General features: G+C 46.5%; 3 protein-coding genes across 4 annotated transcripts; all 3 read right to left on the reverse strand.

Moving 5' to 3' along the window:
• Positions 1–6,482: 6,482 nt before the first annotated feature.
• Positions 6,483–58,693, reverse strand: BTBD9 (BTB domain containing 9). Its single transcript, XM_075267326.1, has 11 exons — positions 58,593–58,693; positions 57,885–58,089; positions 57,173–57,536; positions 55,743–56,007; positions 54,685–54,904; positions 54,345–54,464; positions 28,112–28,221; positions 26,033–26,222; positions 15,872–15,979; positions 11,045–11,123; positions 6,483–8,329 (listed from the first exon to the last, which is right to left on the reverse strand). Exons 2-11 carry the CDS (start codon positions 58,067–58,069, stop codon positions 8,180–8,182), a joined length of 1,791 nt encoding a protein of 596 aa, XP_075123427.1. The 5' UTR covers positions 58,070–58,089; positions 58,593–58,693; the 3' UTR covers positions 6,483–8,179.
• Positions 58,694–60,614: 1,921 nt separating this feature from the next.
• On the reverse strand, positions 60,615–67,892 carry LOC142197214 (lactoylglutathione lyase-like). 2 transcript variants are annotated; one of them, XM_075267358.1, is made up of 7 exons: positions 67,760–67,892; positions 64,292–64,374; positions 63,401–63,541; positions 62,188–62,250; positions 61,966–62,030; positions 61,734–61,823; positions 60,615–61,032 (listed from the first exon to the last, which is right to left on the reverse strand). In XM_075267358.1, exons 1-7 carry the CDS (start codon positions 67,838–67,840, stop codon positions 60,944–60,946), a joined length of 612 nt encoding a protein of 203 aa, XP_075123459.1. In that variant the 5' UTR covers positions 67,841–67,892; the 3' UTR covers positions 60,615–60,943. The 2 variants fall into 2 exon arrangements, with proteins under 2 accessions (XP_075123459.1, XP_075123460.1); XM_075267359.1 differs by lacking the exon at positions 62,188–62,250 and having other exon boundaries at positions 67,760–67,891.
• A 6,295-nt stretch (positions 67,893–74,187) lies between these two features.
• On the reverse strand, positions 74,188–82,580 carry LOC142196565 (lactoylglutathione lyase-like). Its single transcript, XM_075266535.1, has 6 exons — positions 82,519–82,580; positions 79,428–79,510; positions 78,282–78,422; positions 76,009–76,070; positions 75,322–75,411; positions 74,188–74,338 (listed from the first exon to the last, which is right to left on the reverse strand). Exons 1-6 carry the CDS (start codon positions 82,561–82,563, stop codon positions 74,247–74,249), a joined length of 513 nt encoding a protein of 170 aa, XP_075122636.1. The 5' UTR covers positions 82,564–82,580; the 3' UTR covers positions 74,188–74,246.
• Between the last annotated feature and the right edge of the window lie 61,599 nt (positions 82,581–144,179).

The raw sequence follows: 144,179 nt of genomic DNA on the forward strand, positions 1-144,179 counted from the left end.
CCTTTATGTATCATTTCTGAGAGGTTGTCACAGCCCCGCCCAGTAAATCCGGCTGACAACTTCTGATATGTGTTGCTCTACCTGTGTTGATTCTCTGTAATATCTTTGTGTATAATCTTTTCTGACACTTGACCCTCCTCCGTATTCGCCGCGGTTTTTCGCTCCCTCCTCCTGTTTCTCGTATCCCGGAGGCGTTTGAGTTCTGGAATGTAAATGAGGTTTGGAGAAAGTTCATGTTTTGTTATTTTACTTCCAGAAGTTCCTTTGTGCGTTGTCTGTGATGAGAGATTTCTCTTTTGTTTTTCCTCTTATTTGCGGCGATGGCACTGACCTTCATATCCGTAGCCTGTGACACTTTCCACTCATTGGCTGCACTGCTCGCTGTCGCCCCCCGGCTGTCGCTGGCCTCGTCCTGTAATTGCTTTCCATACGGTATTAATTTCTCAGCGTGGCTCACAGGTGCATTATAAAGTGGCCGCCATTACGCAGCGCGGCGCTTTATTCCATCAACAAGGCTTACTAGATTATAGCAGAGAGTAAAAAAGAAAACCTATCTGATCCCGGGAATGCTGGGTGATACATAATATGATCTTCTACTACAGCTCACACAGATCCTAGCATTAAGGAGCCTACATGACAACTTGCATGTTACATGTATATCTGTCTCAAGGAAAGCTGGATGGCAATCTGCAGTTTTCATGCACATCGGTTTTGGGGAAAGCTGGGTGATCACAGGTATATCTTTCTCAAGCCTATGAGAGCTTCAATAGCTGCCATATTGGTTGTCACCCAGCTTTCCTAGATCTTCCGCCTTTTCCCAGCGGCAGGACAGGAGTAGGAGCTGCGCTGTTGCCTTGGATTTCTGGAGCAGTATATATCAGTCTGACTACACGCACCATTGTCAGCCATATTAGCTCTCATGTAGTAATTTCTTCTCCATCTAAGAAATATCCTCCCTGGCTCCTTCTACTCTCTGATGCTTGTCAGACATATTGTGAGGTAGGAAGTAGCTAATGTCCCTCCTTCCTATAGAGATCACGTCACTGCCAAGCCCTGAGAAACTTATATTTCTCATAGAGATCACTATACAACCTAGCCCTGAGCTGTAGGTGACAGGTAGCGGTTTTATTGTAGCTAGAATGTAACTAATGTTTCCTGCCCATAGAGATCACTATACAGCCTGGCCCTGAGCTTTAGATGACAGGAAGCAGTTTTATTGTAGTTAGAATGTAACTAACATCTCCTCCCGCCCATAGAGATCACTATACAGCCTGGCCCTGAGCTGTAGGTGACAGGTAGCGGTTTTATTATAGTTAGAATGTAACTAACATCTCCTCCCGCCCATAGAGATCACTATACAGCCTGGCCCTGAGCTGTAGGTGACAGGTAGCGGTTTTATTGTAGTTAGAATGTAACTAACATCTCCTCCCGCCCATAGAGATCACTATACAGCCTGGCCCTGAGCTGTAGGTGACAGATAGCGGTTTTATTGTAGCTAGAATGTAACTAACATCTCCTCCCGCCCATAGAGATCACTATACAGCCTGGCCCTGAGCTGTAGGTGACAGGTAGCGGTTTTATTGTAGCTAGAATGTAACTAACATCTCCTCCCGCCCATAGAGATCACTATACAGCCTGGCCCTGAGCTGTAGGTGACAGGTAGCGGTTTTATTGTAGCTAGAATGTAACTAACATCTCCTCCCGCCCATAGAGATCACTATACAGCCTGGCCCTAAGCTGTAGGTGACAGGTAGCGGTTTTATTATAGTTAGAATGTAACTAACATCTCCTCCCGCCCATAGAGATCACTATACAGCCTGGCCCTGAGCTGTAGGTGACAGGTAGCGGTTTTATTGTAGCTAGAATGTATCTAACATCTCCTCCCGCCCATAGAGATCACTATACAGCCTGGCCCTGAGCTGTAGGTGACAGGTAGCGGTTTTATTGTAGCTAGAATGTATCTAACATCTCCTCCCGCCCATAGAGATCACTATACAGCCTGGCCCTGAGCTGTAGGTGACAGGTAGCGGTTTTCCCTTCCCGCCCTCTCTGCCACTTGTCTCCTATACATGTGATGTCTCCCCGGCCTCAGATACAACATAACGAATCGTCCTTCACACAGACATAAATTTACATAATTAATCAGCTGCGAGCAGTGAGAATAAAATCACTGCACCCTGCAGAGCACCACAGCAGAAGGGCACACTGCAGCCCACTAACACAGCTTTCCTAGACTCCTGAATGGCAAGCCACTAGAAAGACTCCTCATTATATCTAGACTGATGTACAGTCTAGGAAAGTTGGGTGAGGACACTTGTCCGGGCATATCGACAAAATGGAGGAGACAAAACCTATCCATATGATAAGTAAAAACTCCACTAGAGGTCAGTGCGGAGCAGAGCGACATCCGCAGGCGATCCTTGGTAATTACACATGAAATCTGCAACACACACTGGCTTCATCTATGAATGTAATGGCGGTGGTCTCCACGCAGGCAGGCGCCATCATAGTGCTCAGACTGTGGGAGACTTGAAGAGTTATCAGCACCTCAGGGGTGGAGCTACGAGAGGATCATAGAAAGTTATTATGAGGGGCGCTGTTTCTACTTAGGAAGGCACTAAGAGGACAGCCATGTTATGTGGGGAGGCACTGAGGGGGAGTCACCATTATAGTGAGGGGGCAGAAAGTGGGCAGCCATGTTATGTGGGAGGTACTAATGGCGGAGACTAAGAGCATAGCTATATTATATGGAAGACACTGAGGAGTCATTACTATGGGGGAGGGGGGCAGCCATGTTATTGATGAGGAGTTATTGCTATAGCGAGGGGGCACCGAGAGGGCAGCCATGTTACTGGAGAAGCACTGAGGGGTCCTCCCTATAGTCAGGGGGCAATAAGATGGCAGCCATGTTATGTGGAAGGTACTGTGGGGTCATTAGGGAGCACTAAGAGGGCATCCATGTTACGTGGGAGGTACTGAGTGGTCATTGCTATAGTGAGGGGGCATTAAGAGGGCAGCCATGTTATGTGGGAGGCACTGCGGGGTCATTACTATAGTGAGGGGGCATTAAGAGGGCAGTGATGTTATGTGGGAGGCACTGCAGGGTCATTACTATAGTGAGGGGGCACTAAGAGGGCAGCCATGTTATGTGGGAGGCACTGTGGGGTCATTACTATAGCGAGGGGGCAGTAAGAGGGCATCCATGTTATGTGGGAGGCACTACGAGGTCATTACTATAGCGAGGGGGCACTAAGAGGGCAGCCATGTTATGTGGGAGGCACTGTGGGGTCATTACTATAGTGAGGGGGCATTAAGAGGGCAGCCATGTTATGTGAGAGGCACTACGGGGTCATTACTATAGCGAGGGGGCACTAAGAGGGCAGCCATGTTATGTGGGAGGCACTAGGGGGTCATTACTATAGTGAGCGGGCATTAAGAGGGCAGCCATGTTATGTGAGAGGCACTACGGGGTCATTACTATAGCGAGGGGGCACTAAGAGGGCAGCCATGTTATGTGGGAGGCACTGTGGGGTCATTACTATAGTGAGGGGGCATTAAGAGGGCAGCCATGTTATGTGGGAGGCACTACGGGGTCATTACTATAGCGAGGAGGCACTAAGAGGGCAGCCACGTTATGTGGGAGGCACTAGGTGGTCATTACTATAGTGAGCGGGCATTAAGAGGGCAGCCATGTTATGTGAGAGGCACTACGGGGTCATTACTATAGCGAGGGGGCACTAAGAGGGCAGTCATGTTATGTGGGAGGCACTAGGGGGTCATTACTATAGTGAGCGGGCATTAAGAGGGCAGCCATGTTATGTGGGAGGCACTGTGGGGTCATTACTATAGCGAGGGGGCAGTAAGAGGGCAGCCATGTTATTGGAGAGGCACTGAAGGTTCATTACAATGGCGAGGAGTTACTTAGAGGGCAGCCATGTTTTTGGGCAGGCACTGAGGGGTCATTACTATAGTCAGGGGGCACTAAGAAGGCAGCCGTTTTAATTGGGGAGGCACTGAGGGGTCGTCGCTATAGTGCGGGGGTACTATTATACTATCTTTACTATTTAGCGGCATTTCTTACCATTCATTACAGCCTTGTTCCTCATCGTAGTCTTGGAAAGTTGGTTGTCACCCAGCTTTCCCAGAATCAGACAGAATTTTGCATGTGACTCTTTTTCAGCTGTCATTTTGTGTTTTTTTTCCTTCACAAGATGTCTCCGCACACTCAATTATTTGTAATTTTCCGCGTCACAGTCACGCGATCACTTCTACACTTAACGCGACATTTGAAGTTTCCACCTTTTCAGTTTCTCAATTTGGATTAAAGAGTCTTTGATGTGCGAAGCGTCGGCTGCTTGTAAGAAGTAGTCAGGAAGTAGTCAGACATCAGCCGGATTATAAAGCGTGATGGCCTGGTGTTATAATTTATAGCACTGACACACTGTGCCAAAATACTACTGACAACCGGCTGTATATATCAAGTCTGAGAGGTTGTCACAGCCCCGCCCCCTGTGACTGACATCACTGATATAATGACATGTGATCAGACATGAGATCCGCCCCCGTATACTACAGTACAGCTATTCATCTATTACGACTGACAACCGGCTGTATATATCATGTCTGAGAGGTTGTCACCATTATATTACACACCAGTGGTTACATATAATAATACTATAATATATAATGGGGCCGCAGCTACATTGTATGGTTTAGTGACAATTATCGTGTTTGCGGCGTTCATCTCGTACTCGCCGTTTCCTCCGCACCAGTAGATTTCTGTGATAAGTGAGAAATCTGAGAATGTGGAAATGACATTTAGTTTGTGAATAGATATTTATCGCAGCGCCATTATATTCCATTATGCAGATAGCAGATATGTCAGAGCGTCAAGTGGGAGGGGGAGCCGAGACAATACAGACCGAGAAGACACAAAGAATACAGACCTGTGACCGCGGCTACACCGGTATACAATATACATAGAGATGATGTATGATACAGGTCACATACAGTGCTGGCTATTAGAAGACATGGGACAGTGTATGATAATGTATACATGTTATTACACATAGGATGATGTATGACCATGTATAAATCACATTACACAACCTATAGTGCCTATAAGATGACATTTGCTCCTTATACATTGTCATACATCATAAGATATGACACATATAACGCTTATTAGATACTGCATAATGGCTATTAGTAGACATGAGATGATGTATCCAGGGCCATATCTGCCATGAGGCCATATGGGCCATTGCGGAGGGGCCGATGTGGGACATTTTATTGTGCAGAGGAGCTACTATGGGACATTATACCGTGCAGAGGGGCCACTATGGGACATTATACCGTGCAGAGGGGCCACTATGGGACATTATACTGTGCGGAGGGGCCACTATGGGACATTATACCATGCAGAGGGGCCACTATGGGACATTATACTGTGCGGAGGGGGCCGATGTGGGACATTTTATTGTGCAGAGGAGCTACTATGGGACATTATACCGTGCGGAGGGGCCACTAAGGGACATTATACCGTGCAGAGGGGCCACTATGGGACATTATACTGTGCGGAGGGGCCACTGTGGGACATTATACTGTGCGGAGGAGCTACTATTGGACATTATACCGTGCGGAGGGGCCACTATGGGACATTATACCGTGCAGAGGGGCCACTATGGGACATTATACTGTGTGGAGGGGCCACTATGGGACATTATACCGTGCGGAGGGGCCACTAAGGGACATTATACTGTGCGGAGGGGCCACTATGGGACATTATACCGTGCAGAGGGGCCACTATGGGACATTATACTGTGCGGAGGAGCTACTAAGGGACATTATACTGTGCGGAGGGGCCACTGTGGGACATTATACTGTGCGGAGGAGCTACTATGGGACATTATACCGTGCGGAGGGGCCACTAAGGGACATTATACTGTGCGGAGGGGCCACTATGGGACATTATACCGTGCAGAGGGGCCACTATGGGACATTATACTGTGTGGAGGGGCCACTATGGGACATTATACCGTGCGGAGGGGCCAAGGGACATTATACTGTGCGGAGGGGCCACTATGGGACATTATACTGTGTGGAGGGGCTGCAAGGTTTTTCCAAGAATGGTGTAATCTCTGAGGGGTCTGGGGCAGGAGCGATATATAATCCCACCACCCACCTGATGCCAGCCTATTGGGTTGTGCACCTTGAACCCCTGCACCTCAGTCCGCAGCCTCTGCATTGCTAGACAGGGACCAGTGCTGTCACCCAGATAAGTCATGGCTCCCTCTCCAGTGCCCACACGAGGACAGGACAGTATGTTTGTTTTTCATCTGCCAACCTGTCATCCTGAGCTACCTGGTTCATGAGAAGGCACACAGAGGGAGGGAAGGATAACCAGCCCCAGGGCACAGAGATGACCGCACTGACCCCTGACTTTAGGGGGTGTACAAGGATCAGCACCAGGAGTCGTCAGGTATAAAGTTATCTTTATAATGTAACACAAGATACACAATATAACTTACATCATATACACCCCAGAGGTAACACAAAGAGCCCAACCCGAGCCCCTAGAAGACACATTCCCCAGATGCAGCATGGTCACTGAGGATTATCCCTTTACATTCACTGGCTTCTGGGTCTTCCCACAATCCCTTGCTCCTGAGCACTATGCTCATCCTGAGCTCCCTGGTTCTTCTATAGTACAGACCAGGCCAGTTCTTCTTCCTTCTCCTACATGTACCGGGCACTGCAGCGCTCCACCTGATGGGAGGGACTGGTAGCTATGCTCATCCAGAGCCCCCTGTTTCATCTCTACTTCATGTCAGGCCCGTCCTTTCCCTCCCGCAATCTGATGCTCTGCAGCAGGGGGAAGGGCCATTCATGCTCATCCTGGGCTTCCTGATTCCTGAACAGATTACTCATCCGGTTATGGCAGCAACTGCTGAGTGTCAAGGGAAGTTGTCAGGATATTTACGCTCATGTACTGCCCCTTTCGAACCAATAGATGGCCTTACTGCTTACAATGGGCTTAGATTTAGGGGGAGGGCCTTGGGTGAGGCCCCGCCTTCTCTATTCACTAGACACATCCTAAAAACCAGAAGGGATTGTCAACAAAAACCCAAAAATAGAACATTAACCCTTAAAGTAAAAAAAATTCCCTCTAATTATTGGGTTTTGACCCCTCCTGTACAGCCAGGGGTCACCAAGATGGCCGCCGTGACCGCTCCTAAATGAATGGTCACCTAGACAAGGATTGTGCCGCTCAGGTGTCTGGGAAAGCTGGAGGACAAGCTTTGTGGGAACTTTCAGAGCAGCTATAGTAGTCATCCAACTTTACCAGATACAGATATGCGCAAATGAAGAGGATTTATTAACCATTTAGGTGACAGCAACTTCTAATTAGTGGGAATTTTTTGTTCATTGAATTATTTGCGTCCAATAAGAGGATGAGATTGATAACTCCGCCCCTTCTCCTCCCCCAAACCCGCCACCGATTCCCTCAGCTATGCAGCAATATAAGGTTTAGTGCAAATACAGTCCTGGGTCTTCCATAGACCGCTACCGGATCAGCCCCCCCAAGATGGCGGCAGGAGGAGTCTACTGGGCCTGGACTTCTGATTCCCCCTGTCCATAAATACATATTTATACGTGTTTATCAGTTGTCAGGCCGCCGCTGCTCGATACCGGCTCGTGCTCCAGCGAGTCAGGCGCTATTTTTATCTGGAGTCGTCTCCGTGGGTGGTTTGTGTTCTGAGGCTTCAGTACACGGCGGTGGCGGCGACGACTGACAGGCTGGTAAAACAATCTGTACGATAACAGGCGAGGGGGCGCGAAGGAAACCGTAAGCGAGAGCCGGATTGTGCGGCTTCAGGAAAAACAATCAATAAGGATCCGTACGGAGGAGGAAACTAATACATCTCTCAATTAGCGGCGGGCGGCGGCGGCAGTGCCCCAATCTCCACTGCAATCTGCTCAATTAGCGGCTGACGTTCCTATGGACACGATCGGACGGGGGGGCTGGGCGCGAATTCCAGTCCTGATGAAGATTGAACAGCAATTTTCTCTCCCAGGAGCCGCGCGGATCCATCGCAGGACAGCGGTGTCCTTGGGAACACAAAGTCAGGGTTACAACAAGATTACAAAAGTGACTCCGCAAGATGTCCGGCCGCCCTCAGTGCGCCTGGCTGCGTCCGCTCTGCTCAGTCCCCGATGGCCGCAGCGTTAACGATACCGTCTGCTCGCTCGATGAGCCCTCCTCGCCGCTCTCCTCCTTGTGGCTGATGGTCTGAGCCGGACACTCAAAGTGAACGCAGTGGAAAACCTGGAAAGAGAAGAAGGGGTTAAACCAAAAGCATGTAATCTGTTCCAAAGAAAGCTGAGTGACAACCAATATGGCCACCATGTCACATATCGTAGGGATCAGCATAACAGGAGTGAGGAAGAGGAAGATCCGGACATTTACAGAACCCCCCAACTTTCTCAAACTCCTGGATGAACCAGGACAAGTGTGATCTTTAGGATGCACACCGCTGTCGGCCATATTAGGTCTTACAGGGCTGTGTATAGGTCGGACAAATGCTCCTATCTGGTAGTCGTAGTCAGATAACTGTTCTACCCCTCGTCACTTCTGATTATACAACATGGCCAACAATTGGATCCCGTCACATGTGAACTGAGAATAAGAGAACGGACAGCGCGGGGGAGGTGATAGAACAGAAGGCGGAACGTGAGAGCCAGGAAAGTTTCGCACTAGCCGGAGTCAGGCACCTTGGAGACTTTTACGTAAGAAGTCAGAAAACTCTGTGTCTCCAGGTCCATAAAACACAGAAAAAAGCAGAATAATTCTGTAAATAATGAGTGTCGCTGTCCCTTTAAGAGCGACGGCGCTGTAACGCGCTCACATCTGGATATTATCATACAGATTGGAGTCATTATGGCGGCCGGTATCCCGACCGTTTAGAGAATAATAAAGTGGCGCTTCGTGTAAATGAATCAATAGTAGTGGAGTCAGGCGGCGGTGCAGTGGCGGTGCGGTGTTATTATCGGACTGAAACATCACAGGAAACTGATCAAACTATAATCAATGGTGACAGTGGCCGAGCCGTCCGTACAGCGCCACACCCCGCACTAGCCACGGCCGCCATGATACAGGCACTCAGCGCCGCTCACCCATCATTTACCCCTTTACTATCATGTCTTATACTCTAGTCACACCAAGAGCTGCAAAATAACTACTAATTTCTTTATTCTCTGTCCTCTGCTGAGACTTGTAGTGCTGACTGTTACAGTCCTATGAAAAAGTTTGGGCACCCCTATTAATCTTAATCATTTTTAGTTCTAAATATTTTGGTGTTTATAACAGCCATTTCAGTTTGATATATCTAATAACTGATGGACACAGTAATATTTCAGGATTGAAATGAGGTTTATTGTACTAACAGAAAATGTGCAATATGCATTAAACCAAAATTTGACCGGTGCAAAAGTATGGGCACCTCAACAGAAAAGTGACATTAATATTTAGTACATCCTCCTTTTGCAAAGATAACAGCCTCTAGTCGCTTCCTGTAGCTTTTAATCAGTTCCTGGATCCTGGATAAAGGTATTTTGGACAAACAATTCAAGTTCAGTTAAGTTAGATGGTCGCCGAGCATGGACAGCCCGCTTCAAATCATCCCACAGATGTTCAATGATATTCAGGTCTGGGGACTGGGATGGCCATTCCAGAACATTGTAATTGTTCCTCTGCATGAATGCCTGAGGATTTGGAGCGGTGTTTTGGATCATTGTCTTGCTGAAATATCCATCCCCGGCGTAACTTCAACTTCGTCACTGATTCTTGAACATTATTCTCAAGAATCTGCTGATACTGAGTGGAATCCATGCGACCCTCAACTTTAACAAGATTCCCAGTGCTGGCATTGGCCACACAGCCCCAAAGCATGATGGAACCTCCACCAAATTTTACAGTGGGTAGCATGTGTTTTTCTTGGAATGCTGTTTTTTTTTTTACGCCATGCATAACGCCTTTTTGTATGACCAAACAAATCAATCTTTATTTCATCAGTCCACAGGACCTTCTTCCAAAATGAAGCTAGCTTGTCCAAATGTGCTTTTGCATACCTCAGGCGACTCTATTTGTGGCGTACGTGCAGAAACGGCTTCTTTCTCATCACTCTCCCATACAGCTTCTATTTGTGCAAAGTGCGCTGTATAGTTGACCGATGCACAGTGACACCATCTGCAGCAAGATGATGCTGCAGCTCTTTGGAGGTGGTCTGTGAATTGTCCTTGACTGTTCTCACCATTCTTCTTCTCTGCCTTTCTGATATTTTTCTTGGCCTGCCACTTCTGGGCTTAACAAGAACTGTCCCTGTGGTCTTCCATTTCCTTACTATGTTCCTCACAATGGAAACTGACAGGTTAAATCTCTGAGACAACGTTTTGTATCCTTCCCCTGAACAACTATGTTGAACAATCTTTGTTTTCAGATCATTTGAGAGCGGGCTGTCCATGCTCGGCGACCATCAAACTTAACTGAACTTGAATTGTTTTGTAAAGAAGAATGGTCCAAAATCCCTTCATCCAGGATCCAGGAACCGATTAAAAGCTACAGGAAGCGACTAGAGGCTGTTATCTTTGTAAAAGGAGGATCTACTAAATATTAATGTCACTTTTCTGTTGAGGTGCCCATACTTTTGCACTGGTCAAATTTTGGTTTAATGCATATTGCGCATTTTCTGTTTGTACAATAAACCTCATTTCAATCCAGAAATATTACTGTGTCCATCAGTTATTAGATATATCAGACTGAAATGGCTGCTGCAAACACCAAAATATTTAGAACTAAAAATGATTAAGATTAATAGGGGTGCCCAAACTTTTTCATAGGACTGTATATACAATACAGCAGCATGTGCGGATATACAGCACAGAGTACAAAGCACCACATGTGCAGCTCAGGATGTGACTGGAGTACTGACACAAACAACTCTGTGACTATACACACTGAATATGAAGGGGTCGGGGGTCTCACCTCATTCGCTGTGTTGTGGGTCCCTACGATCCTGATGAAACACGTTGGCTGTCGGTCAAACGTTATTGTCTGCCATGACCTGAAAGACAAAGAGGCAGGCAAAGGGTTAATGTCAGTGTCTGTGCAGTGTACGGAGCAGCGACATCCGAGGGGTAACCCCGCAGCGTCACCCCTAAACGATACCAAACAAGGCTTATACTCCAGTCACAGCCAGAGCTGCATTCACAAGCTGTCTCTCATGACAAGGCTATTACACCCCAAGTATCAGCCTGTCATTATCCTGTACCCCGAGTATCAGCCTGTCATTATCCTGTACCCCGAGTATCAGCCTGTCATTATCCTGTACCCCAAGTGTCAGCCTGTCATTATCCTGTACCCCAAGTGTCAGCCTGTCATTATCCTGTACCCCAAGTGTCAGCCTGTCATTATCCTGTACCCCAAGTGTCAGCCTGTCATTATCCTGTACCCCAAGTGTCAGCCTGTCATTATCCTGTACCCCAAGTGTCAGCCAGTTATTATCCTGTACCCCAAGTATCAGCCTGTCATTATCCTGTACCCCAAGTATCAGCCTGTCATTATCCTGTACCCCGAGTGTCAGCCTGTCATTATCCTGTACCCCGAGTGTCAGCCTGTCATTATCCTGTACCCCAAGTGTCAGCCTGTCATTATCCTGTACCCCAAGTGTCAGCCTGTCATTATCCTGTACCCCAAGTATCAGCCTGTCATTATCCTGTACCCCAAGTATCAGCCTGTCATTATCCTGTACCCCAAGTGTCAGCCTGTCATTATCCTGTACCCCGAGTGTCAGCCTGTCATTATCCTGTACCCCAAGTGTCTGCCTGTCATTATCCTGTAACCCGAGTGTCAGCCTGTCATTATCCTGTACCCCAAGTATCAGCCTGTCATTATCCTGTACCCCAAGTATCAGCCTGTCATTATCCTGTACCCCGAGTGTCAGCCTGTCATTATCCTGTACCCCGAGTGTAATCCTGTCAATCATAGCAGAACCATGGCTGGAGCTCTGTATGTGACTGGAGTATATGCAAAAGTCTAAAGGAAAAATATTCCCCTTAAATGCACTAAATCTACAGCGCGACAACAAAGACCGACCGCCAAGTGCCGACTGTGTAACCGAGACCATAGAAAGTGCGTCCTCATTACCGCATAATACCGGAGAGCGGAGGAGATTTTCAGCCTCTCAGAAGATTCAGCAGCACTTGAGGATGTTTGTGATGGGGAGAGAACAATAGTAATGTAGATAGAGTACGAGAAGCCGGAGGTGCGGGGGGGCTAGAGAGGACGCTGCTCTTCTATCCCAAACTGAAAAGAGATCCAGAGACAAAGAGCTGCGGAGACACCAGAGCGCAGAACAGCTCATATCCATATACAGGCCAGAACACAAGCTCAATATCCGCCGCGCCATTGTACTGACACCCATGACACATCCACCGCTCGTACCTGACACTCACAAAGACGAGAGCACACAAAGCACTGTCAGCACGGAGAACAGGCGCACAATGGGCCCCGCTCCCCGACAAAGGAGGGACACAAAGACTATAACCACTGCATTATACAACTGACTAATAGAGGAAGCGGGCGCCAGAGCATGCGGAAAAATTACCAACTATACAGAGGGGAGGAAAATAAACCAAACACCTCAGTAATATAGAACTCTCCAGAGCGGGGCTGTACTATAGTAGTTATATTCTTGTACATAGGAGCAGTATTATAGTAGTTATATTCTTGTACATAGGAGTAGTATTATAGTAGGTAGTTATATTCTTGTACATAGGAGCAGTATTATAGTAGTTATATTCTTGTACATAGGAGTAGTATTATAGTAGTTATATTCTTGTGCATAGGAGCAGTATTATAGTAGGTAGTTATATTCTTGTACATAGGAGCAGTATTATAGTAGTTATATTCTTGTACATAGGAGTAGTATTATAGTAGTTATATTCTTGTGCATAGGAGCAGTATTATAATAGTTATATTCTTGTGCATAGGAGCAGTATTATAGTAGTTATATTCTTGTACATAGGAGTAGTATTATAGTAGTTATATTCTTGTACATAGGAGGTAGTATTATAGTAGTTATATTCTTGTACATAGGAGGTAGTATTATAGTAGTTATATTCTTGTACATAGGAGGTAGTATTATAGTAGTTATATTCTTGTACATAGGAGCAGTATTGTAGTAGTTTTATTCTTGTACATAGGAGGTAGTATTATAGTAGTTATATTCTTGTACATAGGAGGTAGTATTATAGTAGTTATATTCTTGTACATAGGGGGCAGTATTATAGTAGTTATATTCTTGTACATAGGAGCAGTATTGTAGTAGTTTTATTCTTGTACAGAGGAGCAGTATTGTATATGGCAGGTAGTCTCCTTTAAATGTGTTCTCAGTAGCTCTGGATGAGGTGTTGCGGTTTTATTGTACAGTGAGAGGTAATTGTGAATTCATTTAATCTTCAGCAGATAATAATGAACTTAATTAAACTTTATAATTAGAACATCTTTATATAGCTGCAGGATTCAGGCGTCGTCTCTAGCTCAGTATCTGGTTTTATCGCTATATCTGGTGATTGGACGTGCAGAGAACGAGTATGGGAGCAATTCCCTTCATGTCCGTAACCTCATCCAAGTAGAAGCAGTGATGATTAATGATGTAATTCGACCGACAATTAACTATATCTGTATCGCGATATAACTCGTGGAGTTGGTGGGTTTGGTGGAATAATGGTGCAATATGTCCACTAATATGGCGCATGTTCTGAATGCTCGCTCTCACGCCATTATCACCTGTGGTGGTAGAGCTGCGTACCTCGGGCACTCGTCCTGCAGACAGATATTTATTCCTCGCCTTCTCCAGAATGATGCTCTACAATGGCCGTTATTTGCTACACAGGAAAGGTTAGTTGGCGGAGTGCTCGGGTGTAATTATCGCCGCCTCTCACTATTTACAGCTCAGACAGTTCGGTTTTATAACAGACATTAGTGCGATACAGAAGACGATGGCGGCAAGAAAAAAAAAATCATCAGCAGCATTTGCCCTTTAAGAAGAAGAAAAGGAAAAGACGTTTCCTTTATTGTCATTGTAGGTGAAGACGAGAAATAAATCTCCACTCGGCATTTAAAGGGATGACAATGACATTGGCGCGGGCCGCTAATTGGCTTCTATTAAGGAGGTAGAGAGAGCCCGTAATAAGCTGCGTGACGGCTTCTATGGATGGCGAGCAGTGCCGGACAGGACGGGCTGTCCGGGAGTGAATCATCCACTGGTTACAAGGAGCAGAATAACAAGACTCGGCCTCATCCTGCGGCTTGACAGGCGGCTCTGTCCTGTCATGGCGGTATCAGCCGGAGCCCATCACATCTGCTGTAACCTTTATCAGCCGGGCTGGAATTATTCGCCATCTAATAAGGGCTAAATACTGTCTGGGTGAGAGTACTAAGAGTTGTCAGAGGTACATGACACATGTGACACCCGCAGGAGGCGAAAAGGCCGACCCTGTCACCTGACAATGGCGGAAAAAAGGTTTTATTATTTTAAATATCTTGCCCTGCCGCAGATCTAGGGGCGAAAATCATCTACTTGTAAGGAGGAGAAACTGTGAAGCCGCCACCTTGTTACTGCGCTATTATAATAATGAGCCTGAAGGCGGCTAGAAACCCAGGCACAGGATCATATAGCACTGGTGTAATATAAATCATGACGTAATATTACAGCCATGTATTATACACCACAGTCTGATATTATAGCCATGTATTATACACCAAGGTCTGATATTATATCCATGTATTATACACCGCAGTCTGATAACAGCAATAATCATCATAATAATAATCCTACTAATATTACAATGTGAAAGTTTGTGTGTTTGTTACTTGATCACACAAAAACAGATGAATGGATTTGGATGAAATTTGGCACATAGATAATTTGTCACCTTGATCAGGCTCGCACAGGCTCCTTTTTATCCCAGTAAATGACATGGTTTCACAACTGTTATGAATTTATGTTCACATACTACATTACACTGCTGTTGGCAGCAGCAGTATCATAGCTAATTGCACTTTGCTGATAAAGCCAGATCTGTTATCTCTCTATGTAAACACACAGATAACACTGATTCCATTGTGTACAAGTATTTGCATATCATCTGATCTGCTCCAGTGCTGAAACACTGACATGGGAAAACCCCTTTAATCCAAATTGGCATTTTGCCAATTTTAAACATGCCGAGGGAAAGAGAAAATCTAATTTGTCGCAAAATTTTAAACAACCACCACTATGAAGGTAACCAGAAGTTACAGAGTTCTTCTCAAGTGGAGCTCAGGAGGATTGAGAGCAGCCGAAACGCTCTTAGAGCAGCAGGAACACCGGAGCAGGCGGATCATCATTGCCAACACCACACATTATATGGTATCCCAGCAAGCTCTGAGATGCCAGAACAATCACAGGCACAGTGGGTGGAACAAGTTCAGCAGCAGGACAGCTTGAGAGCTGCCAAAACGCCAGAGTAGGTGGATCATCGACGCCAACAACACGCTCATTATATGGTATCCCAGTGAGCTGCTGAGATGCCAGAACAATCACAGGCACAGTGCGAGGAACAAGTTCAACAGCAGGACAGCTTGAGAACTGCCGAAACTGGCGAACCATCGACGGCAGCAATTTGCTGAATATAGGCGGATCATCGATGCCAACAACACGCAGATGAAGTCGCGGGCAGAGGCTAGTAATAATAAATAATAATAATAATAATAATAATAATAATAATAATAATAATCTACATGATATATAATGAACTTCACATTCACCTGCAGGGAACCTTTGTGCGATCGGCCACCATCGTCCACTGCTGCTGGTTTGTAGACACCTCAATGTAGTAGCTGTAACTTCGGTCGTCACAATCCCACAGCAATAACCTAGTACAAAAAGAGAGATGCTGATTAGTCAGCGACCACTAGTGACAGAGGGTGTCTATTATATCATATGACATACTATACCCTAATATTATGTTACATGATATATTATATCACCACATACTATCCATATGTCAAATTACATATGATATGACATCACTATATTACATTATAATATCCCATTTTATCACATTGCATATTATATCACAACATACTATATCACATGACCTATTATATCACATCACATTTATAGCGCCACTATATCCCACATCACTTTAGATGATATAATATGACGTCACATATTGTATGATCACATTACTCCTGCCCATTGTCCGGTATCCTGCGCACTCCACTCGTTCTTGGCCGTCTGTATTTATATCACTTTCCCCACAGACCTAATTGACAGATTTCCCTGACGTATCTGCAGTGGACGCTCTTTATTCCAGCCGCGCTCGATATCACATCTGACTCTGCAGGGGGTTATTGAAAACTGATAGATCTGTGATTTTGTTTACAGATCTCAAAGGTAACCCGAGGGCTTCTGTGCGCGCCATCGATTATGTGGGGGGCGGGGAGGAGGGATGGGGCGCCCTTCTTCTCAGTGATTCACTTATTGAGAGTTGCCTCTAATTTTCCAGCAAATCTTTCTTCTTCTAGTGAAGTCTATGATGTCAGAGGGCGAGCTCGGGGAATGGACGTGTAACCCTTCCTGTGCCTCATCCCCACTAGAGGGGCTTCTATGAACACGTGTCACTGCCCAAATATTTCTGGAGCTCATTCTACATCCCGATACATAAGTCTTTTACCAAATCCTATTCCATGATGATGGGACGGAAGACAGAAGCGGCTGGATGACTCTTGAAGTCTACAGAGACTTTCTGCTCAGAGTCAACCAAATACAGCAAGTCCACAGGACAGACGGACAATGACCCAAACATACTGCGAAAATAACCCAGGAGATAAGGCCAAGACGTGGAATATTCCGGCCGAGACATCACCAGATCTCCTCCGATCCAGGATGCCTCTCACTGCTGAAGACAAAAGGTAGGGCAGAAAGAGCCACAAGTGAAGACACTGCTGTAAAGAGCTGGCCCAGCCTCACACAGGAGGACTCTCAGCGCTGGGGATGTCCATGGTGCAGACTTCAATATCTATAAAGGATTCGCTACAAGGTATCACAAGTGGACAATTTAATTCATGGGAATGTTGATTTGAGCCCCTGAAATGAGGAGGATTTTTAGGTTGTAATTCCTAAACCTAGCACAGGATATTCTACAATTGTATCCCAGTTGTGTCACATCCAATGTGGCGGCTGCAGAGCTGAAATCATGAAGGTTGTTACTGGACAAATGGACCTAAATGTATAATAAGGCCCAGGCTGTAGCTCCTGTAGATCCTGTTATAAGAGATGACTAGAACCCTGCCAGGACCTTCCTCTTCACAGTGTTATAGGAGGTGACTGCCCCTACATGAGACACCCTGTATTACACTGCCCCCTCCAGGCAGGGCACAGCTTCTCATGACACCAAATGTAACTATCCAGTAAGTAAAAGATACACAGGGGGTCAGGGGTTACAGGACCCGGGACTGATCCCTTACATGACACAGACACCTTGTATAGCACCGGCACTGTCTGTAACACTTTCTTTCACAATCATACTCTTGCAGTAGAGGGCAGTGCACTGGTTCAATGCACACATACTGGACCCTGGGAACTAAAGTGAGAACAGCCATGGAACACCGCTGTATGGGGGTAGCAGAGGTCTAGTGGGGACCTCCCCCAGGACAGCACCTCCTATAACACCGCCATCTACTACAGCACCACTACCTCCTGTAACACCGCCATCTACTATAGCGCTACCACCTCCTGTAACACCGCCATCTACTATAGCGCTACCACCTCCTGTAACACCGCCATCTACTATAGCGCTACCACCTCCTGTAACACCGCCATCTACTACAGCACCACTACCTCCTGTAACACCACCATCTACTATAGCGCTACCACCTCCTGTAACACCGCCATCTACTATAGCGCTACCACCTCCTGTAACACCGCCATCTACTATAGCGCTACCACCTCCTGTAACACCGCCATCTACTATAGCGCTACCACCTCCTGTAACACCACCATCTACTACAGCACCACTACCTCCTGTAACACCACCATCTACTATAGCGCTACCACCTCCTGTAACACCGCCATCTACTATAGCGCTACCACATCCTATAACACCACCATCTACTATAGCGCTACCACGTCCTATAACACTGCCATCTACTATAGCGCTACCACATCCTATAACACCGCCATCTACTACAGCACCACTACCTCCTATAACACCGCCATCTACTATAGCGCTACCACCTCCTGTAACACCGCCATCTACTATAGCGCTACCACCTCCTATAACACCACCATCTTACTACAGCACCGTCACCTCCTATAACGCCGCCACCTTCTATGACACAGTCATTCCCCATAACATTGCTGGCACCCCTCCTCCACCACTACATATATGCAGGCACTCAGGCCCCATCTATGTATATAAAAGTATTAACCCAGTGATATCGCTGCTGCCCCTTTCCCATATTAGTTCCATCTGCTCTTATCACGTCTACAACCATCAGATGTTTACTGACGTCTTCCAAACTTTGTGGCGGTAAAAAGCGTGAAGACGAGGACGGGATAATATGCAAATGACTTTGCGGCTAATTACTCCTGTCGATGAGATCCCTTTGATCATCGGATCCACCCCGTGCGGCTTCAGACTCAGGTCTTCAAAGCAGAGATGGGGGGGGGGGGGAGGGGACGCCGAGTCCAACAGATGCACAATGCGGCGCTCAGGCTTCAGAAGTGGCGAGGACGCAGCTTCACGTCGTATGATTAGAAGGAAGCCGCTCGTGTGACCGCGCCGGCGAGATCGCTGCCAAGTAGCATTAAAGCCGCTTTGTAAAACCTTCCATCCGCGCTCTGATCACACATTAAAGGCAACAGCTTGTCACAGCGACGTGGGGCCCCCAAAACAATGGCGGCTCAAGAGCCGACCGGGGATCTCCGAAAACACTGGCGAGAAACCAGGAGATTCCTTAGCTGACTTCTGTAAGACATTGTTCACACCTGAGGAAACGAGCACGGAAATGGTGCAAAGGCAAAAACCAATAAACAGGGTGGATGCGACAAACAGTGTCAGAAAGGGCATCAAAGGGGCACAAGACACTTCACGGTCACTAGAAAACGGCGCTCGCCGGTATTAAATAGGACGCATTTTAGGACTCCTCTTAGCCACGCCCATTTTTAAAACTTTCTAGGCAGATCTAAAAGGTATCCCTATAACACAATGTCGCACCCTATAGAGTCCAAAATAATACAAGAAGTTTACTAAGTGCACACACTGCCCCAAAGTGAGTCTGTGGGGGGGGGGGACAGAGTAGCCACAGTGCCCCCTAGAACTGGGAGGAGGGAGGCAACTACAGATTATTAGGGCCAATAGAGGTTATCCCAGCCCTGTCCACGTTGCTATAGACAATAGTGAGACTTTGTCACAGCCCCACCCATGTTACTAGGATCAATAGTCAGAGGTTGTCTCAGCCCCGCCCTCGTTATTAGGGTCACTAGTGAGTGGTTGTCACAGCTCCGCCCCCATATGACTAGGGGTCAATAAGACATTTTGCCTGGTGATACGGTCATAAGTGCACCATATGAATCTACATACTGCTCCAATGTGTGCTGATACTACAGTCTATACAACCAATGTAAGCGATATAATTTAATACCGTAGGTTCACCGCCAGACACGTGGCGTCTTCATAAAGCATTCTGCAAATGTAGAGACATTTTTTCACGGCTACGGAGCGCGGCGGCGGTGCTGGCTTTTGTCTACTGCGCGATGTTGTCCTGTCAATAAACTTCAATGTTTAAGTTTGTGTTTTTGTTGTTTTTGTCTGTACGCGGCGAGATGTGAGGTCTGCGGGGAGCGGCGCGATTAAGCGCTGAGCGCTGTGAATTTATTCTGCGGCCCCGGCCAAGATTCTGCCAGTTACATCCATGAATATTCAGGATCTCACATTAGACAGAAGGGCCAATTGCTGCGGCGCGATCTCTAATCCTTCACAATCTATGCAGAACAAGCGCAGGTCAGCGGGGAATCACGAGCGGGCGTAACGTCACTCACATTCACGAAAAACTGCAAAAAAAAATCAAAAGAGCGAGAGGACGAGCCCAGGAGCAGGGAGAGGAGGCGCAGTCTGCTGCCATGTTATACTGTAGAGAGTAGTCACTGCCCCGCCCATAAGAGAATCAATAAGTAGCGATATAAGAAGTTGTCACAGCACCGCCCTCATGTTATTAGGGCCAATAACTAGTGTTATGAGAGGATGAGAGGTTGTCCCAGCTCCACCCATGATGAGAGAGTCAATAAATATTTACATATCCCCCCCCCCCATGCTATTAAGGAACAATATAAAAGGTTTGCAAAGCCCCGCCCAATACAAGGCCTCGACGTCCTAACCTCTTACATCACACTTCCCCTCTACGTCCTACCCTCTTACATCACACCTCCCCTCTACATCCTACCCTCTTACATCGCACCTCCCCTCTACGTCCTACCCTTACATCACACCTCCCCTCTTACATCGCACCTCCCCTCTACGTCCTACCCTCTTACATCACACCTCCCCTCTTACATCGCACCTCCCCTCTACGTCCTACCCTCTTACATCACACCTCCCCTCTACTTCCTACCCTCTTACATCACACCTCTCCTCTACGTCCTACCCTTACATCACACCTCCCCTCTACTTCCTACCCTCTTACATCACACCTCTCCTCTACGTCCTACCCTTACATCACACCTCCCCTCTACGTCCTACCCTTACATCACACCTCCCCTCTTACATCACACCTCCCCTCTACGTCCTACCCTTACATCACACCTCCCCTCTTACATCACACCTCCCCTCTACGTCCTACCCTTACATCACACCTCCCCTCTACGTCCTACCCTTACATCACACCTCCCCTCTACGTCCTACCTTCTTACATCACACCTCCCCTCTACGTCCTACCCTTACATCACACCTCCCCTCTACGTCCTACCCTCTTACATCACACCTCCCCTCTACGTCCTACCCTCTTACATCACACCTCCCCTCTACGTCCTACCCTCTTACATCACACCTCGCCCTCTACGTCCTACCCTTTTACATCACACCTCCCCTCTACGTCCTACTCTCTTACATCACACCTCCCCTCTACGTCCTACCTTCTTACATCACACCTCCCCTCTACGTCCTACCTTCTTACATCGCACCTCCCCTCTACGTCCTACCCTCTTACATCGCACCTCCCCTCTACATCCTACCCTCTTACATCACACCTCCCCTCTACGTCCTACCTTCTTACATCACACCTCCCCTCTATGTCCTACCCTCTTACATCACACCTCCCCCTCTACGTCCTACCTTCTTACATCGCACCTCCCCTCTACGTCCTACCTTCTTACATCGCACCTCCCCTCTACGTCCTACCTTCTTACATCACACCTCCCCTCTACGTCCTACCTTCTTACATCGCACCTCCCCTCTACGTCCTACCCTCTTACATCACACCTCCCCTCTACGTCCTACCTTCTTACATCACACCTCCCCTCTATGTCCTACCCTCTTACATCACACCTCCCCCTCTACGTCCTACCTTCTTACATCGCACCTCCCCTCTTACATCACACCTCCCCCTCTACGTCCTACCTTCTTACATCGCACCTCCCCTCTTACATCACACCTCCCCTCTACGTCCTGCCCTCTTACATCACACCTCCCCTCTACGCCCTCCTCTCTTACATCACACCTCCCCTCTACTTCCTACCCTCTTACATCACACCTCTCCTCTACGTCCTACGTCCTTACATCACACCTCCCCTCTACGTCCTACCCTCTTACATCACACCTCTCCTCTACGTCCTATGTTCTTACATCACACCTCCCCTCTACGTCCTATCCTCTTACATCACACCTCCCCTCTACGTCCTACCCTCTTACATCACACCTCCCCTCTACGTCCTACCCTCTTACATCACACCTCCCCTCTACGTCCTACCCTTTTACATCACACCTCCCCTCTATGTCCTACCCTCTTACATCACACCTCCCCTCTACGTCCTACCCTCTTACATCACACCTCCCCTCTACGTCCTACCTTCTTACATCACACCTCCCCTCTACGTCCTACCCTCTTACATCACACCTCCCCTCTACGTCCTACCCTTACATCACACCTCCCCTCTACGTCCTACCCTCTTACATCACACCTCCCCTCTACGTCCTACCCTTACATCACACCTCCCCTCTTACATCACACCTCCCCTCTACGTCCTACGTTCTTACATCACACCTCCCCTCTACGTCCTACGTTCTTACATCACACCTCCCCTCTACGTCCTACCCTTACATCACACCTCCCCTCTACGCCCTCCTCTCTTACATAACTCCTCCCCTCTACGCCCTACCCTCTTACATCACACCTCCCTTCTACGTCCTACCCTCTTACATCACACCTCCCTTCTACGTCCTACCTTCTTACATCACACCTCCCCTCTACGTCCTACCTTCTTACATCGCACCTCCCCTCTACGTCCTACCTTCTTACATCGCACCTCCCCTCTACGTCCTACCTTCTTACATCGCACCTCCCCTCTACGTCCTACCCTCTTACATCGCACCTCCCCTCTATGTCCTACCCTCTTACATCACACCTCCCCTCTACGTCCTACCCTCTTACGTCACACCTCCCCTCTACGTCCTACCCTCTTACATCGCACCTCCCCTCTACGTCCTACCCTCTTACATCGCACCTCCCCTCTACGTCCTACCCTCTTACATCACACCTCCCCTCTACGTCCTACCCTCTTACATCACACCTCCCCTCTACTTCCTACCCTCTTACATCACACCTCCCCTCTACTTCCTACCCTCTTACATCACACCTCCCTTCTACATCCTACCTTCATACATAACTCCTCCCCTCTACGCCCTACCCTCTTACATCACACCTCCCCTCTACGTCCTAACTTCTTACATCACACCTCCCCTCTACGTCCTATCCTCTTACATCACACCTCCCCTCTACGTCCTACCCTCTTACATCACACCTCCCTTCTACATCCTACCTTCATACATAACTCCTCCCCTCTACGCCCTACCCTCTTACATCACACCTCCCCTCTACGTCCTATCCTCTTACATCACACCTCCCTTCTACATCCTACCTTCATACATAACTCCTCCCCTCTACGCCCTACCCTCTTACATCACACCTCCCTTCTACGTCCTATCCTCTTACATCACACCTCCCCTCTACGTCCTACCCTCTTACATCACACCTCCCCTCTACGTCCTATCCTCTTACATCACACCTCCCTTCTACATCCTACCTTCTTACATAACTCCTCCCCTCTACGCCCTACCCTCTTACATCACACCTCCCCTCTACGCCCTATCTTTTTTACATCACACCTCCCCTCTATGTCCTACCCTCTTACATCACACCTCCCCTGTATGTACTACCCTCTTACATCACACCTCCCTTCTACGTCCTACCCTCTTACATCACACCTCCCCTCTACGCCCTATCTTTTTTACATCACACCTCCCCTCTATGTCCTACCCTCTTACATCACACCTCCCCTCTATGTCCTACCCTCTTACATCACACCTTCCCTCTACGTCCTACCCTCTTACATCACACCTTCCCTCTACGTCCTACCCTCTTACATCACACCCAGTCTCTACCAGAAGGGGGCGGAGTCTCTGGCGGATTCAAAGATTTACTTTTATTTTTTTAAACTTAGATTGTCAGCCCCACACAGAGCTCACAATGTACATTTTTCCCTATCAGTATGTCTATGGAATATGGGATGGAAATCCATGCAAACACGTGGAGAACATACAAACTCCTTGCAAATGTTTTTTTGCCCTTGGCGGGATTTGAACACCAGGACTCCAGCGCTGCAAGGCTGCAGTGCTAATCACTGATCCACCGTGTGGGTGACTACACCATCCTTACAGAGATCACATCAATCTGACAACCAATCATCCAGAAGATCTGACAACCCCAGTGCAGACCAATGGGGGATAGAAAAATAAAACAAAAATGAAAAGTTTCATAAAAACAAAATATTAGCTAAATTTTTTTGCAATTCGTCAGCCGCAGCCTCCAGAGACTTCGTTCTATGGATCCTTCACTTACACATCTACCAGGGGAGGCGTCCATACAGTTATATAACAAGCCAGGGCGTAGTCATGCAGAACACTTCCATATGCATCAGGATGAAGCAGAACTGAGCGCCACCGCACCGCCATGTTTATACCGCAGCACCGGTCCGGCTAATGAGACCGACAATTACTGTCAGATACAGCGAGAGAAGCAGCGCCTATAGAGAGACGTAAGGCAGAGGAGCGCACTATAACCCCCGCCATGACAACTACAACAACCAGGAGAACCAGATGGGGAAGAAATAATACTGATCCTGAGTGACAGAATTACTTATTCTCCAGTCACATCCAGAGCTGCAATCACAATTATATACAATTATAACCCTAAACCAACAGCCTTGGTAAGACACTGAGGACTTCTGTATAATAAAGATAAGAGGAGACCTTAGTTGCAGTCCTATGTAACAGATAACACAATGATACCTCTCTGAGTACAGGTAATGTAGTAGATGTCACCGGCAGTCCTATGTAACACCACAGATAACACAGTGATTACTCTCTGAGTACAGGTAATGTAGTAGATGTCACCGGCAGTCCTATGTAACACCACAGATAACACAGTGATAACTCTCTGAGTACAGGTAATGTAATAGATGTCACCGGCAGTCCTATGTAACACCACAGATAACACAGTGATACCTCTCTGAGTACAGGTAATGTAGTAGATGTCACCTGCAGTCCTATGTAACACCACAGATAACACAGTGATAACTCTGAGTACAGGTAATGTAGTAGATGTCACCTGCAGTCCTATGTAACACCACAGATAACACAGTGATAACTCTGAGTACAGGTAATGTAGTAGATGTCACCGGCAGTCCTATGTAACACTACAGATAACACAGATGTCACCTGCAGTCTTATGTAATGTGGTTGGGGGGGAGGGGATTCGCTCTCTGTGCTGTGTGGCCGCCGCCACCACCATCTCCGGTTGCTGGTACGTTCCAGCTGAGCTATAAAGTACAAGTGTGATATAAATCCGCTATTTACATTCATTATAATCTCACTTTTATCACCGGGCGCCGCGCGGAGTGGAGCGTAGACTGAGCGCGTTTTATGTGGCCACTTATCGCGGGTTGAAGCTTCCTCTAAGTGTTTGATGTCCGCGAGCCGAGCTCCTAAATTGTTCGTTTGCTGCTGAGCTGAGGATAATGGAGGCGTCCTGCTCTAAATCTCAGCGAAGGAGAGTTTAGAAACGGCGAAACCTCTTCTGCAGGTACCGCAGATGTGTCACATGACCGGCGGCCATTACTGCCACAGGTCAGGAATTCTAGAGGTTGTTATATAGGAGATTATAGAGGTTATATTATAGAGGTTATCGTTTTATAGGTCAGAGTGTAAACGTGAAAAAAAAACTGCGCCAGAGCAAAAGTGATGGGAAGTAAAGAGATGAGACACTGGGCATGAGGATGCCGCTGAGATGCTCTGCAGTCGTGCTATTATATCAACAGACAGTGGCGAGATGTTCTGCAGTTCTGTTACTATAGCAGGAGACAGCTGTGAGATGCTCTGCGGTTGTGTTACTATAGCAGCAGACAGCGGTGAGATGCTCTGCAGTCCTCTTTCTATAGCAGAAGACAGTGGTGAAATGCTCTGCAGTTCTGTTACTACAGCAGCAGACGGAGGTGAGATGCCCTGCAGTTATTACAGTGGTGAGATGCTCTGCAGTCCTGTTACTATAGCAGTAGACAGCGGTGAGAGGCTCTGCAGTTCTGTTACTACAGCAGCAGACGGTGGTGAGATGCCCTGCAGTTATTACAGTGGTGAGATGCTCTGCAGTTCTTACCTGATAGAGCTGATCATGTACGGTTGTGCCAGTTGGACGACAATCGCCCCGCTGCCCAGCTGGTGACAGGTGTACCCCGAGTCCCAGTCGTAGTTTTTCGTGTCTCCGTTCAGCAGAGCGTTGCGGCTTCGGCTCACGCCCTCGATGACACTTGCACATTCTGCGATGGTGGCGACATTCTCTGTGGGGACTGAAAGACACGACGTATTATACCAGGGTGGTGTACAACAACATCATAGAGAGGAGGGAGCCAAGGAAGCTAAGGAAATAGGCGGCGCCCCCTTGTGGTCACTATTACACTGTAACTACCTGAGGCAGTCATCACCATGATAACTATTCAGACTACAACAAATGTATCCAATCTGTGATTTACCGATCATGTGACCAACAACTGCTGGAAGTGATGCATGATGGGACAGATCTATACATACATGTTCTGCAGTCATAGCGGATCTCCTATAGAGGGGGCAGAGTCATCGCGGATCTCCTGTAAATGGGGGAGGGGTCATCGCGGATCTCCTGTAAGTGGGGGAGGGGTCATGGCGGATCTCCTGTAAGTGGGGGAGGGGTCATGGCGGATCTCCTGTAAGTGGGGGAGGGGTCATCGCGGATCTCCTGTAAATGGGGGAGGGGTCATCGCGGATCTCCTGTAAGTGGGGGAGGGGTCATGGCGGATCTCCTGTAAGTGGGGGAGGGGTCATGGTGGATCTCCTGTAAGTGGGGGAGGGGTCATGGCGGATCTCCTGTAAGTGGGGGAGGGGTTAAGCACAGCCTACTACCACCAGCACTGTGCTCATCTCCCACACATTCTTCCTCCATGTCATGTCTCTATGAATCTCCATGGCGATATCAGTGACCACTCCCATCGGTGCCGTCTTCGGTGTAAATTAAGCTTTAATTAGTTTCTGACTCAAAATCAATCCTATAATTATTCACCGAGGAGCTCGGAGCAGATTTACAAATGGAAACAATTTCTAGATGTCTATGCGGCGATCCGAAGAAAGGTGCATCGCTGCCGCAGAACTCGTCGACACAAGAGCGCATCGCTGCTGCAGAACGCACCGACACAAGAGCGCATCGCTGCTGCAGAACTCGTCGACACAAGAGCACATCGCTGCTGCAGAACTCGTCGACACAAGAGCGCATCACTGCTGCAGAACACATCGACACAAGTGCGCATCGCTGCTGCAGAACACACCGACGCAAGGGCTCATCACTGCTGCAGAACGCACCGACGCAAGGGCTCATCACTGCTGCAGAACGCACCGACACAAGAGCGCATCGCTGCTGCAGAACGCACCGACACAAGAGCGCATCGCTGCCGCAGAACTCGTCGACACAAGAGCGCATCGCTGCTGCAGAGCGAAACGACACAAGAGCGCATCGCTGCTGCAGAGCGAACCGACACAAGAGCGTATCACTGCTGCAGAACACACCGACGCAAAGGCTCATCACTGCTGCAGAACGCACCGACGCAAGGGCTCATCACAAGTGCGCATCGCTGCTGCAGAACGCACCGACACAAGAGCGCATCGCTGCTGCAGAACGCATCGCTGCTGCAGAACGCACCGACACAAGAGCGCATCGCTGCTGCTGCAGAACACACCGACACAAGAGCGCATCACTGCTGCAGAGCGAACCGACACAAGAGCGCATCGCTGCTGCAGAATGCACCGACACAAGAGCGTATCGCTGCTGCAGAACACACCGACGCAAAGGCTCATCACTGCTGCAGAACGCACCGACGCAAGGGCTCATCACTGCTGCAGAACGCACCAACACAAGGGAGCATCGCTGCTGTAGAACTCACTGACACAAGGGCGCATCACTGCCGCAAAACTCATCGTCACAAGAGCACATTGCTGCCACAGAACTCAGTGACATAAGGGCGCATCGCTGTCACAGAACTCACCAACACAAGGGCGCATCGCTGTCGCAGAACTCACCGACACAAGAGCACATCACTGCCACAGAACTCACAGACACAAGGGGCAGCACAGTTCAACTTTAAGTGGCGAAAGGGGGCAGGAGGTGCTGAGCATTATGGGGGCCCCTTCTTTTTTTACCTATATCTCTTACCTATCAGACCCTGCTCTAGGGTGAAGTTCTTGTGGGTGAACATGCACTCGAAGGCCACCAGGTGGAAGACTTTGTTGACGGTGTTGTGGGTCCCCACGATCCGGATATATCTGGAAGACACCAAGATGCTGACATTAGAGAAGTTCTGACCATGACGATGGCACTGACATTCCGACCCCCTGTATACAGTGTAGTGGGCGCCACCATCTGCACGATTACATGTAAAATAATACAAATATCACAGGCCCACAGATTTCTTACCCCTGCAGGTCGCTGCTGCATCTGTGATGCTACTTTTGCATGTCCACCATTATCAGTGATACAGTACTGGAGGAGGTAAATGGAGCCTTTCCATCTGGTTCACATCACACAAGCAGCAGAGAGTGTGAGAAGTGAAGGAAAGAATTTTAATTGCAACTGTGGATGGGACAGGAGTAAATATATATATATATATATATATATATATATATATATATATATATATATATATATATATATATATAATGAATGCAGCTCTGGAAGTGACTGGAGCATAGGAATTCTGAGGCCAGCCCAGGATGTGAGATATATACCATCACAGACAACAATAATGATATTACACCTATCAGCCGGCTCCAGAGCTGCACTCACAATTCTGCACTGTCAGGAGAAACTAAGTGCCCCCTGTATTACAGTCGCTCAGATGTTTGGGGGGGGTCGAACAGTAAGTGTGCAGGACTAGAGGCGTGAAGGGTCACCTTGTCCTACCTCTCTATGCTGTCCTAGTTCTGCTCCACCTGCGCACATCAACTCTAATGAACACAAGACTAGGCTTTAAATGAATCCGGGACACAAAGACAAGACGAAAAGAGCAATTCATCGGACGGCGGAGCGGCGTGGAACCGTAGAGGAAGGTGACCCCTGGGGATGGGGATATCAATGAGGGGCAGATAGAAAGTGACATTCCAGGAGATGAAGCATCCCCCCCCCCTCACTGCTTTACCCCCTCTGGGGCACTGAAAGCCCCGACACCGCTGTGACCTTGACTCGCCATCCACTAGAGCAGACAATTTACGGGGTCTGGAGACGGGTCGGCTGCTTGGAGCGATTCTGGAGGCCGCAGATATATCTCATGCAATGCGGACATTCACCTCAGCCATATATCAACACGGCAGGAACCTTGAAGAAGCAACCGGACACCAGCGAGACGAGACGAAAGAAAGATGGCTTCATCATTACTGACCTGTCCGGATTGCGCCAAACAACTCTGCCTGTCAGAGACTTTAGTCAGCCACTTCTTCACTATATCTGAACCTGGGAAAGCCGAGTGGCACCTTACATAGCTGCTGTGGCAGATTCCATATGGGCCATTAAAGAGCTTTCCCAGAATCCTGTCCAATAAACCAGCTTTCTCATACAGCAAGTCAGCTATTAGATGCAGGTAGATCTGCCATGCCATTCTGGACCTAAGGAAAGCTGGGTAACACCAACATGGTGATCACTATAGATCTCAGTGAGGTTGTCAGCAGCTCCCACACACTCAACATCTACCTAGTGATACGGCTGCCATTCAGGAGCCTGGGGAAGCTGAGTGGCCTCCATTTGTTCTCTTATAGCATTTGCGCTTTCTATCCTATAGCCCTGGTAACATGACAAACCCCTATAGGAACTATACGAGCGGTCATTTTAACTGGCACTCTGCTTTCCCAGACTCTGGAATGACAACTGGCTGAGATACATCCCAGATCCTATATCTATACCTGGCACTCAAATAACAACCCTGATTAGATCCATTCTACTAGCTATAGGATTCAGAACTCAGCTTTACCAAGCTCCTGAATACCAGGAGTTCCATATGGGAACTGATGGCTATACCAATTAGAACCCGGCTTTCCCAGGCTCCTGACTTACAAATCTGCATATGGCAGCAACAGATTTGCCATTCATCAGTCTAGGTAAGCTGGGTAACATCATAAGATAGGTTAAAGTTACTATTGCCAATGGTTGGCACCCAGCTTTCCCTGAGGCAGATTCAGTAGAGTCAAATGAGTGACAGCAGGACCTGGGGACAAGTGAAGGAGCTGCTGGGAATTTCTAGATTTTAGGTGGAAACTCTCCAAAAATTTGGAGTGGAGGTATTCACATTATCAACTCCCCCCCCCCCCCCCAAACAAAAAAAAACAAACAAAAAAACCCCAAAAAACTGTTGTTACAGGGGGTTCCGGACTGTGGTAGACGGAGAGAAACAGCGGTGAGGCCAATGTCTGTGCCGGAATTATAATAGATGAATATCCCGATACCATAATATTCACAGTTCTCACAAAACATTGAAGAATTAACAGCAATTGTGCTGCACAGCGGCGATCCCTGGTGTGGAGCAACAGTGCCATCAAGTGGCGGCAGCCGGGTATGACAGGTGTCATCTCTGCCATCAATAATTCAGTGCAGGGAATGCAGGCAGCGTCCTCGGCCGGGATGTGTTTTAGCACTTCACCAGGCAGCGGTGTAAACATTTATTATTGAACAGAGCGGAATGTTCTAGTAAAGTGCTGCCCTCCTCCGAAATATTACCGCAATTATCCAGTGGCGATCACCCTGCAGCAGGCGGGGGGGATGACGTTACCACACAAGTCACCCTCCTGTCGCTCAAAGCACGTTTTACGTTACCAGGTGATATTTACGGAGCGCGTAATAAGACGGCTTACTGCAACAGTCGCCGAGGGGGCGAGGATGGGCTAATAACAAAGGAAAAGTAAAAAGAGTGAACCCCTCAGTAATGGGGAAACCAAACGTGCGTCACACTGGGGAAGGCTGGGGGAAAGTTTTGTCCAATAATATTCAAATATTGGTAAAAACCTCTGAAGGAAGAGGAGGGCTGCTGCAACTGTGACTACCAGGGCTGTAAGAGGAGGGCTGCTGCAACTGTGACTACCAGGGCTGTAGGAGGAGGAGGGCTGCAACTGTGACTACAAGGGCTGTAGGAGAAAGAAGAGGTCTGCTGTGACTGACTACCAAGGCTGTAGGAGGAGGGCTGCTGCAACTGTGACTACCAGGGCTGTAAGAGGAGGGCTGCTGCAACTGTGACTACAAGGGCTGTAAGAGGAGGGCTGCTGCAACTGTGACTACCAGGGCTGTAAGAGGAGGGCTGTTGCAACTGTGACTACCAGGGCTGTAAGAGGAGGGCTGCTGCAACTGTGACTACCAGGGCTGTAAGAGGAGGGCTGCTGCAACTGTGACTACAAGGGCTGTAAGAGGAGGGCTGCTGCAACTGTGACTACCAGGGCTGTAAGAGGAGGGCTGCTGCAACTGTGACTACAAGGGCTGTAAGAGGAGGGCTGCTGCAACTGTGACTACAAGGGCTGTAAGAGGAGGGCTGCTGCAACTGTGACTACAAGGGCTGTAAGAGGAGGGCTGCTGCAACTGTGACTACAAGGGCTGTAAGAGGAGGGCTGCTGCAACTGTGACTACCAGGGCTGTAGGAGGAGGGCTGCTGCAACTGTGACTACCAGGGCTGTAAGAGGAGGGCTGCTGCAACTGTGACTACCAGGGCTGTAAGAGGAGGGCTGCTGCAACTGTGACTACCAGGGCTGTCAGAGGAGGGCTGCTGCAACTGTGACTACCAGGGCTGTAAGCGGAGGAGTGCTGCTGCAACTGTGACTACCAGGGCTGTAAGAGGAGGGCTGCTGCAACTGTGACTACCAGGGCTGTAAGAGGAGGGCTGCTGCAACTGTGACTACCAGGGCTGTAAGAGGAGGGCTGCTGCAACTGTGACTACCAGGGCTGTAAGAGGAGGGCTGCTGCAACTGTGACTACCAGGGCTGTAAGAGGAGGGCTGCTGCAACTGTGACTACAAGGGCTGTAAGAGGAGGGCTGCTGCAACTGTGACTACAAGGGCTGTAAGAGGAGGGCTGCTGCAACTGTGACTACCAGGGCTGTAGGAGGAGGGCTGCTGCAACTGTGACTACCAGGGCTGTAAGAGGAGGGCTGCTGCAACTGTGACTACAAGGGCTGTAAGAGGAGGGCTGCTGCAACTGTGACTACAAGGGCTGTAGGAGGAGGAGGGATGCTGCAACTGTGACTACCAGGGCTGTAAGAGGAGGGCTGCTGCAACTGTGACTACAAGGGCTGTAAGAGGAGGGCTGCTGCAACTGTGACTACCAGGGCTGTAAGAGGAGGGCTGCTGCAACTGTGACTACCAGGGCTGTAAGAGGAGGGCTGCTGCAACTGTGACTACAAGGGCTGTAAGAGGAGGGCTGCTGCAACTGTGACTACCAGGGCTGTAGGAGGAGGGCTGCTGCAACTGTGACTACCAGGGCTGTAAGAGGAGGGCTGCTGCAACTGTGACTACAAGGGCTGTAAGAGGAGGGCTGCTGCAACTGTGACTACCAGGGCTGTAGGAGGAGGAGGGCTGCAACTGTGACTACAAGAGCTGTAGGAGAAAGAAGAGGTCTGCTGTGACTGACTACCAGGGCTGTAGGAGGAGGGCTGCTGCAACTGTGACTACAAGGGCTGTAAGAGGAGGGCTGCTGCAACTGTGACTACCGGGGCTGTAAGAGGAGGAGGAGGGCTGCTGCAACTGTGACTACCAAGAGGAGGGCTACTATGAAATCCAGGGTGGTAGTAGTAGTAGTAGGAGAGCTGCTGCATCTATGACTACTGGAGTAGTAGGAGAGCTGCTGCATCTATGACTACTGGAGTAGTGGGAGAGCTGCTGCATCTATGGCTACCGGGGTAGTAGTAGGAGGTCTGATCTAGGTCCAGGTCTGTTTTAGGGGTAGTTTCATAAGTAGAATATTTTCACATGTATGGCTAATAAGTGCCATGGTGGGAAGTGCCCCGGAACAGAATCTATGCGAGGCCCCAGGTTTATTCCATATAATATCCCATATATAGCCCCTCCCAGATGGAGATAACTAGAACCGTGATTTCTCAAGGCGCTGACTCTTGTACAACTACATTCACCTACTTTATTCCAAGCACTGCAGGACACAGTCCCTGACACTGACCCCCGCCCCTCCTCCAGTGGTAAAATGTTTATAATCACAGCCACATTGTCCCAGGAAATAAATCAACTGTGAAATAAATAACGTCTGTGACAATGCGACTAGTTGGCGGTAGCTTCATATTGGCGCCCAGTGTGCACCCAGGCCCATTACGCTTCATACCGCACGTCGCATCCTTCCAACGATAGCAGAATCTACAGGACACGAGATGACAGAGCGGTCAGCCATCGGCTCCACAAAGGATTCCAGCCGGATAATGACAGCTTCAAGGGCCAGCACCGACCAATGGCGAGCGCTCCCGACGTCCTGCCACGTAATGGAAACAGATGTGTCCTTCACCGAAGACACAGCCAGCAGAGAGTCACCAAACTCTGCGCTCAGCGGGAACCGCACAACTCAAAGACAAAGGAAGACGCTGAGAAATCACTGACAGAAAACATCTCCAAACACAGCACAAGCTGCAGCACATCACCTGTATATAAAACGACAACACTGCCCAGCTGGAATATACTGTATACTGACCTGTATATAGAAACATAATAGCTAGTGTGCAGTCTAGTACATTCTATACATCCCAATAGGAGAAGTGACATCCTAGGATATTAATCCCATAGAGTACTCAACTCCAGAGCTGCACTCACTATTCTGCTGGCACGATCACTATGTACATACATTACATTACTTATCCTGTATTGATCCTGAGTTACATCCTGTATTATACTCCAGAGCTGCGCTCACTATTCTGCTGGTACAGTCACTGTATACATACATTACATTACTTATCCTATATTATACCCCAGAGCTGCACTCACTATTCTGCTGGTACAGTCACTGTGTACATACATTACATTACTTATCCTGTATCCAGAGCTGCACTCACTATTCTGCTGGTGCAGTCACTGAGTACATACATTACATTACTTATCCTGTATTATACTCCAGAGCTGCGCTCACTATTCTGCTGCTGCAGTCACTGTGTACATACATTACATTACTTATCCTGTATTATACTCCAGAGCAGCGCTCACTATTCTGCTGGTGCAGTCACTGTGTACATACATTACATTACTTATCCTGTATTATACTCCAGAGCTGCACTCACTATTCTGCTGCTGCAGTCACTGTGTACATACATTACATTACTTATCCTGTATTATACTCCAGAGCTGCACTCACTATTCTGCTGCTGCAGTCACTGTGTACATACATTACATTACTTATCCTGTATTGATCCTGAGTTACATCCTGTATTATACTCCAGAGCTGCGCTCACTATTCTGCTGGTATAGTCACTGTGTACATACATTACATTACTTATCCTGTATTATACTCCAGAGCTGCGCTCACTATTCTGCTGGTATAGTCACTGTGTACATACATTACATTACTTATCCTGTATTATACTCCAGAGCTGCGCTCACTATTCTGCTGGTGCAGTCACTGTGTACATACATTACATTACTTATCCTGTATTATACTCCAGAGCTGCGCTCACTATTCTGCTGGTTCAGTCACTGTGTACATACATTACTTATCCTGTATCCAGAGCTGCGCTCACTATTCTGCTGGAGCAGTCACTGTGTACATACATTACATTACTTATCCTGTATCCAGAGCTGCGCTCACTATTCTGCTGGTACAGTCACTGTGTACATACATTACATTTCTTATCCTGTACTGATCCTGAGTTACATCCTGTATTATACTCCAGAGCTGCGCTCACTATTCTGCTGCTGCAGTCACTGTGTACATACATTACATTACTTATCCTGTATTATACTCCAGAGCTGCACTCACTATCCTGCTGGTACAGTCACTGTGTACATACATTACTTATCTTGTATTGATCCTGAGTTACATCCTGCTTAACCCCCATGAACTATGTCAAAACTACTGTGTCTGTCATATTAGATGTCACCCAGCTTTCCCTGAATCAGACAGAACTGCACTTCTATTCAGTGGGGAGCTTCCAGCCAGGGCGACGCCCCAAAATCCTTCTCTGCGGCGAGGACGGCGCCTGGGGAGGGGGAGCAATGATCAGTCTCCGGAGAGCGTGAGCAAAATCATTTTCTTCTCGAAATAGAGAAAAAAAAAAAAAAAAAAAAAAGTAATTCCGAGGAGACGTCGGAGGACAAGATTTAGGGGGTTGTGAGTCGCGGAGCGGCGCCAGTCAATCTCCCACAGTTTATGGCCGCTCAGTAAATGTTATTGGAGCCGGAGATATTCTATAACCGTCCAGAACTCCATCCATCCAGAAACGGCAGCATTGGCGGTCCAGCCGGTGAGCGCCGCGGCCTGTCCCGATGATCCGCCCTCTGATGGATATCAGTGAAGATCTGGGAGAAGGATGAAATAGAGCCGGTGTTTTATGTCAGTCACCTGTGAACATGCGGCGGCGCCGAGTGTAGATTATCCTAACAGCCGCATCACCGAGGACGGCTGACACCAAAATGGATGAGGGTCTATTAAGAGACAGCAGAGGATTCTTGTGTCAGGGAAGATGGAGGAAGATGTCTCTCCACAGAACACTCACACTGTCTGCACAGGGACCTTAAAGGGGAACTCCAGCCATAGAACTGCTCCATGCAGTGTGTGTGACCTTACCACTTTGTAACAGTTTGTGGCATCTCGACAACTACTTTCCCTCATCATTAACCAGTTGTCAGACTCCACCAAACAAGGTGAATGACATATGATAACGAAGCCCCACATTAATCAATCACACCAAATCATGGCCAGGACGGTCTTCAGTAAAGCCGCCCCTTTAAGTACCCTCTTGCTGGTTTACGTCTTTCGACAGGAGGAAGAACAGAATTCCACGTGGAAACAGTCGCATTACCAAAACAATTTTAGTGGTGCAAAGAGGCCCCCAAAGTAGCATTCACTATTCTGCAGGAGACTGTTCCCATCCCCTGTACAGTCAGCGTAGAGATCACCCCCGTTACATGTACAGTCAGTGCAAAGACCACCCCCATCACATGTACAGTCAACAGAGGCCGTCCCCATCACCAGTACAGTCAGCGCACAGATCGTCCCCATCACCTGTACAGTCAGCGCACAGATCGTCCCCGTCACCTGCACAGTTCGCGCAGAGACTTTCCCCGTCACCTGCACAGTCAGCGCACAGATCGTCCCCATCACCTGCACAGTCAGCGCACAGATCGTCCCCATCACCTGCACAGTCAGCGCACAGATCGTCCCCATCACCTGCACAGTCAGCGCACAGTTCGTCCCCATCACCTGCACAGTCAGCGCACAGATCGTCCCCATCACCTGCACAGTCAGCGCACAGTTCGTCCCCGTCACCTGTACAGTCAGCGCACAGATCGTCCCCGTCACCTGCACAGTCAGCGCACAGCTCGTCCTCGTCACCTGCACAGTCAGCGCACAGATCGTCCCCATCACCTGCACAGTCAGCGCACAGATCGTCCCCATCACCTGTACAGTCAGCACACAGTTCGTCACCGTCACCTGTACAGTCAGTGCACAGATCGTCCCCGACACCTGTACAGTCAGCGCACAGATCTTCCCCATCACCTGTACAGTTCGCGCAGAGACTTTCCCCGTCATCTGTACAGAGACTGTCCCCGTCACTCGTACAGTCAGCGCACAGATCGTCCCCGTCACCTGTACAGTCAGCGCACAGCTCGTCCCCGTCACCTGCACAGTCAGCGCACAGATCGTCCCCATCACCTGTACAGTCAGCACACAGATCGTCCCCGACACCTGTACAGTCAGCGCACAGATCGTCCCCATCACCTGTACAGTTCGCGCAGAGACTTTCCCCGTCATCTGTACAGAGACTGTCCCCGTCACTCGTACAGTCAGCGCACAGATCGTCCCCGTCACCTGTACAGTCAGCGCACAGATCGTCCCCGTCACCTGTACAGTCAGCGCACAGATCGTCCCCGACACCTGTACAGTCAGCGCACAGATCGTCCCCATCACCTGTACAGTCAGCGCACAGATCGTCCCCATCACCTGTACAGTCAGTGCAGAAATCACCCCCATCACCTGTACAGTCAGCGCACAGATCGTCCCCATCACCTGTACAGTCAGCGCACAGATCGTCCCCGTCACCTGTACAGTCAGCGCATAGATCGTCCCCATCACCTGTACAGTTCGCGCAGAGACTTTCCCCGTCATCTGTACAGAGACTGTCCCCGTCACCTGTACAGTCCGCGCACAGATCGTCCCCGTCACCTGCACAGTCAGCGCACAGTTCGTCCCCATCACCTGCACAGTCAGCGCACAGTTCGTCCCCGTCACCTGTACAGTCAGCGCACAGATCGTCCCCGTCACCTGTACAGTCAGCGCACAGCTCGTCCCCGTCACCTGCACAGTCAGCGCACAGATCGTCCCCATCACCTGCACAGTCAGCGCACAGCTCGTCCCCGTCACCTGCACAGTCAGCGCACAGATCGTCCCCATCACCTGCACAGTCAGCGCACAGATCGTCCCCGTCACCTGCACAGTCAGCGCACAGATCGTCCCCATCACTTGTACAGTCAGCACACAGTTCGTCCCGTCACTTGTACAGTCAGCGCAGAGCCCGTCCCCGTCACCTGTACAGTCAGACTGTTATTTACACCGCCTGTGCGCCTGTTATTAAAGTCGTTTTTAATGCCCGGTGGCAATTATAAACTTTGGGTTTGTTTATTCGCTGACTCGGCGCGACCGTTATTCGCAGACATTTCCCAATACAAACAGTTCTGTCTCCTACAGGAATAATTGGGACTTAATTGCTGCGGCAAACGGCTTTGATGGAGAGCGCCGGGCGCAGATCAGTCTCACTCTGTTCTCCGGCTCTGGATCACAGGAGGGATGAAAAACCAGTTTTGAAATCTAGAGAAGCGATTAGACGAGGAGGAAATGTGGTTATAGTCCGATCAGCGGTTCTCGTGCACATTCCCCCGACCCTGCGAGCGGGGGAGGTGTTAATATTAGACAGATATTACATTCCGATCAAAGTGCGGGGAGAAAATGAATGTAGACGTCAAATGTCTCAAACTGGGGGTCATCCTCTAAGACTGCAGGAGGGTAGTGAAGAGGTTAATGCCAGCTTTCCTAAAAATCTGTTCTCTTGGTGATCTAGGGTAGTGGAGGGGTTAAATGATTGTTTCCCTGGTGATCTAGAGTAGTGGAGGGGTAACACCTGTTCTCCTGGTGATCTAGCAGGGTTAATCATGATCCCCAGGGTGGCACGGTGGCTCGGTAGTTAGCACTGCAGCGCTGGAGTTCTGGGTTCGAATCCAAGCAAGGACAACATCTGCAAGGTGTTTGCATGGGTTTCCACTGAGTACTCCCACACTCCAAACACATACTGATAGTGGGGAAAAAAGTCCTGATCCCCTGGTGGTCTAGGGCAGTGGAGGGGTTGATGTATTCTTCCCTGGTGGTCTAGGGTAGTCGTCCTGTGTTTCTATGATGGTCTGCGGTTGGGACAGTTCACACTAACATACTGGTCCAACCGCAGACCATCATAGAAATGCAGGACGACTACCTTAGACCACCAGGGAAGAATACATCAACCCCTCCACTGCCCTAGACCACCAGGGGATCAGGAACACGGGGAGAATATACAAACTCCTTGCAGATGTTGTCCTTGGTTGGATTTGAATCCAGAAAACCAGCGCTGCAGTGCTATCCACCGAGCCGTCCTGGAGATCAGGATTAACCCTGCCACTACCCTAGATCACCAGGAGAACAGATATTAGCCTCTCATCCAGTAAGGGGTGACAGAGCACAAGAAGAATCTGCTCTGAAGTCACAGACTGACCCTGAGGTCTGACGGGAGTAGTACTCCTGCTAGCCATGTGACAGGGCGCCCATATAATCCTCACTTGTGCCTGGAGTTACCCTTTATGTGTAACAAAATATTTGGTTTCGTCTCCGTCCCTGGGCTCTGATATTATTACAGGTGATGTGAGCAGATCCCCCACCCCATTGGGCAGCAGTGTCAGGAGCTTCATCTTCATCTCCAGATAGAGGTGATAAGACGCCGGGTCCTCGGCGGCGCCGCCCACTGGTTTTAAGAGTCTTTTGAGCTCCACGGACGGAGAGTTTAATCGAAAACTGCAAAGCTAACGAAAAGAAGCGTGCGCCGTGTGTCTGCTGAGCTGTCAGCGGCGAATCTGTCCCCTGGGCGCAATGTCGGATTACTTATCCAGAGCATCAAGGCAAAAACTGCGCTGTCTCTCTATATAGTGAGCGACAAGTACGGGTCTCACACCACAACGAGTAATGGATTAATATTGGCCGCCATGGCAGCACGACCGCGTCTCGCCATTCCGGAGCGAGGAGAGGACTGCTTTAAGGTGGTGCCAAGCAGAAAGGTCTTAAAGGGGAACATTCACCATTTCCACCAACACCCACTTGTTGTACCCGTCAACGGCCACCGCTTTACCGATTCCAGCATAGTTGGAAATATTTGGCTAGCCACGACCGTTCCGGAGAAACCGTATCTAAGTTTCAATACAATTGTGCTCTCTGCTGTCAGGTGGGCGTTCCCTGTCTTTCTGCTGTAACCTAGTACCACCCACTTGACAGTAGACTGCTTAATTGTGCTGAAAGTAACAGCACTAATTGCTGCGGAACAGAAAAATATTCTCCAAAATCTATTGTATTGCAAAGCTAAAAAGTTAAGATCGAGGGGGCGCTGTTATATTAGCGTCTATGGAAAAAAATGCTGAAAATCAGAACTGGTGAAGAGTGGTACTGCAAGTAACAAGATAAAAGCTCTAAGTTGCAACAATATTGCAGGCTTCGTACACATGAGACCCTCGAATAGAGCAGTAAGACGAGGTCTGTGACCTTACAGAATCTGATACAGAAAGTTTCCAGATTGTCGGCAGAGTTTCTTTAAAGATCACAGACTATAATGACGTCACTAGATGATTAGGAAAGGCAGTATCAAGTCTTACGTTTCGTTCCATAGGGCAGTGAGCAGCGATTACCAAGAGTCTGTGACTTATCTCTGCGGCTGATCCCGGTTATTTCCTCGCCGGCCTGTGCCGCACCGTGCGCTGCACTGATATGTCCGTCACTCAGCGCTCTGACTCCACCATTAATTATACAAAACATGTTTTGGCAGAAAATGATTCTATTAGAATCTGCAGAAATAACTGCGACTGTTCAAGAGCCCAAGCAAAAAAATCCGAGACGCCGTTAATGGACTTGTCTATCTGCCGCCGCGTACACGGGGAGAAGCCGTATTAATTAGTCTGTAATCAGAGCGGTGGAATAATTGTGCGCAGTCCGGAACATTTCAGGCTCAGAAGGAAAATTATATGGAAGGGAAGAAAAAAAAAAAAAAAAGATTAAAAATCGAAAAAAATAATAATTCTACTTTGTTAACTTTTAAGAAGGAAAAGGGAATGTTCACAATCACTGACTGCAAGCAGAGATCTTGATAACAGTGAGGTCCTGCAGTGGCTGGGTCCTACTGGGTTGTATGGTGGAGGATGGAGGCAGATAGTTGGCGTAGGCGAGCAGTGCTGAGGCGCAAGAGGCAGGTGGGCAGTGCTGAGGCGCAGGTGAGCAGTGCTGAGGCGCAGGTGAGCAGTGCTGAGACGCAGGTGAGCAGTGCTGAGGCGCAGGTGAGCAGTGCTGAGGCGCAGGTGAACAGTGCTGAGGCGCAGGTGAACAGTGCTGAGGCGCAGGTGAACAGTGCTGAGGCGCAGGAGGCAGGCGGGCAGTGCTGAGGCGCAGGCGGCCAGTGCTGAGGCACAGGAGGCAGGTGGGCAGTGCTGAGGCTGCAGGCGGGCAGTGCTGAGGCGAAGGAGGTAGGTGGGCAGTGCTGAGGCTGCAGGCGGGCAGTGCTGAGGTGCAGGAGGCAGGTGGGCAGTGCTGAGGCTGCAGGCGGGCAGTGCTGAGGCTGCAGGCGGGCAGTGCTGAGGCGCAAGTGAGCAGTGCTGAGGCACAGAAGGCAGGTGGGCAGTGCTGAGGTGCAGGCCGCAGGTGAGCAGTGCTGAGGCGCAGGAGGCAGGCGACCAGTGCCGAGGCGCAGGAGGCAGGTGGGCAGTGCTGAGGCTCAGGAGGCAGGTGGGCAGTGCTAAGGCACAGGAGGCAGGTGGGCAGTGCTGAGGAGCAGGCGGCAGGTGGGCAGTGCTGAGGCGCAGGAGGTAGGTGGGCAGTGCTGAGGCGCAGGTGGGCAGTGCCGAGGGAGCAGGCCAGCGGTCCCATAGTATTTAGATCTGCATCTCGTCACTTTTATTGACTATTTCTCCCATCACTTCCTATATAATATTCCAGTCCACACTTCTGGCGTCACGGCAGGCTGAGCGCGGTGACTGTGCGCTGAGGATTGCCGCGCTCCCGCCTCTTGCTGTCCTTTCCCTCGCTGGAATGGATTATTATAGCTGTAATCTATATTCAATTCTCAAAAATCACCAAAGGGTGAAAATTGAGGAAATGGCAAATGAAAGGACCCGGAAAAAAACACGAGACTGCGAGCCTGACACACCGCACTGCAAACGCTCATCATCCTCATACATGACATGGGGACTGGCCTCGATTATTAGAAAAGCAGTCAGGGTCTCAGCTAAACGCCCGGGGGGGAGTTGTCAGACAAAAGCTTACCAAAGTTTGTGTTATTTTTCCTTTGTCTCCTAAATGTAAAAGTTGGCAACTGTCTAAATTGTCAAGAAAACTTCCTTAGTGCTGCTGTTGTAGAGCCTGTGCACCTCCTGCACATAGCTGGCTGTGCTGCCTCTATGGACACAGATCTGTCAGCAGGACAATCACAATCAGTCCTAATGACTGGGCCTGGTAGAGCAGTGGCTACACTTTCCATAGATGTCTTTCTTATTCTGTATCGCAGCTTCATTTTAATTTTCAGTGTTTTGTCCTAATGCAAATTATCTGACAAAAGCTTTGGGGGCGTGGCCTCTCCTGCCGGAGTTCACTCACTGCTCTAGATAATTGCACCTAACTTCTTTGCAAAGTTACAGAATTTGTTGCTGACAAATTCCCTTTAATTAAAGATGGCGATCTCCCTTATGTAAATATGGAGTTCCCCTTTAAGTCTTCCACAAACATCTATGATTAAACAATTGCGACTTAAGCAGCACGTTTAGCGGAGCCGTGCTATACCCAACGCCACAATGTACAAAAACCGATACTGAGCTCTGTTCACACCTGACAGAATATTATCCATCACAAAGCCAAGTAACCCTTTACAGCTCAGTGGAGTGTGTCGGGCGCCATCGGATTACATCATGTGACAGAGTTGTAGAATTTACATACGGACGTGAGTTCAGTATGAGGCTGCCAGGAGCTCGGGGGTTAACTCACATCCACAGCGGCGGGGTCGTACCTCGCAGTGTCCTCCACCTGCGCCAAGATGGCGGCTAATGAGGAAGGTCTCACTGCTGAGCTGAAGCTTCTCCCCGCGGGCTCCGGGGCCGCCGAGCTTCTTGCTAATTAATGATGAAAACTTGCAAAGCTGAAACTTTCAAGGTGGACGAAGCACTAAATGTGTCCGCGCGAATTCTGTCGCCATGTTTGGGAAGGCCATTAATAACACTGCGGCGGTGGCGGGGACGGCACCTGACTCATCTAATTGGTTTCAGCTGGTGCAGCGCTTTCCTGAGGATGGAGCGCAGTATCTCTGGCTGAGGTGACAGCGGACGTGACACTCGCCGTATGTGCAGTGCAGGAGTGGAGTGACCACAGGGTGAACATCGGACCCTGCACAACGACAGTATGAAAGCTACGGCGACCACAATCCGGTGAATACGACATCCCAGGTCCATCACTACACTCCAATCACATCTAGAGCCGCATCAACAATGCTGCTGCTTTTCTGCTAACTACCATCTCAGTACTGCCCTCTACTGACTCTGCTTTGTATCAGGCCGAGTTATACTTACAACCCCATACACATTGTGCTGCTTTCCTGTTGGCTCTCAGGTTATATAGCTCCTAGAATAATTCTCTGTTGCCCCCTGCTGGTGAGTGCTCGGTAACAGCCTCCAGTCACATCCACAGCTCCCCGGCCTCCTATACAGGCTTTGTTATATACAGAACCCCGTACACATTGTGCGGGTTTTCCTGTTGGCTCTCAGGCTCCAGACCCGCCCACCTCTCACTGCCCCCTGCTGGGCCAGTGCTTTATGACAGCCTCTACTGACTTTCTGTAAAGCGCTTAGATTTTGCTCTTAGACTCCAACAAGATCCGCAGGAAGATCTGAAGGAACAGAAGACTAGCAGAATAGAGAGCGCAGCTCTGGAGGCGACTACAGACAAAGTGACACAAAGTGGCTTTAAAATTGTGGATTTGGGCAGATCTCTGATTCATTCTCGTAACATCACTGCCCCCCGACTGCAGGAAATACCCCCATACAGGGTGACCCCGGCTTACCGTATACGATCTAATATACCCACAAGAATAGTACACGCAGCTTTAGATGTGTCTGGAGTAGAACAGGGGCCATACAGCACAACTGGACTAGAGTGGAAATATAGCGAGTGTAAGACTAGTGAATGCAGCTGTGGAAGTGAGTGGAGCATAAAAATAGTGAATGCAGCTGTGGAAGTGACTGGAGTACAAGACTAGTGAATGCAGCTCTGGAAGTAACTGGAGTACAAGAATAGTGAATGCAGCTCTGGAAGTGAGTGGAGTACAAGAATAGTGAATGCAGCTTTGGACATGACCAGAGTATAAGACTCCAGTGACATGATTACTCCTCTTCTACACTGCCTCAGACTGTACAAACCATCTGACATGGCTGGAGTAATGTAGTGATGGGTAACCATCATAGTGACTCCCCTGCAGGACATCAACCAGGACAACGCCCACCCACTGAATGATCCTGGTCAGCGACAAACTGTTATGTGAGACTGTTTTGAGCTCATACAAGTTGTTGGCCCCCTCACTGCTCCTCCTGGCAGCTCATAGACACAAGTTTAGTATATACAATACACATCACATGAGAGCTGTAGATGAATGTGCCTGTCCCTGACAATCACGACTCCGGTGTATTGCCGAGGCTCCGGTTATCACCACGTCAGGATTTTTGTGTGAGGCGTCTAATGATTCCTAAAATGATGGACTCTGCAGAGTAATTGGTGTAATAAAATAAGCGTCTGTGTGCAGCCGCCTCGCAGCCTCATTGCCTTCCCCTATCTCGGCGCCGTCCTGCCGGTTGAGGTAGATTAGCTCCAGCGTGGAGAGAAGCGAGAGATCTGCCGTCATTTTCGCACAATTGAAAAGTCAACGAGACTCCTCATCCTCGTGTAATAGCAGAGATGGGTTTTTTAGTGGTTGTCGGCTTTTTGGCGCTGCTGTTTGTGCTGCGCGGTGATGATATGAAGCCGGTTATTGCAGCCGTCAGGTCAGGTTTTGTTAGTGCACTGTGGAGTAATACATCACTAATGCCACCGCGCCAACTCCACTCTGCTCAACCATGAACATCCTCCTGTCTGGGAAGTCTCCGGGATAATCGTGTAATGCAGGCCGCAGCCGATACAAGAGAACAGCAGAGCAACAGCGGAGGGGAACAAGAGGGGGCTGATACCAGAGAACAGCAGCGGAGGGGAACAAGAGGGGGCTGATACAAGAGAACAGCAGCACAACAGCGGAGGGGAACAAGAGGGGGCCGATACCAGAGAACAGGAGAGGGGAACAAGAGGGGGCTGATACCAGAGAACAGCAGCACAACAGCGGAGGGGAACAAGAGGGGGCCGATACCAGAGAACAGGAGAGGGGAACAAGAGGGGGCTGATACCAGAGAACAGCAGCACAACAGCGGAGGGGAACAAGAGGGGGCTGATACCAGAGAACAGCAGCACAACAGCGGAGGGGAACAAGAGGGGGCTGATACCAGAGAACAGCAGCACAACAGCGGAGGGGAACAAGAGGGGGCTGATACCAGAGAACAACAGAGCAACAGCGGAGGGGAACAAAAGGGGGCTGATACCAGAAAACAGCAGCACAACAGCGGAGGGGAACAAGAGGGGGCCGATACCAGAGAACAGCAGCACAACAGCAGAGGGGAACAAGAGGGGGCCGATACCAGAGAACAGCAGCACAACAGCAGAAGGGAACAAGAGGGGGCTGATACCAGAGAACAGCAGCACAACAGCGGAGGGGAACAAGAGGGGGCCGATACCAGAGAACAACAGCGGAGGGGAACAAGAGGGGGCCGATACGGCTGATACCAGAGAACAGCAGCACAACAGCGGAGGGGAACAAGAGGGGGCTGATACCAGAGAACAGCAGCACAACAGCGGAGGGGAACAAGAGGGGGCCGATACCAGAGAACAGCAGCACAACAGCAGAAGGGAACAAGAGGGGGCTGATACGGCTGATACCAGAGAACAGCAGCACAACAGCGGAGGGGAACAAGAGGGGGCTGATACCAGAGAACAGCAGCACAACAGCGGAGGGGAACAAGAGGGGGCTGATACCAGAGAACAGCAGCACAACAGCAGAAGGGAACAAGAGGGGGCTGATACGGCTGATACCAGAGAACAGCAGCACAACAGCGGAGGGGAACAAGAGGGGGCTGATACCAGAGAACAGCAGCACAACAGCGGAGGGGAACAAGAGGGGGCTGATACCAGAGAACAGCAGCGGAGGGGAACAAGAGGGGGCTGATACCAGAGAACAGCAAAGCAACAGCGGAGGGGAACAAGAGGGGGCTGATACCAGAGAACAGCAGCACAACAGGGGAGGGGAAGAAGAGGGGGCTGATACCAGAGAACAGCAGCACAACAGGGGAGGGGAACAAGAGGGGGCTGATACCAGAGAACAGCAGCACAACAGGGGAGGGGAACAAGAGGGGGCTGATACCAGAGAACAGCAGCACAACAGGGGAGGGGAACAAGAGGGGGCTGATACCAGAGAACAGCAGCACAACAGGGGAGGGGAACAAGAGGGGGCTGATACCAGAGAACAGCAGAGCAACAGCGGAGGGGAACAAGAGGGGGCTGATACCAGAGAACAGCAGCGGAGGGGAACAAGAGGGAGATGATACCAGAGAACAGCAGCACAACAGCGGAGGGGAACAAGAGGGGGCTGATACCAGAGAACAATAGAGCAACAGCGGAGGGGAACAAGAGGGGGCTGATACCAGAGAACAGCAGCACAACAGCGGAGGGGAACAAGAGGGGGCTGATACCAGAGAACAGCAGCACAACAGGGGAGGGGAACAAGAGGGGGCTGATACCAGAGAACAGCAGCACAACAGGGGAGGGGAACAAGAGGGGGCTGATACCAGAGAACAGCAGCACAACAGCGGAGGGGAACAAGAGGGGGCTGATACCAGAGAGCAACAGAGCAACAGCGGAGGGGAACAAGGGGGGGCTGATACCAGAGAACAGCAGCACAACAGCGGAGGGGAAGAAGAGGGGGCTGATACCAAAGAACAGCAGCACAACAGGGGAGGGGAACAAGAGGGGGCTGATACCAGAGAACAGCAGCACAACAGCAGAGAGGAAGAAGAGGGGGCTGAACATAACAGGTGGGAAATGATGGCATCCTAGTGGTCTGTATTGCCTGTTGCTGCTGCTTTGTGGGTAATTTGTGCTTCTGGGTTACGCTGGGTTCACATCAGCGCTTGATTTCCGTTTTCAGGTTTCCGTCTTGAAACCTGTCAAGCTGTGTCCGGCCGTGAGCGCCGGCGAGCGTATTGTGGTCTCCGTGGCGAAAGTTTTTTTTTTTTAACCGGACACAAAGTCGGACATGCAGTACTCTGTGTCCAGTTAAAAAAAAAAACAAAAAAAAAAACAAAAACCTGGTTTCACCGGAGAGCACAAAACGCTCAAGGATGCTCACGGCCGGACACTTTTCAAACCCATTCATATGAATGGGTTTGAAAAATGACTGCAGGTTTCCATCTCCTGCCCAGTTTCAGGCAGGAAACGGAAACTTACATAACGGAGACCCGGGGTGCAGATGTGAACAAGCCCTGAGTAGATCATGCACATCAGCCGTGTAACACTTATCACACATACACAGGTAGATGATAGATATGTCGTGTATAACATTATAGATACCCACTTATCAGCAGAAGATATACACACTGTACACCCAGATGATACACACACTGTACACCCATCAGCAGAAGATACACACACTGTACACCCATCAGCAGATGATACACACACTGTATAGCCATAAGCAGATCATATACACACTGTATATGCACAATACAACTCAGATGCCTTGTTAACAAAGCAGCAAAAAGTCATGAGACATGAAGTCGTCCACACTGGCCCCCTCGCCCACCCAGAGCTTTCCAGCAGTGTACACTATGGGGACAGCAGACTAGGGAATACTATAATTCCTCCTCCATGTTTAGGTCCTTACTGTTGAAGTGCATTGTGGGAGATGTACTGAATCAGACTGGACAATCAATAACAACTCTCATAATCTACTTTACATCGGCGGGTGACGCAACGTGTGATGATGTGACCTCTGCGCAGTAATGTTCCTCTACTCGTTGCACCCCCTCCCTGTCATGCCTGATCCCCACCGTCTACGTTCTGCCTCGCTGACGTCTCACATTCATTTCACTTTAAGGACTATTCTTATTTCTCCATTTCTTCCTTATTTCCAGCGCCGTCTTTCAATTACAGCCTAGATCAGTGACGCTCGCACATTGTCACGTCGGCTTTATATTCAATTCTGCGCTGCGCTTGTGCTGCTCTGTATGAAGGGGGAGGCTGATGAATGTACAGGCGCAGGAGGCACAGGCGGCTCAGAATGGATGGAGCGACCGGGCACAGCAAATTACAGCTGCTTAGGACTTGTGATGATGTGCCAGGCAAGAGACGGACCAGGCGTGGGGCAACATGTAGTGTGGGGATTATACCAGCAAGACCGGTCACCAGGGGGCACCGCACACCTCAACTCCATGGGATATAGAATAATAAGAGCCTGCAAGTATACACATATAGGACAGGATATGGCCTTAAAGGCATCAGCAGAGTCGCCCTAGTGGCCAATCTACCAGATTACTGGCCGTTATACTATATAAAGCCATGACCACAGTCTGACAGTGACTGTAGATGTCATCACATAGAACAAGCTCTGCAGCTTTATACATTATAAGCTTAAAATTATCTGCTGAGTCCTAACTAAAGCTTTATAGTGGTCAGAGATTTGATCCAAAGCACCAGATCCTCTGTAGAAAAGACTCAACACTGGCGGGAGCTCAGGAGACTGCAGAAGACAAATCTATCATTAAGTTTAATTGTAATGTACAGATCTGTATGTAGTGAGCTCCCTCTAGTGGTGACTGTATAATCTGTATGCAGTGAGCTCCTCCTACTGGTGACTGTATATTCTGTATGTAGTGAGCTCCCCCTAGTGGTGATTGTATAATCTGTATGCAGTGAGCTCCTCCTACTGGTGACTGTATATTCTATATGTAGTGAGCTCCCCCTAGTGGTGACTGTATAATCTGTATGTAGTGAGCTCCTCCTACTGGTGACTGTATATTCTATATGTAGTGAGCTCCCCCTAGTGGTGACTGTATAATCTGTATGTAGTGAGCTCCTCCTACTGGTGACTGTATATTCTATATGTAGTGAGCTCCCCCTAGTGGTGACTGTATAATCTGTATGTAGTGAGCTCCCCCTAGTGGTGACTGTATAATCTGTATGTAGTGAGCTCCTCCTACTGGTGACTGTATATTCTATATGTAGTGAGCTCCCCCTAGTGGTGACTGTATAATCTGTATGTAGTGAGCTCCTCCTACTGGTGACTGTATATTCTATATGTAGTGAGCTCCCCCTAGTGGTGACTGTATAATCTGTATGTAGTGAGCTCCCCCTAGTGGTGACTGTATAATCTGTATGTAGTGAGCTCCTCCTAGTGGTGACTGTATAAGCCTGGTGCCTATTCAGCCCCAATAAGAACATGTCTCCCATGTAAGTCAGGCTTGAGTTAATTAGTATAGTTACATCAGATGGATTGTGTAATGTGAATGGGGTGGGGTGGTCCAGGGGAAGGGAAGAGATAGAGGGTTGAAGCATCTTATTCCCCTCCCCCAGGCCCCATTGTTCATCTGTAGGGGTGTCTACCCTTCGATGGTCATACTGCACAGTGACACCTGGTGGTCAGAATGTCACAGCTGATATCATACTGATCAGAGTGATTGTCAGCCATGATTGCTCAGGTGTCTGTAGAGAGTGACTATATTGGCAGATCTGTGCAGGACATTGATGACAGGAAATAAGACGCCGGATTAAAGGGATGTGCCGTCTCAATGTTCATGGTCATGAGCCCTTTATGATGCAGACCCTCCTGATCTCTGTGGACAGAGTTGAGTATACACAGGGACATTCAGGAGCTGCGCTCAGCTGTGGTCACACACTGCCATCTGGTGGTCACTGACCAATTCACTGCTTAGGCATTCCAGCTGCTCTACATCTAACCTGTGTACAATGCCTGATGCAAACTCTACATCTCCCACAATGCCATACAGTCAAAGCATACTGTATTCTGAACAGGCAGCACCTGCCGCTGACAGCTAGCATGAAGGCAACATTGCTACATGCAGCTTTGGATGTGACCGGAGTATAAGAGACACCTACAAGGTCCCAATAGTACAAGCAGATTTCTTATAGTCCTGCGGGCTCGGTCGCTGACAGATACCCAGTGGATCCACGGAGAAACAAAAGACATGGAGAGGGACATTGTACAGAATTAGCTGTGTGTGGAGCATTATTCACATCACTGCTCGTTGTCAGACTCCAGGACCCTCCAGTCACAGCCAGAGCTGCATCTACAGCTCTCCTAGTGTCACCTAACACTATACTCCGATTATAGCCGGAGCTGCATTCACAATTAATCCTAAAGCTTATCAGCTAGTGTTAGTGCAGGTCATGTTATACTCCAGTCACATCCACAGCTGCACTAACACAAAGTATACAGATAATGGCCAGCAGGGGGTGCAATGACACGTGAGTGTGAGGGGATGCAATGACAGTGACAGCCTGAGAGCTAAACTGTGACTGCAACTTTTGATGCAACTAGAGTGCCATGTAATCCAGGCCCAGCAAGTACTACACTGGAGGGGCCACAGGGACCCAACCCCAAGTGCAGGGCCCGCTGATCTCTGAGCTCCTCCCACCGGACACATCACAACCTCTGGGCATTGAAGACAAATGGAAATCTTTCAAAGACTGCTGGGACTTGTAGTCCATCGCTGCAGTACGCTCCGCACTCTCCATACACATGCCGCTCATCACTCAGACTTCAGGATAAGCGGCTCCGGTCACGGAGATGGAGAGAGAAAAGCGGATTATGTGAGCGGCGGCTGTGAGGTCAGGGGGGATTAGCGGGAAATCCAACCATGGAGGGAGGGACACAAGACAGGGGAAGCCATCAGCAGACGAGCAGGGGGACAGACCCCCGATCAGCAGTGCAGCCTCAAGGGAGGGGAGACCACAGCACTCTGACCGCACGCTGCGCACCGTGTGTATGGCAACTAAGAACAGGCTACAACAGAGGCAGATGCACAAAATAATGGCTGACAATATAGTCCATCTCTGGTCACCCAGGATACATCACTACTCATCATGTACTCCAGTCACACCCAAAGCTGCTGCTTTCTTGGTTGCAGGAGCTTTTACTGCCCCCTCCTGGATATAATCTGGATTATGGGAATTGTTCACATCAGACATCCTATCATTACAGTAGTGTGTGCTGGTCTCCAGTCACCTCCAAAGCTGCATATAATAGATCAGTGCTCATGCAAATTCAGAGTGCTTAGATGTATTGATGTAGATTTGGATGTGACTGGAGTATAATAAGGGCTAAAGCAACAACGAATAAACCAGATGCAACAAAGAAGTAAGATGGGATTGGATGTGACCGGAGTGTAAAGAAAGAATAATGTTAGGCTCATGGTCGGAGCGGATGGCGCCAGGTGTGTGCGGAGGGGGAAGGTGGGCTCCAATGCCGCTGGTGTTGGCTACACATGGGAAGAGGTTGCGCTGCCGCAGGTGTTGGCTACACAGAGGGGGATGCGGTGCCGCTGGTGTTGGCTACACATGGGGGGGTGGGGCTGTTGCATTGCCACTGCTGGTGGCAACAAATAAGGGGGTTGTAGTGCCGCTGCTGGTGTTGGCCACACATGGAGGGGGGGGGGGGGGGGAATGTTGCGGTGCCCCCGCTTGTGTTGACTGCACATGTGGAGAGGATTGTGGTGCCGCAGGTGTTGCCTACATATGGGGAGTTGCGGTGTCACAGGTGTTGCCTACATATGAGGGGGTTATGATGCCGCAGGAGTTTCCTACATATGGGGGGGTTCCGGTGCCGCTGGTGTTGCCTATACATGGGGAGGGGGTGTTGCAGTGCTGCTTGACAGCCGCTTATAATCGCCATGATGTCCGCCGAGCGGAGAATGTTTTAGACCTCGTTTAATGTGACAACGACCTGAATTCAGCAGAAAACAAGCAGGAAGGTGCGATGTGCGGAGCGGGGACGTCGTCTGTGCTGCCCGTAATGAGGTCCCCGGGGCCCCCGCCGCGCCAATAACAAATTGTCCGCTCTCGATCACACATTGGACAGAAATAAAAGAGAGACAAAGCCTCCAGCCGCTCGCAAAAAGTGCAATTAACTGAACCGGCCGAGAAAGAGAAATGCCGCGAATGCCCACGCTAGTCCCCTCCCCCGCCAGAAAAGAGGGAAATAAAAATTTATGGCTGTAATTAATTTTCAGGTTTCCAGAACTGCTGCCGGAACTTTTTGTGTTTTGCTGCGCAAGTCCCACAGCGGCCGTGAACCGAGCAATAGGAAGATGGTGGACAGGAGGTGGCGGCGGTGGCAGCAGCGGACTACACAGATCTCCGGCGACTTCTATACGTATCAGACAGATCCGACACCCAAGTGCAGAACCAGATGTGGGCTCTGAGGTGAGACCCCTAAATATACTATGAGTACCCATCACTGGGGAATACTTAGTATTACATGAGTCACAGAGCACGCCCAAAACACTCTACAAAAGAAGTCTATAGGTGACATCATAGAGCACGCCCACAACACTCTACAAAAGAAGTCTATAGGTGACATCATAGAGCACGCCCAAAACACTCTACAAAAGAAGTCTAACTAGATCGTTATATCCAGACATTTATATCACAAGGTCCATGTAACTACCATAAAGCAGTTCTCTAAATACTGTTACCAGCAGCTCAAACAAGATGGCCATCATCCCCTGCTGTAATACAGTGCTACACCCATCATCCCCTGCTGTAATACACCGCTACACCCATCATCTACTCCTGTAATACACCGCTACACCCATCATCTCCTGCTGTAATACACCGCTACACCCATCATCTGCTGTAATACACCGCTACACCCATCATCCCCTGCTGTAATACACCACTACACCCATCATCTACTCCTGTAATACACCACTACACCCATCATCTCCTGCTGTAATACACCGCTACACCCATCATCTCCTGCTGTAATACACCACTACACCCATCATCTCCTGCTGTAATACACCACTACACCCATCATCTCCTGCTGTAATACACCACTACACCCATCATCTCCTGCTGTAATACACCACTACACCCATCATCTCCTGCTGTAATACACCACTACACCCATCATCTCCTGCTGTAATACACCACTACACCCATCATCCCCTCCTGTAATACACCGCTACACCCATCATCTCCTGCTGTAATACACCACTACACCCATCATCTTCTGCTGTAATACACCACTACACCCATCATCTCCTGCTGTAATACACCACTACACCCATCATCCCCTCCTGTAATACACCGCTACACCCATCATCTCCTGCTGTAATACACCACTACACCCATCATCTTCTGCTGTAATACACCGCTACACCCATCATCTCCTCCTGTAATACACCGCTACACCCATCATCTCCTGCTGTAATACACCACTACACCCATCATCTCCTGCTGTAATACACCACTACACCCATCATCTCCTCCTGTAATACACCACTACACCCATCATCTCCTGCTGTAATACACCACTACACCCATCATCTCCTGCTGTAATACACCGCTACACCCATCATCTCCTCCTGTAATACACCGCTACACCCATCATCTCCTGCTGTAATACACCACTACACCCATCATCTCCTGCTGTAATACACCACTACACCCATCATCTCCTGCTGTAATACACCGCTACACCCATCTCCTGCTTTAACACAGGGCCTCCTGCAGATACATACGCAGATGTGATATTCCGCCCCCTCTCCTCTTATTACATTACAGCACTGTTATAAGCTGCTGATTATAGGTTAGTGTCCCTTTAAGTTTCCCACTGCATGCAGAGATAACATGAGCTCCTCCATGCTGATAGGGATCAGTGTCATGTGGCGCCCCCTCTTTCTCTTCTATTCTAGGCGTTATCTATCAAACCTGAAACAAAAAAGCAAATCTCACAGTCGGTGACTTCACCGAATTACACAGAGCGGTGCCAGAAGGGACAACACTGCCACCAGGTGGACACAGTGCACACTGCACCTGTATTATTAACCACTACATCCCAATTAGTAGCGACAGTTTACAGCACAAGAAGCTTATTACACGGAGGCGAGCGGCCGGCGAGCGCGAAAATCACATTATATAACAAGTGCAAACAACAGATACGATTAACATATCCGCCAGCGACAAGATGAGGAGGATGGTGCAAGGAGAGATCTAGAGAGGAAAGGAGGACAGTGCAGGGTGCAGACTGCTGTAGTAGACTGAGTAGCCACTTACCCTACGTATTCTGTACTGATTCTGAGTTACATCCTGTATTATACTCCAGAGCTGCGCTCACTATTCTGCTGGTGCAGTCACTGTGTACATACATTACATTACTTATCCTGTACTGATCCTGAGTTACATCCTGTATTATACTCCAGAGCTGCACTCACTATTCTGCTGGTGCAGTCACTGTGTACATACATTACATTACTTATCCTGTACTGATCCTGAGTTACATCCTGTATTATACTCCAGAGCTGCACTCACTAGTCTGCTGGTACAGTCACTGTGTACATACCTTACATTACTTATCCTGGAGGTGGGGTATCACCTTATTTGGGGCAGAGGCTTTGTTGATATATGAGGAGATACATTACTAGTTCCCAGACCTCTTCTGCACTGGTCACCATACTTGTGCCTGGCAGTATACAGGGCGACTGCTGCTTTCTTTGCCTTCCCCCTACAGTTTTCCGCACTTATAATGGTGGATCTCCCCTTTACATCACATTATGTGGACAGCAGATAACTGCACATACCTGCACACCCGGGCCGGGAAGTAGAGCTTCTGCCAGGAGCGACAGTAATAATGAGCGTGGTCAATGACGCGTATCCAGTCCAGCTCGTCCATAGAGACCTCGATGTAGTAGGAGTAGGACCTGCAGTGACAAACAGTTCTGTATTAGAGGCAACGACCATCTAGACATAGAACAAGGCCCTGGATATAAACCCTTCTCCTGCCCTGCACGTGTGTCAGTCTTTACTGACGGTCATGCATTTTGTTTGTGAACCAGGAGAGCCTTGTACAGCCCTGCTATTATAATCTCCTAAGATGAGCCAAGTGAGAGGGCGATCATGAGCCCCTTGTCATGGACGTACCGGCTGTCCCGATCCCACAGGAGGAGACGGATGTGATTGATGATGCACGGTTGCCCCAGCTTCACCTCCAGGCCGGAGCGGCAGTCGTCTTCAATCGGGTGCCGGGAAAATCCATGATCTAAGTCATAGTTCTGAGTGTCTCCATCCAGCAGGGCCGACTTCAGCTCGCCCTTCACCACCTGCGCACCGTACTTCATGGTAGCGATATTCTCCTCCGGGACTGGGGGAAGAGTAAGAGACTGGTTATAATGATAAAGAGGGCAGGGGCCAAAATACTGCACCCCCTATACACCAGCCACCCTGCTCTAACCCCTGCATACACCAGTCACATCCAGAGCTGCACTCTGCTTTCTCATGACATGTGCAGAGTATATATAAAGCATATTCTGCTGCGTTACATTGTGGGAGTTGTAGTGTATATAGAACTTGGACAACACCACCCTGTCATATGTTGCAGTGCATCATGGGATCATGGCTAAGCTGCTCGCAGAGTGTGAGTCTGGATGGTGGACACCAAGTAAAAAATATATATTACAAATTCAGCTCTTGATGTGACCTGAGTATTACATTGGTAAACGCAGCTTGAAACGTGACTCATCTGTGAGGCTTTGGATGCATCTGGAAAATAATTTGGAACGCAGCTTTGAATGTGTTTGGAGTTTAGAAAATGTTAATGCAACAATGGATATGAATGAAGTGTGAGAATTGTAGATGCAGCTCTGGATGTGACTGGAATACAGAAGTCATGACAGGCTGTGGATGCAAATAAAGTGAGGCTGTAACTAAGCAGGTGCCTGAGCTATAAAATACTGTGGCTGCAGCTTGCGTAAGAAATATGAAGACCGCTGTGGAGGTGTTTGGAGTATAAAATGGTCACTGGAGCTCTGGATGTAACTGGAGTGTAAGAATTTAGAATATGGCTCTAGGCATAAATAGGATATGAAGATGAAGCCTGCTGCTCTGGATGTGACTGGAGTATAGAACACATAACAGATAGGACCGCTGGCGGACTACATGTAGGTCTTTCCCATTATATGATCTTATTAGCGGACTCTTACTCAGCATCCCGCGGTAGTTCAGGTCCATGTCACGGCTTTCTGATCGCACTTTAATGGCGTCCAGTATGGAGTCCGGGGTGAGCAGCGCCGACGGTCTGACTACATTGAGCAGCTCAGTGAGGCTCATAAGCGGAAGGCGTACGGCGGCCATGATCTCCGAGTGATTCTCCTTCGGGTTGTGTCTGCACCAGCGCATCAGGGACTGGAAGATGTCCTTCTCCGGAGCAGCAAACGAGTCTCTGCGCACAATGTCAAGGAGCGCGGCCTGCGGAGAGAGCGGTCACAGTCACTACAGAAAATCTATACTGGTGTGCGACTGACGCTGGGTTCACGCTAGCGCCCGGATTCCGTTCTGAGCTTTCTGTCTTCTGCATGCAGAAAATGGAAAGCTATCAGACCGGGTCCGGCCGTGAGCGCTGGTGAGTGTTTTATGTTCTCAGCCGCGAAACCCTTTTTTTTAAACCGGACACAGAGTACTGCATGTCCGACTCTGTGTCCGTTTAAAAAAAAACAAACAAAAAAAACGGTTTCGCCGGAGAGCATAAAATGCTCACCGGCACTCACGGCCGGACAGCTTTCAAACCCATTCAAATGAAGGGTATGAAAGAGTCCTGCAGGTTTCCGTCTCCTGCTCTGTTTTGTGCAGGAAATGGAGACCTGAATGAACAGCGACCGAGCGCAGATGTGAACGAGCCCTTAGAACCTAGAACCCTGTGCTGTGAGATACATACATACATAGACACAAAAAGCTGCATTTCTGCAATGGGGGGCCTCAGCCTTAGGGTGTTTCTTTCTAGGTGGTGACACACTGTGTACCCAGATGCGGCTATAGCCAAACCTAGTCCCCAGGCAGCAGTGCTGTCACTTTGGTATAAGTGTGACACCTATTAATTCCGGTTACCGCACTGCAAGGAATTAAATGTAGCTGAAATTAATCTGCGTTTCACTTACAGAAAGGCGAAGGTACTGGCGGCTGGGAACTAGATGCAGCATCCAGGTACATTGTGTGTCGCCCCCTACTGGTGATACCTCACTCTGCTACCAGTTGCATACATTTACTACTAACTGCGGGTTACACATCTACTTGCATCCCTTCTAATGGAAAAGAACACGTGTACCCAGGCAAATAGCAGTAAACATATGTGACTGAGAGCGCAGTATGAGAGCACCTCTATGTTTTGGTTTGTGCTATATGACTTTAGTATAGGGGTCGTCAGTCTTACAATTATTACCCGGCACTCCGAGTACCTCATCTTTGATTTTTTAATTCAGATCGGCACACTGACCAAAAAAGGTTGCTTACCCCTGTTGTTCAGTGTAAGGTTCTAGACTGCCAAACAATCCTGTGTAGTGATCTCTATCTACAATCTAGAACCTTTTACACAAACATGTTATAGATAACCTAGAACTCCATGCAGTGATGTTGGTACCTTGGAGAGGGTCAGGAAGCCGTCGCTGGCGAGGACTTCCTGGGCGTTGCCGTCCATGAACATGCAGCAGGTGGTGCTGAGCTTGGTCAGGGAGTAGAGGCTGGCCACGTCGTAGACCATGCAGACATTCTGGATCTTCAGGATGGTGCACAGGTACTCAGAGGTGGAGTCCTCCAGCTCGGGGAAGCCATACTTGTGGGCTAGGCTCAGGAAGTCCAGCAGCACCTCCTCCCGCTCATCACGCAGACTGGCCCGGCCCGTGTACATGTACTTCATCAGCATGGTGAACGCCTCGGGGCTGGTGTCCTGCAGGGTGATCTCCGCTTCCGGGCGTGACTCCCGCATTCCTCCATATAAGAGCGCCCTGTGTAATACACAATAGATATACACACAAATCGGTCATACCCCTGTGTATCCACCCCACATGGAATCTTCACTAATAATCACCAAGAAAAATTCTGAAATAAAAATTCCGTCCAACAAGTTCTGCAGCTTTTTTGCCTCCATTTCTTACATCTGTTTCCGGTCAGTGAGCGAGAACACATTTAGAAAAAAACCAAAAAAAAACCAACAACTGTATGGACCTAGTACTGGCGTCACAGCTGAGGCTTTGTTACAATATATCAGGAATATTCCAGGTGGATGGAGAAGGTTTCCATTCACTGACAGCGAGCAGAGATCCTGACCACATGGAGGGCTGACATGATAGTACCTGAAGTACTGGCAGCGGGCGGCGAGGATGACCCTGTGGGCCGGGAACCTCATCTTCTCCACGATGAAGGTGACGTCGCTGTACTCCTCGCCATTAATCAGGGCGCCCACGTGCTCCGACAGGATGTGCACATGGTCAATCTCACCAATAGCAGTGTACGGGCGCAGCGGGTGGCTGTTACTCATCCTGGCGCCAACTGGCAGCTCTGAAAGAAGAGGGACAGGAGGAGCAGTGAGAGGGACAGGGCGTACATATAACACACAGATCATATAGACGACGATCAATAATCAATGATATATGCACGCACCTCACACTACACCTATACACATACACACACATCACACTACACCTGTACACATACACACACATCACACTACACCTGTACACATACACACACATCACACTATACACATACACACACTACAAACATACCTATACACATACACACACTACAAACATACACACACTTCACCTATACACATACACATCACACTACACCTATACACATACATACACACACCTCGCCCTACAACCATACACACACTACACCTATACACATACACACACCTCGCACTACACCTATACACACACTACAAACATACACACACTTCACCTATACACACCTCACAGTACACCTATACACATACACACACATCACACTACACCAATACACATATTATTTATATACACACCACACACAGATCTAACCAGCCGCACTGACAGCTCTCTACGCCTCACCAGGTCCCGCCCACTGAACGGCAGCCTACGTCACGACGTTCCAACGCGGGGCGGCCATATTTACTCCTGGCATAATAAGCCGTAACAGGCCGTCAGAAGAGGACAATTCCTAGTATACAGATTCATACAGGGCGTCAAGAAAATGGCCGAAGCTGGGAGCAGAATGATCATGTGACCTCAATAGTCACGTGATCACCACTACCGCGGGATGTGGTTAGTCTTCAGTACAGCCCCTCTGTAGAGAGGAGACCATGAGGACTGCGAGGTCCGACTACACAGGGTGTGACTGCAACCATGGAGACACACAGATTCAGATTATCTGCAAAATTATCTCATTTCTTATCATCAATACAACCTGGACAGTCTACATAGAGGAGAACTGCAGTGTGTGCACAGGAGGGATATAAGGCTAGTTCACATGTAAAAACCTCCTGGCTTATTTTGGTCCTGAAAAAAAACGCTTCCTAATTAGCTTTTTTTTTTTTTTTTTTACCTTGCCAAGCTTTTTTTGGAGTTTTTTTTTTTTTTTTGTAAAAACCGCTTCCAAAAAAAGCCAGGCTGTTTTACCCTCCCATAAAGTGAGTGGGCTGAAAAAACCGCGTCGCTTATTTTTGCAAAAAGCCGCGGTTTTTGCCTCCCATTCACTTCTATTGCTTTCTTCAGGCAGAAAACGCCTGAAGAAAGGTCATGTCGCTTCTTTTTTCTGCTAGCTGAAAAAAACCTAGCAGAAAAAAAAGCTAGCTGTTCACATAGGGCTCCATTGTAAAGGGGCTGATTTTGAAGCGAAATCCGCTGTCAAAAACCTCCCCTTTGCCCACGTGTGAACTAGCCCTTATAACAGGGGTAGGGAACGTATGTCTCTCCAGCTGTTGCAAAACTACAACTCCCAGCATGCACACTGGCTCTGCTGTTCTGGGAACTCCCATGGAAGTGAATGGAGCATGCTGGGAGGTGTAGTTTCACAGCAGCTGGAGAGCCGAAGGTTCCCTACCCCTGCCTTATAATATAAGGAGCCACATATATAGATGATAATATCAGGAGCAACATATACAATAAATGACGTAATATAAGGAGAAATATATATATAAATATGTGTGTGTGTGTGTGATATCAGGAGCGACGTATATAATAGATTATGTAATATAAAGGAGCAACATATACAATATATATACACTATAAGGACCAATATGTATAATAGATGATGTAATATGAGGAGCTATATACAGTATATTTCCTTTATATTACATCATCTATTTTTGGTGTGTATATACATACATCACATTAGATGGTGTGTGATGTAATATAAGGAAGATTATATATATATATATATATATATATATATATATATACACACACTACAGCAGATGTGAGATGTAATGCCCTCCATACTATATAACTCAGCTGGCAGACCCCCGCGTCTCAGCACTTACATTACAGCAGTGGCCATGAGAAACCTTCCTCTTCCTGTCCGCCAAGCCCTAATCTATTGCACTAGCGGCCGCAGGAATCATCCTTGTGGTCTTCACACATGACGGCTCTTGTGCAAGCAGCAGCATTGACAATTACTGAAGCATACGGCAAGGAGACACTGGAAGGGGGCATTATACTGTGTGGGGGCATGAATGCTGTTAGTTGCCACACCCACACTATAATGCATCAATTAGCTCCCCCCCCCCATCCATACTATAATGCCCCATTAGGAAATTTTTATATTTATTTATTATGCTTACTTGTATAGCGCCATCATATTCCGCAGCGCTTTACAGACATTGACAGTCACTGTCCCATATAGGGCATATACTGATGGGCGGTCTGTAACTATGACATCATCACACAGCAGATATCAGCCCTGCACTCCTATATTACACATCACCAGCCCTCACCGGTGTGGACGACGGGCTACAGCCACACAAGTCTCTATGACAACACTGTCACTGACATCCCCATCGAGACCATACCCAAAATAAAGCAGACAACTCCCAGCAGACAATAACTCTCAACAGTAATATCCAGTTTATTATAACGCTTTGATCGTACAGCGCGGCGATGGCGGTCTTCTACACTGGCGCCGCCCCAGTTAAGGCACTAAATCTAGGGTAATACTGACGGGTCTTCAGTCACTGGATGAGGGGAGGTCACACGACCTATAACACAAGGAGCGGTCTTTCACTAAGTGCTGGTGTCTGATGTAGTGTAATGCTCTGCAGGGCGAGCGCCATCCGGTGATCTGTATGGTAACAGCGCGACTTCTGCAGCACAACATGAGAAGCTCTCAAGATAAAGGCGGCGTGCGGGGTCCAGCGTAGAACGATGGCGGAGCATCACACAATGCACACCATGTTATTAGGGCTCAGAATCTCAATCCAGTAACCATCCGGGTCCTGAACAAACGCCAAACCCTTCATTTTACCTGGAGGAAAAAAAACAAACACAGATCAGAGAGCTGCAACCAGCACACGAGCGCCATCTAACAGGTTATAGCCAAAAGGCCTCATACTCCTGTCACAGCCAAAGCTGTACCAACAGTGCTACTGATTTCTTCACCCCTCTCACTGCTACAGTACAGTGCAGGCCCGGATGTGCTAGGAGACATTTATCTTACATTAGTGCAATGTAATTACCCATCCTCCAGTCACACCCAGAGCTGCACTTACAATTTTACAGACATCACATCACCATGTGTCACATAAATATCAGCTGTGCAGTCACATGACAACTAAGCCCCACCCAAGGGAGGATCATAAGCACCAGTTTGTTGCACTACATTGTGGGAAGTGTAGTGCTGTACACCGAGCGACCATCTATCACAAGGCCGTTATGGGATCTAAGTAGTTAATCTTTTAAGGCACTTCCGTGTGCAGCTGTGGATGTGACTGCTGTATATAATTGTAATTAAAGCTCTTGATGTGACTAAAGTATAGGCACCATGAACGCAGCTGTGGATGTGACTGGAGTATAGGCACCATGAACGCAGCTGTGGATGTGACTGGAGTATAAGCATTGAGAATGCAGCTGTGGATGTGACTGAGGATGACTACATTACTACACTTTCCATTCTATACCCCCCCCCCCCCTCCCGATCCTGGATGAGCCATATAGCACGTTATTTACCATCATCCGGTTTCTTCACAAATGTCACTCCGAGCTCCTCAAAGCGTTTACAAGCAGCGTAGACATCTGGGACTGCGATACCGATGTGACCTGTGAAAGGGGAGGAGGAGTCAGCTCTGTGAATTAAAGGGCCAGTCACCATGTAGTGAGAAGTGGCTGATAACAGAGGACAATACACTATTCACACCACAAGAATCAAAGACAGTCATCTTCTGGGTTTCTGACAACTCACCGTATCCTCGAGGGTCCGAGTTCCCGTTGTGATAGGGCTTCTCGTCATTCTCAGTCCCCCAGTTACTGCAGGAAACAGAATACAGGAGTCAGAGGGGAGGGGCTGCTCTGCGGAGAGGATGACCTTATAGTCAGCTGCCCCCAATGCCCCCCACTACTGCCCTACAGGACGCTATATTATAAATAAGAACACAAGCTGGTGCTGGGGCAGTGAGGGATTTACATAAACTGTAGGTCGTAACGCTGGGAGCAGAGCATAGAGGCAGTACCGCGGTGCAGCTCAAATCTGGTAAGACAGGAGATAAATTTCAATATCAAACCCAAAGCAATCTCAATACTAGATAAAAAACAAAGATACCTGCAAAAAACTCAAAGCACCAACTAAGTATCAATGTATAAATAACACAAAAAATTCTTTTGATTTTAAATCTAAATTTATTGTTACAAAAATGTTTTTAATTGTAAAAAATATTGGTATCAGGAAAACAAACACATAAAAACATTTAAAAACACACAACAAGAGTGGAGGTCGCACTGGACTGAGCAGCTCCAGCAGGTGTATAATCTGCTAGTGGTGTAGGGGATGAGAACAGCCACAATAAATGTGTGTATAGAGAGGCCCAGTATTTTGTATATATAAATGTAAATAGGCTCCTATTGCCCACAATATCACAAGATTAGGGCACTTAATTGAAAAATATCTGTAGCATTGCAAAGATCATACCCCCATCACCACTATATAGTAAGAGCATATAAGGTAACAGAACCAATGTAAAGTTACACACACATGCCAGTATTACATAAGCCAACCTACATAGGACAAAATGTGAAGCATATATATAAACCACTGCTCACCAGCTGCGACCTCCACTCTGAGCCCCGACGGACCGTTTCGCCCCTGCTTCTTCAGAAGAAGCAGGTCCGTCGGGGCTCAGAGTGGAGGTCGCAGCTGGTGAGCAGTGGTTTATATATATGCTTCACATTTTGTCCTATGTAGGTTGGCTTATGTAATACTGGCATGTGTGTGTAACTTTACATTGGTTCTGTTACCTTATATGCTCTTACTATATAGTGGTGATGGGGGTATGATCTTTGCAATGCTACAGATATTTTTCAATTAAGTGCCCTAATCTTGGAGCTGCTCAGTCCAGTGCGACCTCTACTCTTGTTGTGTGTTTTTAAATGTTTTTATGTGTTTGTTTTCCTGATACCAATATTTTTTACAATTAAAAACATTTTTGTAACAATAAATTTAGATTTAAAATCAAAAGAATTTTTTGTGTTATTTATACATTGATACTTAGTTGGTGCTAGGAGGTAAATTTCAGTTCAGCTCAGGCTCCAAACAGAGCAGCCAAGTCGATCACCGCACTGAGCTGCAGTGTAAAGCATAGCAGACAGCACAGCAGTCGACCCTGAGGAGAGTAAAATCTTACTGTGTGAGCTCCAGTGTTGCTTTACGTGAGAATGTCCAGGCCGCCCGCTCCTTTAAGTCCTCGGGGATGTCCTTCTTGTCCTCGTAGCCCATGAAGTAGAGCGAGAATTTCATGGAAGGAAAGTCGAACTTCTGGAGGAGTCTGAGGAGGAGCGAGAGGTAATAATAATATATAATATTGGCCAGTGTATAACCGCACATAATAATATAATAATAATAATCAGTGTATAGCAGCACCCTGTATGGATTCCGCATGTGAACATACCGTGCAGATAACTATGTTGGATTGCCGATGCAGTGCACTAACATCCTGTAGCGGCATCCCGCTCCAGATTAGGCCTGAATGAATGGACCTAATCAGGAGGGAGTCTCACGCTGCAGACGCCGCAGCTGAGTCAACCACGGAGTCTGCAGGAAGAAGGGGCATGTCTCTACTTTTTTTCCCTACTAGCTAGTGGGGGGAAAAAAAAAAAAAAAAGTGAGCAGCTCTGATTGAAGTCAATGGGAGCCGTTTTTGGCAGCGGATTTTGAGGTGGATTCTGCTTCAAAATCCGCTGCCAAGAAATTCTGTGTGAACGAGCAATAATAATATGTACCATAATACTGAGAAATTGTATAGCAGCACCCTGTAGTAGTAGTAATAATAATACATAATACTAAACAGTGTATAACTGCACCCTGTAGTAATATTTATAATATATACCGTAATACTGTGCAGTGCATAGCAGCACCCTGTAGTAGTAATAGTAGTAATAATAATAATACATAATACTGGGCAGTTTATAGCAGCACCCTGTAGTAATAATTATAATATATACCGTGATACTGGGCAGTATATAGAAGCGCCATCACCAAGCGGAGGGGAGGGGGTGTACTGTAACCACCAACTTACGTCATGCCCAGGCACTGGGTGTAGAACGGCAGCGATTTCTGGGGGTCCTTGATCCGGAGCATTGTCTGCTGCATCATAAAGTCCTAGAAGAAGAAGGCTCACAATGAGAAATCCAACAAACACAGCCACGGCGCAGCACTGCCACATCCCCCACAGCCACGGTGCAGCACTGCCACATCCTTCACAGCCACGGCGCAATACCGCAACATGTCAGAAAACCTGGAGATAGCAGTGTAGTGAGGAGGCCTATAAGGCCCCCTGGTTTAAGAGTTTGTTCATACTGCGACTACTGTGACCCCTATAGCTGTTTGTTCTGTCTTTGGCTGGAAGGTCCCCAGCACACAATCTGCTGTATACAGCCACACAGTACAGGAGACAGAATAAAGTGATGTACCATGACGTAGCTTACTAGTCCCCAACATGTAATATGGCCTCTGTACAGTATATAAACCCCACACAGCGATATGTTAGGCCGCTCAGCAACCTAGTGGATTATTCCAATAACAACAAACACTTTCTTCACAAAACAGTTTGGTGGATAACTACGCAGTATATTATAGTATTGTATGTATAGCAGAATGTAATATGAGCGGTATATAGTGATATCCTACGGTATATGGTGTTATCTGAGCGGTATATGGTAATATCCTGTGGTATATGGTGTTATCTGAGCGGTATATGGTGATATCCTGTGGTATATGATGTAATCTGAGCGGTATATAGTGATATCCTACGGTATATGGTGTTATCTGAGCGGTATATGGTGATATCCTGTGGTATATGGTGTTATCTGAGCGGTATATAGTGATATCCTACGGTATATGGTGTTATCTGAGCGGTATATGGTGATATCCTGTGGTATATGATGTAATCTGAGCGGTATATAGTGATATCCTACGGTATATGGTGTTATCTGAGCGGTATATGGTGATATCCTGTGGTATATGATGTAATCTGAGCGGTATATAGTGATATCCTACGGTATATGGTGTTATCTGAGCAGTATATGGTGATATCCTGTGGTATATGGTGTTATCTGAGCGCTATATGGTGATATCCTGTGGTATATGGAGTTATCTGCTTTCTTAATAGATGTATGTTTAGTCTGTGTAATAACATGTCCACGGAAGAGATCTCTCCGATCGGTTTGGGTAAAGCTTTTCAGAGAGCACCACATGGCAGAGGGCTCTGGCTCCAAATCCTATAAGGTGAATCCTGGGGGTGGACAGCTTACTGAGACCGGCCTGGACAGCACCCCGGACAGCTCAGTAAATTATTGGCCGCCATCTTTTGCAATAATCCAATAGGTAGCAGCCAATTAAAAAAAAGCCTGCCCGGCCAGAGGCCATCACCTCAGGTCACTCCATGGCAGATGTGGCGGTGGGCCCGAGCTCTACACTGTAGGCCACGTGCGGACACTAGACAGACACTGATCCAGCAATAAAGGAAAGCTGCAGCTCTAGAGGTGACTGGAGTATGAGGTTTGTGTATATATACCGTACATCATATATAGGAGGGACAAGTGACCAATAATAATTGCGAAGCCACACAGTGTAACAAACCCTCACCCATATACAAACATTCTGCACCTTACACCCTGGGTCTGGAATCAACTTCTTTAGGAATAGAGGTCAAATATCATGAGATAAAGGCGGCTGCACCCGAAATACCAGGGGAGTGGGGGTCCGGAAAGGGAGGGAAACCGGCCATGAAGTTATAGAGAGGTAGAAGGGGAGACAGTCACATCATACACTGGGGCAGGGGGTGACAATCAGGACACACAGAGCTGGGCAGGGGGTGACAGTCAGGTTATATAGAGGGTGGCAGTGGGTGACAGTCAGGTTATATAGAGGGTGGCAGTGGGTGACAGTCAGGTTATATAGAGGGTGGCAGTGGGTGACAGTCAGGTTATATAGAGGGTGGCAGTGGGTGACAGTCAGGTTATATAGAGGGAGGCAGTGGGTGACAGTCAGGTTATATAGAGGGTGGCAGGGGGTGACAGTCAGGTTATATAGAGGGTGGCAGGGGGTGACAGTCAGGTTATATAGAGGGTGGCAGGGGGTGACAGTCAGGTTATATAGCGGGTGGCAGGGGGTGACAGTCAGGTTATATAGAGGGTGGCAGGGGGTGACAGTCAGGTTATATAGAGGGTGGCAGGGGGTGACAGTCAGGTTATATAGAGGGTGGCAGGGGGTGACAGTCAGGTTATATAGAGGGTGGCAGGGGGTGACAGTCAGGTTATATAGAGGGTGGCAGGGGGTGACAGTCAGGTTATATAGAGGGTGGCAGGGGGTGACAGTCAGGTTATATAGAGGGTGGCAGTGGGTGACAGTCAGGTTATATAGAGGGTGGCAGTGGGTGACAGTCAGGTTATATAGAGGGTGGCAGTGGGTGACAGTCAGGTTATATAGAGGGTGGCAGTGGGTGACAGTCAGGTTATATAGAGGGTGGCAGTGGGTGACAGTCAGGTTATATAGAGGGAGGCAGTGGGTGACAGTCAGGTTATATAGAGGGAGGCAGTGGGTGACAGTCAGGTTATATAGAGGGTGGCAGGGGGTGACAGTCAGGTTATATAGAGGGTGGCAGGGGGTGACAGTCAGGTTATATAGCGGGTGGCAGGGGGTGACAGTCAGGTTATATAGAGGGTGGCAGGGGGTGACAGTCAGGTTATATAGAGGGTGGCAGGGGGTGACAGTCAGGTTATATAGAGGGTGGCAGGGGGTGACAGTCAGGTTATATAGAGGGTGGCAGGGGGTGACAGTCAGGTTATATAGAGGGTGGCAGGGGGTGACAGTCAGGTTATATAGAGGGTGGCAGGGGGTGACAGTCAGGTTATATAGAGGGTGGCAGGGGGTGACAGTCAGGTTATATAGAGGGTGGCAGGGGGTGACAGTCAGGTTATATAGAGGGTGGCAGGGGGTGACAGTCAGGTTATATAGAGGGTGGCAGGGGGTGACAGTCAGGTTATATAGAGGGTGGCAGGGGGTGACAGTCAGGTTATACAGAGGGAGGCAGTGGGTGACAGTCAGGTTATACAGAGGGTGGCAGGGGGTGACAGTCAGGTTATACAGAGGGTGGCAGGGGGTGACAGTCAGGTTATACAGAGGGTGGCAGTGGGTGACAGTCAGGTTATACAGCGGGTGGCAGTGGGTGACAGTCAGGTTATATAGAGGGTGGCAGTGGGTGACAGCCAGGTTATATAGAGGGTGGCAGTGGGTGACAGTCAGGTTATATAGAGGGTGGCAGTGGGTGACAGTCAGGTTATATAGAGGGTGGCAGTGGGTGACAGTCAGGTTATATAGAGGGTGGCAGTGGGTGACAGTCAGGTCACATAGCCGGGCAGGGGGTGACAGTCACATCATACACTGGGGCGGGGAGTGACAGTCAGGTTATATAGCCGGGCAGGAGGTGACAGTTCTAATACCCCGGTCTCAGTGTGCAGCGCTTCTTCCCCGGGGCTCCTCGTACCTTAGTTGCCGGCTCCGGGTCACTACAGGCCGCATACGCCGCTTCATCGCTCAGCCCGCGCAGCTCCTGCGTCTCCGCCATGACACTGAGTGACACGGACCACAGCCCAGTGACGTCACCAGCAGATGTCCCGCCCCACTGCCCACCTGCAGCCAATTAACGATCAGAGGGCGGGGCAACTGATACCTGGCTCACAACATTGCCTAATAGAGAATAGAGCTCCGCCCATCTCCTCCTCTGCTGTGATTGGCTCATTGGGCTATCAGTCATAAAATTGGGCGGATTGATGAAAGTGACAGCCAGGTGACAGCGAGCGCCGGGCGGGTGAGATGGCGGACACGTGTGACAGGCTGTGCCCTGTACGGGAGGCTGACGGGATGTGATGACGGATTTGCTGTGTCTTCTATCTATTCCTATAACTGTCGGCGTTTATAAATTATTGCTAAACATAACCTTTAAATAAAGGTGCATTCAGACAGTGCGATTGTGTTGTGGCTTATACCAAAATCTGCAGGAACCGCAAAAAGTTTTAGCACAAATTTCTGCCGCGGAGGCTAATAAAAATCTGCAGCATCTGAATATGTCCTAAGGCAGGTTGTACGTACAGCAGGGGAATATTACATGTTACATATTACAATACAGACTGCTGCTCCCGTCTTCCTGGTAGTATACAGACTGCTGAGCACTACTCTCATCTTTCACCCAGGTAGTATACAGACTGCTGCTCCCGTCACCGTCCCCCATTGCAGTATACAGACTGCTGAGCACTACTCTCATCTTTCCTCCTGGTAGTATACAGACTGCTGCTCCCGTCCCCCAGGCAGTATACAGACTGCTGATAACATTTTCCCTCCACAGCTGTATGGCTTGTCACAGTCCAGCTATCACGCTGTGTTCATACCTCTCCTATGCTTTACCTTCAGGCTATACTCCTATATTATACCGCCTACACTGAAATCCCTGATCATAGCTAAGATGTCACACAATAGATCTGCACATATTACCCAGAGAGACTACTACACATGAATGATGACACTGGACACACGCTGTACACTGGGGTATATACATTGTACAATATATACAGGTATCCTATAGCCTGCATTCTGCTTAGGTGCCACTAGATGGCAGCAGATACTGCTGAGAAATGTTTTACTCATCTCTGTATCTCCAGCAGGGGGCTCTCTGTCCTCTGATAGAACTCGTAGGACTTACTGGATCGGAGTTGTATGATGTGTATATGTAACGCTCCATGTAGTCTACAAGTCACTCCCAACACCCCCTAAGTTTTCATCCAAATCTCCTGAAGAAAACGTAGTGACTTTTTAGTTTAAAAGAATGGACCCCCAGCGGACCCCATTGTAGTTAGTAGGGTCTGATCTGTATGTACCTCCGATGCAGTGGCACAACTAGGAAATTTTGACATGGGGCTTCCCCCCTGACTGACACTGAAGACCTCGACCGACCTCCCTCCTACGCATTCCTGCGCGCTCTATTATGCAGCATAGTGGCCCCTGCACACAGTATTATCCCCCATAGTGGCCCCTGCACACAGTATTATCCCCCATAGTGTCCCCTGCACACAGTATTATGCCCCATAGTGGCCACTGCACACAGTATTATCCCCCATAGTGGCCCCTGCACACAGTATTATCCCCCATAGTGGCCCCTTCACACAGTATTATCCCCCATAGTGGCCCCTTCACACAGTATTATCCCCCATAGTGGCCCCTGCACACAGTATTATCCCCCATAGTGGCCCCTGCACACAGTATTATCCCCCATAGTGGCTCCTGCACACAGTATTATCCCCCATAGTGTCCCCTGCACACAGTATTATGCCCCATAGTGGCCACTGCACACAGTATTATCCCCCATAGTGGCCCCTGCACACAGTATTATGCCCCATAGTGGCCCCTTCACACAGTATTATCCCCCATAGTGGCCCCTTCACACAGTATTATCCCCCATAGTGGCCCCTGCACACAGTATTATCCCCCATAGTGGCCCCTTCACACAGTATTATCCCCCATAGTGGCCCCTGCACACAGTATTATCCCCCATAGTGGCTCCTGCACACAGTATTATCCCCCATAGTGTCCCCTGCACACAGTATTATGCCCCATAGTGGCCACTGCACACAGTATTATCCCCCATAGTGGCCCCTGCACACAGTATTATGCCCCATAGTGGCTCCTGCACACAGTATTATACCTCATAGTGGCCCCTGCACACAGTATTATCCCCCATAGTGGCCCCTGCACACAGTATTATGCCCCATAGTGGCCCCTGCACACAGTATTACCCCCCATAGTGGCCCCTGCACACAGTATCATCCCCCATAGTGGCCCCTGCACACAGTATCATCCCCCATAGTGTCCCCTGCACACAGTATTATCCCCCATAGTGGCCCCTGCACACAGTATTATCCCCCATAGTGGCCCCTGCACACAGTATTACCCCCCATAGTGGCCCCTGCACACAGTATCATCCCCCATAGTGGCCCCTGCACACAGTATCATCCCCCATAGTGTCCCCTGCACACAGTATTATCCCCCATAGTGGCCCCTGCACACAGTATTATCCCCCATAGTGTCCCCTGCACACAGTATTATCCCCCATAGTGGCTCCTGCACACAGGGGAAGCCCACGGGTAGTGGGTGAAATGCGCGTCGGGTCCATCATACAGTGTGGTATGTGATACATATGGGCGTTACTTAATATGTTTCTGATTTGTACATCATGTGTTATTCCTTATAATGTTAGCAGGGGGTTTTGATACCTTTGAGATGTTTTGTACACTTTGGTATCTCCCAGCATTGATTTAACATCTGCTACATGGGCACACTGTTATTGACCTACTATGTATATTTGTAGTCACCTACCCATTGTGATGGTACACTAGTACTTGATATAAGATTCATCCCCCTTTGTATTGTTAGATGTATGTTATTTGTTTTTAGTGAACATCAATAAATTTCATTATATTTTATTGGTTTGGTGTGGGAGTTTTTGATTTTCAGTATTTATTCCACACTATGTGATGAACTAGCCTCGTTTGAGTTTATAATGCTCCAGGAACAAGACAGAAGAAAAAATATCAGCTTATGCGTTTCGGGACATGTTGTTGCGTCCCTTAGTCATAGCACTTGGTGCTATGACTAAGGGCACTTGGTGCTATGACTAAGGGACGTAACAACATGTCCCGAAACGCATAAGCTGATATTTTTTCTTCTGTCTTGTTCCTGGAGCATGTAAGATGTTTCCTTTTTATTTTTTGATAAAGTAAAAGTTATATTTTATTCAATGGTTGCTGGACATACTTTTTTTTGTGAATGTTTGAACATTGTTGACCCTTTGCAGTCAGGGTTTTGTCCGATGCAACCATATCGGATCTACAATTGAGTCGCATGTAGCATTTATCTTTTGTATTTTTATCTCTTCACACCAGTCGCTGACCAGTTATATAACATTACATTTAATAGATGTCTTTATCTGGTTACAAGATTTGTCTATTTTCTTAAATATATTTGTATACAATTGTTTTTTCCAACTGGGAACTTTTATTTTAATCCACTTTATTTAAAGTAATTTATTTAGTCCCTGTAGGGGGCGTTATAGTGAGGTCTCCTGACAGACTAGGCTTAGTATACATTATATGCCAGAGACCAACGGGGTGACACAGGGCACAGGCAGCCCCACCCCCGGGGGTGAGGTTAGTGACCGTGTCTTCCCAGATCTTCTACTGGATAGTACGGATGGCTTCACAAGACATTTACGTCCCTCTTTAGCATATCTGTTAAACAGATTCATTCAGCACATCAAAAACACTGTGTGAACAAGCACAGATAGCGCAGTCACCGGGCTCAGCAGTACTCGGAGGTGACATCCTGCATCTCGCCAGGCAGGTGCACAAGTCCTTGTGTCCTGGGATGTTGTCATTGTGTGCTGCAGACTTGTGGGGTCATTTGTAGATGTGACAGACACAGGTGAGATAAATAAGAAAGACTAGTAAGGCAGGGAAGACACGTAAATCAAGGAGGAACGTAAGGCAAGGAGGAGGTGTAAAGCAGGGAAGACACGTAAGGCAGGGAGGAGGTGTAAAGCAGGGAAGACTCGTAAGGCAGGGAGGAGGTGTAACGCAGGGAAGACTCGTAAGGCAGGGAAGACACGTAAATCAAGGAGGAACGTAAGGCAAGGAGGAGGTGTAAAGCAGGGAAGACTCGTAAGGCAGGGAAGACACATAAATCAAGGAGGACACGTATGGCAGGGAGGACACATAACGCAGGGAGGAGGTATAAAGCAGGGAGGACATGTAAAGCAGGGAAGACACGTAAATCAAGGACACGTATGGCAGGGAGGAGGTATAAGACAGGGTAGATATGTAGATATGTATGCAGGGAGGACAAGTAAACCTTGGAGGACACTGCCAGTGTTTCTTCTCCTCAATCATGGTAATGGATGAGCTGGTGTACCCTACCAGGAATGCCGTGTTATTTTTAGCCAAATCCTGGAGGTCAAGGATCCCATCTATATTGCTAACTGATGTAAATTCAAGAGTTATCCTAAAAAAATCGCTTCAGCAATCTTGCTTTGTTTACCTGCTATGTGAGATTATTCCTCCCATTGCTTACGTTTTCCTTGGTCCCAGGTCTGTTATCTGATCCAGGACAGGAGAATTGACTTACTGCTCTCTGGTGAGGAGGGAGATTGAGTTCTCAGACCACGTTTGCTCTCCAAGCTCTTATCTCCTGCTTATTGCAGTTTGTTAGTAAAGGACCAGACAGTGTATTTATCTCTCCATGTAAACACAAAAATAACATTGAGTTTACTGCAAGTCCGTTGTCAGTCAGGGCAGCATGTAAGTTTTTTTTCTCTCCAAACCTGTGAAATGTAATAGACATTTACTGTGTATATTATTTGATCAGCACTTATTTTAGATTTCTAGTAATGATAATAATCTCTCTTGGTAAAAGCAATGTCTGTATCTAGTGAGATACTTCATAGTCTCCTGTCCATAAAATAGTCAAAGCTGTCCCCTAGCTTGTTGAAGAATACAGGAATTGAGAAGAAGAGACAGCAGGCGAACTGGTGAGAGAGGAAGATGGGGAAACACCTTTAGGCCAGGGCCCCACGGGACGTAAACGCCGTGATTTGCTGCGGGAAAAATAGCAGAGTTTTACAGTGCAAGCAAAGAGGATGGGATTCATGCGAATCCCATGCCCAGTTTGCGGAAAAAAACGTAGTGCGGACACGCTGCGATTTGCAAAGCCGTTGCGGCTTTGCAAATCGCAGTATGTCAATTATATCTACGGAAACGCCGGTGGCTTTCCCATAGATATAATGGGAAGAGAAAGACCGCAGAGGAAACTCCGTGAACTTTCTCTTCAAAGCGCTGCAGAAAGAACCGCAATGCGTTCACGCTTTAGCGCTGCGAGTACGGCCTGTGGGGCCCACGGCCTTAAGGACTCTTGAGATACTGGGCAGGTGAAATCCTGGTCTCCCTTAAAAGTAAGGTACGGTTCACACTAACGTTGGTGTCCGTTCAGAAGGTGTCCGTTTAAAAAAAAAAACAAAAAAAAAACGGACACCTATCATAACGGACAGTAACTGATGGCTATCAGTTACTGTCCGTTATATGTCCGTTACCCATAGACTTCAATGTTAAAAAAAAACCAGACACTTACTGTCCGTTTTTTCAGAAAAGTCCTGCATGTAGGATTTTTTGTCCGCTTGAAAAAACAGACATGGTTGTAAACGGACAATTAAGGACGCAACCTAAAATCCCATTGAAATGAATGGAAATAGCAAACGGACCAGCTAGTGTCCATTGCTAAAATCTTGTATGGACAATAGTCACGGACACTGCTGAGCGGACACCAACGGTAGTGTGAACGCCCCCTAACAGACTTGTCAACAGTGACATCACTGAGAAAATCTGAGTGATGTCATCAAGCAGGATTTCCTCCATGATCACCAGGTATCCCCTGGGTCTTAGAGCTGCCTTATTGTATTCCAATACATCAGGGCACCTACTACTGCACCTACCATCACCTGATATGATATCTCTAAAACAGGGTAAGGTTTCAGAAAAATATAATAATTATCATAAAACATCAAATAAACAATCAGTGAACAAAAAATATACAGAAAATAAAGGAAGAAAAAAACCCGTTCTAATCAATATAATTTATTAGCAGTTGTCCATATGGTAATGTAGATTGTGCACAGGTCTGATGCTTTTATGGCAGACACAACCCAAATATTACAACATGTAAATCTCATCTGTCCAGAAAGCTTTATATTTTTCTTGCTTTGGTTCTAATATCCAGAATTCCCCGGGGCTAAAGCTGAATCCACAGGACTGATCTCCCGTCAGAGGATTGTAGAAGGAGGAAGACGACGACTCAGCAGCAGAGACGGCCGCTTCCTTGACTCAGCAATTCTCAAACTTGTAGAACCGGTCGTGCAGGGACAAGTGAAAGCACAATCACGTCATGATGGACGCCATGTTGTCAGGAGAGAAGATCTCAATCCAGTAACCGTCAGGGTCTTCAATAAATGCCAGCCCCTTTATCTTCCCTGCAGAATGCACAAGGGTGGATGACTAGTACTGGCCTGATAGGCTGCTGTACACACTGCGCCACTACCTGATATAAGCATGCCTGTCGCCAAGAAGAGGAGGCCGCACTGGTGACGTAAAGGATGTGATCACTACAAACAGCTGATGGTGAGGGTGTCGAGAAGCGGCCTGGTATTGATGGTCACTGAATGATCTCCTTTAAGGGGTTAATTGTGACACTGCACAGGCCTCATAAGCAGCCACAATGTTTGGTGTTAGGGCCCATCTCCATTGCCAGTCACATATGATCTGCAGACAGGGCTGGATCTTGGCTAACACTTTGCTGCACCGATTTATATTAATAACACATCTTATACTCAAGTTGTATACAGAGCTGCATTTATAATTCTGCTGCTGTCTACTGTACATAGCACCATATACTTAGTCATCTATTATCATGTGGGGATGTAGCTGTATTTCTGTCAGTGGTAGAATTGTGAATGCAGCTCAGGAGGTGACTGGAGTATAAGAGGATTTATCTCATGATTAGTGGAGGATAAATAAGGCTCAGGAGTCACTAGATTCATGTAATGTAAACCTAAGGGCTCGTTCACACGGGGCAAGAGGGGGGGCGGATTTTGGCGCTGAATCCACCTCAGAATCCGCCCCCTCACAATAGAGGTCTATGTAAACTGCTAGCTTCCTTTTTTCCGTGAGTGGCATGTTCCCGCTCACGGAAAAAAGAAGCGAGCTGCCCTTTCTTCAGGCGGATTCCGCGGCTGATTCAGCTTCGGCGTCCGCCTCGTGACAAACACCCACCGGACTAGGCCCATTCATTTGGGCCTACTCCGGAGAGGGAAGCCGCAACTGTTGTAAGCTGCGACACGCATTTTGGTCCTATTCTGACACGACTTCCTGCGTCACAATCAGGACCAAAATCCGCCATTCTGTGCCCCGTGTGAACTAGCCCTTAGGGATTCAGAATAATCATCGTCAGTTTTACCTTCGTCGGGCTTCTTCACTAATGTGACTCCAAGCTGCTCAAACCTCTTACAAGCAGAAGAGACATCCGGGACAGCAATGCCGATGTGACCTGTACATGGAGAGCGGTGTGAACACATAAGCCATACAGGACATGATAAATATATCACAGGACAGACCTGCAAATATTGCCTTAGGACAGCTTAGGAGACATCTGGGAAGGAGAACAGCTGATGGTGGGTGCTCATGGAGGGATCTACCTATGACCTACTCCTTATGGATCTTCTAATACTCAGGTGTCATCGTAGCTTTCCTCTTGGCTGGACAGGTCCAGATCTTGTGTCACCATCTTGTGAACATGATTTCATGCTATTCTGTCACAAAACGTCTATCCTTTATGTGTCTAAGTGGATATAAGAAATTGGAGTCCATAACAAAATTTGAGCCAAGGTAATGGCAGACATACCTGCGAGGCACGAGGCCTTCCTCATGTTGTGTCCATACCGCCACCCCTAGTTCCTCACTACAGCTCCCAACTATTCTGTGTCCTTCCCTTAGTAAAGCCCACGTTGTCTTCTCTCTGCCCAGCCCTGACCCAACTCTACTATTTGAGTGTATTATTGTACTACTTACTATGTATTGTAGCTATGGACCCCACTAGTACCTGAGTAGTAGGATCTCTGTCTATTGCACATACACAACAACTTACCAAAGCCCAGAGGGTCAGAGTTGCCATTATGGAAGGGTTTTTCGTTCTCACTGCCCCAGTTACTGCAGGAAACAAGAGACATACATATGTAACCTGCACAATAATAGTGCACAGTAGTATGGGGGTCATTCAGGGTAAGCCTCATACAAAAGGCTAATTGTTCAATTACAGGAAGGTCACAGATCATGACCTTTAATGAAGCGCCCGTGCACTGTTGCTGCATTCACCCTCCTCTCTTCTGGCACCCAGTTATATAAGGCATTTCCCAAAAAGAGTAAAAAAAGGAATAAAGTGTCCAGCAAAGGTTCATTAGTTTTTTTCTGTCTAGTATGCCTATTTCCTGACCTCTGCATGTATAAATTACTTGTACTGAACCTATTCTACCTGCCCTGACCACTGTCTGTATACCTGTACTGAACCTGTTCCACCTGGCCTGACCTCTGCCTTTATACTTATATTGAACCTGTTCCATTTGCCTTGATCTCTGTCTATATACCTGCACTGAACCTGTTTCTCCTGCCCTGACCTCTGCCTGTATATCTGTATTGAATCTCTTCGACCTCCCCTGACCTCTGTCTCTATATCCTTATTGAAATGGTTTTACCTATCCTGAACTCTGCCCGTATACCTGTATTTGAACCTCTTTGACCTGCCCTTTATTCTGTCTACCAGACTAAAATTGCGTCGCTTGCCCTGACCTCTGCCTGTGTAGAATTATGAACAAACTCTACCTACCATGACCTTGGCTTGTCCTTTGACCATGTCCCTGCCTTTCCCCTTGTCCCAGTGTCTCTTGGTTCATCCAGGTCAGCTGCTACTAAACTGAGACTACTCTTGAGATAGAGACCCACAGAGAAGTTCAGATCCTCATACAGAGGTTAAATGGTAAAAACCTTAGGGTAAGTTCACACAGGTTTTATGGCAGTGGATTTTGACACGGAATCCGCCTCATAATCTGCGGCCAAAAGCGGCTCCCATTGACTTCAAGCCGCTCACTTCTTTTTTCCGCTATTTACCTACCTACCTACTGCTTGCACAGTATTGTAAACGCCCATTTTGTCGTGGCCTGTGGGCATGCGCAGTCTGCTCTGCCCAAGGCCTTAGAAGTTACAAGCCACCGCCGGAAGAAGAGGCTGAAGATGACACTGCTGACGAAGAGGAGGCAGCGCTGGAGAAAGTTCTCTCGCAGCATTGGGGACGCCCCCAGTGCTGTCTGAGCACTGGGGCCCGCCCCCAGTGCTGTGAGAGAGCTAATTTACATACCAAGAAAAACCGGGATTGTAGGCGAATGGCGGCGCGGAGAAGACGACGAAAGGTAGGAAAAGAATAGCCTTTCTTAAGGCTATTCTGACGTGGTACCTACAAAAAATTGTGTCTGACTGATAGGATCCCTTTAACATAAAATCTTGATTTTAATACTAGGTCACTTTACTTACAATAGTTTTCTCAGCAAAGTCACCTGCAGAACCCACAAGAAGTCAGATTTATAGAATAAATGTTGTTTAAATTTTTTTAAATTATAAATTAATAGTTCAAGTGAATATAAGAAAAGCTGTAATATAGCTCATTGGAGGAAAATGCTTTTATCTCCTATTGTCAGCTTCTCTCCTGCCTGATAAACTGCTCAATTCACTGTTCAGACACGTCTTCAGTGAAAACAAGCTATAGCTCACAGACAGGTCAGGTTACACAGGAGCCTATGGAGAGGGGGAGACATATACACCCTTAGATAACAGTATATGTTTAGCAGTTTTTTGCACTTTTAGTATTAAGAGTGAGTATTATAGATGTGAATAAATCTCTCGTGAGATAGATATCTTACTATATCTGCTCCAGGATGTCTTTGTCACTCTGCTTTTAACTTATTCCTCCTCCACCTCCCTTCTCCTTCATAGACGTTTCTGAACTGCAGCTTGTCTTCACTAAAGACAGATCTGGCAGTGAATTGAGAAGTTTAGCAAGAAATAGAAAAGTTGAAAACAGGAGATTTTTTTCTTGTAATAAAATATACTGTATTACAAAGTGTCTTAAGGTCACCTGAAACAACAAGTACTCCATAATTCTTAACACTTAATTTTTTTTATAAGATAGTTATATTATATTTCTACTCTGTAAGATTATGGACAATAACATCAAACAGCGGCTCTTTACTATAACCAGTGTGCTGAAGCTAGGAGCCCCAGCATGGGGGCATAGAGTGGTCTCAGTTCCTCTTTTGGCTTTGATAGACATGTTTATACATCATGTAGATAATGACTCATTGGCATACTTACTGGGTCAGGACAACAGTCGCTTTGCAGGAATATGCCCAGGCCTCCCTCTCCTTCATGTCTTCTGGGATGTCCTTACTATCCTCATAACCCAAGATATACTGCGAGAATTTCATGGAGGGGAAATCAAGTTTCAGGAGAAGACTAAGGAGCAATACCAAAAATATCATGAGCTTGTGCTGAAGGTGCTGCATTATAAGTGCCCATCATTAAGTATAACTGACCCCGATATACTACTGAAGCCCAAACATTAGGCTACATGTGCAATGATACACTGAAACAGAAAATGAGATTTTGGAGAAATTGTCAACACCAGTCATGGGCTGTATCTCTCCTTTAAGCATAACGGCCCCTTCACACGGCGTATACGCTCACTGCTTTGGAGCGTGTAAACGTTCCGTAGCAGCGGCGTCTAAAAGCAGATCGCATTGTTTTCTATGGGAGCCGGCTAATGCGCGCTCGTCATAGAAATGAATGGGCTGCTTTTTCCATTCATTTCTATGGGGAGCGCGCGTCTGCCGGCTCCCATAGAAAACAATGGGAACTGCTTTAGACGCCGCTGCTACGGAACGTTTACACGCTCCAAAGCAGTGAGCGTATACGCCGTGTGAAGGGGCCCTAATATTCTTCCTACATCTTCTGTATGTCTAATTCATTGAAAAGCCAGTGACTGATTCTTATGACAGTGAATATGTAACAAATCAAGCATCAGATTAATCCATAGCTGCACTGCAGATTGAAAATGCATATTAGATGGTACATGAAGGTGGTCGGGGGATTCCAAATGTCAATGTTTATCAAAGGAGGGACAGTATTGGGACTTATTAAACCATCCATGCCCTTATAAGAAGAGATCTCTACAGAACAGGAAGTGTTACCTATTGTGGCTCTAGCACCACCTTTTGGAAGGAGCTCCCTACAGATCATGCTTGGTTTTCACACATGATCTAAAGGGAGCTAAGGTGGCGCTACTTTCCCATCAATGAGGTCTTGTTTGTACATTCCTTATAGTTATTAAAGTGATACCTGCACAAGATTTTGGGTTATTAAATGGGATTCATTCATTACATTTTGGGTGGAAGGAGTTGGTATAAATATTAGAGGCCTAGAAGTTGCAAATGACATAAGGCATTACTGTCTGAGACTTACGTCATCCCAAGGCATTTGTTGTAAAACATCAGTGATTTCTGGGGGTCTTTAATCCGGAGCATGGTCTGCTGCAATATAAAGTCCTAAAATGGGCAGAAAAGAATCATATGCATTTAACCTCTTAAAGGGATTCTACCACTAAAGCAACATGTTTTCTAATTACCACGTCGGAATAGCGTACTACGGACGGCCAGCGGCCATTTTTGGAAGGCCGCTCTTGCTCTTGTAGTTCAATACAGGATACAGGAATGTACTGCGCAGGCATTGGAAGTTGGACCAAGACGGAAAACAGAAGAGGCGGGGTTGCAGCTGAAGATGGAGGCGGTGCTGGAGTGAGCTCTCGGGCAGCAGTGGAGACGTTCCCATCGCCGTTTCAGCGCTAGGGCTCGCCCTCATTGCTGCGGAGAACTCATTTGCATACCGGTTAAAACCGGTATTTCTAAGGAACGGCGCCACGGAGACCACGTCTAAAGGTAAGAGACAAATAGCCTTTCTTAAGGCTATTCCGACGTGGTAATTAGAAAAAACGTTGCTTTAGTGGTAGAATCCCTTTAAAGGGATCATTAGTATGTGATCTGTAGGCATCTGATATTTGGACTATGAGCAGATCAGTTGTTGCAGTGACCTCTGGGTAAGGGAGGCAGCTAGTGGCTGGCTAGGGTGCACAGCACTGCTCCTATTCAAGTGCCACTATGCAGTGTATGGGGCTGCTCTGCCGATCCTATTACTTGCATAGGAGCAGTGCTGCATGTGCTCTCTGTCCACTAGCAGCTTCCGACACCCGGAGGTCACTGCCTCAGATGATCTTTGTGGGGTCGGGTTTTTGACTTTGTTATCAATATAAGAAAACTATTTGGGGCCAGAAATCTCTGAACACGTACCTCCAGTTATAAACTGCTGGTGATCCATGAATAGTACAGGTGAATTTAGGTTACCTTGTAATATACCTTATTTCACATTTCTGTTTCCTCCTCCACTTGCTAAGCTGTTCTCTGGATCCTTATCTACAATCTCTCTGCTTGCTTACATTATATCCTTCTCCCTCTTCAGTCTTAGGCACAGAGCTCTATGGAGAAGGGAGGAGGAAGAGGCTTCTATCCAATGATAAATTGCTTTATTGACTCATTCTGTGTATTATCAGCTTCTTATCTACAAACTAGTAGTGCTAATAGCAAAGTATAACAGCAGCAATTACTTGAGTGCCTTTTCTTTCCTCCTCCCCTCTCCATAGACTAATATGAAGAAAGTAACAGCTTAAAAATGGAGAAGAAAACAGATTTCTTAAATAAGATCTATTACAAGGTTTCATCTCTTCATCTTTATAACAAGCTATTTGTGGAGGTTCGCTCGAACTACCTGCCTAGTTAGGTCCTTAAAGGGGTATTCTCATCCTACAAATTGATGGCATCTACACAATATACAATCTAATGTGTATGGTCAGTTTAAGTCTGGGTTTCCCTCTCTTATCACTTCTTCCTCCTTTGCTCTCCATAGACTTCTATAGACATGTGTAATCTGAGTGACATGCAATCTCCTGCCTGTCTCCAGATGGCTATAGCAGAGAATCTCGCAATATAAGTTAGTTTATCAGAGGGAGGAGATGCAAGGAAAGAGCCGATAAGGAGAGAAAGAGGCAAAAACAGCAATTCCACCGTTCTTTTCAGCAGCTTTCCTTGTAATGTTGTAACCTGAGACTCAGGATGACACAGTAGTGATAAAAGTGCAGGAAGAACCCGCCATCCTACCATTGCACAAGGTGTGTGCACGATTAAGTGCGACTGAAACTGGGGCAGGTCACATACGTATAATAATAGTAACATCATAAGTACTGAGCACATGTAGTCATATAGACTATAGAAATAATCCATTCCGCCAGAATTCTGCATAAAAGATGGGATTTTCATTTTATAAGCAATGACAAAGAATCACCACGTATCGCCCCTCACAGGGGTCTTTATGAAGTGTATTTGATAACGTCTCCCTGTGAGGGTCGCTATATGGTGTTTTTTTGTCATTGCTAATAAAATGAAAATTCCATCTTTTATGTGAAATGGATTATTTCTTTTATTTTTGGAGTCTGATTTGGAGACGAGACACTGCCTTGCACTCCTGGGGAGGTGAATAATCCTCTTAATACTGGTGCGGCTACAACACTGCATTCTCTCTCTATGTTATTAATGTATGTAGTGTATATAATGTATAGTAATTTAAGTATTATAAATACTGTATATATAATGTATAATAATGCAAGTAGTTTATGTTCTAGATATTTGCAGGGTATGTCTATATACTCTATTTCTCCAAAAATAAGCCTTAGCCCGAAAATAAGCCCTAGCTTGATTTTGCAGGGTTTTTGGAGTAGAGTTGAAATATAACCCCTACTCTAAAAATAAGCCCTAGGTACAGTCAGCACCTCCAGCACTAGGTTATGTCACGTGATATCACGGTGATGGAGAATAGGCATAATGTAGCTCACAAATGTCCTGAACAAGTGCCCCGCTACCTCCAGACACGGCAAATTCTGCTGACCCGTTCCCAAGTCCCGCCTCTGGGGTCCTGTCTCTTGACCACCTCTATGCTGTGGGCTACCGACGTGACCAGACGTTAGGAGCCAACCCTGCTGGATCTCACAGATGCAGCCACTCCACTACAGTACCTGCTCCTTAGCATAAAGGAGAAGAGATACAGAGGGCCTGGGGCAATACCACACACAGTGTATAGAGAGAGAGGTTCAGTAAGTTTATGACCCACTGACCCTGTACCTTTAATTGTGAATGTCAGCTAGAGTTACTAACCCTAACCCCAACCATTTTACAAGATCCGTCCAAGGCGAATCAGAAACAAATCTGTTTCACTCTCGTGCCTGAAAAATAAGCCCCAGCCGTTGTTTCGGAGAGAAAAATAATACAAGACCCTGTAATATTTTGGGAGAAATACAGTATATAATAAAGTTTGAAGTATATATAACATATTTATTTAATGTACGTATGTGTGTACATAAATATATTATAGTAATGTCTATCTAGTAAAGTATAAAGTGTATGTATATGTAATAATGGATAGTAATGTGTATAGCTAGTACATTCAGTACCTGGGTTGCAGGGTCCACTTCACTGAGCTCTGGTGTCTCCTCCATGTTTACAGCCGGCACTGATGATACTATAAGTGGATGGACAACCTGACATCCGAGGCGCGCCCAAATTACACTCAGTTCTGGTCACGCCCGCTCATGACGCTTGTTCTCCTGTCACTCATATAATGAACAAGTTAGAGAGGCCACATACAGAGGACACATGTATATACAAGCAGCTGTGATGGAGTCCACAAGATCTGATCAAGAGAAAGACTAAATATTGTCAGTACCAGGAATCAGGCCCCCCTTGTGCGCTGCATGGACCAATATATACACAATAATCCACTCAGGACTTACATGAAGATTCCTCTACTGACCACTTTTCATGGCAGTAGACGACAAAAAAAATATTGTCACAGACAACAAAAAAATAATTTTTCAATGCCTTTTCATTGTTTTTTGTTGCCTTCTGTTACATCAGGCTGCAGCAAGTTAACCAATTGCATAAGTTCGGGTTAACTCTGCTACGTCTGTACATTAATATTAAACTGGTAAAGGGTTGGGCGAAACCCAAAATGGATGCCCGTCCTATGAGAACTCTTTTCGGCACACGATCGGAGGCCAGGTCATTTAATTCATTTCAGATGAATATATATCACCAACATGTTCTGCAGTGATGTACACAGATTGCCCCCACACACAACAGTTCTCTGCCTGCTGGCTATGACTAAATAATTTCCCTTTCCATGGGGCCGATTTCTGCAGAAGAGAAATAACCTATTGGGATGTTCTGCATTCGGAGAACCCACAGGAAGCTCATAAGAATGGAGAACATGGGAAATCCAAACAGGAATTACCTCCAGGACCCCAATACTACAAGGTGATGTCAGGATGGTGGTCCGGCATGATTATGCTGACATGTGTGTGATGGTAAATCCTTACATTCCACAGAAAGCCTTCATGTAGCTAAGGACTAATATCCAAATGGGTGTTACCATTCCCGTTGTCAATCATATGATCACTAAACAGCCTGAGACTGTCCGCAGTAATTGTGCAGTGTCAGGGTGCATTCACACGGAAAAGGAACCCAATTTCAGCGCCATTTTCCTCCGTGTCAATGCACCCTCAGTGTGTAGGGACACCGGCCTGTGACAGCGGGAATGGAAACAGCCAGTTGTTAATAGTGCAGAAAAGAGAGCTTTAGGCTAAGGCCCCACGGCCGTAAATGCAGCGCTAAAGCGCTGCGGGAACAACCGCGGCGTGAACACATTGCGGTTCTTCCTGCAGCCTTTGAAGAGAAAGTTCAGAGTTTTCCTCCGCAGACTTTCTCTTACCATAATATCTACAGAAAAGCCGCCGGCGCTTGCATAGATATAATTGACATGCTGCGATTCTCAAAACCGCATCAGTTTTGGAAATCGCAGCATGTCCACGCTGTGATTTTTTCTGCAAAGTGGGGATGAGATTCACATGAATACCATCCACTTTGCAAGTACTGTGCTACCTTTTGTGTCACCTCCTCTACCTCATAGATTGTAAGCTCTTGCGAGCAGGGCCCTCAGTCCCATTGTGTGAAATGACTTTCTTTGTTATGTATCTTTCTGTCTGTATTTGAACCCTACAAATTGTACAGCGCTGCGGACTATGTTGGCGCTATATAAATAAAATTTATGATTATTATTACTGTAAAACGCTGCGGTTTATCCTGCAGTGTCTCCGTCACAGGCAAATCGTGGTGTTTCCTTTCCAGCCCGTGGGGCCCTGGCCTTCGCATTTGGACAACAGCTCATTGTCTACAATTTACTTACTTCTCTGTCTAGCATTCATATAAACATAGTATTCTACTATGACCACGGAGACTCAGGTAATGTCTGATGATTCTCAAGTCCACTGGGGCTTTGGTTGGCCATATACAGAAGTGCACATGTGTTGTATACTTCTGTGCACTACTTCATGCATCCCAAAAGATTTCCTACTTTGGGAAATCTGCTTATTACTGCCCCGAAGACAGTAATAAAGTCTGCGGCAGATATGTATAAACTATCTATGTGCTTACAAAAGTGTATGCCTCCTTTAAGATTAACGCTATGCAGTATATAGTGGTTTATTCAACTAGATCTTCTAAGTGTCTTTTACTGGAAACAGTGGAAGTCAATCATTTCATATTTTACCAAAAAGGAGAGAAATATCCACGTATACCATCACTTTGCAGCAGCGGGTTGTTCTGTAGTCAGCAACTGACTCTTCAGGGTGCATGTAAAGTTAGACAGGTCTGGCTTGTCTGTACATGAAGCCGTCATGGTGAGTGTCTGCAGGGTTCATCACCTATTTAATGTAAAGCCCTGAGAATCAGTAAGACATTTCCATCTCAGGTAAGGCCTCGTTCACATCTGCGTTGGTATTCCGTCTGCGGGAGTCCGCATGAAGACTCTCCCGGACGGAATACCGCAAAAACAACAGCCATGTGTACAGGACCATTACAATATAATAGTCCACAATATTATCCCCAATTGTGGATAAAAAGTCTGGTCATGTCCATTACAATTTAGTAATTCCATGTGCCTCACATTAATAGCAGTTAACCCCATCATGTCCCTCACACTAACCCCTGTGTGCTTCACATAACGGTTACTGATATGTGAGACATATGGAGGTACTAATAAAGGACCTCAAAGATGAAGATACCTAATTATTACCTCTATGTCTCTCACATATGAGTAATTCTTATGCGAAGCACACAGGGGTTAATGTGAGGGACATAATGGGGTTAATGGCTATTAATATGAGACACATGGAATTACTAAATTGTAATGGACATGACCAGACTTTTTATCCACAATTAGGGATAATATTGTGGACTATTATATTTTAATGGTCCCATACACATGGCCGTTGTTTTTGCGGCTGTGTGTCTGGGCTAAAATTAACGAGCTGCAAATGATGGTGCAGGTCCCATATGTGTCTGCATTTGCAGCCCTGTCAATTCATTTGTCATGTATAAGTCAGTGAAAACTATATCCATGCCATTTTTTTGTGCGGGAGGCTTAAGAGGTGCAGCACACGACCGTGTTTCACATGTGAAACACAGTCTGTATGTCAGCCAGATTTACCGGCATGAACTTCATGCTTCATACTGGCAGTATAGTAATTTATGATGCTAGGAGGCCCGGTCTTCCAGCACCATACTGCCCCATATCAATTACAGTACAGGACAGCATATCACTGGTTGTGTGCTGCTCCCCTAAGGTCCCATGTTGTGGAAACGCAGCATATTTGTTGCAGATTTTGCTGCAATTTTTTGAGCCAAAGCCAAGAATGGCTACAAAAAGAATGGGACATATCTAGGAACCTTCTTATATGTCTCCCTTCTGCTCAATCCACCCCTGTCATTGGTTCAGAAGAACGCAGCAAAATCTGCAACAACAAAAAAGTTGCATTTCTGCAACGTGGGACCTCAGCCTTAGGGGGCATTCACACAGAGTAACACGGCACTGATTCTGCCATGATAACTTGCGGCAGAATCAGTGCTGATAAAAAGACTCTCATTGACTTCAATGGGTTCTGTTTAACGCGCGTAACACATTGAAGTCAATGGGAGTCTTTTTTATCAGCGCTAATTCTGCCGCGAGTTATTGTTACTCCTTGTGAATGCCCCCTTAGGGTGTTTCTTTCTAGGTGGTGACACACTATGTACCCAGATGCGGCTATAGCCAAATCTAGCCCCCAGGCAACTGTTCTGTCACTTTGGTATAAGTGTGACACCTATTAATTCCTGTTATCGCACTGCAAGGAATTAAATGTAGCTGAAATGAATCCATGTTTCACTTACAGAAAAGTGAAGGCACGGGCGGCTGGGAACTAGATGCAGCATCCAGGTACATAATGTGTCTCCCCCTATAGGTGTTACCTCACTCTGCTACCAGTTGCATACATTTACCACTGTACTTACATTACTTCTAGTGGAAAAGAACACGTGTACCCAGGCAAATAGCGGTAAACTCATGTGGCTGGGAGCGCAGTATGAGAGCACCTCTATGTTTCGGTTTGTGCTATATGACTTTAGTATAGGGGTCGTCAGCCTTACAATTTTTGACCAGCACTCCGAGTACCTCATCTTTGATTTTTAATTCAAATCGGCACGCCGAACAAAAAGGGTTGCCTACCCCTGTTGTAGACGTTTATTTCATTTTCTAATAGATTATCCTTCCCTTTTCCTTGTTTGGTCTTCTTCTTCATTAATTCGTGCACAGTTGCTTTTTGGCTGCGATCACACAATATTATACGTATCTCCATTGTACAAGCTTCCTGTATTTCTACTGTGTTTTTGAAAAATCTTCATTAAAAAGTTGAATTAAAAAGAACAAAAAAGAAACTGAGGCTAAGGCATATATCAAAACACAGCAAAAAAAAAAAACACTTCAAGAAAAAAACAGTGGAAATGTATTGTCTTTTTTCACTGTGTTTTTGAAGAATTTTCTTCTGTGGATTTTCTGCTCTAATGACTATACAGACAATGGCAGCGTTTCCGCAGGTATAATTGATATGTGCGACTATAACGCTGCTTTTCTGCCGATTTTTTTTTCCTGCAATGTGTGGATGGGATTAGCCAGATTTCCTTCACTTTGCAGGTACTGTAAAACGCTGCGTTTTTGCAACGTGGAGCCTTAAACACACAAACAAAAAACAACAACTTTTCATCAGCTTCCTAATCCATAAATCACCTCCAACCCCTGCCCTTAGGGTAAGTTCACCCGGGGTTTTTTGGAACGGAACCTGAAGTGGAGGCCGGTCCAAAATACGATTTCAATGGGAGCCATCTTTTTAGTCAGGATTTTAAGGCCGTGTGAACTTATCCTTAAAGTTCCCAACAAACCCACCCACCCTAAAAATATACTAATTATTAACTATACCGTTCTGTTGTGCACATTTACAAAGACACAGAATAAATTAATAATGGTAGTGATGTGGGGGGGATATAATTTTGGTAACAGGTGAAGGGCTCCATCCTGGCATAGCGGGTGGGAGGGAGAAAGAAGAGAAAAGGGGCTCTAAAATTGGGGTCAGTCTGACAGGAGGGTGGACTCAGGTGGATGAGAGCATCCTGCAGGCCAGTAGCTGACTGGAGATGGTTTATAAGATCTCCGAGTTCTGGCAGGAGATTTGCAGAATCGAAGAACTGTGTCTGCAGCATAGACATAAATGTATTTCTGAGGCCTGAATCCAATACAGTATCCAAAAAAGAGAGAGCCATCCGGATAATGGACACTGCCTCACTCACTCTCCAACTCTACCTGGCTGATAGTTGTCCTGAGGGTTCCTGGACCCAACACGTCTATTTATCCACAGCCCGACTCTGACTCTTCTATAAATGGATGATAGTCATAGTCAGAAGTAAAATTTTGTGACTGATTCCTATGACAGTAAATGTGTATCAATTTATGTGTCTTATTCCTGATACAATATTCATCATTTTATATTTTTATTCTGAAACCAGAATTTGTGACTTTCTTCTAACTCCACCCCAGACTGTCCCCAGCTCTGACTTCTGTGCATTTGTCTCTATGATCACTCCAGCCATTCAGGAAGTCTCAGCATTGGTCTAGTGCAGACCTGGGCAATGTACGACCCACGGGCCACATCCGGCCCTCTGACTGCCTCTATCCGGCCTGCATAGCTAGTTGAAGTTTTTTCAAGGACCTGTGATGATGTCATCACAGCCTTTCACCAGGATAGGCTATGACTTGTTAGTGGGCGGAGCCACACAGGACTGTGTGCTTGATGCAATCTGGAGGCTGTGGAGGCTGCTGGATGATAAAGAGAGAAGAGACAGCATGTGTGAGCAAGAGGGGGGACTAGGGGCAGATGTAGGGGGGGCAGTTACACTGAATGCACATGTAGGGGGGACATTAAACTAGGGGTCAGATGGAGGGTGACATTAAACTGGGGCAGCTGGAGAAGGATATTAAACCATGGGGGGTAGCTGGAGGCAGCTGGGCCAGCTGCCCCAGTTTAATGTCCCCTCTAGTTTCTGCTGGCTTATACTGGGGCACCAGGAGAGGGACTTAATACTGTGGGACATATGGAGGGAAACGTTATAATGTGGGGGTGTATAATGTTAGGGTGACTGTAGGAGGATTTTACTTTGTGGGGCACATGGAAAAATGATTGAGAATGGGCGAAGTCAGTGGATAAGTGGGTGGAGCTAAATTTGCAACGGTGCGCATGGCCCTCTAGAACCGTTACAATTTCTCATGTGGCCCCATGGGAAAATTAATTTCCCACCCCTGGTCTAGTGAGGAACTTGTTCACACCTGTGACCCCTACGACTACATCGCTGATGATGAGAAATAATACACTTATTACACAGTAAGGGCTCGTTCACATCAGCGTTGTGAACTCCGTTATGCAGGTTTCCGTTTCCTGCCTAAAACAGAGGCAGGAGACGGAAACCTGCAGGAGTCTCTCTCACCCATTCATTTGAATGGGTGAGAGAGATGTCCGGCTGTGAGCGGCGGTGAGCGTTTTACGCTCTCCGCCGTGAAACCGGGTTTTATAATCCGGACACAGAGTCGGACATGCAGTACTCTGTGTCCGGATAAAAAAATCCGGTTTCGCGGCGGAGAGCATAAAACGCTCACCGCTGCTCACGGCCGGACCCGGTCTGTGCTTTGCGTCTTCTGGCATGTAGAAGACGGAAAGCACAGAACGGAAAGAAGAACGCAGGTGTGAACCTAGCGTAATGTGCATTTTATAATGTTTATGTTAAATGACCATATATATTTAATATATAAAAAACAAAGTATATCCAGCACACCCCATTATTGTAAGGCCTTTCCTGGGCTGCTCCGATGTGGATGGACTTCAACCAGCAAAAACCATAGAACCGTGTAGATGGAGAGATCCAGCGTCAACCAGACGGTAAAATGTAACTTTTATTTCTTCATTGTAAAAACATTACAGAATACCCGAGGGTAATAACAGATGACAAAGTATAAGTAAAGGCTACGCGTTTCCTTCCTCATGGCGTGCCAAGACAGGATTCGAAACAATGCTGAAATTGCATACCTACCTAAATGGTGACCTGGAAGGAAACATAGGCTACTTGCGATGATGGTAAATCCATGGATTTCCTGACCACGGCCGCCGAACGTATGCGCCGGCGGCCGATAGTTTTGCGGCACTATGTGGGCGGCTCGAGAGACAGTGTGCGAGCCGGAGAACATGGCTGCTACTCGCAGCACCGCCGAGACGCTGACATTCAGCTTCACTGTGCGGGCCATGCCGCGTCGATCGCTTGTGCCGGCTCGGTGAGTACCATGCGGGAAGTGTTGGTTTCGGGTGTGGGTGCCCGCCTGGGGCCCGCGCTGCAGGAAGGACGCGGGAGGTGGGTTTTGGAGGACCACGGCACTGCACAACAGGGAGGGTGCATGAAAGGAGTTCATAGGGGGTGCAGGGGGTCCCGGTGGCACGGGCCAGGCATTTGGGGGAGCGGTGGGTGCTGCCGCGAGGGAGGAGAAGCTGCGGGACAGGAGTTGAAGGGGGCCGCACAGGGGCGTTTAGAGGGGGCGCAGGGGGTCCCGGGGGCGCCACCGCGAGGGAGAGACCGTGGGACAGGAGTTCAAGGGGGGGCACAGGGGCGCGGTGTCCATGGGAGAGGAGGTTGGGGGCCGGGGGCGACCGGATAAAAGGGGGGGGAAAGGACTCAACCTACGGTGGGTATGTGCGCCTACACATAAATGTTGCACAGCCGAGACGCGGTCACCGCCGCAACGGCATTAAAAACTATACGCGGAGGAAGTCGCGGCCGAAACTAGTATAGAATAAATGAATACACATATTACACAGATAATATCTACAATAATACACATTTTGCACCAGATATGTAATATAATATTGTACATACTGCAGCAGATCTATATATAATAATACACATATTACACCAGCTCCTGTAATAATACATATATTACACCAGTTACAATAAATAATATAATACACATATTACACCAGATATATAATATAATATTGTACATACTGCAGCAGATCTTATATATAATAATACACATATTACACCAGTTACTGTAAATGATATAATAATACATATATTACACCAGATATATAATAATACATATATTACACAAGTTACTGTAAATGATATACTTATACATATATTACACCAGTTACAATAAATAATATAATACACATATTACACCAGATATATAATAATACACACACATATATATATTACCCCGGGTTCACAGGCTCCAGTCAGCGCGCACTTCCCGCCTTTTTCACCCCCATGCTGTGACTCGTCTTTCGGTCTTCCTCCGCGGAGTGTAGTCCCTCAGGTATCAGGAAGCTCCAGCGTGTATTGTCAGTAACTATCCGGCTATATACTGAGACTATGATATAATGAAGAAGAGGGTTATTATACAGGCCGTGACTCCACTATATACCGATCTGGATATTGTGCCTCCGCCAGGGCTGGTGATGCGGCCGTCACCTCAGTGTGCGGAGGAGGACGAAGTGCGTGAGGAGAGAAGGAGCAATAGAGATGGTGAGGAGAGACCGGGTGTTATATGGAGGGGCAGAGTGATGTATATGTAATATGTGTATACGTGTATATAATATATATATTATATATATATATATATATATATATATATATATATATATATATATAGATACTGATAACTCCAGACTGAGAGGAGCGGCAGTGCTAGAGATGGGGAGGACTGTGAAGGGAGGCCGGGCGTTATAATATGGAGGGACCGAGTGCTAAATGTAAAACGTGTATATAGTATATATACGACTGTGAGGAGAGAGGTGCGACACTGCTAGAGATGTGTGTGTGGGGGGACTGTGAGGATAGGTGTTATACAAAGGACAGGGTGACATATATAATGAGTATATATATATATAGTGGCCCTATACACAGTATTATCCCCCATAGTGGCCCCTGCACACAGTATTATCCCCCATAGTGGCCCCTGCACACAGTATTATGCCCCATAGTGGCCCCTACACACAGTATTATGTCCCATAGTGGCCTCTGTACACAGTATTATGCCCCATTGTGGCCCCTACGCACAGTATTATGCCCCATAGTGGCCCCTATGCACAGTATTGTGGCCCTATACACAGTATTATTCCCCATAGTGGCCCTTGCTTACAGTATTACGCTCCATAATGACTAGCAATTGGATAGCCCCTTTATACCAAGTGTTTCTCTTTAAAGGGATCCTATCTTTCAAACACTTATTTTTCTGAGTAACACGTCGGAATAGCCTTAAGAAAGGCTATTCTTCTCCTACCTTTCATTGTCTTCTTCTCCCCGCCATTCGCCTAAAATCACAGTTTTCACTGGTATGCAAATGAGTTCTCTCACAGCACTGGGGGTGGGCCCCAGCGCTCAAACAGCACTGGCGGCGTCCCCAATCCTGCGAGAGAACTCTCCAGCGCCGTCTCCATCTTCTTCAGCAACATCCTCTTCTTCCGGCGCAGGTTTCATACTTCTAAGCCTCGGGCAGAGCAGACTGCGCATGCCCACAGGCCATGAAAAAATGGCTGCTTACAATACTCATTTGCATACCGACAAGAAGCAGGATTTTAGGCAAACGGCAGGAAGGAGAAGACAACGAAAGGTAGGAGAAGATTAGCCTTTCTTAAGGCTATTCCGACCTGTTACTCAGAAAAAAAAGTGTTTGAAAGATAGGATCCCTTTAATATCAAATGCAGTAAAGAAATGGTTAAATGTGGAGCTAGACCTTATACTATACCTAGTACTAGCTCTTTATACTTACTTTCTTGTTTGCTTTTTCAGTTTATTGAAGATGGAGCAGGAAACTAATACAGAAATCATCAAAGACCCGAGAACGGAGAGCGTACCTGCAGCTGATGTTACTTCAGGTCCTGGCATGGAACGTGCACACACTAGTGAGCCATTTGTGTCTGGGGGCAGTACACAGGTATCCAGTCATGGACAGCCTCTGCCCAAACCACCATCAGACAGGAAGTCTCCTAAGACTAGAAGAAGAATATCTGAATGGATTGCAGAGTCCATGATGTATCAGCGCAGTTTGAAGTTCCAGAAGAGTTTACGACAAAAGCAGGTAGGCACATATTTAGGTAATCTAGGATTGAGTCTTATAAATGCTGCCAGCGGACACTTTTCTCAGTTCTGCAGTCATCAAACAGTTTATGTAATAACCATTAGGCCTTGTTCACACATTGGATAGCCGGTTAAAATGTCTTAAGTTTGAGAATTGCATATGTAGTAGAGAAAGAAAACCACAGCAAAATTCACATGACAAGGAGTTTTTCACATGATGTGATTTTGTGGGTTTTTTAAACTTCCATAACATTTCCATAGGGAAGGCCAATACCTTAGGAGATGGTAACGTCACCGATCCTGAGAATAAAGCAGCAGGGGTTTACTGCTGGGACCCCTTCACTGTCTTATCACTGTATCACTGTGCTCCTTGCTACCTGACTGTGCAATAAACTGCAGCACTATCCCGCAGCTGAAGGGGCCACAGTGTTAGTGGGGTGATATACCTACATATTACTGTTCTTATAGATATTCATAGATTTGCCCCCCTCCCCCTCGTCCATATTCGAGTACTGGAAGAGGGGTTCCTCACCGTTCTCACAGTACAGCACTATAGACACTGCTGTGATGGTGAATAGTTATGGTACAGGCACCGATTGCTCTTCATCTGGGGCACAGAACATGAATGCTATATTCAGCGCACTGTCGCCTTTCTAGCAGTATATAAACCTGCATGTGCCCCAAGTGATGAAAGGTCCTCTTTAAAGTGATCCTATCATTAGAATCCCGTTTTTTTCTAACTAAAAGGTAGGAATAGCCTTAAGAAAGATGTCTTCTTGTGGCCGCTGTTCGTTAGATATTCCGTTTTCCATCTTTATGCAAATGAGTTCTCTCACAGCACTGGGGGCATCCCCAATGCTGCGAGAGAACTCTCCAGCACCGCCTCTAGGGACAAGAATGAGCATTATACTGTGTCTATGGGGCAATAAGGAACATTATACTGTGTATAGGGACATTAAGGAACATTATATTGTGTATAGTGGCAAGAAGGAGCATTATGGTTATAGGTTGGACTTGATGGACTCATGTCTTTATCCAACCTCATCTACTATGTAACTATGTATACTGTGTATAGGGGCAATAAGGAACATTTTACTTTGTATAGGGACAGTAAGATTCATTATACTGTGTATAGGGGCAAGAAGGGGAATTTTGCTGTATAAGGCAATAAGGAACATTATACTATGTATGGGGGTAACAAGGAGCATTATATTGTGTATAGGGACAATAAGGAGCATTATACTGTGTATAGGGGCAATAAGGAGCATTATACTGTGTATAGGGGCAATAAAGAGCATTATACTGTGTATAGGGACAGTAAGGAGCATTACACTGTGTATAGGGGCAATAAGGAACATTTTACTTTGTATGGGGGCAGTAAGATTAATTATACTGTGTATAGGGGCAAGAAGGGGAATTTTGCTTTATAAGGCAATAAGGAACATTATACTATGTATGGGGGTAACAAGGAGCATTATATTGTGTATAGGGGCAATAAGGAGCATTATACTGTGTATAGGGGCAATAAGGAGCATTATACTGTGTATAGGGGCAATAAGGAGCATTATACTGTGTATAGGGACAGTAAGGAGCATTATACTGTGTATAGGGACAGTAAGAAGCATTATACTGTGTATAGGGGCAATAAGGAGCCTTATACTGTTTATAGGGGCGATAAGGAGCATTATACTGTGTATAGGGGCAATAAGGACATTATATTGTTTATAGGGACTATAAGGAGCATTATACTGTGTATAGGGACAATAAGGAGCATTATACTGTGTATAGTGGCCAGAAGGAGCATTATACTGTGTATAGGGGCTATAAGAAGCATTATACTGTGTATAGGGGCAATAAGGAGCATTATACTGTGTATAGGGGCTATAAAGAACATTATACTGTGTATAGGGGACATTAATAAAATGTATATAGGACATTAATGAGCATTATACTGTGTTCTGTATATAGGGGTCCTGGCTTTCTACAGCATGCTTCTTTACCTGTATTGGAAGCTTCTAACAGAGCATCCAAAGCACATAAGAGCACAAATTTGGGCAGGTTCACACAGCTATAATACTGAGGTCATCTCCTATCTGCTATATTGACTTTTATGTAGGGGTTGACAACATACGGCACACCGAGCACCAAGACCTTGACTCTTTATTTATATCAGTACACCGTAGAAATCAGGTTGCCTTCCCCGGGCCTAGACTGACGGCCTTATAGTTCCCAGTGATGGCTGTAGGGACATTAGACATGCTGGCAGCTGCACCCAGTGACTGTGTGACTATAGGTGACAGTACATGGAGCTAATGGTAATGACTTTATCTGATTAGGAGCAGATTCAGGATTTCATGAGTGACTACATTGGAAGAATCTCGTCCTCACAAGAAGCCGTCCAGATTCTTCAAAGGTAAGTCCCAGGACCTAGCACAGGAGAGAATGTATTCACGAGTGATACTCGCTGCATCGTGTGGTTCTTTGTCTGCTCATTGCTATAATATGTGAGGTTGGCAGGGGTAAAATGGGCCACAGATATCAGAAATGACAGGAGGAGACCATGAGATAAGAAGAAGTGTCTATCAACTTCCCAAGAGTATAATGTTCCCTGCTGTTGCCTGCTATATAGGCAGGATGTATGTCGCAGTCTGAACAGACTCTGAACAATTCTTTACAGGGAAAATAGGAAAAAACGATTTCTCCATTATTTTTTTTCTTGTGTAGTGCACAGAGCTGATTAAGGCTCCACCTAGCAAAACACTGCAGAAATAAATGCATTGTATGGGGCTGTCTCCCTGAGACCCCTTACCCATGGTTAGCTGACCTCGTTACCTCTGTTCCCGAAAACGGCCAGGACGCACATAGCAATATATTAAATATTCCAACTTTAACCAATCTTGAAGTGCAATATAACAAACAGAACAACAGAATGGCAAGAGGCAGCGCCCCATCTACCCAGGCACAAAACACCACCTCGGGTAAACCTTTTACCTTGAGTGACATGAAGCCTGACCTCCCGAGGGACCGTAGCCCAACTAGGGGACTTCCCAGGCCTTCACACTGCACCCCAGGATCCCCATACCACTGATGAGGTCCTAGAACTGACCGCTAAGCGTCTCACCCTACTAATCCCCGCAACACACCTAATATATCTACAAAAAACAGGGAGGGCAGGAGGGACATTTCAGTCTGTAGACTAGCCAGAATCACCCAATATTCACCCCTGCACTTCCTATAATATCTCTGACTCCACCCCCGCTCTAACTCTTTTCTCCATTAACCCCTTTGTCTCCTAATGCTCCCCCCAGTCATGTGGGTCCTATTCCCTAGTGTCTAGGGCCTTGTCAGCAGCCAACCTGGGGCCTTAACCTTAGTTATGTTTTAGGTTTTTTCAATGAAAATAAACATATATTTTCTTTTTCTTCAGAAACATACCGTAATTATTTTCTTAAAATAAAGTTAATGTGACTTGTTCTGTCCCACCAGAGGACTAAAACTTGTGATCCTTGAATCAATTACATTATGCACTTACAGACAGTGTATCAGGTTACTCCTCTGGCACAGGGATAGGGAACCTTCGGCTCTCCAGCTGCTGTCAAACTACAACTCCCATCATGCTCTATTCACTTCCATGGGAGTTCCAAGAACAGCAGAGCAAGTGTGCATGCTGGGAGTTGTAGTTTTGCAACAGCTGGAGAGACATACGTTCCCTACCCCTGCTCTGGCAGAACTGAGGTCTTTAATGGCTAGTTCACACAAGGAAGTTGGTAGCGGATTTTGACGAGGAATCCGCCTCAAAATCCGCTACAAAAAAATGGTTCCCATTAACTTCAATGGGAGCCATTCACTTCTTTTTTCCGCTAGCTATTAGAAAAAAGAAGCGAGCCGCCCTATCTTGCTGCGGATTCCATCTGCTGCCCTATCTTTGGCATCCGCGGCGTTTAGCTACGGCCCATTCATTTGGGCCTTATCCGGAGCAGAATGCCGCGACGAGATGTGTACATGCGGAGTTCATGTAACTCCCCGTCAACTAGCCCTAACAGGCCGTGGCCTTCATAGAAATCCGTCCTGTGACTGCATTGCCACAGTCAGTGTGTAATTACATCAGACCAAGCGAAGATCTCTCCGCACAGAGAACTAATGATTATGATGATGACCATGAGGTTTTCCTCTTACTCTTCCGTTTTTTCCTTAGCTGCTATGGACTCCTAGTATATCTTCTCCTCTCAGCTTATGTGTCTACACGTCTGTAATATATTACTGTGTATTATCCTGTATCTGTATTACTATGCTGCTGTAACATGCTGAAATTTACCCAATGTGGGACTATTAAAGGATTATCTTATCTTAATTATGTGGTCATGTGTGGGAACTGCAAAGACTGAACCCACTACAGCAGATCACTAGAGGTTCGAACGCTGAGACCCCCACTGATCGGGACAATGGGGGACTTTTGTCCTCGTTTTTTCCATTAATTTCAATTTGAGTAACAGAGATAGCCAAAGTACAGATCATAGCTATCTCTGTTCTCATGATCAGTGGGGGTCTGTTTGGTTGGACCTCTACCCATCTGCATGTTATCTCCTATCCTATAGATTTCTGGGTAAATCCTTTTAATAAATCTGACCCATCTTGTGCCAGCAGAACTAATTTATTAAGACTGGTATAAGAAATGACAGTCTTTATAAATTCTCCCCATTGTCAACACTGAGTTACAACCTAAATTCCCTATCAGTATGTATTTGGAGTGTGGAAGGGACCTGGAGTACCCGGAGGAGACCCATGTAAACCCAGTGAGAACATATAAACTCTATGCAGGGCTTGTTCTTGGTCTGATAAGAAACCCGGACCCCAGCGCTGATTTCCCTATAATATACCAGTCAGAAAACACAGGATGTGAAAACAAGAGAACAAATTTATTTTTATAACATATAATAAACCATAAGTGCAAGGATGTTTGAGATGATATATTCAGCCAGGTGGGTCTGGAAGTCCAGGGGTGTTCTGTGTGTCTTACTCCGGTGCTTTGATGTTTCAACAGCAGAAAATTGTCCTCCATGATAATGCTGTCCAGGCCTGCACACACTTTGGGAGCCACCAGTCCAGTTCACCTTCAGGAGTCAGTTCTTGTTCCTTGGCTTCACTTGCAGCACTTATGGCACATGGTTGTGTGTTTATGATGTTCTCTTCCTTGTGTTCTACAGGATAAGGCCAATCTTGGGATGTTATTGGGCCACTGATGTTTACTCCATTCTCCTTTATATCCTCCATCTCTTCCTCTTCTTCTTCCTCCTCCTCTATAATTAACGTGTCCAGGTTTGGCCAACAGGAGACCTCTCGGTACTGAAATGGCCTGAATACTGGCTTGGCATTCCTCACCATCTGTATCCAAGCTTCATCTGGATAGTCTTCAGTATCGTCCATATTCATTTTTTTTTGCACTCGCACCAACTCTCCAATCTCTACAGCATCAACTGTAACCCTCAAAGGAATGTCAGCGCGGCGCCCCCTATATAGTGTGCATGATGTCATACTGTTCTGCAGAGCTAACAATCCACAACATTCCATGACATCTGCAGATTTTTTTTCTTTGAACATTGTATCTTTATTAAAAAAACAACAACATAAAACCACAACATGTCAGTTACATAATGCACAAAATAAGAACTATGTAGCAATAGGACACAATGAAGCCGGCAGATCATATCAGTACAATTGGGAAAGAAGTCTCTAAAATATTTTACTAGAGTTAGGACTACCTGTTCAATACGTGAGACCCTCTAGGAAGATTCTAGTGGCTCACTTAATCTCTGCTGCCAAGCTTTTGATACCGCTCAAATGGTTACAACCTGAACCACTCTCAAAAGCAGAATGGATTGCAAAGATTAACGAAATATACAGATTTCTGGAACTCACGAGCCGGTGCTCTCTCTCTAGAGATACATTTCTTCAAACTTGGTCCCCATGGTTAACCTACCAACAATGATCATCCAACTGAGCTTAGACTCCCCTTTACTTCTCTACAGACAAATTGACCTCTGAGACATGACCACCTCACACCATGACTGCCCGCCTCACAGCACCTAGACCTCCCTTTCCTGCTCCCACCTCATTTGCCCGTCCACATTGGCTAGTGTTATTTGCCAAATTTGTCTGTGGAATTTGATATTGATGTCCTGCACTATCTGTATTGTTGGTAAACTTTCTTTGAGCTCGCATTTGTTTGACTGTTTTACTCCCCCCTCCCTTTGTTTACTCCTCTCCTAAGTCTCCCCAATTCCCATGTCTCTTTATGTGTTAAAAATTTTAGAAAAATATCTGATCTGGGATGCTGTACATAGCCTCATCATTTGTAGTTATTGTCTAGCTCTCTGTATTGTTTCTGTATTCTGTAACTGCTATATAGAGATGAGCGAACAGTGTTCTATCGAACTCATGTTCGATCGGATATTAGGCTGTTCGGCATGTTCGAATCGAATCGAACACCGCGTGGTAAAGTGCGCCATTACTCGATTCCCCTCCCACCTTCCCTGGCGCCTTTTTTGCTCCAATAACAGCGCAGGGTAGGTGGGACAGGAACTACGACACCGGTGACGTTGAAAAAAGTAGGCAAAACCCATTGGCTGCCGAAAACATGTGACCTCTAATTTAAAAGAACAGCGCCGCCCAGCTTCGCGTCATTCTGAGCTTGCAATTCACCGAGGACGGAGGTTTCCGTCCAGCTAGCTAGGGCTTAGATTCTGGGTAGGCAGGGACAGGCTAGGATAGGAAGGAGAAGACAACCAACAGCTCTTGTAAGAGCTAAATTCCAGGGAGAAGCTTGTCAGTGTAACGTGGCACTGACGGGCTCAATCGCCGCAACCCAGCTTTCCCAGGATCCTGAATGGAATACACTGTCAGTGTATTCCCGTATACCCGATATATACCCCGATACCCGTTCCAACGGTGTGCCCCCCCACCTTCACCCCAGAAATACCCTGCAAGTCCCCTAGCAATAGAATTGGGGCTATATACACCCACAATTTTTACTACTGGTATACAGTGCCATTGTCTGACTGGGAATTCAAAGAATATATTGGGAATACAAATACCCTCATTTCTTGCTACTGCCATATAGTGCCAGTTTCTGACTGGTAATTCAAAGAATATATTGGGGTTACGTGCACCCACAATTTTTACTACTGGTATACAGTGCCATTGTCTGACTGGGAATTCAAAGAGTATATTGGGAATACAAATACCCTCATTTCTTGCTACTGCCATATAGTGCCAGTTTCTGACTGGGAATTCAAAGAATATATTGGGGTTACGTGCACCCACAATTTTTACTACTGGTATACAGTGCCATTGTCTGACTGGGAATTCAAAGAATATATTGGGGTTATAAATACCCTCATTTCTTGCTACTGCCATATAGTGCCAGTTTCTGACTGGTAATTCAAAGAATATATTGGGGTTACGTGCACCCACAATTTTTACTACTGGTATACAGTGCCATTGTCTGACTGGGAATTCAAAGAATATATTGGGAATACAAATACCCTCATTTCTTGCTACTGCCATATAGTGCCAGTTTCTGACTGGGAATTCAAAGAATATATTGGGGTTACGTGCACCCACAATTTTTACTACTGGTATACAGTGCCATTGTCTGACTGGGAATTCAAAGAATATATTGGGGTTATAAATACCCTCATTTCTTGCTACTGCCATATAGTGCCAGTTTCTGACTGGTAATTCAAAGAATATATTGGGTTTACGTGCACCCACAATTTTTACTACTGGTATACAGTGCCATTGTCTGACTGGGAATTCAAAGAGTATATTGGGAATACAAATACCCTCATTTCTTGCTACTGCCATATAGTGCCAGTTTCTGACTGGGAATTCAAAGAATATATTGGGGTTACGTGCACCCACAATTTTTACTACTGGTATACAGTGCCATTGTCTGACTGGGAATTCAAAGAATATATTGGGGTTATAAATACCCTCATTTCTTGCTACTGCCATATAGTGCCAGTTTCTGACTGGTAATTCAAAGAATATATTGGGGTTACGTGCACCCACAATTTTTACTACTGGTATACAGTGCCATTGTCTGACTGGGAATTCAAAGAGTATATTGGGAATACAAATACCCTCATTTCTTGCTACTGCCATATAGTGCCAGTTTCTGACTGGTAATTCAAAGAATATATTGGGGTTACGTGCACCCACAATTTTTACTACTGGTATACAGTGCCATTGTCTGACTGGGAATTCAAAGAATATATTGGGGTTATAAATACCCTCATTTCTTGCTACTGCCATATAGTGCCAGTTTCTGACTGGTAATTCAAAGAATATATTGGGGTTACGTGCACCCACAATTTTTACTACTGGTATACAGTGCCATTGTCTGACTGGGAATTCAAAGAGTATATTGGGAATACAAATACCCTCATTTCTTGCTACTGCCATATAGTGCCAGTGTCTGACTGGGAATTCAAAGAATATATTGGGGTTACGTGCACCCACAATTTTTACTACTGGTATACAGTGCCATTGTCTGACTGGGAATTCAAAGAATATATTGGGGTTATAAATACCCTCATTTCTTGCTACTGCCATATAGTGCCAGTTTCTGACTGGTAATTCAAAGAATATATTGGGGTTACGTGCACCCACAATTTTTACTACTGGTATACAGTGCCATTGTCTGACTGGGAATTCAAAGAGTATATTGGGAATACAAATACCCTCATTTCTTGCTACTGCCATATAGTGCCAGTTTCTGACTGGGAATTCAAAGAATATATTGGGGTTACGTGCACCCACAATTTTTACTACTGGTATACAGTGCCATTGTCTGACTGGGAATTCAAAGAATATATTGGGGTTATAAATACCCTCATTTCTTGCTACTGCCATATAGTGCCAGTTTCTGACTGGTAATTCAAAGAATATATTGGGGTTACGTGCACCCACAATTTTTACTACTGGTATACAGTGCCATTGTCTGACTGGGAATTCAAAGAGTATATTGGGAATACAAATACCCTCATTTCTTGCTACTGCCATATAGTGCCAGTTTCTGACTGGTAATTCAAAGAATATATTGGGGTTACGTGCACCCACAATTTTTACTACTGGTATACAGTGCCATTGTCTGACTGGGAATTCAAAGAATATATTGGGGTTATAAATACCCTCATTTCTTGCTACTGCCATATAGTGCCAGTTTCTGACTGGTAATTCAAAGAATATATTGGGGTTACGTGCACCCACAATTTTTACTACTGGTATACAGTGCCATTGTCTGACTGGGAATTCAAAGAGTATATTGGGAATACAAATACCCTCATTTCTTGCTACTGCCATATAGTGCCAGTGTCTGACTGGGAATTCAAAGAATATATTGGGGTTACGTGCACCCACAATTTTTACTACTGGTATACAGTGCCATTGTCTGACTGGGAATTCAAAGAATATATTGGGGTTATAAATACCCTCATTTCTTGCTACTGCCATATAGTGCCAGTTTCTGACTGGTAATTCAAAGAATATATTGGGGTTACGTGCACCCACAATTTTTACTACTGGTATACAGTGCCATTGTCTGACTGGGAATTCAAAGAATATATTGGGAATACAAATACCCTCATTTCTTGCTACTGCCATATAGTGCCAGTTTCTGACTGGGAATTCAAAGAATATATTGGGGTTACGTGCACCCACAATTTTTACTACTGGTATACAGTGCCATTGTCTGACTGGGAATTCAAAGAATATATTGGGGTTATAAATACCCTCATTTCTTGCTACTGCCATATAGTGCCAGTTTCTGACTGGTAATTCAAAGAATATATTGGGGTTACGTGCACCCACAATTTTTACTACTGGTATACAGTGCCATTGTCTGACTGGGAATTCAAAGAGTATATTGGGAATACAAATACCCTCATTTCTTGCTACTGCCATATAGTGCCAGTGTCTGACTGGGAATTCAAAGAATATATTGGGGTTACGTGCACCCACAATTTTTACTACTGGTATACAGTGCCATTGTCTGACTGGGAATTCAAAGAGTATATTGGGAATACAAATACCCTCATTTCTTGCTACTGCCATATAGTGCCAGTGTCTGACTGGGAATTCAAAGAATATATTGGGGTTACGTGCACCCACAATTTTTACTACTGGTATACAGTGCCAATTTCTAACTAGGAATTCAAAATGCGCAAGGCTCCCGGAAAGGGACGTGGACGAGGCCGTGGGCGAGGTCGGGGGAATGGTTCTGGGGAGCAAGGTAGCAGTGAAGCCACAGGGCGTCCCGTGCCTACTCCTGTGGGGCAGCAAGCATTGCGCCACTCCACAGTGCCAGGGTTGCTTGCCACATTAACTAAACTGCAGGGTACAAACCTTAGTAGGCCCGAGAACCAGGAACAGGTCTTGCAATGGCTGTCAGAGAACGCTTACAGCACATTGTCCAGCAGCCAGTCAGACTCTGCCTCCTCTCCTCCTATTACCCAACAGTCTTGTCTTCCTTCCTCCCAAAATTCCGAAGCTTTACAGAACAATAACCCAAACTGTCCCTGCTCCCCAGAGCTGTTCTCCGCTCCTTTCATTGTCCCTCAACCTGCCTCTCCACGTCACGATTCCACGAACCTAACAGAGGAGCATCTGTGTCCAGATGCTCAAACACTAGAGTCTCCTCCATCTCCGTTCGATTTGGTGGTGGATGACCAGCAACCCACCCTCATCGACGATGATGTGACGCAGTTGCCGTCAGGGCATCCAGTTGACTGGCGCATTGTGCGGGAGGAGGAGATGAGACAGGAGTTGGAAGAGGAAGTGGTGGATGATGAGGACACTGACCCGACCTGGACAGGGGGGATGTCAAGCGGGGAAAGTAGTGTGGATGTTGAGGCAGGTGCAGCACCAAAAAGGGTAGCTAGAGGCAGAGGCAGAGGTCAGCAGCTTAGGCGAAGCCAGGCCACACCCGGAATCTCCCAAGATGTTCCAGTTCGTACCCAGCCCCGAAAAACTCCCACCTCGAGGGCACGTTTCTCGAAGGTGTGGAGTTTTTTCAAGGAATGCGCCGAGGACAGATATAGTGTTGTCTGCACAATTTGCCTCTCGAAATTGATTAGGGGCTCTGAGAAGAGCAACCTGTCCACCACTTCAATGCGCCGTCATTTGGAATCCAAGCACTGGAATCAGTGGCAGGCAGCAACGGCAGGACAAAGGCCGCCTGCCGTTCACGCCACTGCCACTGCCTCTGCCTCTGCCTCTGCCACTGCCACTGCTGACTGTGCTGGCGATGCACTCCAGAGGACGAGCCAGGACACCACTTCATCTGCCTCCGCCACTTTGTTGACTTCTACCTCATCCTCCCCTGGTCCTGTCTTATCTCCTTCTCCTGCACCATCAAAGGCACCATCAGGCGTTTCTTTACAACAACCCACCATCTCTCAGACATTGGAGCGGCGGCAGAAATACACTGCTAACCACCCACACGCGCAAGCCTTGAACGCCAACATCGCTAAACTGCTGGCCCAGGAGATGTTGGCGTTCCGGCTTGTTGAAACTCCCGCCTTCCTGGACCTGATGGCAACTGCGGCACCTCGCTATGCCGTCCCTAGCCGTCACTACTTCTCCCGGTGTGCCGTCCCCGCCTTGCACCAGCACGTGTCACTCAACATCAGGCGGGCCCTTAGTTCCGCGCTTTGCACAAAGGTCCACTTGACCACCGACGCGTGGACAAGTGCATGCGGACAGGGACGCTACATTTCACTGACGGCACACTGGGTAAATGTAGTTGAGGCTGGGACTGCTTCCCAAACTGGCCCGGTGTACCTCGTCTCCCCGCCTAACATTCCTGGCAGGGACACGAGAAGAACACCCCCCTCCTCCTCCTCCTCTACCGCCTCCTCCTCCGCCTCCTCCTCCGCCACCGCCTCCTCCTCCGCTGTTAGATTGACCCCAGCTACGAGTTGGAAACGTTGCAGCACTGGCGTTGGTAGACGTCAGCAGGCTGTGCTGAAGCTGATCAGCTTGGGGGACAGACAGCACACTGCCTCCGAGGTGAGGGATGCCCTCCTCGATGAGACGGCAATATGGTTTGAGCCGCTGCACCTGGGCCCAGGCATGGTCGTTTGTGATAACGGCCGGAACCTGGTAGCAGCTCTGGAGCTTGCCGGACTCCAACATGTTCCATGCCTGGCCCACGTCTTCAACCTAGTGGTGCAACGTTTCCTAAAGAGCTACCCCAATGTTCCAGAGCTACTGGTGAAAGTGCGGCGCATGTGCGCCCACTTTCGCAAGTCGACAGTAGCCGCTGCTAGCTTAAAATCTCTCCAGCAACGCCTGCATGTGCCACAACACCGGCTTTTGTGCGACGTCCCCACACGCTGGAACTCAACGTTTCAGATGTTGAATAGAGTGGTTGAGCAGCAGAGACCTTTGATGGAATACCAGCTACAAAACCCTAGGGTGCCACAAAGTCAGCTGCCTCAGTTTCACATCCATGAGTGGCCATGGATGAGAGACCTTTGTGACATCCTACGGGTCTTTGAGGAGTCCACAAGGAGGGTGAGCTCTGAGGATGCGATGGTGAGCCTTACAATCCCGCTCTTGTGTGTTCTGAGAGAATCCCTGATTGACATCAGGGATAACTCAGATCACACAGAGGAGTTAGGGATAGCATCCGATCCGTCACAGCTGGAGAGTAGGTCCACACATCTGTCCGCTTCACTGCGTTTAATGGAGGAGGAGGAGGAGGAGGAGGAGGAGGAAGAAGAGTTGTCCGATGATGTGATGGTGATACAGGAGGCTTCCGGGCAACTTCGAATCGTCCCATTGTTGCAGCGCGGATGGGTAGACATGGAGGATGAGGAGGAAATGGAGATTGAACTTTCCGGTGGGGCCAGAGGAGTCATGCCAACTAACACTGTGGCAGACATGGCTGAGTTCATGTTGGGGTGCTTTACAACCGACAAGCGTATTGTCAAAATCATGGAGGACAACCAGTACTGGATCTTTGCTATCCTTGACCCCCGGTATAAAAACAACATCTCGTCTTTTATTCCGGTAGAGGGGAGGGCCAATCGCATCAATGCTTGCCACAGGCAATTGGTGCAGAATATGATGGAGATGTTTCCAGCATGTGACAGTGGCGGCAGGGAGGGCAGTTCCTCCAGTAGGCAACCAAGTTCTCACCGGTCCACACAAACGAGGGGCACACTGTCTAAGGTCTGGGACACCTTGATGGCACCCCCTCGCCAAAGTGCCGCCACGGAGGGTCCTAGTGTCACCAGGCGTGAGAAGTATAGGCGCATGTTGCGGGAATACCTTTCCGACCACAGCCCTGTCCTCTCCGACCCCTCTGCGCCCTACACGTATTGGGTGTCGAAGTTGGACCTGTGGCTTGAACTTGCCCTATATGCCTTGGAGGTGCTGTCCTGTCCTGCCGCCAGCGTCCTATCTGAGAGGGTGTTCAGTGCAGCCGGTGGCATCATCACTGACAAGCGCACCCGTCTGTCAGCTGAGAGTGCCGACCGGCTCACTTTGATAAAAATGAACCACCACTGGATAGAGCCTTCATTTTTGTGCCCACCTGTGTAAAGCACCCCAACATGAAACTCCATGTCTGTACTCAACCTCTCCAATTCCTCCGCATCCTCATACTCATCCACCATAAGCGTTGCACAATTCTGCTAATACTAGGCTCCCTCCAACATGATTTCCCCCAACTCTGCTGGTTAGAGGCTCCCTCCACCCTGATTTCCACCAACTCTGCTGGTTAGAGGCTCCCTCCACCCTGCTTTCCCACAACTCTGCTGGTTAGAGGCTCCTTCCACCATGAATTTGCCCAAACTGGGCTGTTTAGAGGCTCCCTCCACCATGAATTGGTCCAAACTGGGCTGGTTAGAGGCTCCCTCCACCATTAATTGGTCCAAACTGGGCTGGTTAGAGGCTCCCTCCACCATGAATTTGCCCAAACTGGGCTGTTTAGAGGCTCCCTCCACCATGAATTTGCCCAAACTGGGCTGTTTAGAGGCTCCCTCCACCATGAATTGGTCCAAACTGGGTTTTTTAGAGGCTCCCTCCACCATGAATTGGTCCAAACTGGGGTGGTTAGAGGCTCCCTCCACCATTAATTGGTCCAAACTGGGCTGGTTAGAGGCTCCCTCCACCATGAATTGGTCCAAACTGGGCTGGTTAGAGGCTCCCTCCACCATGAATTGGTCCAAACTGGGGTGGTTAGAGGCTCCCTCCACCATTAATTGGTCCAAACTGGGCTGGTTAGAGGCTCCCTCCACCATTAATTGGTCCAAACTGGGCTGGTTAGAGGCTCCCTCCACCATGAATTTGCCCAAACTGGGCTGTTTAGAGGCTCCCTCCACCATTAATTGGTCCAAACTGGGCTGGTTAGAGGCTCCCTCCACAATTAATTGGTCCAAACTGGGCTAATTAGAGGCTCCCTCCACCATGAATTGGTCCAAACTGGGTTTTTTAGAGGCTCCCTCCACCATGAATTTGCCCAAACTGGGCTGTTTAGAGGCTCCCTCCACCATGAATTGGTCCAAACTGGGCTGGTTAGAGGCTCCCTCCACCATGAATTTCCCAAAACTTGGCTGTTTAGAGGCTCCCTCCACCATTAATTGGTCCAAACTGGGCTGGTTAGAGGCTCCCTCCACCATGAATTGGTCCAAACTGGGGTTTTTAGAGGCTCCCTCCACCATGAATTGGTCCAAACTTGGCTGTTTAGAGGCTCCCTCCACCATGAATTGGTCCAAACTGGGGTGGTTAGAGGCTCCCTCCACCATTAATTGGTCCAAACTGGGCTGGTTAGAGGCTCCCTCCACCATTAATTGGTCCAAACTGGGCTGGTTAGAGGCTCCCTCCACCATGAATTTGCCCAAACTGGGCTGTTTAGAGGCTCCCTCCACCATGAATTTGCCCAAACTGGGCTGGTTAGAGGCTCCCTCCACCATGAATTGGTCCAAACGGGTTTTTAGAGGCTCCCTTCACCATGAATTGGTCCAAACTTGGCTGTTTAGAGGCTCCCTCCACCATGAATTGGTCCAAACTGGGGTGGTTAGAGGCTCCCTCCACCATTAATTGGTCCAAACTGGGCTGGTTAGAGGCTCCCTCCACCATTAATTGGTCCAAACTGGGCTGGTTAGAGGCTCCCTCCACCATGAATTGGTCCAAACTGGGGTTTTTAGAGGCTCCCTCCACCATGAATTGGTCCAAACTTGGCTGTTTAGAGGCTCCCTCCACCATTAATTGGTCCAAACTGGGCTGGTTAGAGGCTCCCTCCACCATGAATTGGTCCAAACTGGGTTTTTTAGAGGCTCCCTCCACCATGAATTTGCCCAAACTGGGCTGTTTAGAGGCTCCCTCCACCATGAATTGGTCCAAACTGGGTTTTTTAGAGGCTCCCTCCACCATGAATTGGTCCAAACTGGGCTGGTTAGAGGCTCCCTCCACCATGAATTGGTCCAAACTGGGGTGGTTAGAGGCTCCCTCCACCATTAATTGGTCCAAACTGGGCTGGTTAGAGGCTCCCTCCACCATTAATTGGTCCAAACTGGGCTGGTTAGAGGCTCCCTCCACCATGAATTTGCCCAAACTGGGCTGTTTAGAGGCTCCCTCCACCATTAATTGGTCCAAACTGGGCTGGTTAGAGGCTCCCTCCACAATTAATTGGTCCAAACTGGGCTAATTAGAGGCTCCCTCCACCATGAATTGGTCCAAACTGGGTTTTTTAGAGGCTCCCTCCACCATGAATTTGCCCAAACTGGGCTGTTTAGAGGCTCCCTCCACCATGAATTGGTCCAAACTGGGCTGGTTAGAGGCTCCCTCCACCATGAATTTCCCAAAACTTGGCTGTTTAGAGGCTCCCTCCACCATTAATTGGTCCAAACTGGGCTGGTTAGAGGCTCCCTCCACCATGAATTGGTCCAAACTGGGCTGGTTAGAGGCTCCCTCCACCATTAATTGGTCCAAACTGGGCTGGTTAGAGGCTCCCTCCACCATGAATTTGCCCAAACTGGGCTGGTTAGAGGCTCCCTCCACCATGAATTGGTCCAAACTGGGTTTTTTAGAGGCTCCCTCCACCATGAATTTGCCCAAACTGGGCTGGTTAGAGGCTCCCTCCACCATGAATTGGTCCAAACTGGGCTGGTTAGAGGCTCCCTCCACCATGAATTTGCCCAAACTGGGCTGTTTAGAGGCTCCCTCCACCATTAATTGGTCCAAACTGGGCTGGTTAGAGGCTCCCTCCACCATGAATTTGCCCAAACTGGGCTGTTTAGAGGCTCCCTCCACCATGAATTGGTCCAAACTGGGTTTTTTAGAGGCTCCCTCCACCATGAATTGGTCCAAACTGGGCTGGTTAGAGGCTCCCTCCACCATGAATTTCCCAAAACTTGGCTGTTTAGAGGCTCCCTCCACCATGAATTGGTCCAAACTGGGCTGGTTAGAGGCTCCCTCCACCATGAATTTCCCAAAACTTGGCTGTTTAGAGGCTCCCTCCACCATGAATTGGTCCAAACTGGGCTGGTTAGAGGCTCCCTCCACCATTAATTGGTCCAAACTGGGCTGGTTAGAGGCTCCCTCCACCATGAATTGGTCCAAACTGGGTTTTTTAGAGGCTCCCTCCACCATGAATTTGCCCAAACTGGGCTGTTTAGAGGCTCCCTCCACCATGAATTGGTTCAAACTGGGCTGGTTAGAGGCTCCCTCCACCATTAATTGGTCCAAACTGGGCTGGTTAGAGGCTCCCTCCACCATTAATTGGTCCAAACTGGGCTGGTTAGAGGCTCCCTCCACCATGAATTTGCCCAAACTGGGCTGGTTAGAGGCTCCCTCCACCATGAATTGGTCCAAACTGGGTTTTTTAGAGGCTCCCTCCACCATGAATTTGCCCAAACTGGGCTGGTTAGAGGCTCCCTCCACCATGAATTGGTCCAAACTGGGGTTTTTAGAGGCTCCCTCCACCATGAATTTGCCCAAACTCTGCTGGTTAGAGGCTCAATCCACCCTGATTTTCAAAACAAATGTTGGTGCCAACCTCAACTTACTACAAGGGCCAAATTCACTGCTGGTGACAAGCTCTCCTCACTGCAAGTGCCAAATACACATGTTTCAAGGTGTTTTCCTACTGTCAGAGAGGTGGTATTGAGTGTGTAAAGTGTGTAGTTGTTAGGCTGTGATGTTGGGGTAATAGAGGGTCTTTGGTGTGTTAGATGCCCCCAGACATGCTTCCCCTGCTGTCCCAGTGTCATTCCAGAGGTGTTGGCATCATTTCCTGGGGTGTCATAGTGGACTTGGTGACCCTCCAGACACGGATTTGGGTTTCCCCCTTAACGAGTATCTGTTCCCCATAGACTATAATGGGGTTCGAAACCCGTTCGAACACACGAACATTGAGCGGCTGTTCGAATCGAATTTCGAACCTCGAACATTTTAGTGTTCGCTCATCTCTACTGCTATATTATAAATGAAGAATTGATAAAAAAAAATATATATATATATATATATATATATATATATATATATATGCTCCAGCATATCAATGGTTTGCCTTTAATGGCGTACTGGTGGCATAACGATCATGGTCATAGGGGGTGTGACCGTGAACAGGACCGGAGGGGTCAGGTGCCTGCAGCCACCTGTAGATGGGGCCCTACAGTACCTTGATAGAGGTCGGGGAAAGCCTGGTACCCCAACTATTATCTCTGCTATAAACCTCCAGCAGAAGAAATCGGCACTAATCTCTTATGCCTGTGGATAGAGCTGTTATTGGAAATGGGCCCGGCACTATGTGATGTATGTACTTATACATTTGGCCACATGGCTGTCCATGTTGGTAGTGCTGCAACTGAAACAGTATCAGACTTGGATACCTAGGGCCCACCAGTGGAATTGTTTCTAGGGGCCCACCGCCAGGACCCTTGCAGGTCAGCTGTACCGATACAACGCAGCTACAGGTATTAACAATGCCATACTGCTTACCCGCCATACGATGTGCATCACTGCACTACTTAAACTTACTTCTACACCAGGGGTGTAACTGGAATAGACTTGGCCCCTCAATAAACTTTTGACTTGGAACTCCACTGCATAACACCACCTTTCCTGGCCTCCACACAATGCTTTCCAATAGATGCCAGCCCAAGGTAAGAGACTAAAAATGAAAAATACTTATACTCACCCCTCCTTTGGCATCCACTCCAGGGCTCTTCCAGCCAGCCACCAGGCAGAAGAGGACCATGGTGCCAGTGTGGAGCATATAATGCTGTGGGGCACAATGTAGAGCATATAATACAGTGTGGTGGTAACTGTGGAGCATCTAATACTATGTGGAACCACTGTGGAGCATATAATATTGCATGGAGGCCAGTGTGGAGTATATAATACTGTGTATGGGCCACTGTGAAGTTTTTAATTCTGCCGACAATTTTTTTGGAGATGGAAATTTAATTTTCCAACAGGACTTGACACCTGTCCACACTGCCAAAAGTACCAATACCTGGTTTAATAACCACAGTATCACTGTGCTTTATTGGCCAACAAACTCGCCTAACCTAAAAGGGGTTTTCTAGGCAAAAAAATTATTTTTAATAAAGGTCTGTTAGTGCTATCAAAGGATAATACGTACACCCAAATATCTTTAGGAGTGTTTTGAGTTATTTATGGCTTTCTCTTGTGTTCTCTGCATTTGTTTATATGGGCAGCTTCATGCTGTCTAAGGGGGCGTTCACACTACCGTCAGTGTCCGCTCCTAGTGTCCGTTCAAAATCTCGCACGGACATTAGGAGCGGACACTAGCTGTGTCAGTGACACTTGTCATTCATTTAAATGGCGATCGGGTGCGTTGTTTTACACTCTGTGTCTGTCCTCCACTGTCCGCTTGTAAAGATGTCTGACTTTTCAAGCGGACAGAAAAACCCGACATGTAGGTTTTTTCAAGGAGTGTCAGACCTTGAATCACGTTGTGACTCCCAATAAAGAAATCTTTTTTAGAATATTTCTGCTGTGACTGAGGATTATCATTTCCAAGAGCCAGGGACGGACCAGTTGCTCTCCCTGGGTGATCCCACACAGTTTATATGCATCGATTTGACATGACGTTTTGTATTGTATGACTGTATCCGTTAGGAACCTAGTGCAGTAATATTGGATAGTTAGTCCCGGGCCACCAGAATCTCTCGCAAACCGAGACAAAATAGCACAGAGTGTCCAAAGCTCTCTCCAAACTGGAGCGGAAACAGACCCCAGAGGCCTTCGCCAGAGTTCTTGTTGGTGGAGGGGGACTTGGAAAATTCTGGGACCCAGAACCGCAGCCACCCAAAGAGCATCACACTCACAGCACACCCTAGGTAGTAGTGGAACCAGAAAACCCGAAAACCACTCACCTAAAGAAACAGGAGAAGCTGGTCAGCAGGGTTGAGTGCAGTACAGAAAATCGCCAGGGAACGTTGGAAGCACTGCAGGAAAGTCGTACAGGCCGGGTTGGTCCCAGGAAGTCGTGCAGAATCCAAGGCTAGTCAGGACGTAGTCAAACAAGCTGGGTCGGTACACAGGAGGTAACAGAGGGTGAAGCAGAAGAGTAATCAGAAGAGCCACGTCATACACTGGAGGTTATGAGGTATCCAAATCACAGGTCAAGGAGAGGTGGTCTAGGAAGCAAGCAGGATAATACACAGAGGCCAGAAACAGGAGCAACACAGGAAGGGAGGGGAAAACACAGGCAGGAGTGGAGGCACAGGAGAGCTGATTCCCAGAGGAAAACTTAATAACCAACGATAGGCCGGAGCCAGAATGAGGCCTAAATCGCTTCCCGTCTGCCGCTGACCCCCTGAGAAGACCAGAATCCCCCACAGACTATTGCAGAGATTCCGCCTCTCCCTCTCCGCCGGCCAAAAGAGCAGGTCGGCAGCCTCCATACATCGCAGCGGATTCTCTGGCCCGCACCTTAGGGGGCGTTCACACTACCGTCTGTGTCCGATAGGCAGTGCCCGCTGCTAGTGTCCGTTCACAATCTTGCACGGACATTAGCAGCGGACACTAACTGTGTCCATGACATTTTTCATTTATTTAAATGGCGATCGGGTGCGTTGTTTTACACTCCGTGCCTGTCCTTAAGTGTCCGTTCGTAAAGATGTCCGACTTTTCAAGCGAACAGCAAAAACTTACATGTCGGGTTTTGCTGTCCGCTTCAAAAGTCGGACATCTTTAGGGACGGACACTTAAGGACAGGTACAAAAAATACCAATAACAACCGCTACATCTGACTTGATCGTGGTTGCACAGGACAAACCCAGACTGCATGGCTTCAATACGTCCAAAGTTCACAAAAAAAGTATGTCCAGCAACCTTTATTAGAAATATAACTTAGTCAATGAATAAAAATGAAACATCTTAGGGCTCGTTCACATCTGCGTTGCCCTCTCCGTTGTGCAGGTTTCCGTTTCCTGCATAAAACAGAGCAGGATACAGAAACCTGCAGGAGTCTTTCTCACCCATTCATTTGAATGGGTGAGAGAGATGTCCGGCCGTGAGCGGCAGTGAGCGTTTTGCGCTCTCCGCCGCGAAACCGGGTTTTTTAATCCGGACACAGAGTCGGACATGCAGTACTCTGTGTCCGGATTAAAAAATCTGGTTTCGCGGCGGAGAGCCTAAAACGCTCACCGCCGCTCACGGCCGGACCCGGTCTGTGCTTTGCGTCTTCTGGCATGCAGAAGACGGAAAGCACAGAACGGAAAGAAGAACGCAGGTGTGAACCTAGCATTACATGCTCCAGGAACATAAGTAAAAGTTATATTTTATATAAAGGTTGCTGGACATACTTTTTTTGTGAACTTTGGACTTAAGGACAGGCACGGAGTGTAAATCATCGCACCCGATCGCCATTTAAATGAATGAAAAATGTCACGGACACAGCTAGTGTCTGCTGCTAATGTCCGTGCAAGATTTTGAACGGAAACTAGCAGTGGATACAGCCTGTCCAACAATGACGGTAGTGTGAACGCTCCCTTAGCAGTATCAGTGCGTTCATCCTGTAGGTCAGTGTGAATGGTATGTTATCATTATATTATGTAGTGCACTATACTATACACAGGTGACATCTGAGACTGTATCATTGCATTCTGCTATTCTTAGGTAGTGCACAATTCCCACTTCTGTTTCTTTTATTTTATCTTTAGGTTTCAGAAGTTAAACATCCTGGGCCTGAACTCTGAAGTTCCCAATATCATGAGACATATTCTTCAGAATTACATGAAGATGCTAGAGTCCACTAAAACAGTATGTCAGTCCACATATTACCACAGTCCTGTATATTCCCAGTTTTCTTTGCTGTCATGTGTACATTGTTCCGCTGCCATTAGGTATTACTTACGTAGTGTCCCAGTACACTACGTAATTGCCATTATAATAGTTGTATGCTATGTAATGTAATGTTTTTCACAATGTACTAATACTGAGTATCACTATCTATTGTATAATCTGTATTTCCTGTGTGCATACATTGTGTTTATTGCCATGTACTATTCTGCTGCCACCTATGTTTCGCTCTGTGTAGGTGCATGTGATATAGGATCCCAATCACTCCATACACAGCACGAGCAGAACTTTCTAGCAAGCTGTGGGTGGAGACTTTAGCCCCGCCTTCCTCTTAGAAGGGAAAAGGAAAGCAGAGCAGCCATGTTGTGGAGAGTGTAGTGTGTGAGGTAACAGCACCTGCTGCTACTCCAACTCCAGGCAGGATTTTCAAATTACTACTGCCTAACCCTAGGAGCTACATGGTGAATCTCACAGGCCATGTAAGATACAGAGTCTCCTAGGACCATTCACCAGTCTATACAGAGGAGATAACAGAAAGGAGCGGCTATAGAGGAGCCTTTCTGCATTCCTGGACCTAAAGAAGGCCTCCGGTAAAGTCCAGTGCTCCGTGGTTTCCAGGCCACGTGTATTAGGTCTGTGTCCGGCTATCGGATACCACGGCCCAGTAACCGTGAGTAACTACATATACCCCAAATTAGTCACCCGCCGAGAGCCAACCGGTGAAGATCCCTCTTCTGTAGCTATAATCTGGACTGTGTCTCCTCAATACTCTAAATACCAAATCTGAGGAAAGTTGTGTCAGCATCAGCCATTACCTGTCAGTTTACAAGGGAATCCTGCATCACACGCACCCGCTGTATTGTACATGAGACTGTATCACTGTGAGTTATGGCGGCACTATATGGTAGTCCTCCTCACATGCACCCGCTGTATTGTACATGAGACTGTATCACTGGGAGGTATTGCTGCACTTTATCAGAGTCCTCAGTAAAGAAATTTTTGGTTAACAAAGGACTGTGTCTTTTGCTATCCTTCTTTTGAAAATTGACTTGCTGTGTGTCCTATGAGAGGTGCCCCACAGTCTGGACCACCACTCCAGCTACCGTGACCATTACAACAGCTTATCTATCAGAGGGACTACCACCCCCATTAGGTCCTACTATAACACCTGCATCCCTTGGGATACCACACTTATCATGGGATTTCCTAAGATTACACTGTGGCCACACTTAGGCCTTATTCACACTGCTGTTTTTCACATATATACACTGTCCATGTTCTCTATATGCAGCACACAATCCTTTGGGTATTTACAGATATTTTTGGTCTATTAAAGTCTATGATTCTGTAAAAATCACAACCAGCTCATGGATCTCATCCACGTTTTCCAGATCTTACCCATTGTGAAATACACCAGTTTTGTAAATGAAATGGTGAGTGAAAAATGGATCGGCCATGGTCACATCTAAAGAAGTAAATGCAAGGCAACACAGTGGTTCAGTGGTTAGCACTACTGCCTTGCAGTACTGGAGTCCTGGGTTTAAATCCTGTCAGGAACAACATCTGCAAGGAGTTTGTATGTCCTCCCCGTGTTTGCGTGGATTTCCTCACATTAAATAAATACGACTGTGCTGCTTGTGGACAAATACACATACATGTGACAAAGGCCTTAGTTATGCCCATCCCCAGAAGCTGGAGCTGCTATGGCATACGGGGTACTTAACCACTTCCGGACCGCCCATAGAGTATATACGTCCGGGAAGTGGTTGCCTAGTTCTGACAGGACGTTCCAGTACGTCCAGTCAGAACACAGCAGCTGCATGGAGATTGTGCAGCTGCTGAAGCTGGGAGCCGGCTGTAACTTCAACCGGAGCTCCCAGAGAGATGACAGGGAAGGTTTATTCCCTTTCCTGCCTCCTTGAGCACTGTGTATACAGCGCTCAATGAGCGCTGTATACACGGCTATGGGCGCCGGTCACGTGATCCGCTGGGAGCAGCGTCTTGCAAGAGCTGCTGGGTCCTACAGGACTTAGATCAGCTCTGTATACTGTGTATACAACGTGCAGGTGGCTATATTACTCTTGCAACTGGGGCTAAATGTAGCAGCCTCAGTTGTAGGGGAAATCAGCCTCCAATACAAAAAAAAAAAGTGATCAGATGTCCCCAAAGGTCTCTTATGACCTTATGGAGACACCATCTGAAAAAAAATAAAAATATAATAAAAAGTTTTAAAAAATGTAAATAAAATAATAATTTTTTTTATAAAATAATACGCTAATAAACACCATTATTAAAGGTTATAGCCCCACCCCTGAGAACACCATACAAAATAAAAATTACCGTAACGGAGAGGAAAACCTATTTCGTAACGTTTTTCAGTGACACTTTGTATTATTATATTAAAAAAAAAAAAGTTAAAACCAGACACAATTTCCCTCCTATTATATTTATATTTTCCCGGATATAAAAAAAAAAATTAAAACACATTCGAAAATAAAAACAACATAAAAATAAAGCCCTATGTGTCCCCGAAAAAAGATGCAAAAATTAGTTGACATACGAGAAAAATGTTACAGCCCTCAAAACCGCACATACAAGATAACCTAAAATGTGTCTGGTCGTGGACCACAAATTGGCCCGGTACTGAAGTGGTTAATATCAGTGTTGACAGTTCCTCTTATTTTTTCTAACATTTTAAATTTTTTTTAGAACAGTTTCTAGGCACAGACATTGGCTGATCAGAATATAATTCTTGCTGTTACTTCCTGCAGTTCTATGAAGATCACAACGAGGATCCTCCAGTTGTCAGAGGCATGCCCCCTGTAACCGGCCGAATACTGTGGTCAAGGCAGCTGTTCAGAAGGATAAATGAGCCCATCACATATCTGAAGGTAGGATTATACATCGTAGAAGTCACTGATAGTTTTTAGGTCTTAGGTGATTATCACAGCACCTTGGAGACGCTGCAGCTGATTCAGCTCCACGAATCGAGACTCCCTGATCTTTAGGCTCAATCATCTGGGCCCAGCAGTGGAAAGCTACGACTGAATGTCAGTGTCCTGCGTGGTCACACCATCACCGCAGGTAACTAGCAGACCGAAAACAGCAAAGCACAATGAAGAGGAATTCCTCCTCACCGTGTGAACAGCTCCAAAACGTGCTACATTTTTTTCTGGAGTATTTTTTGTTGCGTTTTCTCTGCATTTTTCCTCGTCCTATTAAAGATATAGGGAAACCACTGGCGATCCCACAGCTTAAACTAATATGCTACCTTCTTAAGGCCTTAGCCGGGAAACACAGCTATTTGCCCGCAGCGGAGATGCTGCAGGAAAAATTGTGACATTATACAGTATCTGCAAAGTGGATGGTATTTGTAACACTCAGGAGGGCCAGGGCTGGTATCACGGGTAATATATCAGGTGTGGCCGGCTTTCAGGGAGTCCCTGGGTCCCAAATGTGCACAAAATCTCCTTTTTGATGTCCCCGACTACCCACCCCCACTCTGATATCTGACAATGACAACAGACAGCCAGGCTTCGGGGGTAGCCGTTGCTCTTTTTACTAGCAGGATAAAGTAATACAAACGTACATATGGAGGAATTCTTCACATACAATACAGCGATCTTTGTAGGTAGTGTCCAGTTAGCAGGTGATGGATGCAGAATGCTTTGGATAGATTAATTAGTAGTTAACTTGTATATACTTGTAAAGATGGCCTGTATCTAGGGGGTTAGTCCTCAACAACTGGGTACACGTATGTAGAAGAGGAAATACGATTTTCAGCAGCGGGAGACCCTCAATTTCTGCCAGACTAGCTATGGGCTTCTTAAATATAGATTTGTCCCAAAGACTTACTTAGATAGAGAGATACATGTAGACGTCCCAGATGTATGGATACGCAGGTCCATCAACTTTAGTGCTTTTTTAGGCTTGGAGCTTCAGAGGGAAACGCTCTCTGAGGAGAATCTCGAGTACAGAGGAAAAGCCATCTCTGCTTGCAGTGCCCTGAGAGTTGGCTGCCATTTTCAGCTCTCCATGTGCTGTGTCTGCCGCTCTCTACACAACGGACCAAAGCAAAAGGTCCCCAACTCCCCTAGAGGGGGCTGTAACCCCTCCTCCTCCAGGCCAGTCCTGAAGGTCACCTGATTGTACTGGACACAACTTCACACTGACAACTCAAATTACAATGGCAAAGTATAGGCAGGTGTAGTTCACAAAAACATCCACAAGATGGCGCATTAATAGACCCCCTGTGTGCTGGCTCTGGAAAAATAGAAGGAATGAAGGGGGAGGAAACGCTTTACCTTATATGCAAATGTCCATACCATCTCGGTCTACAAGGACTATTAAAGGGAATTGGACAAGCAGCACCGGGACATTACATATTCATGCGAATCCCATCCCCACTTTGCGGAGAAGATTACAGCACGGACACGCTGTGATTTGCAAAGCCGTTGCGGCTTTGCAAATCGCAGCATGTCAATTATATCTACGGAAACATCGGCAGCTTTCCCAAAGATATAATGTTTAGAGAAAGTCCGCGAAGGAAAACTCCGTGAACTTTCTCTTAAAAGCGCTGCGGAAAGAACCGCAATGTGTTCATGCAGTAGTTCTGCTCTTTAGTGCTGCGGGTCCGACCCGTGGGGCCTTAGGGGGTGTTCACACTACCGTCAGTGTCCGACAGGTAGTGTCCGTTCAAAATCTCGCACGGACATTAGGAGCGGACACTAGCTGTGTCCGTGACACTTGTCATTCATTTAAATGGCGATCGGGTGCGTTCTTTTGCACTCCGTGCCTGTCCTTCCCTGTCCGCATGTAAAGATGTCCGACTTTTCAAGCGGACAGAAAAAACCTACATGTCGGCACTAGGAGCGGACACTACTTGTCGGACACTGACGGTAGTGTGAACGCCCCCTTAGCCTAGAAAAGCTTTTCTGTAGCTTTTTTCCCACAGTGTGGATTAAATGAAATAAAATCTCATTCACTTGACTTGGGGAGGAGGCTATAGTTCCTGCCTGTCCACTTACCGTCTCCCTGAGACCCCTTACCCATGGTTAGCTGACCTCTTTACCTCTGTTCCCGAAAACGGCCAGGACGCACATAACAATATATTAAATATTCCAACTTTAACCAATCTTAAAGTGCAATATAACAAACAGAACAACAGAATGGCAAGAGGCAGCGCCCCATCTACCCAGGCACAAAACACCACCTCGGGTAAACCTTTTACCTTGAGTGACATGAAGTCTGACCTCCCGAGGGACTGTAGCCCAACTAGAGGACTTCCCAGGCCTTCACACTGCACCCCAGGATCCCCATACCACTGATGAGGTCCTAGAACTGACCGCTAAGCGTCTCAACCTACTAATCCCCGCAACACACCTAATATATCTACAAAAAAACAGGGAGGGCAGGAGGGACATTTCAGTCTGTAGACTAGCCAGAATTACCCAATATTCACCCCTGCACGTCCTATAATATCTCTGACTCCGCCCCCCCCCCCCGCTCTAACTCTTTCCTCCATTAACCCCTTTGTCTCCTAATTCTCCCCCCAGTCATGTGGGTCCTATTCCCTAGTGTCTGGGCCTTGTCAGCAGCCAACCTGGGGCCTTAACCTTAGTTATGTTTTAGGTTTTTTCAATGAAAATAAACATATATTTTCTTTTTCTTCAGAAAGATACCGTAGTTATTTTCTTAAAATAAAGTTAATGTGACTTGTTCTGGCCCACCAGAGGACTAAAACTTGTGGTCCTTGAATCAATTACATTATGCACTTACAGACAGTCTATCAGGTTATTCCTCTGGCAGACCCGAGGTCTTTAATGGCTAGTTCACACGAGGAAGTTGGTAGCGGATTTTGACGTGGAATCCGCCTCAAAATCCGCTACAAAAAATAGTTCCCATTGACTTCAATGGGAGCCGTTCACTTCTTTTTTCCGCTAGCTATTAGAATAAAGAAGCGAGCCGCCCTATCTTGCTGTGGATTCCATCTGGTGCCCTATCTTTGGCATCTGCGGCGTTTAGCTACGACCCATTCATTTGGGCCTTATCCGGAGCAGAATGCCGCGACGAGATGTGTACATGCGGAGTTCATGTAACTCCCCGTCAACTAGCCCTAACAGGCCGTGGCCTTCATAGAAATCCGTCCTGTGACTGCATTGCCACAGTCAGTGTGTAATTATGTGGTCATGTGTGGGAAGTGCAAAGACTGAACCCACTACAGCAGATCACTAGAGGTCCGAACGCTGAGACCCCCACTGATCGGGACAATGGGGGACTTTTGTCCTTGTTTTTTCCATTAATTTCAATGGGAGTAACAGAGATAGCCAAAGAACAGACCATAGCTATCTCTGTTCTCATGATCAGTGGGGGTCTTAGTGGTTGGGCCCCTACTGATCTGCATGTTATCTCCTATCCTATAGATTTCTGGGTAAATCCTTTTAATAATTCTGATCCATCTTGTGCCAGCAGAACTAATTTATTAAGACTGGTATAAGAAATGACAGTCTTTATAAATTCTCCCCATTGTCAACACTGAGTTGCAACCTAAATTCCCTATCAGTATGTATTTGGAGTGTGGAAGGGACCTGGAGTACCCGGAGGAGACCCATGTAAACCCAGTGAGAACATATAAACTCTATGCAGGGCTTGTCCTTGGTCCGATAAGAAACCCGGACCCCAGCGCTGATTTTCCTATAATATACCAGTCAGAAAACACAGGATGTGAAAACAAGAGAACAAATTTATTTTTATAACATATAATAAACCATAAATGCAAGGATGTTTGAGATGATATATTCAGCCAGGTGGGTCTGGAAGTCCAGGGGTGTTCTGTGTGTCTTACTCCGTTGCCTTCCCATTTCAGCAGCAGAAAATTGTCCTCCATGATAATGTTGTCCAGGCCTGCACACACTTTGGGAGCCACCAGTCCAGTTCACCTTCAGGAGTCAGTTGTTCTTCCTTGGCTTCACTTGCAGCACTTATGGCACATGGTTGAGTGTTTATGATGTTCTCTTCCTTGTGTTCTACAGGATAAGTCCAATCTTGGGATGTTATTGGGCCACTGATGTTTACTCCATTCTCCTTTATATCCTCCATCTCCTCCTCCTCTTCTTCTTCTTCCTCCTCCTCTATAATGAACGTGTCCAGATTAGGCCAACAGGACACCTCTCGGTACTGAAATGGCCTGAATACTGGCTTGGCATTTCTCACCATTTGTATCCAGGCTTCATCTGGATAGTCTTCAGTATCGTCCATATTCATTTTTTTTTGCACTCGCACCAACTCTCCAATCTCTGCAGTATCAACTGTAACCCTCAAAGGAATGTCAGCGCGGCGCCCCTATATAGTGTGCATGATGTCATACTGTTCTGCAGAGCTAACAATCCACAACATTCCATGACAGCTGCAGATTTTTTTTCCTTTCAACATTGTATCTTTATTAAAAAAACAACAACATAAAACCACAACATGTCAGTTACATAATGCACAAAATAAGAACTATGTAGCAATAGGACACAATGAAGCCGGCAGATCATATCAGTGCAATTGGGAAAGAAGTCTCTAAAATATTTTACTAGAGTTAGGACTACCTGGTCAATACTTGAGACCCTCTAGGAAGATTCTAGTGGCTCACTTACCGTATTTTCCGGACTATAAGGCGCACATAAAATACTAGAATTTTCTCAGAAATTGCAAGTGCGCCTTATAGTCCAGTGCGCCTTATATATGGATCTGTCCTACCTCTAATGAGAGTTGCAGAAACTCAATTTGAAGCTGTCTCTTCCCCAATACAACTGGTTGGGTCCCGGTCGTGCTGTCGCTGGTCTCTCCACCACGCCGAAGTGACCGCTGTGTGACTGCTGCACTCTGTGGCACGATGTTAGGACAGCGTCCGGCCATGTTGGCTGCTGGCCACGCCCCCTCGCTGCCTTACGTGTTCTTCACAGCAGTCTGTTGTGTGGGCAGGGCCTGGGCCGCAGCCCCGCCTAGTTTGTGTCACACTGGAGAGCTGGGAGTGCATCATCCCCCGGAGCTGCTGCTGCTTCTGTCCCCTGTGTCTCACACAGAACAGAAGCAGTAGCAGCTCTGGGGGATGTTGCCTTCCCCGCTCTCCAGGCAGCCGCGGGCAGGAGGTCTGTGGGGGTCTGTGCTGAGGGCACCGGCATTACGGGCAGTGGTGTTGGCTCTGTGCTGGGTGCCCGGGCAGTGCTATGAGCCAATCAGAATGTCTGCATCAGAGCAGGCCCCGCCCCTAAGACGTGTTAAGCCCCGCCCAGTTTTGGTAAACTTGTGGGCCCCGCTCACACAGCAGCCCAAGCCTCTGCCCACACAGTAGATAATTTTAAAATGGTCAATTTATAAGTAGCTCAACCCCTATTCAAGTGTGAGCACCCCTGCTGTAAATGGTTTGAGCACTACGGCCACCGTATACAGAAGCTGTGATATGTACAGCTCTGTGTGCAGCAGCCCAGTGACATAACTGTGCTTCATTCAATATCCAATGTACAGCGTCTTATAATTCAGCACATCTTATAATCTGGTGCATCCTATAATCGCACCCTATATGGTGCGCCTTATAGTCCGGTGCGCCTTATATATGAACCTAGATGCCTTAGCAGGCATTTTTTGCAGGTGCGCCTTATAGTCCGGTGCGCCTTATAGTCCGAAAAATACGGTAATCTCTGCTGCCAAGCTTTTGATACCGTTCAAATGGTTACAACCTGAACCACTCTCAAAAGCAGAATGGATTGCAAAGATTAACGAAATATACAGATTTCTGGAACTCACGAGCCGGTGCTCTCTCTCTAGAGATAAATTTCTTCAAACTTGGTCCCCATGGTTAACCTACCAACAATGATCATCCAACTGAGCTTAGACTCCCCTTTACTTCTCTACAGACAAATTGACCTCTGAGACATGACCACCTCACACCATGACTGCCCGCCTCACAGCACCTAGACCTCCCTTTCCTGCTCCCACCTCATTTGCCCGTCCACATTGGCTAGTGTTATTTGCCAAATTTGTCTGTGGAATTTGATATTGATGTCCTGCACTATCTGTATTGTTGGTAAACTTTCTTTGAGCTCGCATTTGTTTGACTTTTGTGTCGTACATTTCTATGCAAATTATGGTTATTGCTTTACGGTATACTCGCAGTTTGCCATTTACTCCCCCCTCCCTTTGTTTACTCCTCTCCTAAGTCTCCCCTATTCCCACATGTCTCTTTATGTGTTAAAAATTTTAGAAAAATATCTGATCTGGGATGCTGTACATAGCATCATCCTTTGTAGTTATTGTCTAGCTCTCTATATTGTTTCTGTATTCTGTAACTGCTATATTATAAATGAAGAATTGATAATATATATATATATATATATATATATATATATATATATATATATATATATTATGTTCCAGCATATCAATGGTTTGCCTTTAACCCCTTAACGACTGGCCCATAGGGAATCTACGTCGGCAGTGACAGGTCCTTCCTGACTGCCCTATAGGAAAACTACGTCGGGCAGTCAGGGAAGGATTCCCTGTCAGTGCCCACGTAGTTGGAGCAAGTCTTAGCTGTATCTTATAGCTACGACCCTACTCCATAACCCCCCATCGGAGGGGGCTCCGATGGTTTTTTTTAACCCCTTCAGTTCCGTGATCAAACATGATCACGGAACTGAAGCGGTTCCGTGATGATGCCGGTCAGATCAGCACCCCCCCGCGGTGAGATCGGGGGGTGCCGATATACAAAACATGCAGTCTGGGGTCTGGCCAGTGACCCCAGACTGCCTGAGCCCCCCGTTACCTGGTTGATCCTGCCCATATACTCAGGAAGCCAAGTGATGCGTCTACATCGCTTGGCTTCCTGTTACAGACTGGAGACACGTGCAGCCTGTGTCTCCTGTGTCTCCAGCCTGTAATACCGATTCAGCAATGAAATCATTGCTGAATCAAGTGTCCTAAAAGGGACACATAAAAAGGTTATATAAAAAGTAAAAAAAAAGTGAAAAATAAAGCTTTTGAAAAAAATGAACAAAAGCCCCCAAAATCCCCTTTTTTTTTTTTTATAGAAAATGAGTTATGTAATAAAATCCTAAAAATTAATAAAAACAATACATATTTGGTATCGCCGTGTCCGTAACAATCTGTACAATAAAACTGAAATAATATTTAATGTATACGGTAAATGTCTGAAAAAAACCCTGAAAAAAACCCGCCGGAAGTAGTGATTTTTCGCCATCTCACTTTAGAAAATATGCTATAAAAAGTGATCAAAAAGTCATATCCACTCCACAATAGTACCAATAAAAAGCGCAGGTTGTCCCGCAAAAAATAAACCCCCAACCAACACTGTCAACCGAAAAATAAAAATGTTACGCCTCTCAGAAGATGGCGATGCAAAAATCACTGATTTATGTCCCCAAATGTGTTTTTGTTCTGCAGAATTAGTATCGCATAAAAAAATACTATAAATGAGGCATCGCCGTAACCGTACCGACCCGCAGAATAAAGGTCACATGTTACTTATACTGTACTCTGCATGGTGCAAAATTTAAAAGGGAAAATTCAATGCCAGAATTGATTTTATTTTTTTAAATCCAGCAAAAACAAAGTTAATAAAATGTATTCAATAGATTGTAGGCACCCAAAAATGGCGTCATTACAAAATGCATCTCATCCCACAAACAGCAAGCCCTTATATGGCCACATCACCAGAAAATTAAAGAAAATATAGCATCTAACAATGTGAAGACAAAAACCCACAAAAATCGCCAAATTATTAGAACACAACTGGCTGCGGCAGGAAGGGAATATATAAGCTGTGCGAGCGAATATCAGGGGACACCCCATATTTAGAGCTTATGAGGGAACAGAGACCAGAAATGACCCCTAAAGTGACCCCCAGAGTGACTCCCCCAATCATAGGAGCTACTGGAACATAGTAGGGAATTTGGTGTCTGCAATGTCCTCCGCTCAGCTTATATATTCCCTCTTCGCCATCCGCTGTGCAGTCACATCTGGGATACTAATACTCACTACACCCCCTGATAAATTCTTTGAGGGGTGCAGTTTTCAAAATGGGGTCACTCCTTTGGGGAATCCACTTTTCTGGTACCTTACAGGCTCTACAAACATGACATGGCGTCCAGATACCAAACATCTGAATCTGTACTCCAAAAGCCGCATCGTGCTCCTTCCCTTCTGCGCCCTGCTGTGTGCCCAAACTGCAGTTTATGACACATGTATGACACTGGTGTACCCGTTATATCGGACGTAATGTCATATGTGGTATAAACTGATATTAGGGCACAGCTGGACGCAAAAGGGAAGAAGGGTTATTGGGTTTTTGGAGCACAGACGGTTTGGTTTTTGGATGCCATGACACTTTTGCAGAGCTGAAGCGCCAGTAAAGTGGAATCCCCTGATATGAGACCTTATTTTGGAAACTACACCCCTGACGGATTTATTCAGGGGTACAAAGAGCATTTTTAACCCCCAAGTGTTGCTATAACTTATTATCCATAAATAAATACGAAGCTGACTGTGAGAGGTGAAAATGAACATTTTTCCAGGAATACGTCATTTCAGTGCATAATATGTTGTGCCCGCCTTGTATCAGAAATGAACGCTCTGAAAGCTGTTGTGCCCGGGATACCCGCTTACCAGTTTTTAGAGTGTCTCTGCTGACATAAGTTGGGCACAACATATCGGGCACTAAAATGGCGAATCTCTGGAAAAATTTCATTTTTAACTTCTCACTAGCTGGTACCCGCGACTTCGTCTGCGGTGATTGTAGCAGTGGGTATATACAGGCGCAGGTAAGGTTTTCGTACTGTGTATAAGGTATGGGATATGAAATGTAACTTTGTATCTTGTTTTTTCTGTAATTCAGAGAATACGTGAGACTTTTGTGTTGAAGCTAATTTGTATTTGAGCTGCTATACGGTGTTGTGAGAAACTGTACATAGTGACTTTGGGACAGAAGTATTTGAAGTTAACCCCTTCCCGCCGATGGCATTTTTTGATTTTCGTTTTTGACTCCCCTCCTTCTAAACCCCATAACTTTTTTATTTCTCCGCTCTCAGAGCCATATGAGGTCTTAATTTTTGCGGGACAAATTTTTCTTCATGATGCCACCATTAATTATTAATTTTTTGTTTGACACAATTGACCTATGGGTCAAAATTCTCACTATACCTCTCAATGAATACCTCAAGGAGTCTAGTTTATAACATGGTGTCATTTATTGGGGTTTTCAATTGTTTTGGTAACTCAAATCTTGTTTGAATGCGCAATGGGCCTGAAACATTTAGAAGCAAAATTTTTGTCTTGAAATCCAGGTGGTGCACCCTTCTTTTTGGGCCCTACCATGCGTCCGTACATAGAATTAAGGCCACAAAGTGTACATTTTTTAACACAGGAGAAATGGGGTCATCTATTTTGGGGTGTTTTTCTTCATTTTCATGTGTTAAGTGCAAAAAAACTGCCTATAAAATGACACTTTTGTGTAAAAAAAAAATATGAAATTTTTTTGTTTGACGCAAATTTTCTAAAAACTGATGGGGTCAAAGTACTCACTATACCCCTCAATGAATACCTTAAGGGGTCTAGTTTATAAAATGGTGTCATTTATGGGGGTTTTCAATTGCTTTGGTAACTGAAATCTTGTTCAAATGTGCAATGGGCCTAAAATATCTGCAAGCAAAATTTGTGTTTTGAAATCCATTTGGCCCTCTCTACCTCTTGGGCCCTACTGTACGTGCGTACATAGGACTAAGGCCACAAAGTGTACATTTTTTAACACGGGAGAAGTGGAGTGATATATTTTGGGGTGCGTTTCTTCTTTTTGATGTTTTGTGTGCAAAAAAACTGGCTTTAATATGACACATATTTGAAGAAAATGAAAATGTAATTTTTTTCATCATTTGTAATAATTCTTGCAAAACAATATTTGTTTGATCAAAATGCTCACTATTCCCCTCAAAGATACCTGAAGGGGTCTAGTTTTACAAATCGGGTCATTTAATGGAAGTTTCTGTCATTATGCCACCTATTCCTGTCTGCAAACATAGCTTGGTACAGGAAAAAAATCACATACCGTATATACTCGAGTATAAGCCGAGTTTTTCAGCACAGTTTTTGTGCTGAAAAAGTGCTCCTCGGCTTATATTCGGGTCATTACGGTAATTTTCTGCTAGCAGGCCAGTATAGCAGACCCCCCCCCCAATACCTGGTTTAATAACCACAGTATCACTGTGCTTTATTGGTCAGCAAACTCGACTAACCTAAAAGGGGTTTTCTAGGCAAAAAAAATATTTTTTAAAACGGTCTGTTAGTGCTATCAAAGGGTTAATACGTATACCCAAATATCTTTAGGAGTGTTTTGAGTTATTTATGGCTTTCTCTTGTGTTCTCTGCATTTGTTTATATGGGCAACTTCATGCTGTCTTAGTCTACAACTAACATTATGCATTGCAGTTCACTTAGATCCCCCCCCTTTCACTTCTTCCCCCTGCCCCCTAGCTAGTCCATTTCTAGCCCTACCTACCTAGCTATCTAACTAACTCAGTCCCCCAACCCCCATCCCACCCAATCATGCTTACCTATCCTGGAGATGAGGTGCCACTGTCCCCTCTTTGGTCCACACCTTGGATCCTGCGTAACCGAAAGCTGGCAGAAGCCACACATACGCAATAGAACGCTGCTTCTGCTGGCGTTCTATTGCACCAGGTCCAGCTCCCTGGTGAAGGATGCGATGACCAGATGAAGAAGAGGAAATCTTCGTTGGTGAGTGGGGGTGGGGGGTGAAAGAGTAGTAATGGTGGCTGAAACGCCAAAACGGGACATCATCAGGAAATCAGAAAATGCACCTGGGGCAGTCACATGACTGCCCCAGGCATATGGGTAAATATACATTTTTTTAATGGGTGTAAATTAGAAGTTAGGAGGGGGTTTCGCTTAGGGGGAAAATTTTTAATTTATCCCGGATAACCCCTTTAACTCCATAGAGAATCGCCTCCAGGCCACATTGCCTCATTGATGCCGTAATTCATGCAAATGGAGCCCCCCAAAAATATTGAGGGCATTTACTGGTCAGACATTTCATTTGGCCAATATTTCTGTGTTGAATAATTTTTTTATAGTTGGTCTTATACAATATTCTCTAATTCTCTAAGATAATGACTTTTGGATTTTCCTTGGCTGTAAGCCATACTCATCAACATTAATAGAAAGAGAGACAGACACACACTCTCCACCCTGCATCTCACATTCGCCTCCCCTATCAGTACCTTTAGACAGCACATCCCTTCATTTTCCGGCCGGCACACAAAGACACGCCTCCCTTGTCACATGATGTCTGACGGCACACACAGGTCCTTCAGTTTACAGTAGTACAAGCTTTCCTCCGATCACCGCCCCCCTGCTCTTATAACAGCGATAAAAGCAATGGGGCGGCGATCGGAGGAAAGTTAAGTGCAACACTGAAGGGAAATAGTGGGACATGCAGGGAGCTGCACGGGACCGGAGTATAAAAGCGTGACTTTCCCGCTAAATGTTGGGAGTTATGTATTGTGGTGTGGGCTGCAAGTTTGAGACCCCTGCCTTAAGGCATCTTAAAGTTTGCCTTTTATGTGGACTTCTTTCAGTCTGTATGTTTTATTTTTTTTATTTCTTTTAAATGTAGATTGTGAGCCCCACATAGAGATCACAATGTACATTTTTCTCTATCAGTATGTCTTTGGAATATGGGATGGAAATTCATGCAAACATGGGGAGAACATACAAACTCCTTGCAGATAGATTTTTGCCCATGGTAGGATTTGAACACCAGGACTCCAGCGCTGCAAGTCTGTAGTGCAAACCACTGAGCCACCGTGTGGCCCACAGTCTGGTTTTTATGGTATATTTGTGTGTACTATATCCTTGTAGTTAAATGCACTCGAGAAAGGAGTGTCAGACCTTCAAACGCGTTGTGACTCCCAATAAAGAAATCTTTTTTAGAATATTTCTACTGTGACTGAGGATTGTCATTTCCAAGAGCCGGGGATGGACCAGTTGCTCTCCCTGGGTGATCCCACACAGTTTATGTGCATCAATTTCACATCCGGTTACTGGTTGACGTTGGTCCAGTCTAGAAGGGATTCTGTCCGCTGCTAAACTCATTACAGTAGTTCTAATGAACAGTAAAAAGAATATAACTTTTGCAGGGTTCACTTACTTATATTGTGTTTAATGGTCTTTATTATGCACAAATATTCGCTGTCACACATCAGATAAGTATTCCACCTTCTAAAGTAGTGATGTATGACGTTTTGTATTGTATGACTGTATCCGTTAGGAACCTAGTGCAGTAATATTGGATAGTTAGTCCCGGGCCACCAGAATCTCTCGCAAACCGAGACAAAATAGCACAGAGTGTCCAAAGCTCTCTCCAAACCGGAGCGGAAACAGACCCCAGAGGCCTTCGCCAGAGTTCTTGATGGTGGAGTTGGACTTGGAAAATTCTGGGACCCAGAACCGCAGCCACCCAAAGAGCATCACACACACAGCACACCCCAGGTAGTAGTGGAACCAGAAAACCCAAAAACCACTCACCTAAAGAAACAGGAGAAGCTGGTCAGCAGGGTTGAGTGCAGTACAGAAAATCGCCAGGGAACGTTGGAAGCACCGCAGGAAAGTTGTACAGGCCGGGTTGGTCCCAGGAAGTCATGCAGAATCCAAGGCTAGTCAGGACGTAGTCAAACAAGCTGGGTCGGTACACAGGAGGTAACAGAGGGTGAAGCAGAAGAGTAATCAGAAGAGCCGCGTCATACACTGGAGGTTATGAGGTATCCAAATCATACGTCTAGAAGGCAAGCAGGATAATACACAGAGGCCAGAAACAGGAGCAACACAGGAAGGGAGGGGAAAACGCAGGCAGGAGTGGAGGCACAGGAGAGCTTATTCCCAGAGGAAAACTTGATAACCAACGATAGGCCGGAGCCTGAATGAGGCCTAAATAGCTTCCCGTCTGCCGCTGACCCCCTGAGAAGACCAGAATCCCCCACAGACTATTGCAGAGATTCCGCCTCTCCTCCTCCAGGGGCCGAAAGAGCAGGTCGGCAGCCTCCATGCATCGCAGCGGATTCTCTGGCCCGCACCTTAGTTGGCGTTCACACTACCATCTGTGTCCGATAGGCAGTGCCCGCTGCTAGTGTCCGTTCAAAATCTTGCACGGACATTAGCAGCGGACACTAACTGTGTCCATGACATTTTTCATTCATTTAAATGGCGATCGGGTTCGTTGTTTTACACTCCGTGCCTGTCCTTAAGTGTCCGTTTGTAAAGATGTCCGACTTTTCAAGCGGACAGAAAATACCTACATGTCGGGTTTTGCTGTTTTCCAGTAGCTACTGCATTCCCCCCCTCGGCTTATACTTGAGTCAATAAGTTTTCATTTTTTTTGTGGTAAAATTTGGGCCCTCGGCTTATCTTCGGGTCCGCTTATACTCGAGTATATATGGTAATACAGATCATATGGTTGTAATGAAGCTTTATACTTTGTGATAGACATATGGATAGTTAGTGGGGCGTGATACATGTATGGATAGATAATGGGGCGTGATACATGTATGGAAGGCTAATGGGGCATCATACACGTATGGATAGTTAGTGGGGCGGGTGCTCATGGTACCTCATAACTGTATGTAATCGTTTTTCTTTCTATTCTCAGGAATATGTCACCATAAACCAGTCTCTTGATGAAATCAAAGAAAGAATTTTATATTATGACATGTTAGAGTAAGATGTCAGTGACATAAACCCGACCTTACGTGTAGGATTCATTGAACTTAACACGGGTACGATGTCCCCTACTGGTATAATTCTGATATATAGCGACCCTCATCTACTTGACCTAATAAGGGTGGATTCACACAATGCAGAATCATCAGGGATATTCAGTGTGAATTCCGCCAAATACTGACAATACTGAGCTACACTATTACGGTACAATATAATAAAAGCTTGTTCACATGTAGGGAAAAACATCTGCATAGATCTGGGATGGAACGGTGGACTTTCTCTGATGGTGCTATTGGTGTATGATGGTGAATAATTGTGAAGGTGATAATTTATATGGTTATTATGTGTTATCACATATAGTTAGTATGAGCATGCTCCAATGGCCAAACATGTACCAAAAGCCTATCCTTGTACACATCTGGCAGCAGAGACTATGTAGAACGCTCTTCAATACAACTGCTAACATTCATTTTTGTAGCAGTGCATGTATAGGTATACAACTGTAAGGGAACCTGTCAGGTCTATTTGAGGCATTGAAGCACCTACCTGATGGCCTGTGGTACGTATCCAAATACTTATTTAGAGAGGAGTCTCATCCATTTCATGTCTGGTGCTCAGCAGATCACTGATCTTCAGCAGATCACGCGACATCTTCACACACATCCAGGGTCCAGCCTTCTCTAGTGATCTGCACAGGCCCCAGGAATACAGGAGCCCGGTTTGTATAAGGCTGAGGCCCCACGTAGGGAATCATGGCAAAAAAATACTGCCGCAGAAATGTATTGCGTTTCTTTCCGCAGTGTTTTTCACAAAAAGTCTGCAGAGTTTTTCCCTGCAGACTTTCTACCTCTATTATATCCATACGGAAAAACATAAGCATTTTCTGTAACTTCTGCTGCAGGTTTTTTTTTCTGTAATGTGTGGATGGGATTAGCCACAATCCCAACCACTATCCCATCCACTTTACAGGTAATGTAAATACAGCCTAAGGCCCCACGGGCCGGAAACGCAGCACTAAAGCACTGTGGGAACAACCACGACGTGAACGCATTGTGGTTCTTCTAGCAGGGCTTTGAACAGAAAGTTCACAGAGTTTTCCTCCGTGGACTTTCTGTTACAATTATATCTACGGAGAAGCTGCCGGCGTTTCCGTACATATAATTGACATGCTGCGATTTTCAAAACCACAACGGTTTTGGAAATTGCAGCGTCTTCTCACTGCGATTTTTTCTGCAAAGTGGGGATGTGATTCGCATGTAAAGATTCTTTTTTTTGCAGACACATACACTATTAGTATTGGGCTACTTGAGACACTAAACCACCAGATGGCTATATTATACCGCCATCTTTATGCATTCTTGATTTTTGTGGCAGTCAAGATCATTCAGTTTTTCTCAGTCACTTCTCTTTTCCATTCCAGCCCCCATAAAAATGTCCATATGTACTGAGGCCAAGGCGTGGAAATTGCTGCTGTGCGGACGCCTGAATGAGGAATATAAAGTAAAGATGAATTTCAGAATTTATAACCAATCATTTGAGAATCTTATCTCGTCCGATTCTTGATGTAGATGACGTGCAGTCAGTAATGGACGCTCTGACTGCGATCAGGGACAATGAAATGCGAATTGGCAGGAGTCTGCTGGGACCAATAGAGGTGAGCGCCGCTGATATCACACGGATATTGTTACCTCCATCTTGTACTCTTGGATTACTGTCACATCTTAATGATAATCCTTTCTCCCATAGGAAGTGTATGCAAACTTAAGTAGATTTCATTTCAATGTCACAAGGGAAGAAAATGAAGTTGTCGATACTTTGAGATATTCTTTTGATAAACTTATGTCCAAAGCAGTAAGTACAGGATATTATTTATTCTTCATCATTCCGTAATTCTACATCTATACTATGTGAAGAACTCTTGTCCTGACCAATGTGAGTATCCAGATAACAATTTACTCAGACTGGCCCCTACCCCATAATGAGGACCACTAATATGTCTATTGTTTCCCAAAGACCATTGTCTATAAGACTTTCTGCACCTGCTGGATCTCTGTAATGAGATATTACTAATTTCCCTGCTCCCAGGTACACTAAGTGGTGTAGAATGCAGTTTGGGCTGTGTATCCTCAGGTATTGGGGGATATGTTGTAATACTGACCTGCTCCTTGTTATATCAGAATAATGGCAGAGAACAGTCATACTCCCTCAATATGCCCAGGTTATTTTTACCTGCAAAAATCTGATGGCGTACTTTTATAAATATAGTTATTGGATGTATCACCATTATTTCTCATGGCGGCTGCATTATTACAAATACTCACTGGTGTCAGTACCCCGAGTGGTCACAGCAATCCTCAGGACCACCGCTGTAATACACAAGTATCCTCTGATCTGCATATTTATCCAGCTGTAATACATGAGTACTGCCACGCTGTAACGGCGTATCCTCTGATCTATACCATATATCCAGCTGTAATACATGAGTACCGCCACGCTTTAACGGCGTATCCTCTGATCTATACCATATATCGAGCTGTGATACATAAGTACCGCCACACTGTAACGGCTTCTCCTCTGATCTGCACAATTATCCAGCTGTAACAGCAGCTCGTCACCTTTACATACCTTTTATTCTGCCCACACAAAAAGACACCTATATAAATATCACTACAAATGCCGTGAACAGTTCTCTGACAACCACTAACCAGAGATTGTTTGTGTGTCTATTGTTTTTACCTACAACATAACATTCTGTGACTTTTTACCCTGTGTCAGGCGTCGTTCCAAGATGAGCTGATCTGTATCCTACCGGAACTTAAACGCAATGCCCCCCCCCCCCCCCCCCCCCCCCCCAGTACTAGTCTATGGACGAGTATTGTGAGGAGGGGGAGGGGGTGCTCCTCACTGCTCAGCGTCATCGGTGGGCATTAAGGAATACCCCTTCTGACAGTACAGCACTATGGACTCAGCTGTCAGGAGGGGTGTTCTTCACAGACTATCATAAACGCCCTTTTCACACTGAAGAGCTATCGGTACCTGCACTGATATCTCCAGCCCCGGGGCACATAACGGGAAAGACTCCCGTTAATAACTCACAGACCCAGATGGTAGGTTGCAGGTCCTCTGTGCAGTTAGAGTAAGCAGTCCCTGGCCCAGAGTGTAGGAAAGCAGATTGTAGGGAGTAAAATGTATTGAGCTGATGCTCTGCAACAGGAGAGAGGCTGAATTCCTGGTCTGGGGCCAGGGAGCCTGTCGTGTCCCTTCAGCTCCAATCCTGTGCTCCTGGATGTATGGTGCTGCAGCTCCAGAGACCATGTGGAGGAGAGGGAGGACAGAAGCAGATCCAGGGTGACACTGAGGCTTCGCTGCTAGTCTGGTGCAGGCCCAGCGTTCACAGCAGCTGACTGTAGTCTGTTCAAGCCACAGCAAGTTAGGAGTCTCTTTCAGATGTCAACATCGGTAGAAGGCTTCACAACTTAAGCCCCAGGCTTCGGCTAGAGGTAGGCCGCAACTCTTGGCACTGCAAGAGTGAAAACACAGGAAGTGAAACCAAGAGAAGAAATTTATTTTTATAACATACAATAAACCATAAGTGCAAGAATGTTTGAGAAAATATCTTCAATATTTCTCCAGCCGGGCGGGTCAGGAAGCCCAGGGGTGTTCGGTTTTCTTACTCTCGTGACTTCATGTTGCAGCAGCAGAAAATTGCCCTCCAGGATATTGATGTCCAGGCCTGCAGACAATTTGGGAGCCACCAGTCCAATGCACCTTCAGGAGTCATTTCCTCTTCTCTTGCTTCACTGGCTGCACTATGGCCTTTGGTTCTTCCTTTATGATGTTCTCTTCGTTTTTTTTATCTGGATCAGGTCAATCTTGTGATGTTGCTTGGGCACTGATCTTTACTCCAGTCTCTATATCCTCCATCACCTCTTCTTCGTCCTCCTCTTCTATAATAAATGTGTCCAGGTTAGGCCAACACAAGACCTCTATAATGAAATGGCCTGAATGCTGGCTTTGCGTTCTTCCCCATTTGTAACCAAACTTCATGGCACATGGTTCTCTGGTTATGATTTTCTGCTCGTTGTTTCTATCTGTATAAGGCCAATCTTCTGATGTTGTTTGGGCACTTATCTTTACTGCATCTTTATCCTCCGTCACCTCCTCTGTTTCTTCCTCCTCCTCTATTATGAATGTTTCCAGGTTTGGCCAACAGGACACCTCTCTATATTGAAAAGGCCTGAATGCTGGCTTTGCGTTCTTCACCATTTGAAGCCAATTGTCGTCTGGATAGTCTTCAATCTCCAACATACTATTCATTTTATACACTTCTCTCCAACTCTGCACCAGCAACTGTAACCCTCAGAGGAATGTGAGTGCGGCGCCCCCTTATATAATGTGCATGATGTCATACTGTTCTGCAGAGCTAACAATCCACAACATTCAATGACATCTGCAGATTTTTTTTTGGAACATTATATCTTTATTAAAAATAAAAAAACATAAAACCACAACATGTCAGTTACACAGTACACAAAATAAGGAGAATGTGAGTAAGGTTTTGGAAATTGAAGCATCATTTATGACTAATGAAACACCAATGGTTTCCCTATAAGTATAGTGGACGGAATCCTTTGCAGACTTTTTGTGAATAGCTCTGCGTAAAAAAAACTTTGCTACATGGATCCTTAACCTTAAAGTGTTTTTTCCACAAAAGGAAGGTGTCTTCTATCCGTAGAATAGGCAATAACTTGCAGATGAATGGGGGCCTGACCGCTCAGACCCCCACTGATTAGGACAACGAGGGACTTTCATCCTCCTTTTTCATTGGAGCAGTGGTTGGACAGTTCACGCTCACTCCATAGATAGAGGATAACTTCCTTTTCCGGGTAAACCCCTTTAATAAATCTGACACATTTTACTTCAGAAGAACTAATTTATTAAGATTGGTGTAAGAAATTGCAGTCTTAATAAATCCCCCCCACTGTCAGCACTGTCCCCAGTAAGGGTAAGTTCACACGGAGGAAAGTGGAGCACAATCTAGCACGTATACACGTGCCGGCAGATGACGCGCTCAAAATGCTCCCATTCATTTCAATGGGAGTTAGGAGTGTATACGCCGCGTTATTTTGCTGCCGCAAAATAACGCGACGTATACAATCCTAACTCCCATTGAAATGAATGGGAGCTTTTACGGCGCGCAAACTCTGACAGGCCGTATACGTGTCAGATCACGCTGCACGTTACATGGTGTGAAGGCAGCCTTAGGATGTTATCTGGGCACTGATCTTTACTCCAGTCTCCTCTATATCATCCATCACCACCTCTTCCTCCTCCTCCTCCTCCTCTTCCTTTGTAATGAAAGTGTCTAGGTTAGGCCAACACGAGACCTCTATATATTGAAATTGCCTGAATGCTGGTTTGGCGTCCTTCACCATTTGTATCCAGTTGTCACCTGGATAGTCTTCTATCTCCTCCATACTGAAAATTTTGTAAACTATTCACCAACTCTGCAATCTCTTCATCATCAACTGTATTCCTCAGAGGAATGTCAGCGCGGCGCCCCCTTATATAATGTGCATGATGTCATATTGTTCTGCAGAGCTAACAATCCACAACCTACACTGACATCTGAAGATTTTTTTTGGAACATTATATCTTTATTAAAATCAAAACAACATAAAACCACAACATGTCAGTTACATTAGTTTAGCGGAATCTGGATAAACATATAGCTGGGATGATTTAGGAAAACCTGCACTCGCAGGGGGTTGGACCCGATGGCCCTTGAGGTCCCTTCCAACTCTACCATAAGAACATATTACACAAAATAAGGAGTATGTGAGTAAGGTTTTGGAAATTGAAGCTTCAATTTTTTTTATAATGTATATTTAACCGGAAATGCAAGAAAATTTGTGATGATATATTCAATATGTCTCCAGCCGGACAGATCAGGAAGTCCAGGGATGTTCTATTTTCTTACTCCAATGTTTTTTGCGTTACAGCAGAAAATTGCCCTCCAGTGTATTGATCGCCGGGCCTCTACTGCATTGCGGTTCCACTTCCTCTGCAGACACTTTGGGATCCACCACTTACTTTTCGGCGCAGCTGTATCCATGGCTGACCATGCCTCCTTCACATCATGTCTCTTATACATATTTTCATTCTCCTCCTCTTGCTCTTCTTCTTTCTCCATGTTAATATATAGACTGTAGGGGCTGCATAATTTTCCTCCTCCCCTGGTGATCTCTGTACTGCTGTTGTTGCCCTTTCTGAGCCATTTTAGAATCCACCATCTTTTTTGGGGGTATAATAGGATCTGTGCTCGGCCATACCTCCTTTATACAGTGCCCTACAGGAGTATCAATTCCCTCATCTGTGTCTTTACTCACTGTCTCTGGTTCTGCCTTCATGATGTTCTTCTTCTCATTGTTTTTATCTGGATCAGATCAATCTTGGGATATTATCTGGGCACTGACCTTTTCCTCCAATCTCCTCTATATCGTCCATCACCACCTCTTCTTCCTCGTCCTCCTCCTCTATAACTATAGTCTCTAGATTAGGCCAACACGATACCTCTCTGTACTGAAAAGGCCTGAATGCTGGCTTCATGTCTTCCACCATTTGTTTCCAAATGTCATCAGGAAAGTCTCCAATCTCCTTCATACTGAATATTTTGTCAAGTCCTCACCAACTCTGTAATCTCTAAACCATCAACTGTAGCCCTCAAGAAGAAGAAGGTGCTGTGCTCAGATGATTTATTTTATTATTGCGGAGTGTGGATGCTTATGTTCCGTAATTATGTGAGTGCCTGTCTGAAGGTCTGCCAGGGGTTCCATGTTTTAAGAGAGATGTTTCTGGACATTTTAGCCCAGTTTACCAGCTCCACCATCCGGCAAATATCATTAACTTTAGAAACCCAGTGCGACAGAGAAGGGGGGTGGTATTCTTTCAGAGAATAGGTATTAAGAGTTGCACAGCAGCTATGAGATGAGGAGCTAGGTTTGCTGTTTGGGGGAAAAATCAACATGGGGTAACCAAAGCAGGATGTGTTCAGGAGAAGTGAGGATCTGTACGTCGCAAATTCTGTCTACAGTGGTGATAATTTTGTTCCAGAAAGGGCGTATAAGTGAGCACTGCCACCAAATATGTAATATACTCCCAGTTTCTTTGTGACACCTCCAGCGAGTGTTCAGGATGGAGGGACTTATGCTTTGTAACCATATCGGTGTTTTATACGTGCGGGTAAGTAGTTAAAAGGGATTTTCTTGCATTCTCACACATCGTGAGAAACCTTCTTCCTATCACCAATAGACAGAGTGATTCCTAAGTCCTCTTCTCAGCGTCGGATATACTTATATATATATATCGGATATTTATCATGAGAATACGATAGAAGAAACTTGTAGATTTTTGAGCAGGTCTCTTTCTGTTGAGTATGCTTACTAGTGAAAGATTCTTTTTTTTAACTTGTATTTTATTAAAAGATTTTTCAAGTATACTAAATGCAGTACAATAATTCGATATAAATTACAGTATATCAAAATGTAATAATAATGGCGAGGGGGAAGGAAAAGGAAAGGAGGGATAGTAGGTGAGTTTGTGGTGGTCTTGAAAGAAGAGACAAGGGGAAAAGAGGGGAAGGGGGAATCGGGGTGGGAAGGACATAGGAAATAGAATATGATAAATAACCGACACTCAACATTAACAAACAGTGTTCCAGTAGTCACGGCTCAAAAGCAAGATAGGAAAGGTTCCATTGAGTAATATTCAAATTAGTAATTAATAATGTGATACCAGGGGAAATAACATTGCAGAATTAGCACTCATAGCATGACCACGTTACCTATTTACCTCATAAACTCTTAAAGGCAGGAGGTAGAGATGAGCGAACGCTGTTCCATCGAATCGGTATTCGATAGAATATCATGGCGTTCGATGTATTCGTTCACAATCGAATACCAGGCCGCATACGCAGTAAAAATTTGTATCCCCTCCCACCTTCCCTGGCGCGTTTTTTGTACCAATAACTATGCAGGGGAGGTGGGACAGGAACTACAACAATGGAGGCAGTGAAAAAAAAATGGAAAAAAACCATTGGCTGCCGAAAACATGTGACCTCCCATTTATAAGAACAGCCGCCGCCCTATTCGCCATTATTTGCAGTCAGACATAGGGAGAGAAAGACATCTGCTGAGGGCTAGATAGCGATTAGCTTCAGATAGGCAGGGAAGAACTAAAGTAGAAAACCAACAGCTCTTCTCAGAGCTATACACTGTAGGGACATCAGTCCAGCTTTCCACCGACGGTAGAAAACCGTTACAACTTCATATATAGCGGAGAAACAGCTTTCATTTTTGGCTGTCCACACAGAGAATAGCCGGAATCCACAGCAGTGACTAGTTCATATAGAGCAGAAAAAAGGCTTGAAGTTTTTTTTTTTTTTGGGGGGGGGAGCCTTAATAGCCAGAATACAAAGCAGTGAGTAGTTCATATAGAGCTGAAAAAAGCCTTGAATTTTGGGGGGTCTGAAACATAGCAGCAATCCACAGCAATTATAAGTTAATATAGCTGGAAAAGCCTTGAATTTTGAGGGGGCCTGAAAAATAGCAGTAATCCACAGCAATTACAAGTTCATATATGTGGAAAAAGCCTTGACTTTTGAGAGGGCCTGAACAATAGCATCGATCCACAGCAAGTACAAGTTAATATAGCTGGAAAAAGCCTTGAATTTTGGGGGGACCTGAAACATAGCTGGAATCCACAGCAGTGACTAGTTCATATAGAGCTGGAAAAAGCCTTGAATTTTGGGGGGGCCTGAAGCATAGCAGCAATCCACAGCAATTACAAGTTCATATAGCTGGAAAAAGCCTTGAATTTTGAGGGGGCCTGAAAAATAGCAGCAATCCACAGCAATTACAAGTTCATACAGCTGGAAAAAGCCTTGAATTTGGGGGGGGGGGGGGCTGAAAAATAGCAGCAATCCACTGCATTTGCAAATTCTTATAGCTGGAAAAAGCCTTGAATTTTGGGGGGGGGGGGCCTGAAACATAGCAGTAATCCACAGCAATTACAAGTTCATATAGCTTGAAAAGCCTTGAATTTTGGGGGGGCTGAAACATAGCTTGAATCCACAGCAGTGACTAGTTCATATAGAGCTGGAAAAGCTTTGAATGTTTCTTTTTTTTTTTGGGGGGGGGGGGGGGCTGGAACATAGCAGCAATCCACAGCAATTACAAGTTCATATAGCTGGAAAAAGCCTTGAGTTTTCAGGGGGCCTGAAAAATAGCATCAATCCACAGCAATTACAAGTTCATACAGCTGGAAGAAGCCTTGAATTTTTTTGTGTGTGTGTGTGGGGGGGCTGAAAAATAGCAGCAATCCACCGCATTTACAAATTCATATAGCTGGAAAAAGCCTTGAATTTTGGGGGGCCTGAAACATAGCAGTAATCCACAGCAATTACAAGTCTATATAGCTTGAAAAAGCCTTGAATTTTGGTGTGTGTGGGGGGGGGGGCTGAAACATAGCCGGAATCCACAGCAGTGACTAACTCATATAGAGCTGGAAAAAGCCTTGAATTTTGGGGGGACCTGAAACATAGCCGGAATCCACAGCAGTGACTAGTTCATATAGAGCTGGAAAAAGCCTTGAATTTTGGGGGGGCCTGAAACGTAGCAGCAATCCACAGCTATTACAAGTTCATATAGCTGGAAAAAGCCTTGAATTTTGAGGGGGCCTGAAAAATAGCAGCAATCCATTGCATTTACAAATTCATATAGCTTGAAAAAGCCTTGAATTTTGGGGGGGCCTGAAACATAGCAGTAATCCACAGCAATTACAAGTTCATATAGAGCTGGAAAAAGCCTTGAATTTTTTTTTTTTGGGGGGAGGGGCTGAATCATAGCAGCAATCCTCAGCAATTACAAGTTCGTATGGCTGGAAAAAGCCTTGAGTTTTGGGGGGGCCTGAAACGTAAGCAGCAATCCACAGCAATTTCAAGTTCATATAGCTGGAAAAAGCCTTGAATTTTGAGGGGGCTTGAAAAATAGCATCAATCCACAGCAATTACAAGTTCATACAGCAAGAAAAAGCTTTGAATTTGGGGGGGGGGGGGGGCTGAAAAATAGCAGCAAGCCACTGCATTTACAAATTCATATAGCTGGAAAAAGCCTTGAATTTTGGGGGACCTGAAACATAGCCGCAATCCACAGCAATTACAGGTTCATTTAGCTGGAAAAAGCCTTGAATTTTGGGGGGCCTGAAACATAGCAGTAATCCACAGCAATTACAAGTTCATATAGCTGGAAAAAGCCTTGAATTTTGGGGTGGCCTGAAACATAGCAGCAATCCACAGCAATTACAAGTTCATATAGCTGGAAAAAGCCGTGAATTTTGGGGGCCTAATAAATAGCAATAATCCATAGCAATTACAAGTACATATAGCTGGAAAAAGCGTTGAATGTTGGGGGGCCTGAAACATAGCAGCAATCCACAGCAATTACAAGTTCATATAGCTGGAAAAGCCGTGAATTTTTTTTGGGGGGCTGAAAAATAGCAGCAATCCACAGCAAGTTCATATAGCTGGAAAAAGCCTTGAATTTTTTTTTTGGGGGGGGGCTGAAAAATAGCATCAATCCACAGCAATTACAAGTTCATATAGTTGGAAAAAGCATTGAATTTTGGGGGGGGGCTGAAAAATAGCGATCCACTGCATTTACAAGTTCATATAGCTGGATAAAGCCCTTGAATTTTTTGGGGTTCGGAAACATAGTAGCAATCCACAGCAATTACAAGTTCATATAGCTGGAAAAAGCCTTGAATTTGGGGGGGGGGGGGGCTGAAACATAGCCGGAATCCATAGCAGTGACTAATTCATATAGAGCTGGAAAAAGCCGTGAATTTTTTGGGGGGCCTGAAAAATAGCAACAATCCACAGCAATTACAAGTTCATATAGCTGGGAAAAGCCTTGATTTTTTTTTTTTTTTGGGGGGGGGGGCTGAAAAATAGCTGAAATCCACACCAGTGACTAGTTCATATAGAGCTGGAAAAAGCCTTGAATTTTTTTGGGGGGGCCTGAGAAATAGCAGCAATCCACTGCATTTACAAGTTCATATAACTGGAATAAGCTTGAATTTTTTATTTTTTGGGGGTGGCTGAAACATAGCCAGAATCCACAGCAGCGACTAGTTCATATAGAGCTGGAAAAAGCTCTGAATTTTGGGGGCCTAAAAAAATTGAACAATCCATAGCAATTACAAGTACATATAGCTGGAAAAAGCCTTGAATTTTGGGGGGGCCTGAAACATAGCCGGAATCCACAGCAATTACAAGTTCACATAGCTGGAAAAAGTCTTGAATTTTGGGGGGCCTGAAAAATAGCAGCAATCCACTGCATTTACAAGTTCATATAGCTGAAAAAGCCTTGAATTGGGGGGGCTTAAAATAGCAGCAATCCACAGCAATTACAAGTTCATACAGCTGGAAAAAGCTTAGAATTTTTTTGGGGGGCCTGAAAAATAGCAGCAATCCACTGCATTTACAAATTCATATAGCTGGAAAAAGCCTTGAATTTTTTTTTTTTGGGGGGGGGCTGAAAAATAGCAATCCACTGCATTTACAAGTTCATATAGCTGAAAAAAGCCTTGAATTGGGGGGGCTTAAATAGCAGCAATCCACAGCAATTACAAGTTCATACAGCTGGAAAAAGCTTAGAATTTTTTTGGGGGGCCTGAAAAATAGCAGCATTCCACTGCATTTACAAATTCATATAGCTGGAAAAAGCCTTGAATTTTTTTTTTTTGGGGGGGCTGAAAAATAGCAGCAATCCACTGCATTTCCAAGTTCATATTGCTGAAATAAGCCTTGTTTTTTTTTGTGTGTGTGTGTGTGGGGGGGGGGGGGGGGCGCTGAGACAGCCAGAATCCACAGCAGTGACTAATTCATATAGAGCTGGAAAAAGCTTTGAATTTTGGGGTGGCCTGAAACATAGCAGCAATCCACAGCAATTACAAGTTCATATAGCTGGAAAAAGCCGTGAATTTTGGGGGCCTGAAAAATAGCAACAATCCATAGCAATTACAAGTACATATAGCTGAAAGAAGCCTTGACTTTGGGGGGGGGGGCCTGAAACATAGCCAGACTCCACAGCAGTGACTAGTTCATATAGAGCTGGAAAAAGCCTTGAATTTTGGGGCCTGAACCATAGCAGTAATCCACAGCCCTTACAATCTCATATAGCTGGAAAAAGCCTTGAATTTTGGGGAGGGGCCTTAAAAATAGCAGCAATCCACAGCAATTACAAGTTCATATAGCTGGAAAAAGCCTTGAATTTTTTTGGGGGGGCCCTGAAAAATAGCCGGAATCCACAGCAATTACAAGTTGAAATGGCTGGAAAAAGCATTGAATTTTGGGGGGACCCGAAAAATAGCAGCAATCCACAGCAATTACAAGTTCATATAGCCTGAAAAAGCCTTGAATTTTTTTTGGGGGGGGCCTGAAAAATAGCCGGAATCCACAGCAATTACTAGTGAGAGTGATGGTTGCGGAACCACTGTTTTAGGGGCATAGAATTTTAAAGGGTCTAACACTCTGCTCGTGCAAGGCTCAGCTCACCCAAAGGGCCTAAATCTGCAGGTAGAAGGCTGAAGTCACCTGAAGGGCCTCAATCTCTGCTGGTAGCTCAGCTTAAGGGCCTGTAACTTAATTTGGAAGGGCTCATGTTAAGGCAGGGGTAGGGAACGTGCAGCTCTCCAGCTGTTGCAAAACTACAACTCCCAGCATGCATACTGGCTCTCTGTTCTGGGAACTCCCATGGAAGTGAATGGAGCATGCTGGGAGTTGTAGTTTCACAGCAGCTGGAGAGCCAAAGGTTCCCTACCCCTGTGTTAAGGGCTAGAAAAGTGAATTTTGGAAGGTCTTACCACATCACACACACACACACTCACATCCACAATGACAGTTTAGGGTGGATACTGTTGGATTTCCCATTGCCTATTCCATCTGTGGTTGTCATGGGCAACGTGATTTAAAGGGGTGCTTGTTAATGTTTGTTGAGCTTAAATTTGGGTTTGTGTCCATCCATTTGGGGAGTAAAGAAGGTTTCCAGGTATTTTCCCACTTTGATAGAGGATTTTTTGAATGTGGAAAGTGTGTAGTTGTTAGGCTATGATAGTGGAGTAATACAGGGACTTTGGTGTGTTAGATGCCCCCAGACATGCTTCCCCTGCTGTCCCAGTTGCATTGCAGAGGTGTTGCCATCATTTGCTGAGGTGTCAAAGTGGACTTGGTGACCCTCCTGAGTCGAATGGTGGGATCCCCTGAAACGAAGCATTTTCTCCCATAGACTATAATGGGGTTCACTATTCGTTCAAATAGTCGAATATTGAGCGGCTATTTGAAACGAAAAACGAACATTGAATATTTTACTGTTCGCTCATCTCT

Source organism: Leptodactylus fuscus, chromosome 3, assembly GCF_031893055.1.
Source record: "Leptodactylus fuscus isolate aLepFus1 chromosome 3, aLepFus1.hap2, whole genome shotgun sequence".
In the NCBI taxonomy this organism is placed as follows: domain Eukaryota; kingdom Metazoa; phylum Chordata; class Amphibia; order Anura; family Leptodactylidae; genus Leptodactylus; species Leptodactylus fuscus.

Bases quoted from the DNA above. Each gene is read 5' to 3' on its own strand.
- LOC142196565 (XM_075266535.1), bottom strand. From the start codon at position 82,563: ATGGAGGAGACACCAGAGCTCAGTGAAGTGGACCCTGCAACCCAG. The intron at 75,412-76,008 runs GTAAGTTGTTGT...CTCCATGTACAG, and splicing joins CTCTGACCCTCTGGGCTTTG to GTCACATCGGCATTGCTGTC. The intron at 74,339-75,321 runs GTAAAACTGACG...TGCATTCTGCAG, and splicing joins AGTGAAGAAGCCCGACGAAG to GGAAGATAAAGGGGCTGGCA.
- LOC142197214 (XM_075267358.1), bottom strand. From the start codon at position 67,840: ATGGCGGAGACGCAGGAGCTGCGCGGGCTGAGCGATGAAGCGGCGTAT. The intron at 62,031-62,187 runs GTAAATCCCTCA...TGTTTCCTGCAG, and splicing joins CGTTACGACCTACAGTTTAT to TAACTGGGGGACTGAGAATG. The intron at 61,033-61,733 runs GTAAATAACGTG...TTTTTCCTCCAG, and splicing joins TGTGAAGAAACCGGATGATG to GTAAAATGAAGGGTTTGGCG.
- BTBD9 (XM_075267326.1), bottom strand. From the start codon at position 58,069: ATGAGTAACAGCCACCCGCTGCGCCCGTACACTGCTATTGGTGAGATT. The intron at 57,537-57,884 runs GTACTATCATGT...TGTATTACACAG, and splicing joins GCCCGCTGCCAGTACTTCAG to GGCGCTCTTATATGGAGGAA. The intron at 8,330-11,044 runs GTGAGACCCCCG...TTCTCTTTCCAG, and splicing joins CCCACAACACAGCGAATGAG to GTTTTCCACTGCGTTCACTT.